This window comes from Carassius gibelio, chromosome B23, assembly GCF_023724105.1.
Source record: "Carassius gibelio isolate Cgi1373 ecotype wild population from Czech Republic chromosome B23, carGib1.2-hapl.c, whole genome shotgun sequence".
NCBI classification, from domain to species: domain Eukaryota; kingdom Metazoa; phylum Chordata; class Actinopteri; order Cypriniformes; family Cyprinidae; genus Carassius; species Carassius gibelio.
In genome coordinates this window covers 23,358,465-23,502,643 of record NC_068418.1, presented here as the reverse complement: position 1 = coordinate 23,502,643, position 144,179 = coordinate 23,358,465, and the positions used below count along the sequence as shown (strand labels likewise).

Below are 144,179 nucleotides of genomic sequence, written 5' to 3'. Positions count from 1 at the left end.
CAACAAACTTGGTATTTACATATTGCAAATATAATAAATCATTGATGTTATCATCACACAGCACACACAAATGAAGAGTAAATTAGTAATTGTGTTTGGACAGAACTACACTGTTAAAAATTTATTGTAATTTTACAGGAAATTCCTGGCAACTAATTGCCGTGAATTTACAGCAAGTAATATACAGGTAATATATTGTTTTTTTAATACAATAGAGTCCTGTATTTTTACAGCAGTGCCACTGTGATTAAAGTAGCGTTATTACAGTAAAATGCTGTAATTTATTTTAATTTCCTGTATATTTACTGCAACTCAGTTGCCAGGAATTTCCTGTAATTTTACAGGAGACAATTACAATATTGTAATTCAAAATAATAAAATACTGCAATTTTCCATCTTCCAAAATTAAAACCAAAACAATGGCAACTTTTTATTATTTTTTTTTATTAACACACTATGCAACATCACATATAACAAACTTATTTTATCTTTTTTTTCTTCATACAAATAAAATTACAATTTCACTGAAGAATCTAGCTCACTTCCAGACGTCCAGACAGTCTATCATCAGGGGGAACATGGTAATAAATAACAAAAGGTCCCAACCAGTCTTGAACTGGGGAAGCTGTGGGGTGTGGGTGGGCATCAATACTAGCCCATCAACTCAAAACCCAGGAGTCTTCTTAATAAGGTGCAGACAGGTGCGTTGATCCCCCGTCTCTTCACTGCTTTGCTGACATCTTGGAATCGATTCCACAAAAAGCTCTGAAAAAAAGAGAGTGAAAACAAGTTTTCATATCAGGTAATTATAAATACTGTGTAAAAAAAAAAACATAAGTAAACTTTCATTGTAGTAAAAAAATGACGTTGATGTATTTATTTAACATCAACACATTTAACAACATAACATTTAGAATTACATTGGCTTTTACATTGTTTTTCTTAAATATATAATGTCACTGTATGCACTGTAAATTGAATGTCGCTTTGGACAAAAGTGTCTACAAAATGGGTCATATGACGTTGCTAAAAAGAACATTATTTTGTGTATTTGCTGTAATGAAATGTTTAAGCGGTTTAAGGTTAAAAAAACACATTATTGTTTCTCCTCTACAGGTACTCCTCTCCTCGCCTTCTGAAACGTGTTGATTTTTACAAAGCTCATCGTTCTGAAAAGCGAAGTGTGCTCTGATTGACCAGCTATCCAATCTATCTATAATGTGACTGAAATGTTATGCCTCTTAACATACTTTGCCTTTCCGGCCGAAGCAACGAGACAAACATTTAAATATAATGTTTATTTCATTATAATGTCAAAACCCATTATAAAGGTGATATAAACATGATTTCTAGTCGTATTCTCTTTTGGAAGGCCAAACAAAGTAGTTTCCCTTTTTAAAGAAACAGTGTTTAAGAGTGACGCTTCAATTTAAACGAACGAACAAACACATGAGAGCAATTTCAAAAGCTTAAGGAGCTGTCTGTTCTGCTCTCTTTAGCTCTCGATCGACCTGGATGTTTTAGGCAATATTAAAATCCTGACGGGGACGTGTCCCGTATGAACGGTGCATATGGCCACCCTGTACAGATCTTCTTCATTCACCAAGAGCTTGTAACACTCCAAAGAGAAAGGAAAAAGTAAAATCACATCTAATGACTTGAACCCCCAAAATTTACTTAATGAAAATTGTAATGTTAAACTGCTGTCTGTCAGACTTCTCTGTGTTTACATAAATGTCTTGCAGGGCAATACCAACTCTATATTAGACACTTAATAGCATTAGCTTTGTCTCCATCCAGCTTTTTAATGCACATTTTAACATTTTGAAAACAAACAAAAAAATCCTGAATGGAAACGGTTCAAATTCACAGAAAATATTCTAATGTGAATAAAACTTTTTATGTGGATTGACTTGCTAATAAATGCAACATAAATGCACATTTGTTGCAACTCTATCGGCTGTTTTAAGTTGCCCCTTAAGTTTTGATCCCACATCGTTTCATGACTACTCTCCTGTCCATTTCCAATTTACATAAAAGAGCTGATGGAAATGCTCTCCAGTTATAGGGTTTCTTTGCCAAATTTCTACGAATGCGCTTAAAAGGTGCAAAGGAATTGGATGGAAACCTGTCTTTTGACATCAATGCATAGAGTATATCGTAGAGTCTATTTTCTTTATAAGTGTGCAAACAGTTTTAACATACCTTTAGTGCTTGAGGCCTCTTTAGGATACTGTTAGTTAGACACGTAGACAGCGAAGGTCGCTGCACTCCATTCAGAAGGTTGTTGTGGGGCCCCATCACAGTTGTCCCTTCCAAAGACATCATCCATTTGTCTGCACTTAGTGCCTCTCCTGAAATGCATACACAATATGATAACTAAAAGAGCACTAGAACCCTTCACTACACATGCATGAGTGGCAGTATTGGCAGAATTGGCAAAAGTACCAATTTTATCAGGTGGGAGACAAAGTTATGGTATGGTTTTTCCTAATTTAGACTAGGCATTTTAAGGATGCAATAGGATTATGTTGAATTACAGCCTTTCCTTTCTTCTTTGACATATAACCATATGACAATTATTAACAGGGCTTAAAGCAAGCAAACATATGTTCCATCTAGCAGCCAGTGTGCAGCTGATCCTGCGGACAGTCTACAGCTGTTCCCGCGCAGTCTTTTCCTTCTGCCTTGACCATTCATGACCGTGGTACGGTTATGCCGCGTTTCCACCGACCCCACCTCATTTCAATAAGACGAAATATGATATCAAACACCACTGCCTCCTTTCGTTCTCATTTTAATTTGTTAAACATATTAATAGCCGCAGAAATGAAGTTCAAGGAAATGTGTAACGTTAGGCCTTCATAATATAAAACAAAATATTATACCAAACAGTACCCTATTGTTTCCTTTTTTTCATTTTAACATATTAAAAGATTAACTGAATAAAGACCAAAGATTACCTGTTCGGTTCACCCAAAACGAATTATATTTTATGCTTTACCACTAAAGAGACATCACAGCCAGCGGCAAATGTCAGATGTCTACCCGAGTTGAGAGTGCTCCCGACGGATTAATGATCACTGAGCTCCCGCTGATCGCGTGGAGTTGACCGTCTCCGACATCAGCGAAACACATTTTTTAATAGACGCAGTCTTTATAAATAAACCGCATATTTGAGTTTTAAACAACTACATTCTCGCCTGAAATAGTTAAAACACTATACCTTTCATGACACGATGACAGTAATATTTCAAAAATTATCAAAAGAAACGGCGGTTGAAATTACAATGCTGCATTGCCACTCCCGAAAGTTCAGTAACGTTACCTTTGAACAAGTACCTCGCGAGCAGGGACTTTCTGAGGGGCATTTTTTTTACCCATAACTTTATTTAGATCATGGAAGCTGCGGTGGAAGCACACCGAGTTCCAGCTCAAAGTCCATAGTTTCTGGGTAAAGTTCTTGCGATGTAAATCTGGATAGAGTATGAAGACGCGATTTTAACTAACTTCACCCTATTCCACTGAATTATACCAAATGAAACAATCAGCACTGACTCAGATCACCAGTATTAATATATAAAGACTTATAAAACAAATTTTATGTTACATACCTGAGACATGTTCTTTCTTCCAAAAAAATGTTAAAATACTTCTGGTACCGTCCGTTGGCCGCGTAATTTCAAAATTCAAACAGCAGCGATCCCACAATGCTATGCGGTTGCTGTAAAAAAATGCTTCTACAGTGTAGTTACAATAATTTTACAGGACTGTCCGTTAATTTCCCATCATGCATTTGGATTTACAACAAAAACATGAATACAGTGCGTTGTTGTAAAATTTATTGTAAAAATTACATCAATTGCTAACAGTGTATATGTATGATTTATTTCACCTCGCAAATAAAAAATAAACTATTAAATAAGTCACACTGTGTGATATAAATATATCTAAAGATTTTTTTGAAATATATTGAAATAAAACAATAATATCCTTTCATTATTTATTTATTTATTTACTGCTTTCGGTAACACTTTACGTTGAGCCTATATGTACAGTATTATTAATTATGTCTTATAAAGTGCTGTGCAATTTCATCAATAATTCTAACCAAAGTTAATGCATTATAACACTTATCAATTACGCATTTTAAACAAACGCAGTTCCAGGAAGCTCTTGACCACATTACATGTCTATATTACTTTGCCAAATGATTTGAGATATTTCTAAAGTAAAATAGTTTAGCACCTTAAAAGCTACATGACGTTTCTTACAGGTGAGGTAACAATGGCACTGTTCTTGAAGAAAATGAACTTAAAGTTTAACTGTTAGTAGAGACGCTGCTGCGAAACGCTGTTGAGAGACACAGACGTAAGCCCTATTCGGACTGGATTGGTTTTACAGCGAAAGATAGGGTAATGTAATTTTACCACTGGATGTCTGTAATATTAATGGCCGATTCGCATGGGATTAGAAATCTCAGTAAAACTATCAGAAGGGGGAGGGGTAACTCGATTTACGCACCGCGGTCACCTGCCTGTCACCATGTGCATTTTAGGTTACTTCCTGAATGTAAGTGCTCTTCATCGTTCTGTAGCAGTAATAATGTTTAAGGTGATTTAGACAAGACGAGTGATGCGCTGAGTGACTGACAGGAGGCATGACTATGTATGACTGCTGTGCGTGTCATGAACTCACTGTCACAGAGTGAAAGCGTAGCTGGTTTTGTTTTAGCAATCCTGCAGGAAAACGGTATTAAACAGTTTTAAATATTTCTGTATGAAATGTGCTGAAAAACATTTGGGGCTGGAGCCCCAGAAGCCGCCAGAGTTAGGCTAACAAGAAAATACTATTTCTTTCTACTTTGAAAATGTCATTGTTGTTGTTATTTTTTGTGAAACTTGCTATTTCTGAGTTAAAATAATGTCCAAAAATATCTTGAGTGTAAATGAAAATGAGCAATGCTGACTTGTTAACTATTTGAGTTATAAATAAAATGTATTTTTTTTATAATAACATATAATTCTATTATATTTTTACATTTTGATAATAACCCTACTATAGGTAATGCATGTCAAGAACATAAATGATGCTGCCTTAGAATACATTTACTTTTACATCATACTTTTACAATACATTATCCTTTTGTGTTAGCCTTTGCTTTGGGAGTGTGTCTGTGGTACTATAGTAATCTGTGTATGTGTTGTGTATGTGCTGTTGTTATTCATGAAAATACAATCAACATAATACATTTTTTACAAACTCTGAGCTGCATCCAACTGTTTGAAGCATCTTTGGTAGTTTCATGTCTTTTGCAGAGCTGTCCATCAGTACAAATAACTGGCTGAAGTAGCACATTATTTCTCATGCAGGAATGACACGGATTCTCTTTATGGCGTGGCGCTCTGTTACAGAGACGTGTGATGGTGACAGGTCATGCATGTATGCGCTGTAATGATCATGTTAAATAAATGAACGTATTAAACATAAGACCCTTATTTAACAGAGAAAATAAGCCTTTATTCAGCATACTGACACATACTGATGGAAAAAATGGTTGTTCACATTTAGCTGGTGTGAATTTAGAGCACAGAAGAATTAAATTGAGCTGCTTGGGAATTCTGGATGGCATTTTTGTCCAGACTGATGGGGATGAGAGACTTTCTGCATAGCAAATAACCTGATTAATTCATCACTGTCTTTCAGTTTTGTTCTGTTTGTGTAATTGGTGCAGAGTGCTTGTAAATAGCATGCAGTGGGACTGATTTATATTTACATTCATGCATTTACCAAAGTGACTTACAATAGAGGACTGATGATGATGTTGTTAGTATCTCTTTAAGAGAATATCAGAGGTAAAGAAGTATTCACAGTTGGCTTCTTCTCCAAAGCCATCACACTCCTCAACCCCAGATGACTGAGGGGATAACAACTCATTCACACACTGGACTAGGGTTGGATAGTAACGATACTGGTACCAAACCTGGCAACAAGCGGAAAAGCAAAAGGCCCTGAGACGGGCGACCCAGAGATGGAGGCAGTTGCTCCATGAGCTGCCCGAGCCAGGTCCCTGCATTCCACCATGCTACCCCACTATGGGTATGTCGATGGTCCAGCTGGTCTAGCTTGTACAGTATCTGGAAGCTTGGCTAGCACTTTCCAACCTGTTTTGCTGGCTCCTTCAGTCCATCAGACTCGGCTTTGCAATTCAGTTCGTCCCCCGGCATCCCCTATGTTCAGGGGCATCCAGTTTACATTAGTGAAGGCAGCCGATGCTCATATCTTGCATGCGGATGTCACAGTCCTGCTGGCAAAGGTTTGCGTTCGCGGAACGGGCATATCAGTACATGGTCCTGCTCTTCGGACTGTCTCTGTCCCCCTGTGTCTTCACGAAAGTTGTGGAGGGGACTCCTGTTCCCCTGAAAGAGCAGGGTGTTCGCATTCTCAACCGCAATTATTGGCTCATATTAGCAGAGTCTCGGGATCAGTTGTACGAGCGCAGAGATTTGATGCTCAGGCACCTCAGCCTATTAAGTGTCCCTAGAACAGGTCTCAAGGTGTTCTGTGGTCCACATGGATCCCTCACCACCAGCTTGGGTGCCACATACAACGGGCAACCAGTCCTGGAGGTTTGGACAGGCCCCAACTGCAGCGGCATATCAGTTGCCTGGAGTTGTTAGCAGTGCGCCTTGCCTTTAACCTTCTCTGAGGATGCTTACAAGGCAGGCACATACAGTACTGGTCCATACAGACAACACTGCAACCTTGCATACATCAACCGACAAGGTGGTCTGCATTCCTGACTCAGAGAACACTCGGCACGGATGCACTGGCACACAGCTGGCCTCTGGGCCTTCACAAATATGCAGGATCTAGTACCAGTCTCTGGTTCTCAAAACACTACAGCGGGTCCCATTTGAGCCGTTTCTTTCAATGAAGACTCTGCGCCTGAATATGTAAATTGATTATATATCTGTTGTTGTTGTTGCATTTTGTCCTGAATGGATGGTGTGATGTTATTTGTTATATGTAAAAAAAAAGAAAAGAAAAGTTGATCACAAAAAAAAGAGGGTAGGGGATCTGGATGCATTTTTGGTTAATTAATTGTGCCTAGAGTTTGGTCTGGTTGACTCCCAAGTAATCCTCAGGCCCCCACTGGATAGTGGTTGCCATGACCCTGGCTTATCAAGAACAAAGTGTGTCCTGCCCGTTCAGGTTGCAATAGGGTGACCACCTGCTAATAAGCCCAAGGGGGGACAAGGGGTATGTTTCTGAGGGACAATGTGGGACACTGCCTTGCGCACTGATAGTGGTCTACCCATTTCTAGCACATACCACCTTACATGGTAGATTAACAAGCCCTATTCCCCTAAACATGTGTAATTGCTGATGTACTGTATGCTTATGACAGAATCGACAAATGCACTTCCACTTACGATTTACTTTAGCTATTTAATTGTATTTATTTTTCATTAGAATTTATTCATTTTAAGAATAAATTACTGCTCATATACAGCATTTGCGTTGTACAATAGTGAATGATTTGTCCAGGGTTTATTTTTTTTTCTCATGTTTTTGTAATGTTTGGGAAGCCAGAATGCGCATGCATCAACAGAAACGGTTTGGTTTTTTTTCAGCGAACCGTGCCATCCCTATTACCTCAATAATCAATCAATTACAGGCCTAAAACAATGATGCGCGAGCAGACGGATATTACTACATCTCATCACACCCGCGCCCGCGTCTAAATCAGTTGTATGGTCTGGTTTTCAGTCTAAAACAGTTAAGTCAAGTTAAGTATAAATGTCTCGTCTGTTTCGGGAGGTGCGCAGTCAGCGGAGGCTTGTACCTCCCAACTCGCACCGGAGGCTCGCAAATTTTTTTCTCAGATTTTGAAAAATCTTCGCGATCGACTTAAATGCTTCCAAGATCGACTTGTCGACCTCGATCGACGGGTTGATGACTCCAGATATAGATGAGCGACCAACTTTTTTTAAGCAAGCATTAATTATGCGTGACACAGTCTCAATTTGTGGGATGCATGAATTGGGCTTCAAACGCTGTGCGCGCACGCGCTACACGGGAAGGGTGGTCAACCTAGGTTGCAAGCTCACTCTACTAGAAGTGTTGCATCCTCCTGAGCGCTGACTCGTGGTGCCTTGCTGATAGACATTTGAAGACACCGTAGACACCGAAGTGTATCCCATATGTGTAAACTCCACGTCCTGTCGCCACGGCTGCTGTACCACCGCTGTACCACCACTTATTTATTATCACGCTGCAATCAGTGGCAGCTGGATGCAATCATCGCATGCCAATGTGCATTTGCTTTTTTTGTTTACACTCAAAGTAGATTGGTCTCTCTAGTGAGATTCCCAATTCGTCAGCCACATTCGTGACATCTCTGTTCCCTCCTTCAGGGAACGATAGTTACAATACGTAACCAAGACGTTAAGTTTATTATCAATTTGTCTTGGTCTTCATTATAAACGTTTACATTTCATTACTTTCAGAACTGTGTATTGAACTATATAAAAACAGAAACAGAGACTTTAGAGTACTTATTATTGTGAACAAAAATTTAAACCATTAAAAATTGTGTGTGAATTAAGTTAAATATTAACTGAAATAAAATAAAGTATTATTTCAAGTAGTTGGCAAGGCAACATTTATAATTTTCTTTTAATTGAACTCGATGTATTAAAATAACTAAAACAACAATTTAATAAATAAAACTAATTCAAAACATTAATAAAAACTATAATTGTATTTCAATTATACTAAAATAACACTGACTCTAAAAATAAATAAATTCCTTTTGTTCAGTGCAAACAAGAGTTAAATAATAAAAACTCAAAAACCTGATTTGATCTAATAGCTAATATATTAGAACTGTAATGATAACAAATTCTAATGTAACAGAATATGTGCATGATACATAAGGACAAAAAAATTCCTTAACAGCAGACTAATGATTTTGTGTATATAGTATTTTAATATGTGAAGATTAACAGTGAAATCAAATCTGCCACAAATTAAAGGGATTAAAATAAAATAAATTACATTAATCCACAAAATGTAATACATTTCAATAAATAAATAAAAAAATATATTAAATAGTAAATGAAACTAGCTTTTGATGCAGATGACATACAGGTAGTATTCATTAGAAAAGCTGTTTTCCTAAAAAATTGTTATTTCTTTAACAGAACTGATTTATCTTTAATAATTTTGTGACTTCAAATCTCAAAATGTCTCAAAAAATGTTTTCTTTGTGTTATGTATTTATTTATTTATTTTATAAATTTTTTGTCCAAGAATGTGTCATGGCATTATGAGTTGATTGACGTACATACAGTTCATGCTGTTTAATGAGTAGGACTGACAGGATGCTACTACATATAATCACACATAAAACTGATTATAGTAGACATAACTACAAATTAGACTGAATCTCATCACATGCCACATGTTTTCTATCCTCACTGTCACATAGCAACAATTCTGTATCCATAGAAACAGCTTTAAATTTAAAACAAAATCTATTTTATCTCGTTTTTCCTCTAAAGCAAAACATGATATGATATATGAAACATAAGTCATTATATATTTTCAAATTAACCTGACTTCATTTAGAGTAAGGTAGTTTTCACTTATCACAGTATAGAAATCTTCTGAAATGTCATATTATCATCACATTCAGCCTGGTTCTCATAACAGAGCCTGGAGATTTGGTTAGGTCCTCACACTGCATATAGCGTGACCCATTAAATATAACTATAAAAAATGTATTAATAATAGTTATAATATTATTGCACTTTAATTATTTTGGCGGGTTGCTGGCAAGTATATGCGCTTCTGGATTTAGCGCTGCTGCTGAATAGAGCTTCACTGAATGAAAGTGTCACAGTTTTGCATTGTACTTTGAAAACAGCAAGGAGTAGCCAAAATGTATGCTTTCAGAGTGAATAGAAATCCAACCCGATCTCACGGCAATTCGTAAATTTTTCACGAGGTGGCTTATTCGTATAAATCTCAGAAATCGCAGAAATCTTATATAGTACAGTTTGTTGATCTAAAATGGTAATTGTGCATTAACAGCTGTCAACCATGTTGGTACACGAATGCAATATCAGAAATTATTTTTAAAGCGCATTTTTTATTTTGGTCGCGCATGTGGACCTACGGACCACTTACAGTATGTGCACTCCTGCATATTATTGCTTAATAGACAGTGACATTATTATTAATCTTTAAATGTTTTTCAATTAGTGTACAGGAGGAGATTTAGTGCAGATTTTGCACAAAATGCACAACAGTGTTTTAGAAAATGATCATTACTTGTCTTCCTTAATCATTGTCTTCCTTGATCATTATTTATCTCATTTTAGTCACTTGCAGAGCTGCACAACACATTATGTGCCTCTCCTAAAATTACAAACCTTTGTCTTTACAAATCCATTAATTAAAACTCGTGTGATGAAATTGAATTTGCATTGCAAATCTTGTGTCTGTATTGTTCATTTCAGAGGGGGATTTATGTTTGTCTTGGATTACTTGGGAATCAATGCAAACTCAGTGAGTCACAAGCCAACAACATTTATTCATTACAACTAGAGCATCAGTGGAATTGCAGTTATAAAAATTATATTGTCTTGCTGTTAATTATAGCCTATAGTCTTAAACAAATTGCAATGGTTGTTTTGATCCATTTATTATTGTCCCCGAATGCTTGCACTTTAACAAAAATAATATACGGCTCACAAACTTGATTATTAGTCCATGACAATAATACATTTTTGTTTACTCTTTGCAAAGGTATTGCATATTGTACATTTGCACAGTCTGATATTTTAACATTGTCATTGGCTTTCTCACAATTTGTCACTAGCATAATAGCAATTTGTAGCAACAAAGCAACCACATGTTGGTTACAGCAACAACAACAACCAGTTTCAGTGCAGATCACATTAAAATATTACAATATTTATGCCACCCCATGATTCATTAAATAACTAATAGATCACCCAAAATGAAAATGTTCTAAAAATGTACTTATCCTCAGGCCATCTAAGATGTAGATGAGTTTGTTTCTTCATCAGAACAGATTTGGAGAAATGTAGCATTACGTCACTTGCTCCCCAATGGATCCTCTGCAGTAAATGGGTGCCGTCATGGACTTTCATTCTGACGGCACCCATTGACGAGCAAGCGATATAATGCTACATTTCTCCCAATCCGTTTCTACAAAGAAGCAAACTCATCTTAATCTTGAATAGCTTATATGGGGGAATACATTTTTAGCAAATTGTAATTTTGGGGTGAACTGTTCCTTTAAAATGTCAAAATGCTTTTGTAAATGACAAAGTCACATTTTGTCAGAGTTTACAGTAAATGTCCTCACACTGCCAGAGTTCTCTCAATCAGAGCGCATCCCTGCAGTGCAATCAGCCGCTCTGATGAGATGTTCACACCAGGTACAAGCACAGAATCACAAACGCTGTCTCGCATTGTCTCCTTCACCTTTGAAGCCCAACGCTCCACGTCACCGCAGCCTCTTGAGGGTTTTCTTTCGCCTGCTCCCGTCAGTCAGAGCCCATCATCTTGCTTCACTAGAGAACAGAGTCTTTAATTCCCTCTGTGAAATGCTTCCCGCTGGTGAAAGGAAAGGGTCACAACCCTGGATGAAAATGTTTAAAAGGGTCTGTGAGCACTCGGGGAAGGTTTTTCTACTCCTGATCCTGCCCTTTGCCACAACAGAGGCCAAGACAGTGCCATGTGTTCATCATAACAACACCATTTTTGTGTTGTTATCTCAACTCTGAGACCTCACAATTGATTTATTGTCCTGAAGCACTTTTTTTTTTATAAACTGCTCTTATCGATCCAAAAAAAAACAAGAGGATTTTTATGTGATATCTAATAGCTGAATAAATTGTGGCTTGTGGGAAAAGACTGATGGAGAATACCAACTGATCTTCACAGATTCAATTTGCACGTGATGGGGATGCTTGCATGTGATTTTCTTTGTCAGATGCAATTCTGCGCCACACTTGCTGCTCTGTATAATTTAGTCTGAGGAGTCTCAGAAAGCATGACACCAAAATGAGTGAAAGAAATAAACAGGATGCCACAAAATTGAATGAAAAGTTATATATTTATATATTTACATTTATATATACTATATTAGAATATTTAACATTTAAATAATTTAATTTAAAATTTATTTTAATTATTTGTTTTATATCAAATTAAAATTGAATTAGAATTTTTATTATATCCAATAATGTTACAAATATATATATATATAAAATAAACTATGTATTTAACTATATAATTAGTAGTATATTTATATAAACAGGTTTTATCTATAAATCAGATTAATGTTCTTTTTATCACTTTATTTTCATAACATCTAAGCTCTTTTAATCCTGACGTTCTCATAACACTAATACAATAGTAAAAGGCATCCTGTCTGGACACCGTGATCTTTGTATTTAAATAAGAGGAAATGAAATTCAATATGTTAAAAAACTCCTTAATCTATTATATTTCAGTTTAATGTTAGAATTTCAGTAATGGATCGGTTAAATTTCATTTGTCTCTGTAAGACAGCAAGATAAAGCATCAGTGCTGGTATTTGGGCTCTGTGGGGGCAGGGTGCTCTCAGCATAACAGTTTGCTAATATTAGTATACTAGCTGTGAGGAACAGAGTAGCGGGGTCAATCTGCAGTTATGTCTCCAGAGATGTAGAAGAAGAAAGCGTCCACCCGTCCGTCCACAGTAATAACACAATTAAAACAAGTCAGGGTGAAAAACAAGATTAGCTCTTCCTGTCTCTTCAGTTTGTCCATCTGGAAGCCAGCTAGAAAGGTTTAACAAAGCATTGAAGAATGGATTTTAATGTTTGTATTATACCATATATAAGAAATAAAATGGTAATGCCTTTGTGTACTTCATAGATGATTCATTTTAAACAAAACTTAAGCATGATAAGGAATGTTGTGCAATCCTAGTATGTTGCAAGCGTACAATGAAAAAAAATGTTTTACTATTTTGTTTGTTTGACTCATTTATTATACTGTGTAACTTTAACTCATGCATTTTATTTGCTGAAAAGTGATTACTCAGTATCTGGGACACTTAAAATGTCAGCTTTCATCACTATTAATCTTTGTCTTTCTTCAGAAAAATATGAACAAAATTCAATATTAGAGCTGGGGTGTTTTTTTTTATTATGGTTAATTTGAAACAAAGTGACCCAATCATTTCCAAGTTGATTGCAGTGCAGCATAAGAGAGAAGAGAGAGAGAGAAGTACAGCTAAATTAAAAACAAGTTTTTGGTGCAAGAACTCTTGATTAACATTATAAGAGAGGAAAAATGGAAAACATGGCTCTTTTAAGTGAATTGAAATGAGAGATTTTACTTAAAATGCAGTTCGATAACAGTAAACAAATAACACTGCTGTAAGGCTATTCGTATTCTGTGTTTCGTTTTTGTGAGTCATCAAGTCGCCTATAAATCCAGCTGTCTTTTATGACTGTGTGAGGTGGGTTATCAAACCCATCATTCACGTCACCAGATCCATCAGGCCAGAAATCCTGTAGGAGCCTTTTGTTTGTCTTCTGAGAACCTCCAAAAAACATCCTGTCAGACATACTGCCTCCTGACTCCTTTCCGCAATTATGCAGATCAATCTTGCTGAAAAGAAAAACTGCCAGCCAAGAACAGGTTATAATTATGACCCTCCAATCCGTGATCTCTCTATCCTCCAAGCGCTAATTGATTTTGACACACCATTTTGTTCTGTTAAAGTCGTCTCTGAATTTAACGCTCTCGGCTTCGGGTGCAACAGCAGTCGCTGAGACTTTTTAGCTGGAAGTGCTTGGGGATTCTGTGCTTCTGACACCAAGACAGAAATAGTGAAACATATAAGAGAAGGTCGTTGGTCGTTCTTCTGGAAGAGCCGCATGAATTATGAGGTTCTTAGGAAATCTAATGCATTTAGTGTACCCATTAGAGCAGTAATATATGGCAAAATTACATTTCAAACAAAATCATGACCTTTCCAAACACACAGGAGACAAGCTTTCATCTTCACTCTGCAGCAATGGAAGAATAATAGTCAAACGTTCCTGCAGTCGAGCAAATGGTAGAACTTTTTGGAGGCCATAGGTGGACAATGCATGAACCGATAAAATCAAGATAACTTTGGATAAAAGTTAAGCATTTGGCATCGTGGTCAACTGATTATTTATTTTTTTATTTTTTTATTTATTTTGATATCCGATGCCGATATCTTAGAAAGCAAGGGGGCTGATAGCCGATATAAAACGTCTCGGTTACGTACGTAACCCTCGTTCCCTGATGGAGGGAACGGAGACGTTATGTCGACCGACAAATGGGGTCTCACTTGGGAGGCCAACCATCTCTGATTTTAAGAGAAAACGCCAATGAAATTGGCAAGTGGATTAACACACCTGAGCCACTCCCCGTGCCAACGGGTATAAATAGGGTGACAGGTGCATCCACTCATTAGGTTTTACGCTGAGGAGCCGAGAACGTGTCCCGGCAACAGCAAATGGTTCAAGGTTGTGGCATGGGGACATAACGTCTCCGTTCCCTCCATCAGGGAACGAGGGTTACGTACGTAACCGAGACGTTCCCTATCTGTCGGTCACTACGAGTTATGTCGACCGACAAATGGGGTCCTATGGAAAACGCCATAACCTGAACCTCGTCACAACCCTGAGGCGCTGCAAATGTTGACAATCCTTGGCGTGTCACAAAAGCTATGCTTAAGGTCGTAACCTTCCCAAAGCCCCAGCGCAAATTCACTGACCTTGGTACCGAAGGGGCCAAAAGGGTGAGTACATCGCTGCTGGAGAAGGCCATGCTGCTGTTCCGCCCACATAAAGTAAATGGAAGGGATTTCAACCTTCAGTGAAAGATTGCTTCAAATCTTCCCTATTTGTTCTTTCAGCTGGCAAGACAATGGGGAAGCGAGCCTTTAGGAAAAGGTCCCTACGGAGACCACATCCTACCCGTAGGGAGGTGACATGTGGATATACCGATATGGACTGACCCAGGGGGCAGTACTACATATGGAAGGGGTCTCTGAGGCAGGTCCTACCTTGGAGTAGGGATGGAACGGCTGCCAGAAGAGACTGACAGAACGATCTGTCAAGGGAAGACACGGGTTTGCCAAGAGGGAAACCTTACCGTGGAAGAAACACATATGGGATTACCCGTAGGGAACCCAGCCATATGGACACCTAGCCCAGTACAGGGGCTGACCGGCTCCGGGCATGCTAACGCCAGTACTGGGCCTGGCGACAGACTGCTCCGCCAAGTCTGACGCCGAGGGTGCTGGAGGATGCTCGACCAGGGTACGCCAACCGGGGAACTCTACTGGGAGAAGAAGGCGCTCACATCCCCGTGTTAGGGGGAATGGCGCAGCAAGCGAGACACCCAGCCAGCCCTTCCCGCCAATTACCTGTTACCTAACACACGGAAAAACACACAGAACTTGCTCTACACGGAGGTTGTAAAACCTCGCAAAGGTGTTAGGTGTCGCCCAGCCCGCAGCTCGACAGATGTCTGCCAGAGAGGCGCCGTGCGCCAACGCATGGAAGGAGGCCACACTCCGTGTGGAGTGGGCCCTCACCCCCAGGGGGCACGGCTCGCCTTGGGAATGGTAACGGTAAGTGGGCCAACCTCTGCTTAGAGACAGCCTTCCCCTTCTGCTGACCTCCAAAGCAGACCAGGAGCTGCTCAGAGCTTCTGAAGCTCTGGGTGCGGTCCACGTATATGCAAAGTGCTCTTACGGGACACAGCAACGACAAGGCTGGATCTGCCTCCTCCAGGGGCAGTGCTTGCAGGTTCACCACCTGGTCTCGGAAGGGAGTGGTGGGAACCTTGGGCACGTATCCAGGCCGGGGTCTCAGGACAACGTGAGAGTAGGCCGGCCCGAACACAAGGCACTCTTCACTTACCGAAAATGCTTGGAGGTCCCCGACCCTCTTGATGGAAGTGAGCGCGATCAGGAGCGCTGTCTTGAGAGACAGGAACTTCAGCTCAACCGAATCCAGCGGCTCAAAGGGACCCCTCTGAAGTCCCGCCAGGACAATAGAGAGGTCCCAGGAGGGAATCAGGGGTGTCCTAGGAGGATGTAACCTTCTGGCACCCCTCAGGAACCTAACGATCAGGTCATGCCTCCCCAGGGACCGGCCGTCCACTGCATCGTGATGGGCTGCAATGGCAGCCACATACACCTTCAGGGTGAAGGGTGACAGCCCACGCTCCAGCCTTTCTTGCAGGAAAGAAAGCACGACTCTGACCGGGCATTTCCGGGGGTCTTCTCGGTGAGAAGAACACCAATTCGTGAACAGACTCCACTTCAGAGCATAGGCCTGCCTCGTAGAAGGGGCTCTAGCCTGAGTGATAGTGTCTACCACCGCTGGGGGGAGATCACTTAGGTCTGCTGCGTCCCGTCTAGAAGCCACACGTGGAGGTTCCAGAGATCTGGACGCGGGTGCCAAATGGTGCCAAGCCCCTGAGAGAGAAGGTCTCTCCTCAGGGGGATGCGCCAGGGAGGGTTTGTCATGAGGAGCATGAGTTCTGAAAACCAGGTCCGGGTGGGCCAGTAAGGCGCAACCAACAGGACCTGTTCCTCGTCCTCCCTGACCTTGCACAGAGTCTGTGCGAGCAGGCTCACTGGGGGAAACGCATACTTGCGTAAAGCCCGAGGCCAGCTGTGTGCCAGTGCATCTGTGCCCAGGGGGGCCTGGGACAGGGAATAGTACAGCTGGCAGTGGGAGGACTCGTGGGAAGCAAACAGGACTACCTGGGCTTCCCCGAATCGACTCCAGATCAGCTGGACCGTCTGGGGATGGAGTCGCCATTCCCCGGGGAAAGTGATCTGTCGTGAGAGCGCGTCGGCTGCACGATTGAGCTCCCCCGGGATGTGGACAGCGCGCAGCGACTTGAGCCACGTCTGACTCCAGAGGAGGAGATGGCGGGCGAGTTGAGACATGCGACGTGATCGTAGACCGCCCTGTCGGTTGATGTACGAAACAGCCGCAGTGTTGTCCGTGCAGACCACCACGTGCTTGTCCAGCACTAGCGGACGAAACCGTCGCAAAGCTAGATGCACTGCCTGCAACTCCAGGCAGTTGATGTGCCAAAGCAGTCGAGGTCCTGTCCAGGACCCTGAAGCTGCCTGCCCGTTGCATGTCGTGCTCCAGCCCGAGTTGGAGGCATCTGTTGTGACAACAACGTGCCGGGACACTTGTTCTAAGGGCACGCCGGCCCATAGAAAAGCAAGGTCCGACCAGGGACTGAATAGGCGGCGACACATCAGTGTGATGGTGACACGATGTGTACCGCGGCGCCATGCCCATCTCGGGACTCGGGAGTGTAACCAGTGCTGAAGTGGTCTCATATGAAGCAACCCGAGCAGCGTGACTGCGGCTGCGGATGCCATATGCCCCAGGAGCCTCTGAAAGTGTTTCAGTGGTACCACTGTCCTGCCCCTGAAGGAACTCAGGCAGTTCAGCACTGACTGGGAACGCTCGCTGGTGAGACGTGCCGTCATACTCACCGAGTCTAACTCCATACCGAGATAAGAGATTCTCTGCACATGGGAGAGCTTGCTCTTCTCCCGGTTGACCTGAAGCCCCAACTGACTGAGGTGCCGAAGCACGAAGTCCCTGTGATCGCACAACTCTTATCGGGACCGGGCCATAATGAGCCAGTCGTCGAGATAGTTGAGGATCCTGATGCCCACTTCCCAGAGTGGGGCAAGGGCGCCCTCCGCGACCTTCGTGAAGACACGGGGGGACAGGGACAGCCCGAAGGGGAGGACCTTGTACTGCCATGCCTGACCCTCGAAAGCAAAGCGCAGGAACGGTCTGTGACGAGGGAGGATAGAGACATGAAAGTACGTGTCTTTCAGGTCGATCGCTGCAAACCAGTCCTGGGGCTGGACGCATTTGATAATGCGTTTCTGCGTCAACATCCTGAACGGAGCTTGTGTAGGGCCCGATTCAAGACTCGCAGATCCAGGATAGGTCGAAGGCCACCGCTTTTCTTGGGCACGATGACGTAAGGGCTGTTAAACCCCGTCCTCATCTCGGCTGGAGAGACCGGCTCGATTGCATCCTTCGCCAGCAGGACAGCAATCTCCTCACGCAAGACAGGGGCGTCCTGGACTGCCACCGAAGTCTCGAGCACGCCATTGAACTTGGGGGGTCGCCGGGCGAACTGAACCGCTTAGCCGAGTCGGACCGTCCGGATGAGCCAGCGTGATGGGTTGGGCAGCGCAAGCCACGCTCCCAGATTCCGTACAAGTGGCACCAAAGGGACAGTCGACATACCCGCAGTGGTGCAGCGATGGGGAGTCGTGCCGGAAGGCCCAGAAGGCATTGCGTCCTGGGTCATCGCAACCACACTCCCCGTGTTCCCGGAGGAACTGGCCAGAGACGCGTGGAGAGGCGTTCCGTCTCCGAACCGCGACCTCTTGGCCGCTGGCGAAAGGGGGCGTCGTGGGTGAGAGTGAGGAAGCTGTGCGTCGCTCATTGTCAACCCACGAGCCTTGCAACTCGGAGGAAGGAGAATTTGCTCTTTTATTGAAAATGTGGGTGCCACTGGCCGTTCGACCAGTGGCGGAACAGAACAAAACAGAAACTGAAGATTCTCCACCTGGCCCTCCTCCGGGGGAAGGAGTGGCGCTGTCTTCGCCATCTCCTGAAGAGCAGTTCTCCACATCTCAGAGTTGCCCGTGTCAGGGCCGCTTAGTCGACTTCCTCGAGGACCGCGCCGTGACCTTCGTCGCCTGTTAGGCGAAGTCAGTCGCCGTGCGCAGCTCCTGCATCAACCCCGGGTCGGTACCACCCTCGTGCATTGCTTTGAGTGCCTTGGCTTGGTGTACCTGCAGGATGGCCATGGCATGCAGGGCAGAGGCAGCTAGGCCCGCAGCACTGTAAGCCTTGGCAGCGAGTGCGGCCGACAGCTTACAGGCCTTGGACGGGAGACGCGGACGATTCCTCCAAGTGGCGGCGTTTTGCGGGCACAGGTGCACCGCAACCGCCCTCTCCACCTGGGGAACCTCTACGTACCCCCTGGCTGCCCCGCCGTCGAGGGTGGTGAGGATGGAAGAGGGAGAGGAGCGGCTTCTGGCCATGAAAGGGGCCGAAGCGCCCAGGGCGTCTCGCAGGGACACCGCTGTAACGCGCCGTCACACCGACCAGGAACAGCTTCAAACAAAACAAAGATGATGGCTTTGTAGCGACTTTTTGTCATCAACTACTCGGCTCCGAAGCAAAAATCTAATGAGTGGATGCACCTTTCGCCCTATTTATACCCGTTGGCACGGGGAGTGGCTCAGGTGTGTTAATCCACTTGCCAATTTCATTGGCGTTTTCTCTTAAAATCAGAGATGATTGGCCTCCCAAGTGAGACCCCATTTGTCGGTCGACATAACTCGTAGTGACCGACAGATAGGGAACCGATATTATAATAATAATTATAAAAATGATTAATATTTAAGAAATTAAAAATAATTTTACAGTGGATTAAAAAATAAATGTGTAAAATAAAAATACTTATACTTTAGATGACAAAGTATTTTTCACTTTTTCAATTAAAAATACAATTAAAATGGAAGTAAACGATTAAAACAAAAAATTATTATTATGTTTGCCACATAAGTCTGGATCAACTTCTGTGATTCTACTTACACTTTTACACAATGTTTCAATTTTAATAACAGATCATTTAAACTATTTCTTGTCTCTATAAAATTGATCTAGAATCTTTCTGTCGCCCATTTTGATATTTTGTGTGTAATGGTGTAAATAATATAAGTGTGCTTTTGACATCCTTTTTCATTTGATTTGATTTATAAGTCAAAGATCCATTAAATGCATTTTTATAAACTAATGAAAATAGTAACACTGTACACTATACAAGAGGACTCACAAATCATTATTATGAATATTCTACACATTTTAACATTACAAATTCTTAATATGCCAATTAATACAAATTAAGCAATTTAGACCAAGCCTTTTAGTAGGTGTTTAAATAATATGTTAAAATATTATTAAAATATAAAATGCTGTCAAATGTGTCCAAAATGTTCACCTTTTCATGTTGTCTCATATAGACTCTTGTGTTCCCTGCCATTAATAAATACTGGCTGAAAATTCATTACAGGTTATGAAATGACTGGACTGCTGGTTTGTAGCAAACATACAATATAGTTAAATTTCAAGTACACGAGCAAGCGGCAAGATAATGCGTTGTTCACAAGGGTCTGTTTCTTTCAAAAGAGCTGAGACTGTACAGTATATGTGCTATTTAGAGGCCAGTTGGCAAACGGCTGCCAGTGACAGCATACAATCAGCTTGATGTGCAAATTGAATTTGCTTCCATGTTCCTGGTGTGGAATACCAACGAGGCCGGTTTCATTCAGGTTGTGTTTGTAAAGGGGTCGAAGTGCAAAGACGCTTCTCTCTGGATGTGTTTGTAATAAGAGGTGAGGCACAGGATTTATGGGTAATGCTCGGGATGGATTGGCTCTTCAGATGCCGGGGAAGTGAAGGGCCTCGTCCTCATATCTGCACTGACATTCCCCAGCGTACCGAAATAAAGGGCAGCGGAGGGAACTTGACTCTAGTAATGACGCCATTAGTCCTTCACAGGCCTGGCCCTCATTAGAGTCTCGCAGGATGTGATCTGAGTCCATCATCATGAGTCTCTGAACTGAAGAAGGCCATTTACAAGGCCCCAATGACAGATGTTATTACCATCTCACTGTGCTGGAGCTCAGATGACTGTAAACATGCAGAGATGGTCAGCGTTATGTGCATCCTATTGCCTTCTACAAGCATACATCTGGATCATGAGCCTTGTACAATTAGTCATTGAGTGGTCATTCTGGTTGCTCTTGTCAAGTAGATGTTTTTTAGGGTCTTAAAAGCATGAAATGAAAGCATACATTTCCCTGCCTGATGCTTTTCTTTTTGCAATGGTTCTTTTTTTTTTTTTTTTTTTTTGCAGTCTACTCTTATAGTGATACTCTTAAATTTAATTTAGCTAGATGCCGATTCTTAGAAATTGCATGTAAGACTAATTTTTGGGACTATTTTGACATTTTTGCTCCAGCTTTAATCAACATTTTAATGTAAAATGTATATTAATGAAAAAGAGAAAGTGTATTGTTTTGGTCTTAGTTCCCATTTCTTGTTATCCACCATTTTAATAAATTTGCTGCTTTTACTACAGTAGTTTACTAGGTAGTCATGTTAAAGGGATATTCAGCCAAAATTTTACATTTGCTGAAAATGTACTCACCCTCAGGCAATCCATGATGTACATGGGTTTCTTTGTTAGAACAGAATTAGAAAAATGTAGCATTAAATCACTTGCTCACCATTTTAGTGGAGAAAGCAAGAAAGCAATATTATGGATTGAGGACAGAAGTAACATTTTTTGAAGTTTGAATTTAAAAATGTCTTGATGGAAACATGCAACTTTTTGCCTCGCGAGATGTTAATTGGACTTGAGTTTAGATTATTGTATTTTTTTAATAGGTGTTTGATATCTCTTTTTTAGAAAGCAAGTGATGTACTGCAAAATTTCTCCAAATATGTTCACTTTAAAAAACAAAATCATCTACATCAAGAATGGCCTGAGGGTGATAACATTTTTAGCATATTTTCATTTTGGGGTGAACTGTTCCTTTAAATGCTCCTGCAGTGTAGCATATGAAGTAAGAAAACTGCCCATGTACGGCCTTCTTACTGAAGTACATACAGTACGTGTGTGAACTAATATGTAACCAGAACGGATGCTTGTATCTCCAAACCGCTGTACTTCTAAAGATTGATCATGCTAATCTCCACCTTAACACAGCAATGCTAGAAACTACTGCTAACATTAATATTTACCCCAAGTCACCTCCCCCTCGGGTGCATCAAGAGGACACATTTAAACACGGCTTTTACTTCCAGCCATCTCCAAAGTAAATATTGAAATGAATGCATTCTTTTAAAGAGAGTTGTGACCTTGTGTTTAGTCCACATGTTCTGGGAATGGAAAATATAACTGAAAATGTATAAACGCTTGAATATATATATATATATTTTTTTTGTATGCATACTGTTCTGTTTGTGACATATGCTGAAGCTGTACCCTCATTTTATTGCATTTATAATGATGAACCAAACAAAACAAAACAAAAAAACACTGTTGACTAACACAGTCTGTGAGTTTTTTCTGCCAGGCTGTTACTTAAAGCTTTTAGCATCTCGGGTCTCTCTGGGGTTAATGTGCCACCACAAGGGAACCCTTTAGCTGAATTACACAATATGGCCTGGATATTATGGGAATATTATGGCCTCTGAAACAAGCAGAGTATCTGAATGGATAACGTGCTGAATCACCTTAAAGTAACACTACACAATGGCTTTTTGCAACCACATCCATTAGTGCTGCTAGGAAATGACCCAACTAATGCGGCTCGCTGTACTGAAGTGCCACAGAAGTATTTCATGATGATTGTAATACGAACGCGAGTATAAAAGGCTGGTATGTGACGAATCAAAAGTCAGGCCCTGGTAATTGATACTGAGAAATGTGTGCTTGCTAATGAAACAGTCTAGATCGACATCAAATGCAGAACAAAAATTGGAGTGTTTATAAGATAAACTATTAACACTTTGACACCAAGAGACAGTTGGGTTAATAGTCTGGATAAAATAGAAAATTTACTCATCTGCAGAACAACAAAAGATTATTTTGTTATTTTGATTTGGAGAAGTCTAGCATTACATCACCAACAGATCCTCTGCAGTGAATGGGTGCCGTCAGAATGAGAGTCCAAAAAACTGATTAAAACATTACAATAATCCACACAAAGTAATACACACCACTCCAGTCCTTCAATTACCGTCATGTGGAGCTGAAAGCTACATGTTTGTAAGTAACAAATCAATCTTTAAGATGTTTTTAACTTTAAATTGTTGCTTCCAGCTAATATGAATCTTCCATCCATAATATTGATTTCTCCAGTAAAAAAAGTAATCTCGTCTGAGTCAGGAGAGAAATATGCACAGATCAGTCACCGTTTAAAAGTGAAAACAATTAAAATATCTGAACAAATATATCTGCAGATTTTGATGTGAGAGGACAACAGGAGATGGACTTTTCCACTGGAAGTGTTGGTATGGATTATGGACTCATTTTGGCCGGTTTTAAAGTTAAAATGTCTTAACGATGGTTTTGTTTCATACTAACATGCAGCTTTTTGCGTGACAAGATGTTAATTGATTGTGTTGTCAATTATTGTGATGTTTTTATCAGCTGTTTGGATTCTGACGGCACCCATTCACTCCAGTGGATCCAATGGTGAGCAAGTGATGTAGTGCTACACATCTACCTCTTGGAAAATAAGGGAATAAAATTTGAGCAAATTGTCATTTTTTTTGGTAAACTATTATTTTAAGGTTCTTTTTGCACTACTTTTTTGTGGAGCGGGGGTTCTAAACATGCAAATACAGTCATAAATAAATTTAACTTGCAAATTAGACTACAGTATTTCAGAATGCTTTAAACTAACCTTTATGCTGTGCAAATGATGGTCACACGCTGTTTGGCAGGTGGTGCTCTCAACTGAACAGACTTCCTCAGGAATTATGTTAGAATAAATTTGCGATGCCAGTTTGTCTGAACCGGAAAATTACATTTTGCCGAGTTTTGGTGTTTGGCTTCTCATCACCAATCAGTTCTGCTTGAACAAGCGCCTAGACGTGAGATTCATTCTGCCATGCTTAATGCTTATTTACAATTACAATGGCTGTACATGCTGGCAGACGGCCGCTGCTCTCTGTAGAGCTGAAGTATGTTTGATTCGGAGGGAATTAAGGTGCACAAGGTGTCTGTTTGAGATCCCGAACACTACTAATACTTACTAATATGGCATTCATACACCTTCTGGGATTGTAAATTCAATGTAATAAGCAAACGCAGGACTCACTTCATATGCAGATGAGGCCTTAAACGATGAAAGTGTTTGTGTATTAGCACAGTCAGGGACTAGATTAGTGCTCATGTCAGTTCAGCACTTCAATTCATTATGGATCCTCAAAGAGAGAATCATCAAAGAACGATGATTGGGCATCTCCCAGATCAGAGCTGTAAAACATCTTCAGCTTAAATCAAAGCAATATTAATGATGATGATTATTATTATAATTGCTATTATTTTAACTTTGGAAGAGTCTTACATTTTAGAACGAATATCTCTTTAGGCTTGAGACTTTAGTCTTTGCAACTTTAGGGATCTTATCTTTGCAGGAACAGCTTGTAACACTCCAAAGAGAAAGGAAAACTTGAAATCATATCATATATCATCCTTTAATTCTTTGGTGCATTTAAGTTTAAAAAGCAAAAACACCATATAAGTAATCCATATGACCAGTGCATATATGGATTATGCTACATTCTTCTAAAGCCAAATGATACTGTACTGTACATTTGTGTGAGAAACAGAAACTAAATTAAATAGTAATTTACTGAAACATTATCAAATGGCTTCAGAAGAGGAGAATGAGTATGATTATGATGCTTAATATGCTCCATGTCGTGTAGTTGCATGCAAAGAGTGACCAAAAACATCTCCAAAACATCTCATTGTGTGTTCCACATAAGAAAGAAAGAAAGCCATACAGGTTTGGAACAACATGGAAATGAGTAAATAATGACAGAATGTTAATTTTACAGTGACCTACACCTTTAAATCTCAGGATTTTCCCCTGATCTACAACAGAAGGTGTGAAAAGATCCCGTTCCTCTTGGAACTAGCAGTTATATTCCACTCCGATATGTCAAACATGTGTCTCCGCTGATGGAGTCACTGTTGTTTATGTGGAGCCTCCATATCGCCTACTAATCGTGTCATTAAGACTGTTTTTAAGCGAGGACATGGCAAGACCGGTGAACAGATAAATCATGCACTCCATTCCAACGTGCTTATAATGAGTTTAGCATTTTCCATCTCATTTTATGATTGGAGCGTACGGTTCAAAGCAACACACGGGTTTGCCAAGTCTGTGCGATGCAAAGCCCCTGTGATGTGCCAGTGCTTCATCATTAGTTAACCTTTTTCAGATTTAAAAAGCTCTTGACTTTTACAATTAGCATGCATCATCAGCTGTTCAGTCAAACACTACAAGATCTTATGTGCTGTTGAACAATGCAGAAAATTTGTTTTATTTTATAGCTCACTGGATTAACATCCTCTTTGTTCTTAGGACAACAGTTCTGTTTACAACAATGACAATAATAATAATTATAATAATTTATAGTGGTTCCTGCTAATAATAATAGTAATAATGTTATTTTGTAGTGTCTTACAACTACTACTAATAATTATTATTATTAGCAAGCATGACTATAAATTAACAGAACAATATAATATTATTAGTCTTGGTTTTGATGTTGTTAGTGTTGCTTGCTTGTAATAATAGTAGTAGAAACAATCATTTTTATTTATACTTTTAAGCACCATTAAAAATATCTGTTCTATATGCTATTCCTGAATGCTGACAAAATAAACGTTATTCCTGAAGGTACTCTGTGATTGCGTTTCTATTTACTGCCAGTGCAGCTCTGCTGTGGAACGCATTATTGTTTCCTGCATTCCCAGACATGTTGTCTTCATGTAAATTGATCAAAATGTCACTATAATGATACTAAACTACAGCCTTCAGTGTGGTCGGAGAGATCTTACAGTCCCTCATTAGCATTAACATCACACTTAATGTTATACAAGCTCTCCTAAATGCCACAGTAATGGCAAAGTGTATTTTGTGGGTTGGTTTCCAAACAGTTAATTAGCTTATGTGGTTTAGTTCAGGACAAGAAGACAGGACAGAAAAATCCAATAGTGCTCTTATATATGCCGCAGTCCTCTTAACTGCAGGAACTGTGTTCAAGTTAATGAGAATTGCAGTTTGCAAATCCTTTTATGTCTGTAATATGATGTGTTTATGAGGGAAAAGCATATTTTACAAGAAAAATAGAGAAAAACTAGATTTTTCTTTCTATCTGAAATTGATTAGAAGGATGGTACCAAAATGGAGCCAGCAAGAGAAGATATGTCACCCCAAGAAAAAGCTGAGCCACGGAATAAAATATAAATGTAAGCAGTGTTGCATGTGCTACTTTTCAGCCGTGGGGATGACAGGGTAATGCAAAATAATGGCAAAAACACGTCTTTTAATAAACTGTGCACAATGGTTGCAAACGCATGCGTGTGCCAGTGTAGTTGGCTTCATTAGCAAGTGACTCTAATAAACCGGATCTTTTTGAGTCAAAACCAGAAAGCGTGGCCCAGTTAACTAACGGATTGTTTTTACATTTGTTCGTGAATCAGAAAATTACAGCTTCTCAGGTAACTCAGAAGTCCTCTGAGAAATCTAATCCCGTCCGGATATGTGAGATGAGATTCATCGCGTAATTGTTTGGTGACCCGATTCTCCACATCCTCTTTCTTCCTGGATATAAGTCTTAACATATACAAGATGATGTCGATCACAGAAACTAATAGCAGAGCTAGGTTTACGATTGTTAATATAACTGATTTTACAGTAGTTGCCGTTTTTCTCCGAAACCATTAATTCAGTTTTAAAAACAAAGAAACATTGGGGTAAAAGTTAAACATTAGGTAACAAAACTGATAACACACCAGTCTGAATCAGTGCATCCTAACAACGGAGGGAGGAGACAGCTGAGCCAATCATCTACAGCAGTTTTATACATTATATATATATATATATTATATATTATATATAAATACATTATTTTCTAGATCCACCCCTAGGGGCCAGACCTATAACAATTTGCTTTTTGGCTATTGCCATTATACAATATAGCATCTGCTGCCTACAAAATTACTTCTTTTTTAAGTTTTAGCGTAAATAAAACAATTAGCAAATCACCATGGATTAATGCTGTTTTTTCTGGTTAGATATGATTATTTCGATGCGATCTAGTGTTGACTTCAGCTGAGATGTGCACTGGCTGACTGATGAGGAATTGCACACAGTCTTTCTTAATTCATTCGACTGATTTTAATGTCATTATTGATTTGAGATTTTAGTACCACTCTAGATTTTTCTGAAATGCTTATTTTTGAGATTTATGGAAGTAGGGTTGGGTACAAATATATATACAATATATCTTATTCATAGACAAATAACTCTTATGTGAACCAGTTTTTTTTTTGAGTCAACAAAAATGTTACTTTCCAGTGTAATTAGATTAATGAACACCTGACACTTCTGAGATGACGAAAAAAGAAAGAAAAAGATGCACAGCTTTTTCATTAGTCAAATCTATTGACCGATTAATCTCTGTGATAGAATATTTTAATATTTTACCGGATATGCTATTGATCCATTGAGATGTGCATGTTTTTAAATCCATTTATAACTGGTGTTCATCAGTTTATAATTGAATAACCATTTGCTTTAATATCAAATTTATGCAAGAAATACACAAAATGAGAGTTTCCGATATAATAGCAATAACTGAAAGGGAAATGTATCTTGCACATAAGCAAAATGTGCACAACTTTTATCAAATCAAATGAGTCGAGAGCTTGTGAATCAGAATCAAATCAGTATTTTGACACCCATCCTTACTGGGAAATACATTTCCAGAAGTTGCTGAAAAATTGGGCAGTCAGAATTATGAGGATGCCCAAGAAACTGACCCAAAATGAACTAGAAATTCTTTCAGAAGACTGAAAGCAATGCTGCCAAATACAGTTCAGCCCAAATCAGCCCTAAGAGAGCGTTCAGTCTTGATTTTTCCCCCAGTACTGCAGATAAAAAGCAAAGGCAACATCAGCTCTGCATATCAACTACCTCGGATTACCTTCAGACTTGAGAATCTCCTCCTGTTGAACCCTCACGCCGCACTGAATATCAAACAGTGGGATCGATTAAAACATATATGTGCTGTTATCCATCACTGCACTCATTATCTGGGCTCAGAGGGTCTGTTATTTATCTGATTGGGATGCTTGCTTTGTCTCTAATGCAGTTTCAGTTATTTAGCTATTGAATTGGTTTCTTTTAAAGAATCACTGTAGTTCAAAGTGCAATCGATCTTGATCGAATCCTGATTCATGTCACTGTCAAGCGATGACTTTCACACGGTGGCATTGACTGACTGACTGCTGAGTTCAAGCAGAAGTAGAGGTCTGTTCCCGGCCAAAGCTCTCACAAAGTCTTGTACACATTTTTATATAGCCTTTCATATCCCTTAAAGTAATAATTCACTCCAAACTTCAAAAAACAGGTCATTCACTTTGAATCTTGAATCTACTGCACTGTAGGTCTCATTTGTGGCTGAGTAACCTGATAAATAAGGTGTGTTGTAATGAAGATTGAATAGGCATTTGCTCAAATAAGGCCAGATTATCACAGATACTAGCTTAAATTTGACCCCCTTTCGCCTTCAGAACTGCCTTAATTCTACGTGGCATCGATTCGTGGCATTCTTTAGAAATGTTGGCCCATATTGATAGGATAGCATCTTGCAGTTGATGGAGATTTGTGGGATGCACATCCAGGGCTGGAAGCTCCCGTTCCACCACATCCCAAAGATGCTCTATTGGGTTGAGATCTGGTGACTGTGGGGCCATTTTAGTACAGTGAACTCATTGTCATGTTCAAGAAACCAATCTGAAATGATTCTAGCTTTGTGACATGGTGCATTATCCTGCTGGAAGTAGCCATCAGAGGATGGGTACGTGGTGGTCATAAATAGATGGACATGGTCAGAAACAATGCTCAGGTGGCCGTGGCATTTAACCAATGCTCAGTTGGCACTAAGGGGCCTAAAGTGTGCCAAGACAACATCCCCCACACCATTACACCACCACCACCACCAGCCTGCACAGTGGTAACAAGGCATGATGGATCCATGTTCTCATTCTGTTTACGCCAAATTCTGAATCTACCTTCTGAATGTCTCAACAGAAATCATCAGAGACTCATCAGACCAGGCAACATTTTCCAGTCTTCAACTGCCCAATTTTGGTGAGCTCGTGCAAATTGTAGCCTCTTTTTGCTATTTGTAATGGAGATGAGTGGTACCCGGTGTGGTCTTCTGCTGTTGTAGCCCATCCGTCTCAAGGTTGTGTGTGTTGTGGCTTCACAAATGCTTTGCTGCATAGCTCAGTTGTAACGAGTGGTTATTTCAGTCAAAGTTGCTCTTCTATCAGCTTGAATCAGTCGGCCCATTCTCCTCTGACCTCTAGCATCAACAAGGCATTTTCGCCCACAGGACTGTCACATACTGGATGTTTTTCGCTTTACACACCATTCTTTGTAAACCCTAGAAATGGTTGTGCGTGAAAACCCCAGTAACTGAGCAGATTGTGAAATACTCCGAGCGGCCCGTCTGGCACCAACAACCATGCCACGCTCAAAATTGCTTAAATCACCTTTCTTTCCCATTCTGACATTCAGTTTGGAGATCAGGACATTGTCTTGACCAGGACCACACTCCTAAATGCATTGAAGCAAATGCCATGTGATTGGTTGATTAGATAATTGCATTAATGATAAATTGAACAGGTGTTCCTAATAATCTTTTAGGTGAGTATGTATGTATATATATATATATATATATATATATATATATATATATATATATATACATATATATGAGCATTTAAATTAAATAATTAAATAATTTTTCACATTCAAAATGTTGTGGTTAAGCCACGCTTTGTAAAACAGGTTTTAAACACTGAAACAGAGTAAGTGACTAGATATCATTTTTGTCAGAGTTGCAGAAGTTGCCGTAAACTTTCATTCGATCTCTTTGATAAAGTATGATATCATTACAGTAAAGCTCATGTGACGCATTAGTAGCCCAGAGGCGTTCATCTCAATGATGGCTTACAATGACTTGACCTGTCACCTCTTTTATTGCCTCTGTCTCAGCAATTTTCTGTTCCTTCACTCACCGGGGGCTCGAGGCAGCTGAACAAGTCTCTGATTATTTACAACATGGATAATTCATCTTACGGTATTGATTCAATTCTCTTTGGCGCGGTGAGAAGAAAGCATTGTTTTCTCTTTTTCCCTCTTCAGGAAATGTTATTATTTATGAGTAGTGCATGCAACTATTTTTATTTTATTTTATTGCAAAACTTTGGTGTGTAACTTGTCATGCACCACGTATAATGAACATTTTCTGTGTGATCAAACTTAGAGCAACCAGCCATAAAAACAACTGAAGAAAAATCAAAGAAAACATAAAAAATGTGCTGGAAAAGCGAGCTCCACTTACGCTGTTTGAACTGTCATCAAAAGCCTCATTACACATGATCTGAGAGTAATTGGTAGCCGCTGATTTTCAAAGTCCGCTGTTGGCTGCCACACAGATTCTGTTCAGCGCAGGTGAATCAATAGCAAACGAGGGCCGCGAACGCAAGCAGTGCTTTGCAGATAATGCCCTGCGGCCAATCGCTGTACGTGCCGTGCATAGCCAAGATTGTTCGTCTCAAATATTTGTTCAAAACTCTTTCCCTCTTGGTCTTCTTACTGGATTTGTCAGACGTTCTGTTTGCAGATGACAAGCGCTTAATAACATTTATCATCTGCTCACAGCTGGTTTGTGACTCTTCGTAACAGAAACGGCTTCTGAAGGAACCATTAAGGCTGCTTTGGGGTGTGAATCATTATTGTTTTGTTTGTCGTTTCTTTTTGTTTTCTTTTTCGAAGCGATGTTGGCAGCATGGAATAATGCAACCCTTTTATTTAGAAAAGTATTTCCTAATTAAACTTGATTTTATCTATCAGAAATCAATTGGTTAAAAGTGTCTCTACAAGTATTCGGAGGACAGTCCAGTCATTTCAAAACTGAAGCCAGTTCATCTCTTTATTGTCTTCAGAATAACGTGCAAAGATGAATCATTCACTGTAAGGAATGTTATTTAAAGGGTTTAGCTTAATCGACCGCATATGTCGCATTATTATTATTATTATTATTATTATTATTATTATTATTATTATTATTATTATTATTATTATTATTATTATTATTATTATATCATTTGAGCTGAAAAGCTTTTTAAGTCATACTTTTTTTCAGTAGATTTTTTAGGCTTTGTGGTGTTTACACTGGATATAACAAAAAGTTGGTATAGTAAACAATTTCTATATTCTTGATTTATATTATAGTATTTCTCCAAATGCTGTATGAGCTTTTTTATATATGTTATATATAAAAAAAATATTTTTTTATGCCCAGAGTGCAATGGACAACAGGAGCTTTTATTTTTATTTGTCATTATGATGTTAAGAATTTTAGTGTTAATTATATACAATTATAGTATTTATTCATATTTTGTATGAGCTTTTATATTTATATAATCAGTTATTTTAATTGTACAAATTCGTTTCAATTTGAGTAATTTTTGGAAGTGCTTGTCATTTTTATTATTATTATTTTTTTTGTTCTTACATTTTTATTTTTGGTAAGTTTAGTTCTTCAACTTAAACTTCCCCTTTTCCATTTAGATGCCAATGCATCATTTTACATTTTAGTTTTTTAAGTTTAATTTTAACATTTTATATTGATATTTTATTTCAGCTTTATTTCAACTAACAAAAAATATTTTTACTAATTCTGGTTAACAATTACAGTGCAATAATCCCTTTATTATATACTATATTTAAACAGTTACTATTTTAACATTTACTTCCATTGTAAGTGTCTCACTAACTCAGACTAACTGACTGATTGATTGATTGGTTGATTGATTGATTGATTTTAAGAAAAATTGGAAAAGTGGAAATTAATTTGTATGCTAATCAAGATAATACCACAAATGCTGTCGTTTGAGCTTAACTTGTACCGAACCGTGGATAATTCTTTAAGAAAATAAATATGGCCAATGTTGTTCCATTGGATAAATAAAAAAGCAAACAGTATCCACAACACATCTCTAATGGTTAAAGAAACTCCCAGTGTCTGTTCTCCCGTTGTCTTCTGTAAGATCATCCTACATGCGTTAAATACTCATACACATCTCCAGAAACACACGCAGTCCTGCAGCAGATATTGAGCTGATACCTAAACGCTAAAGACACAGTGAAAGCCTCTGAAAATCTCCCAGCGCTGAAGGGGATGCATATGTGGCCGGCAGTTCAAAGACACTTGGCTGTTCCTGCTGGAAAAGAAGGAATCCTTCCTTTGCCGGTTGGTTGGTTGCTATGGATATCTCTCAAAAGCTCTTGGAATAATGACACATCCCACCTCTGATGTCAGAGCTGTTGATGTGTGTGTAAAGAGGGAGGGAGCTGAAGCCTGTTGCTCATATCATCAAATGTGCCGCCAGCGCTCCAGAAGCTCCGCAGCCTGTTGAGGGATCGGATGGAGTTGGAACGCTGAGCTGCACACTGAATGTTTCCTTCTCCTTCTTGAGTAAAGCAATCTCATGAACAATCTCAACTACTGATGAACTATGGTGAGTGTTTCCAACTGATGCGTGCTGTTTGCTTTTTATGCTTTTTGCAGTGTGGTGGGAGTTTAAACGAGAAGAATGGAGACGTTTAACCAAACCAAGGCTTGAAAGTGATGTTTTGTCTGTGCAAATATGTCCTGTTACTACTGCAGCCCAAATCAGATCAGGCTGCTTCCCTAGAGCTTTGTGGACGGAACGTGGATGAGTTCGATACATTCATATCGCTTTTATATTCAGTGCTTGCATTTCATCCATCTCGGTGCATATTTTTTTATTTTTCCTTTTTTCCTGCTGCATATTTCTGTTCGTAAATATTATATATTGTATGATATTATTAGGGGTTATTAAAGATTTTATTTGAATTATTATGCATGATATATTATTCAAATGACTCACAGTTGGATGCATATAGCAATATTTGCACAGAAAAGCCCTTAAACAAAGATTTGTAGGGACAATTTGTCATGTCGCTTCAAAATCATATCTCTTCATTCTTCTGTGGAACACGAAGATGATATTTTAACAATATCGAAAGTCGATGGGGTCCAATGTTATTTGGCTCCCATTTTTCTTATATATTAAAATATCTTCTGTTGTGATTTGCAGAAAAAAAGAAAGTCATACAGGTTTTTGCATGAGGGTGAGTAAATTAAGTATCATACGTATACCTCAAAGCATGATATTGTAGCAAATGAGTACAGCATTGAATAGAATAGATAAAAGTTGCATTGGATATGAGCATATTGTATGATTTTGTGTAGTTGCTGGCCACAGAAATCCACTGAGTTGAGTTTGTTCATGTTCTTGGGTTCCATGTGCTCTGATGTCTGAAACGCTGCTCTGTGTAAACATGAAAACTGATGCCTTTGGCCGTTGCATCACATCTTGTTATTTTGAAGAAGCCATGTGAAGACATAAACAATTCAGCTTTTCAAAATGTGGCTTAAAGAGATAGTTCACCCAAAAATGAATATTTATTCATCATTTACGCACCCTTATTTCTTTCCAAATTACTTTTTCCTTCTGAATACAAAAGAAGATATTCTGAAAAATGTGCAGGCGTTTTTTTCTATTAAATGAAAGTCAATGGGGTTCAGAGTCGTTCTTTAAAATATCTTCTTTTGTGTGGTTGGCAGCATGTCTGATGTGGTAATCTTGTAAATTCAGTGTCTAGAATGCTAAAATGACCAGAAACGACCCTTTGAGGAAAAGCACTTCATGTATTTTTTTTATATATATATTTAATGTTATTATGTCATTAATTGTATTAAATTGATTTCATGAATTGTATTAAATAATTTAATGTTAAATCGAGGGCCCTAAATATTCTATATATTCAACTCAAAATATATTCACATTACCGGTTTAATTTCATAATGCTTTTATAATATTTTGAAGTTTAGCTTTTAGATAAACAGTACCATTGTGCACCTTTTTATTTTAGTTTTTTATATCAACAATTTGTTCCTTCTGCATACATTTTACATAAACATAACTAATGCTAGAGTATTTGCAACAGTTTGTATCTAATTACTGTGACTCACTTCATTCTTGTGCTTTTGTCCTAGGAGCTGTCAAATCTTCAATTTGAGCTCTGTTCAATTTCATTGTCAAATAACATTTTATTGTGCATTTATAGATGCACGCTTGTCCAGTGTTTAATGAAAGCCAAATAGGATGCCATTACCAAATGACAGAAGTCAGGTTGAGTCCATTTTATTTAATTTAACAGAACCATTAATCCAGCATTCCCAAATGCATCTCTAATGTTCAAGCTCTGCGTGTCTGAACAACTGCGACTGCTAATACTGAAATAACACCACTTGTTTAACCGCAAAATGTCTTTTCTGTTCTATTATTATTATTTTATTTTTGCTTAATTTTTCTGTTACACATAAAACCGTTTTGATCCTAAATGTCTTGTTTTGAACATTGTGCATCTTTATACCGATTCAGTATATTCTGTTCTGGCTTTGGCAATACTTTCAGTCAATATCAGGATCTATTTGGGCTTTTATTGATCATTTAAACATTTAATATGAAATGTCATGAGGTGAAGACCTACTGACGAGGCCAAAATTCTCTTCTGTTCATTCTGCTGATTAAAAATACAGCAAAACAGTAATATTGTGAAATAAAATGTTGTTTTATTGGGGCTTTTGATAATTTTGATAATTTAAATTTTTCATATGAAATGGCATGAATACATGTACAGGGGGCCAGAGGTCTACATCAGGGTTATGATACATAAATATAACTAAAACCATAAAAGTTTGCTCTTTGAAATAAAATAAAATTTATAAAACAATTTATGCTTATTTTATTTCATCTGGTTTCCTCAACAACATTTCTCATTTTCATTTGATGCAGTAATATACCTGAAAGTAAAATTGAAATAAAATAATAAAAAATATATCAAAATAATAATAATAACAATATCAAAAACATACAACAAAATTACTAAAATATACATAAAAAATATGTAAATGTATATACATTTTTTTTTTCATCTATTTTCCAAGGCAACATTTCTCATTTTCATTTAGTTTTACTTGATGTACTAAGATAACTAAAAGTAAAACTGAAATAAAAATACTTAAAAAATAACTAAATAGACATTAAAAAAATCTAATAAAATCATCAAAATTATAAAAACTTTATATATAAAAAAATGAAAACAAAAACTTATTCAAAATATTAATAAAAACTATTATGGTATCTGCATGATACTAAAATAACACTGGAGCAAATTTAAAATGTGGGTTATTTTTAAAGCAAGAAAAGGTTCTGATATAAAAAGGTCAAATTAATTTTTGCAAAGGTCAGACATTCTTGCTTCCACTGAAGCTCAATGTGCTCAAATCACGCTGGAACACGATCATTAGGTTTTGTTCATGTATAAAGATGCCTTTGATGTTCAATAAAAATCAATAAAAATGTGAAATAGCTGCGTTTCCGCTAGCGGCCTCAGACTTCTGGACTGGACTGTAGATCTGTTAGCACGAATCAACACATTCAGGGTTCGAGATCTCACTGTGGGTGGTTTGGGAAGAGTTGGTGACACTTAGTCATAATGAAGTACACTTCTCTGAATGTGAAAGAGTTTCTTGGTGCTTGAGTGGCATCTACGGCCATGAGTGGGTATGAATGGTCATCATTTTCCCAAGGTGGGAACGTGTCCTCTCTGTGAATCATCATCATCATGGTGTAGTGGTATCGGACGGGAAGCTCGAGGTTAAGAATGACTCACATTTGCATATTATGAATTTCAAATCAGAAAACGACTGACATAAAAATGAGTCTATCCGTTTAACCAGGACAGTGATTCACGGCATGTCTCTGGAAACTTCCTCTATCCAGTTATTTGCACGGTGAGAAATGGACTCCGAGCTTATTGAGAAGAGATTAGATCTCTAAAAAAACAAACGTTTTGCATAAACCTGTAGGAGTTCGGTTTGATTTCTAGGTTTGTCGGCTACAAGGAACAGCTGCTTTTCCTGACCATGACCAAGGAACTACAGTACATTTACATTTATGCATTTAGCAGATGCTTTTTTTAGCATTCATGCATTTGCAGGAAATCAAACCGATGACCTTAAGTGTTGCTATAGCACCGTCTTTGAGCTGCTGGAACTAGATCTTCTTTCTGTGTTATTTCGAAAATAATTTTGCAAATGCCATACAATATTTCTATACTTTAGAGTGTATAAAGAGAATCATTTTCATGCTGTTTTATGCTCTTAGGATTAAACAGTTTTTTTTTTATAAAAATTACGTAATCGTTCAAAGAGGCAATTAATCGTTCAAAGTCCATTTATGTTATTCTGTGCGCTTAATTTTTTTTTCTTTCTACATTATCTTAAGGGTTTGTTTTAATTTTAGTTTTAGTATAACACTATAATAGCAATCTGTTATATAGTTGAAATTTGAGTCTTAATACTACAGAAAAGCACAAAGTTTTTCAGTTAGTGTTTTCAGCTTGTTTAATTTCATATAAAAATACGGCATGCAGTTGCATGAGAAAACAAATCTTGGATGTTACTTCTTTTAACTAATTGTTAATGTGAATTGGTTTAGGAGGGGTTAAAAATAGAGATTAGTGACATCGACCATAAAGTTTTCATGAATGATTGATTAAACGCTCACAATATGACCAGGAAAATCTATTAATAGAGAAAATTGGGTCACTTGTGTCACTGAAAACCATAGTCTAGTTCTTGAAGTACAGCAGGGATCAGCACTAGGACCAGTTTTATTTCCAGTTACTGCAATTTCAGGATCAAAGGACACGTCCCTGAGAGCTTTAGTGATTCAGAATGACAAAAGGCTTCATCATCTTGGTATGTAATGTAAAAGGGCTGGTTTTAATGAGCAGGGTTAATGTCTTTTCATACCTTTATGTGGAGTGTAATTGTGTGCTGTGGTCAGGATATAGCCATTATAAAGGGTCCTTTCCTGTTTGCAAAGCTTATGATTAGAGAACTTCTAATATACTATTATGACCGTGTTTAATTAGGAAATTATGGTGAGTCTGCAGATTTGCTAACCGCACTATTATTGAAGTGAGAAGCAGTTAATAAACTCAGGCTTTAGCTTCCTTGCTTTTGGTATATGCAGAGTTTTTCTTAGTGGTTTTATTAATACATGAGTATAGTTAATTTACTGAAAATGTTCTCACCCTCTGACCATCTGAGATGTAGATGAGCTTGTTTCTTCATCAGAACAAATTTGGAGAAATGTAGCATCTTGCTCACCATTGGATCCATTGCATTGAATGGGTGCCGTCAGAATAAAAGTAAAAACAGCTTATATAAACATCACAATAATCCAGAAAAGTAATCCACACCACTCCAGTACATCGATCAATTTCTTTTGAAGTAAAAAGCTGCATGTTTGTAAGAAACAAAGCCATAATTAGGTGTTTTTAACTTCAAACCATCGCTTCTGGACAAAATATGAGTTCATAATCCATAATAATACTTCCTCCAGTGGAAAAGTCCATCTCCTTTTGTCCTCTCACATCAAAATCAACCCACTAATTTGTTTAGAACTATTTTTGTGAATCTTGGGCACTGTTGGGAACGTTACTTTAAAAAAGTAATTAGTTATAGTTACTCACTACTTGTTCCAAAAAGTAACTGAATTACTCTATAATAAAAGTAACTTGTTACCAGGGAAAGTAACTATTTGCGTAACTGTAAAAAAAAAAAAAAAAAAAACGTTGCTATATGTCAATTTTTTTTTTGCAGTTTTCACAAGTCAGTTGAAATGAGTAGAACAGACAGGTGTACGTACATAACTTTCGATATTTATTGCACATCAAAAGACAGCAAGAGTTTTATCCTGCACTTCAAGTATTATCTTTGTAAGAAAGGGTGTTTTTGGTCACTAGCTTTGTAGATGCGTGTGTCACACATTACATGTACACATTACATGCACGGTCTTGCCTTTGACCACAATGAATTTGAAGTAGCGCTTATATGTCCACCTTGAAAATGCCAACTTTTCATCAGATTACTCCTGACTCGCCATTTCTGCTGCTGCTGCGAATATCTATCTGTTGGGTGTGTGTGTTTGGCGCCGCTGGCGCTGGCGCGTGTGCCGGCATGTGTGTAAAAACACTGGCGTAATCGCTTATCTTGTTTTTAACCCACCTCCACACTCGCTGTGTGAGCCAGGGGTGCGTTCGGATTGCATAGTTTATTAAATCAATGCATAGTAACGCACCGCATTTAACGTTTAGTAATGGTAACGGTGTTGTAACGACGGGAAAAGTAATTAGTTAGATTACCCCGTTACTGAAAAAATAACGCCGTTACCTAACACCGCTCTTTTAAACGCCGTTATTCCAAACACTGATCTTGGGTGACCTAAGGGGCATTACATTTTACAATTTTTCATCTTTGGGTGAACGATTTCTTTAATGGTAGCTGTTTTTGCGTGCAAAAGTGCTTTGTGAATGAAAAATAATTAAATAAATAAACATGGGTATTTTTGTAATGCAAATTTTTGTAATGAGAGTTGTCTAGCCAGGAGTCTGTACTCGATCATTGTCTTGCAGAGCTCTGGTAACCTCATCCACTCCCAGTGGACAGGCTCTGAATGATGGTGGAGTGGATGTGTTTTGAAGCCCACTCTGCAGGACAGTGGTTTATCATCGACAGTATCTGAAGGAATAAGTCAATTCATCACATTTGAAGTTTGCTAAGAGCCTGTGCGTTTCTCATCAGATGGAGTGTTTTCTACTGTGTTAATGTTGGATGTTGCTCTCCTTGTTTTCCGTCCTCCTTCAAACATATTTTCGGCTCTACAGCAGCTGTCTGTCTTCTCGTAGCTCTTGAATGTATCTTCTCCAGCGGTGGTCCCCCGAGGCGTGCTGTGGTCCAGCTAATGCAAGCGCTCGCTCTGCGGCAGTGACATTGTTCAGACTGACACCCGTGTGTCTGTTACGGGCCGCTGCGGTTACCGTTTCTGGAAGTGCTTGGGTATAATGGAGATTACTCACTGAGGTCTGCCTGCTGGTGGCACACAGGAGATGGATAATAACTGTTTGAACATGTGTGGTAATGCACACAACTGCTGGACGAATCCTTATGTAATCATTCCCTAATTTATGTTGAAGTTTGTGCGGTCCTGTGAAGTCTATTGAGCAATAATATATTTTTTGCATTATTTTCATGACATTTGTTTTCAAATATGTGTGATAAAAAATATAAAAAAATATATATAAAAATTATTATTATATAAAAAAATATATTTTTATTACCTCCAAAAATAATTACATTACAAAAAAACTGTTAATTACCCCATAAAAATGAGAGAGAAATTGAAACTACAATACAGTATACATTAAATTCCTAATAAAGCAAATTTCATGTCTGGGTCACATTTCACATTAGAATCTTCATATACTGTATATATGCATATATCCATATATAAATATATATATTGTGAATATGTGTGTATCAATAGCTTTTTCCATAATATTATATGAAGTGTAATTTATCTTTAATAATATTTGTATAATTATAATGAAATTGAAAATACTACTATAAAATTAATTAAATTCTATAATATATATATATATATATTGTTATTGACCAGTAAGGTGTTTTTTTTGTGTGTGTGTGTGTATGTGTATTGTTTTTCATGACATTTGAGCAAATTTTTTACTTTTTTATTATCAATATTTTTTAAACAATGCATCTTGACAATTTTGGCATTTTCAATTATTAATCTCATTGATGTTTCACATTACATTCTCATTAAAATTGTATAGTATCCCAAATTTCCATGTAATAAATACTTCCACCATATAAAAACATTTTTTACTAAATTTAAAATATTTTTTTAATTACAGTAATTTTGTATGCATTCTTATAAATGTATTTATATTTATATTTTTTTTATTTATATTTTTATTTTGCATAACATTAATGGAACTTGGCAGTGTGTGCTTTAATGCCATCTATTTTTGTCAACAAAAAAATATATAATTACTTATTTATTTTTATTTTTTCTTGAAATAGAATATGACCTGAACATGTTCCTGCATGTTTGGTGAGATTCCCCCTGTAGTGTGATGATAATCCGTGATAAGCAGGCTTGCATTGTGATCATATTGTCATTAATAAACATAGGATTTAGTGCAGAAATGAAGATCAGGATGACCCTGCTGCTGGGATATAAATGCAAACAAAAACTCAGAGATTTTGGCACGTCAGACTGTCATGCATCAGCCTTTATGTGCCGTAATGTGCTGAAAACCCACCAGGAATAGAAGCAGTGCTGTGGCAAAGGTTGAGTACAGCGAGAAGATGGAGAGGTTTGCTGAACCGCTGCGAAGCCCAGAGACTGTTTTATGTACGGCGGACACAAGAGAGAAAGGGAAAGCAATTATAGCCTGAAGATGTTTCTTGTTTCAATATATTCAGCGATTTATTAAATCCACCCACTAATATCTAAAAAAAAATCCCTCTCTCTCTCTCTCTCTCTCTCCGATTCACATTTGAGTTGATGTAAGCAGATGTCGTACGATATGAGTGTAGCTGCAGGCGCTGTTAAACATCCCAGTGTTTAAACATGTGTTGTGTGTACATAGTCGGTGTAAGAGATGTACACAGATCTGTTGCTGAGGATGTTCTCTGCTGCGAGCTACAAGTGTCAGAGATACAGATGAAGAGAGAGCAGCATTATTCAGTGATGTTCTGCTAGTGGAGATACAGTCAATGTGCTTTTTGTGCAAAGGAAGATCATTCACGCTGAGAGTCGCGGTTTTTCCAGATGGCGAACATTTAAGAATTACTCACCAACTCAAAAAATTTGTGGTGTGAGTCATTTAATGAACAAAAATAATGAGCTTTAATCTTTGAGGATGTCCCTTTGTGTTGTGTTTAAAGGTTCTGAAGGTAAAATCGACTCGATTGTTTGAAAGAAAAGTAATCTTATCATAATTTATTGATCATAACCAGTAGCCAAACCAAATATAACCAACAAATGTCTGTTGGTTAATGCCAAATCCGTCCAACAGAGTAGATTTAATTGAGATATGAAGACTTGTTTTCTTTATGTATCTTTAATACGTGTGTAGTTTCCCAGACTTCTTTTATGTAAACAAGAAAAAACAAACAAGCGCAAACATCTGCTAGTGCAGTGAAACAGAAGGCATTTATATTCAAGAGGCAATTTATGAAAACAAGCCTTTTATTTTATGTAGTTTTGTTTTTCAAATGAAACTTTACTAAGCATTTTTAGATATTTGAACATGTAAACAACACAAATACTAATTAAAAGATGATTTTTGGCAATGCAAATGGCTATTTTATAACTTAAAAAGTTACAACTATGAAAACTATACATTTTTTAAGCAAAACTTGTCTATAATTAACAAAACAAATGGTGGTAAACATCACTGTAAAAATGTTTATGGAAATAATAGGATATAAGAATTTGGGAGATTAAAAAATTACATTAATGTATTTGGCAGACACTTTTTTTTCATCGATGGGAACATTTTAGTTTTATTAAAAAATAACCTTTACTTAAGTAGTAACTGGTTGCAAATGCTTCTTATTGATTTATATTTTTAGTAAGCCTATAATGAAGAAATATTATACTAATAAAAATATTAGTCTGAAAAATGTATATTAATAATGTATATGAATTTTAATAGTATTATTTCAAGTGTTGATCATACATACATATATATTGTACAAATATTGCTGTAAAAAATTAAAACAATTGTTTCTAGTAAATGATATTCTTCTTATTTTCCTGACATTTAAGCACATCTCCCAAAAATAATTGACTTTTTTTTTTTTTTACCATTACATACGTGAAGTTGAAACTGATAACTGAAAGGTTATAGGTTCGAATCCTCTTGTAGTGTGTTTCACTTTGATTTAAAGTGTCTGTTAAGGCAGTACTTGCAGTGCATTAGTGATGGGAAAAATGAACAGATCCACCTGATGGTGACAGAAAACTGCTGCTGGCCTTTCTTTGATAAATCCACTGACGCATGGGCATGATGGGAAAGTCAGACGGCCACAGATGCATCAATCTGAGGGGAAGAGGGAGCAGAAGTCCTAGAGACGTAGAGCTGCAGGACCCCATAGACGACGGGTGGGCGGCACCAGAAGAGACCATGAGATGCGTGGGACGGGGTGGGGTGCGTTTGCCAAGTGCTCTCACCAGGCAGCAGTGGAGGATGGTGTATCATCACCCAAAACATGAGTCTCCCTGCTTCATCATGAGCACTGTGGATTTAAAGTGCACAAAAATAGTTAACATGATGATGTGAGGAACATAATGGAAGTTATGCACAACATTGACATCAGAATACTTTACCAGCTGTTCAGTAGGGTCTGGGTGATGTAACAAAAATTATATTTGATGTTTTTAGCCAATTGATGAAAATGTCTTAAAAGTGATCTCCCCCAGGAAATGTATAAACTAAAACATGAAATGTATGGCATGGTATGTTTTCTGCTGTATTTGTAACAAACATACTATAAATGTTGAAGACAGATCTGAACAGAACTCTAAAAAACAACCAAACAATTCAGAACTCCATAAAAATAAGTCCAGCGCTCGATTTTATATCACCGTCAAAGTGATCAAGCATATGTGGTATCATGAATATTTTATATATATTAATATATATTAATATACTGTTAGCTGGATGATGATTCTCGGTGTGTTTAACAGCACAGAGAGGATGTTTTGTTGTGAGTAAAGATGTCCCAGAAGAAAAGCTTTGGCTTTTATTTATGTCTGAGATGCAAAGAAGTATCAGACATGGATAATTCAATAAGCCTCATACAAATCAGCCATGAGATATTTCCCGTGTTATCCATCACTTTAACGGGACACAACACTGATGTTCTACTTATTGTTCTGCCATTATGCTTTTGCACATATGCACACAAACTCAAATACTCCAAAAACGTTTGTACTGGATGCTAAACAGTGCATTACTTTGGAGAACAATGCACGGATTGACAAAGATTTCAATATTTGGGTTAACGGTTCACAGCTCATGAAAGTAACAGTGGGAGTAAGACTTGTTCTTTCTTGCTGATCAAAATATTAAACTTGTCAGATTTTGCCTTATGATATTAGATCCAACTTAGAAGCAGCATGGAGGCTGTTGCCATTACATTTTGCATGACTGCACTGAGTGTATTAAACACACAAGCAATTTTCCCATTAAGTAATTTTCTCTGGCTGTCACAGTATGATTATTATTGCCTTACAACAGTCACTAAATCCAGCAATGTAAATAATGATGCCTGTAATCTTCCTGTGCTCTGCATACTACATATCACATTACCAGACTGATCTGATATTCTGCTCAAGTAGCTCAATCATCAAACAGAAACCAGTAAAACAAGCTGCATCTGAACTGGTATTTAGATATATTTTAGAATGTTTTTTGCAGCTCGGAGTTGGTATGAAGGCATTTCCACTGCAATTACAATTGCATAAATAATGTTGTCAGATTTAATGCATTTTAAATGGGTATTCAAGGGATAGTTCACCCAAAAATGAAAATTATGCCATAACTTATTCACCCTTAAACCTGTATGATGTTCTTTGTGCTTTGGAACAATTTAAGAAATGTCTCAGTAACCGAAGGTCAGTGGTAAGTAACTAAAACAGTTTGTTTACAAACATTCTTCAAAAGATTAAAAAAAAAATTAAGTTGTGTAGGTTTAAAATGACAGTATTGATTGATTGCAATTATTTGTATTTATTATATATAATTTATGCTCTAATTATGAAACTAAAACTGTTTTAAAGAGTCAGTCATTGAGTCATTCATTCATTTGATTCATTCAAATGGGTGAGTCATTCAGGAATTAAGTAAATGGCTCCATTTATGAATTAAAATTGTTCAAAACATGGATTAATTAAAAAACAGACTGTCGCTCAGATGCACAACAATTCTGCTCTGGCTTTTTTTATAGAAAACCGAGCAAAAACGGACAAAAATGGGTCTAAAATATAACACAACATTAACATTAGCATTCGTTTGATTGTGTAATATTGCGTAACTATATCATCAGAAACTCACACGGGGCATTTTTGCCCCAACATCCTGAACTTTAGGGTCATATACCATATTTTTCGGACTATAAGTCGCACCTGAGTATAAGTCGCATCAGTCCAAAAATACGCCATGACGAGGAAAAAAACATATATAAGTCGCACTGGACTATAAGTCGCATTTATTTAGAACCAAGAACCAAGAACCAAGAGAGAACATTACCGTCTACAGCCGCTAGAGGGCGCTCTATATTTTCAGTGTAGGCTACAGGAGCACTGAGCAGCATAGAGCGCCCTCTGGCGGCTGCAGACGGTAATGTTTTCTCTTTGTTAATTTCTCTCAGTTCATGTCAAATTAATTTTTATAAATAAGTCGCACCTGACTATAAGTCGCAGGACCAGTCAAACTATGAAAAAAAGTGCGACTTATAGTCCGGAAAATGCGGTAACTGCATTCTTTCGGCTACATTGTTACAGCTGCATAAGGTGCATCACCAATCAACTGTATGAAATTTAAGATTAACAATGTGACCTAAATGTATTGTTATTCTATAGCTTCTATAGCTAATTAATAAAATGAATGCATTACATCCACGGCCCTAATATATATGTTTAAGGATAAAAGAAAAGTACAACTTTGGAAAGATGTGAGGGTGAGTAAATGACAAAATGTTCATTTTGGCAAGAGGTGTTCCTTGAAAGCAGAGGGTTCAGATCCCCAGCGCTCAATTTTCTACATTATGGAGGTTAGTGTTGTTAGGTTGGAAAGTGTGCTCAGCATGTTACTGCCAGAATCACAGTCCTGTGACTCAGAGGCAATCTGGAGAAAAAGCCCTGGAGCAAAGCTGTGATCTCGCTGCGTCAGAGAGAAGCGCAGTGTTAGCAACACTGCGGTTCAAAGGTTCGCTCTGCTCCACGATTGTTCTCGCACACTCTTTTATTCTGTCCATCCACACTGCAGATCCTTAAAAGGAATAGTTCACCAAAAAGAAAACTGTGTCATGGTTTACTCATCCTCTTGTTCTTCCAAACCCACTGACTTTCTTTGTTCTGTGGATGAGAAATTTTGAAGAATGCATTGGAAAAACAATGTGAACAATGAAATAGAGCGTCCACCACGAACGTACAATAAAATAAAGACTGTCTAGCAACCCACTATATTACCCTAATTATCATTACCACAAACACATCACACATGCATATTTCTAAAAGTTGCACATCAAGAAGCATCGCACTATTTTTGATTTGGCTTCTAAACACCTTTCTGTGTATTTCTGTGGCATTTTTAAGGCAGTCTAATGAATTGAACTGTCCGTGGGTGCCGTGCACCATTTGGAATTGAATTGAGAATAATTTGAATTCCAGAATTTTAATTGAGGTAACATTTTTATTTTGAGGCCTTCTTTGACACTCAACTTTTCTTAAGATAAAGGCAGCAGACACTCCTCAGCAGCCCAGTGGTTGGTGCATGCTTATTTTGACAGCTCGGAAACAAAAGGCCAAGCATAATCATTATCTCGCAGCGACTGACAGTGCAGGTGCTTAATAAGCATGCGGTGACTCACACTCTTCCTGATTTTAGCAACCAGAAGACTCCCATCTTGGCCTCTGATTGGTGCCTGAACACACAGGGCCGCAGTCACTAATTTGTGACTGTGAACCCATTACAGCTTAATCATGGTAATTGATTTAATTAGTTTGGACACTGGCCATGGAGGGGATAAAGCATCTGGGAGCAGCATTGTGCACCATTCAGAATTGAAATTACTACGGCTTTAAAATTCCAGCTGAATTCCTGAATTTGAATTTGGAATCGACAGATTGCAAAACAGGAAATACAATTAAAAATTAACTGATATCTAACAATGAATGTACCTGTATTTATTTATAAATTAAGTACTACTTTTTTATTTAGTCATTTTATTTTTGTTATCATTAATAATACTGCTTCATATATTATTAATAATACTACTGGTGCTTTTATGGCAGGATTGTGTGCCATTCAGAAATGAAAATAAATTAACTTTTTAATATTTATATTAATTAATTTTATTTTTAATGATATATAATAATATGCAATATATATATATATATATATATATATATATATATATATATATATATATATATATATATATATATATATATTATTATTATTATTATTATTATTTTTTATTTTATTTTTTTTTGCACCCTCAGATTCCAGATTTTCTAATGTTTTTGTTATTTTATTTTTTTTATTGACCTTATGTTTGGTTTTGTGGTCCAAGGTCACATTGTGTATACATATATATACTATATATTTTTTTATTTATTATTAATTGTCATTTTATATATTATATATTTAATCAACTTAAATTGTGAATTATTTTTTAGTTACCAATAAAAATTTATTACTTAAAATAAATAAAAAATCTTAAAATATGAATATATATTATAAAACAAATATATATTGACGTATAATTCTTTTTTTTAAGTTGTTATAAGTTTTTTTTTTTAAGTTAAGGCAGCATTTCTAATTTTATAACATGATTAACTACAATAACTAAAACTTAACTTTAGGGGAAAAAAATACTAAAAATGACAACTAAAACTTTACATTTATAAAACCAATAAAAAATGATTCAAAATATGATGATAGTACCTCAATGATACTAAAATAACACTGAAAAATTGTGGGGAAAAAAAAACATTTCATTTACTAGAATGCATTACTTGTGTTGATTTTCTTTGAAATGAACTTAGTAAATTCCTTTTCCTCTAATTTCAGTTTAACTTCCTGTGGGAAGTGGCCGATTCAATTCAATTTCCAAAAGTGAAAAGAAGCTAATAAAATCTGTCCAGCCTTGTCTGGGAGGTGATGTCTTCACTGGTGATATGTTGAGCCAGAGCATTTCGATTTATCCTTTAGTCTGTGGTTTGCATTGCGGCGTTGCAAGAAAGGTGTCTAAGGTTCAAAATGCTCCACTTGTTGTGTAGGTGAACGTTTGAGATGAGTTTGAAAAAGAGGTGTTGGAAGCACTCGAGTTATTCATTTTCACACTTTTTCTTGGATGGGAAGGCTTCCTGTCTCGGGTTATCGCAGGCTAGGTAACCGTGTGCCAAGATATTCTGTTCACTTGTTTCGCAAGGGTTCATTCATTGGCAGGTCCCACGCAACAAGTCAGAACATACAGCATCTTATCTGAACGTCCCAGATGCTCCCAAAAACAGCAGATGAAAGGCCCTGTGGGGTGAAAAACAAGTCATGCTAATTATTAGTCAAAAGTAGCATGAAATAGCATCGATTTTGCTACTAACAATTGCACTTTACTAGACCTAAATCACAGAGTCTGTCCCAAAAAGTAGACAGCAGGATTACTGATCAGCAGAACACGAAAGTACTTCGTAGTTCATCTCGCTGCCTCTTCTGGATGGGTTTTTCATTTCACAGCTGCAAAATATAACAATATGTGTTACCATGATTTAAAAGAAGCTTACTAACCTTTTCTGTGTAAAGTGCCTGTACAGCATATCCAATTTTACAGATTCAGTTCCATAAACACTTAAACTGCTGGACAAATGACAAACAAATGTAAAAAAATACACAAATTATACCAGAAGAATGAATATATGTGCTTTTATAAAATGATTTTTTGCTTCTTGAAATTGTGCCTCACAGTAACCTACATTTTCAGAAAGAGACCGATAGAGTAATAGATTTGCATTTAGTTTGGATTTAATGTGTATATTAAATTACAGTTTTTCTCAGAGGCTTTGGTGCATTTCTCAGATCAGATGAATGAAATTCATAAAATCAGTTTCTCTTTCTTTTGAACAAGTTAATGACAACACAGACTAAGCATCTTGTTTGTGAACAATGACACAAGAACTTTTCATTCTGATGCCACTAATATGTTCACTGACATAAATACTTACTTTGGAGAGATGAACTAAAGATTTTGAGTAAGTTGCAGGCTTTCGCAGGAAATCCATTGTGTGGTGCTGTTTGTACAAATTGTTATGAGAAATGCACATACTTCTTCGCAAATATTAAGAATGATTAAAGAAATGCACCAAAGCGACTGAGAAAAATTGTTACTTTTATACTTTTATATATATATATATATATAGATAGATAGATAGATAGATAAATAGATAGATAACAGATAGATAGATAGATAGACTATATCACTTCTGTAACTTTAATAAGAAAACATTATATATACAATTTACAGAGTGATACATTTTTATAAAATGTACGTAGCATTTCGTATTTATTTGCTCTGTATTACTGTAGTTTTTGGTCCTATTTCTTGTAATTTGTTTCTCAATCTTACTTAATAATCGCTGACTGTTTAGCTTGGGTGTTTTTTTTTTTTTGTTTTTTTTTATTTAGGCTAGTATTAGTTTTTTTATTATATTGACACTGATGGCAAGATTTATATAAAGACTTAATTTAAAGAAAAAGATAATTATATATTGGTGGTAGAGTTGCAAAAATGTGGAAAATTTCCAGGATTTTCTTGAATAATCCAGGGATTTTAAAAAATGTGGAAATGGAAATTTTCCACCCCTTTGCAACCGTAATGGTAGGTAATATTGTGATACAGATTTGATGTTGCCCACCCTGTTATCATTATCAGTCTAGCAGTGAACAGGCCTCAATACCGTGATCACTAATCTGCCGTCTCGGTCTCGTTGAGCAGGTCACTCTTTGAGAGGAAGCGCTGGACTCCAGGCATGTGACAGCCGCTGAGGTGGAGGTGGCCGGGTGAAAGATGACTTTACTGGCAGGCGATGGTTCGGATTATGACTACAGCGCTTTGAGTTGCACCTCGGACACCTCTCTGAACGCGCCGCCCATCCAGGAGCAAGAAGCCCTCAAGGGCGTTTATTACAAACGGGCACAACGACTGCCTCTGACCGACCCCGGCATCCCCGATGCTCTCCATCCAGACGACAACGGCAACCTGCCGTCCTGTGGCCAGCGGCTGCACGTCATCATTAACGTGGGCGGCCTGCGGTACCAGCTTCCCTGGACCACGCTGGAGGACTTCCCCCTCTCGCGTCTGGGCCAGTTGCGCCTGTGCAGCAGCTTCGACGAGATCATGCGGGTGTGCGACGACTACGACGTGGTCCACAATGAGTTCTTCTTCGACCGCAGTCCCTGCGCCTTCCGGACCATCCTCACCTTCCTGCGCGCCGGGAAGCTGCGCTCTCTGCGCGAGATGTGCGCCCTGTCTTTCCAAGAAGAGCTGCTGTACTGGGGCGTCCCGGAGGAGAGCTTGGAATGGTGCTGCCGGCGACGCCTCCTGCAGCGCGTGGAGGAGTGTGACGAACTAGAGCGGGTGGTGGAGGAGGATGAGGATGACGAGGAGGACAGTGGAAGCGGATTGGCCAGGGAGTCCCGTCTCGGACACTGGATGGGAAAACTAAGAGACATGGTGGAGAAGCCTCATTCCGGCCTCCCCGGGAAGATCTTTGCCTGTCTGTCAGTGCTGTTCGTCACCATAACAGCCGTCAACCTTTCCATTAGCACCATGCCTGCCATGAGGGAGGAAGAGGAGACTGTAAGTACCAGTTTGTCCTGCGCTCTACTACTGTTCAAAGGTTTGGGGCTTTTTTAAAAAGAAATGCAACTTTATTTAGACAGTGATGCATTCATTTGATCAAAAGTGACGGCAAAGACATTTGTTCTTGAGCAGCAAATCAACATATTTGAATGATTTCTTTTTTCTGATTTGAAATTTAGCTTTGCATCAAAGGAATAAATTACATTTTTAAAGTATATTTAAATAGAAATCAGCTATTTTAAATTGTAATAATATTTCACAATATTACTGTTTTTACTGTAATGCTGATCAAATAAATGCAGCCTTGGTAAGCAAAAAAGTCTTCTTTCCAAAAAAATTACAAATGTTGCCTACCGCAAACTTTTGAATGGTAGTGTAAATCAAATTTACATGAAATATATTTATTTATTTTTATTTTTAAAAAGGTCAAAGATGTATGCATGTATAAATATTTAAGTTTCTACATATATACAGATAAACTATATATATATATATATATATATATATATATATATATATATATATAGTTTATCTGTATATATATATATATATATATATATATATATATATATATATATATATATATATATATATATACTGTACAGAATATTCTGTACAGTTTTATTTAAATAAATAAAAAAATGAAACAACAAAGTTAAACATTTTAAATGTCACAAGATTATAATGGACAGTATGAAAATAGCATATTCTTTTTTAGAACAGTGTTACTTCATTTATTTTATTTTTTATTGATTTTAATCGATTAAATAATCTAAACAGTTAAATATCTAATAGCCAATAGCCAATATGCCAGTAACAGATTTACCATGCATTCCTAGAAAATACTTGTAGCTTTTTCATTTAAAACAATATATGCTATAGAGAAAATCTCAACCGTCTGATTTATTTTGTTACAAAATTTAGCTATAATATTGCCCAGCTCTTTCTTTAAAGTTGTATATATACAGTAGTACATATAAAACAAATCTAACAATTATATAACCGTTTTACATCTGATACAAGCTACGATAAAGTATGAATATTTTATAATATTATAAACATTTACATTATGAATCTCTGTAAAGCTGCTTTGAAACAAAGTGTAGTATTGTGAAAAGGGCTGAAAAATCATTTGGCTGGAGTTTTAAATACTTCAAAAGATCTTGCTTCCTGCAGCCTGTAGTTGTTACTCAAACTCAAACCCACCTGAAGCAGCTAATCGACGTCTTTAAGTTCACTTGAAAATAACAGCCAGGTGTCTCACAGCTCATCTCTGCAGGAGGAAAGATCTCAAGGAGCCAGATCGAGCCCTGTTCACAGTTGTTCTGCTCAACCAGAGCCAATCTTTGCTACAGGAGAGGTCATCTTTTTCCAGAAATAATTTGTGGCAATTAGACTGACTTGCATGTTAAACCAGCTCCTACTCTAATTGAATTAAGACACCCATTGTCTCGGCTCACATCAGTCACTGGAATAATTAAAATTGCCGCCCCTGGTACAGAGAAAAACAGAGCATAGAAAATTCAATTAAGCGTTAAACCAACATAGCACCAGCCAGACAGAGGCTCCTTCCATTTTCATGAATTACCTCCTTTGTTTTTGTCACAGGCTATTTATGGCACTCCATTGTGAGGGAAATAAGGCTGAAATAAGACTTATTCAAAGTATTTCCTGGAAAATCTAAATAATGTTGATAAATCTATTAGTATTTACTCCATGGTGACATTTAGACCGGAGGTTTTAATTTTATCTTCATAAAAGCAATGATCTCTGTTCTGCTGGTTTGTATGTCTGGCACAGGGTTTTGTTTTTAAAGACCCAGGATGCAAAGTTGCAGGTAAGGAGTTCAAATATCTTATTCTAAATTTAGCACTGAAACATCAAGCGTGCAAACAGTATTTATATAACGGGGTTTAATTATCAGTGCACTTAGTCAGTGGCACCATTTTCACAGTTGAGCTGAAATTCATTTTCTGCACCACAATCAACACATTTCTCTCACTTCGCTGTTGTTAGTCTTCAAGGTGCAATTCTAGGATTTAATGAGAATGAAAAAGACACTGGAAGAAGCGAGGTGAGATGAGGTGAAATTATAATATTCAGCAAAGCTCTGAAAACCAACCAAAGACGGATGTGTTTTCATGAATCCCTGACTTCCTCTAGTGGTGGACTAGCGGTATTACAACTGAGAACAAGACATTGGCCGGGATCAGAGAGGGTAAACATTTTAAAGGATAGTTGCTTAAAAAAAGTAAAAAGATATTCTGGCATCATTTACTCGTCCCCATGCCATTCCAGAGATTTTTTTCTTCACAGCTTTAGAACACAAAAGAAGAAATGAGAAGATATCTGTCCATACACTGAATGTCACAGAGGTTCAAAAGTTTCAAGATGACACTAATCAAGATGTAGGATTATTCACAACAATATTTACATCAAGTTTCAAAGATCCAAGGTTTCAAATTATGATATATATGATATGTATACACACACACACACACACACACACACCGCAGAATAAGCAAAAATAAAACAGTACTACTGTAAATATAAAGTTAATTAGAATGAACAAGATTTTTTTGCTCGCTAAAGCTCTATTTATTTAATTAAAATGTAGTAAAAACAGTGATTTTGTAAAATATCATTACGATGTGAATGTGTTCCTGTGATCAAAGCTGAATTTCCAGCATCATTACTCCAGTTGTCAGTGTCCTATGATCCTTTAGAAATCATTCTGATATACTGGTTTGCTGCTTAAGAAACATTTCTTATTATCAATATTAAAAACAGTTGTGTTGCTTAATATGTTTGTGGAAACCTTATCATTTTTTTGTTTTGTTTTACGGGACTCTTTGATGTATAAAAGGTTCAAAAGAGTGGCATTTAGAGAAATCTTTTGCAACACTTTTGATCAATTTAATGCATCCTTTCTGAGTAAAAGCATCTAGACTTTTAAATAGTGGTTCACGCATATACAACTTTCACTTCGTCTGTTTCAGGGCAAATGTTCTCAGATGTGCTACAACATCTTCATCGTGGAGACGGTGTGTGTGGCCTGGTTCTCGCTGGAGTTCACGCTGCGCTTCATCCAAGACCGCAGCAAGCTGGCCTTCCTCCGGCAGCCGCTCAACCTGATCGACGTCGTAGCCATCCTGCCCTACTACATCACGCTGGTGGTGGACAGCACCTCCACGGGCGAGAAGCGCTTGGGCTCGGGCAACAGCTATCTGGACAAAGTGGGCCTGGTGCTGCGCGTGCTGCGTGCGTTACGCATCCTCTACGTGATGCGGCTGGCGCGCCACTCGCTGGGACTCCAGACGCTCGGGCTGACGGCGCGCCGGTGCACGCGGGAGTTCGGCCTGCTCCTCCTCTTCCTCTGCGTGGCCATAGCTCTCTTCTCCCCACTGCTCTACCTGATCGAGAACGAGGCCGGAGCCACGCGAGAGTTCAGTAGCATTCCTGCAACGTACTGGTGGGCTGTGATCACCATGACCACGGTGGGTTACGGTGACATGGTGCCGCGCAGCATCCCCGGACAGGTGGTGGCGCTCAGCAGCATCCTCAGTGGGATCCTGCTCATGGCGTTCCCCGTCACCTCCATCTTCCACACGTTCTCGCGCTCTTATGTGGAGCTCAAGCAGGAGCAGCAGCGGCTGCTGCAGCGCAGGACTCACTTTCTGCTGCGCAGCCGCATCGCCGGTCTGGGCAGCAACATGTCACTGGAGAGCGACGTGCTTTTTCCTAGCATCTCATCGGATCACAAAATCCATGAGGAATAGGAGGACGCAAACATGGAGGACGCTAATGAACACAGAATATAAAGCAGGTGTCTTCATATCTTGAATGTCGTTTTACGCATTGTCCATCAACAGTCCGTTAAAGGGATTTCATTTTCAAAACTGAACATCTTTTATCATTTCCTCACCCTCATGTCCTTCTAAAACCCTAAGGTCCTTGCACACTTGAGTCCAAAACTGTTTTTATATTTGTCATTCTTTCCTATCAAAATGCTTGCTATGGATGCGAAAACACAGAAACTGATCCCACATTTTATATAACGGACAAAACTTTCAGAGGCAGTGTGTAAAGCGTATTGACACAAAGTGAGGTCGTACTTGGGTTAAAAGGATAATTAACAAGCCCCCCCCCCCCCAAATAAATAAATCTGTCATGAACTTTCCAGCAGAACTGGCTTCAAAGTTTAAGTTGAACATATCTAAACCTTTCAGACCCTCCTGATGGAGGTCTTTGGGTTTATTTGAAAAATACTAGATGTAAAAGTGAAAGTAAATATGATAAGGCAGATCTTAATGAAACGGATCACCAAAAATGAAAATTCTGTCCTGATTGAAGGCCCGTTCACAATAAGGTCACTAACTACAGTATCATGATAACTATGAAGTTTTAATAATAGTTCTTATTCTGTGAAAAAAAGGGAAGTCCACACCGAAACTGTAACAACCAAACAAAGGAACAACAACATTAGGATCACTTTCAAACTTTCGGAACCTTCATGTAATTTCAAACCACCTACTGTGAAACACAAAAATAGATTTTTTAATAATCCAAAAAAAAAATTTCCCAAAAGATTCTGATGAATGGGCGACTGGCACTTTTCAGGCATCAAAAATGACATAAGCTGCATAAATGTAAGTTTAATAAAAAAAAGTATTTTTGCGCTATATAATGCCTTTTGAATTTGTAAAACAAAAGATGTAAGATGTAAAACCTTAACTAAATAAAAAATAATAATAATATATAAAAAGCTATATAAAAATTTTAAAAGGCAAAAATAATAAAAGTGACAAAACTAAAACAATTCAAACAATTCAAAATAAATTATGTACACTTATTTATTGTTATAGTGTTTACAATATGAATGATAATGTGTAATACTACTATATAAAACACTAAAATAAACTCAAGAACGCATCAAATTACATGACATGAGTGTTAATAAAGAATGACAGAACTTCATATGCTTTTAAAATATGCCTTTAAGAAGCAAAACAGAACTGAAGGCAAGACTTTTTTGTTGTTGTTGTTGTTAAGGCCCCTTTTCAAAACCTTTCTGCCTAAAGGTGCTTTCACACTACACTTTGAGTATGCAAAAAATATATATTTCTGTGTGACATTTACATCTTGTATTGATCAAACATCTTTATGAATTCACAGATCACCAAATTTTGATGCACAGCAAAAGACGAATTTTGTGCACATATGCGTGCGTTCTCGGTTTCCCATATTTGCATGCATATGAATAGAAGCAAATGGAAAACAAAGGTGCATGTGATTGCACCTAAAACAGGAAATGATTCAATATGATGGCCATCAACACTGAACTCTGTTGAATCCACACGTTTCTCAGTACTTCAGTACTGCATGAGAATCTTCCCTCTGTGCAAATTTAACAAACACAAATCACATCACACACTAACTTGTCAGTCAAATGTTTTTAAACACCCGGTTTGTGTTCAAAGTTTAGTGCTGCTGATATTTGCTGAAGTGTATGATTCAAATCCATATGAACTGCAGATGTCATGCCATATAATTCTGTACCACAATATACAATCTGTGATGTTTATTGCAAAGAAATCATCTGCCAGGAACATCTCCCCATATAATTTCTCAAGTCACATGCTGTTTTTTTAATTATTATTTATATCAATAATAATAAATCACAGGACATGAATAAACCTGAATTTTTCTTGTGATTTACATTTTTTTAGGATCTCATTTAGTACAAATGTTTGTTGCTTGCTGGAATGATGTAAATAATGTGTTCACAGCTTTACATTCCAAGAGCAACCCGTATTTGCAGGTAGGGGGCAGCAGTGCCACATCTTTGGCTAAAAACTTACTGTACAACAAACATATATTATGCAAATGAAGGAAGACAGCATGCATTGGCCTCAAGCCTTCATCTCTGGTATGTTTGTGGCTGTCAAAACCTGATGAGACTTGTCATAAGTTACAGAAAATTCAAAGCTAAAGGGAAGCACTCAATCAGTCTAGTCTCAAGTATTCAGTGAGGAATGTGCATATGTCTGTATTACCTTTCTTTATGGAGACAGTGGCAAACCTAAACAACACACACACACACAAAATCCTCTAGAATTACTTTAACCTCCAAATGTAGCCTATATACATTCAACAGATTAAGTTCTCTTAGAAAACAATAAAAAATATACACATTCAATATATGTCAATATATATATTTACAATTTGGGTTAATTATTCCATTGGCAATGATGATCACATTTAAAAAAAAATCTGTTCTATTCTAATTCAGTTATATTTACTCTGCCATATATATATATATATATATATATATATATATATATATATATATATATATATATATATATACAGTACAGGCTAAAAGTTTGGAAACATTACTATTTTTAATGCTTTTGAAAGAAGTTTCTTCTGCTCATCAAGCCTGCATTTATTTGATCAAAAATACAGAAAAAATTTAATATTGTGATATATTATTACAATTTAAAGTAATTGTTTTTACATTTATTATGCTTTAAATTATCATTTATTTCTGTGACGCAAAGCTGAATTTTTAGGATCATTATCAAATGATCCTTTAGAAATCATTCTAATATGATGATTCATTATCAAAGTTGGAAACAGTTCGTAATATTTTTTCAGAACAGGTGATACTTTTTTAGGATACTTTGATGAATAAAAAGTAAAAAAATAAAATAAAAGAAGCTATGTTTTTAAAATATAAATATTTTGTAATAACAATATACACTACTGGTCAGTAATTTTCTTTCTTTCTTTTTTTAAATAAAATCAATACTTTTATTCAGCAAGGATGTGTTAAATTGATAAAAAGTGATAGTAAAGAAAATATATTATTAGATTTTTTTTTTTTTAATAAATGCAGTTGTTTTTAACCTTTTATTCATCAAATATATTAGACAGCAGAACTGTTTCCAACACTCATAATAAATCAGAATATTAGAATGATTTCTAAATGATCATGTGATCGACTGGATGTCACATGTGACACTGAAGGCTGGAGTAATGATGCTGAAAATGCAGCTTCGCATCACAGGAATAATTTTTTTAAGTATACTCAAATAGAAAACTATTATTTTAAGTTGTAATAATATTTCACAATATTACAGTTTTTTCTGTATTTTTGATCTTTTTTTTTTTCTTTTTTTGATCTTGAATCTTTAAAATCATTTCACTCTGGTTCATTCAGTGTTTTTTGTTGCATGTTACAACATCAAGCCAGTAGGTGGGGGAAATTTTGCGTGTCTTTTGCGGTATAACAAGTTATTTATTCTTTTAAATATTCACTCATCGGATTTGTTAAAAACACTGAGTCGTTCACGATTCACACTCAGTCTGTCACTAGATCTACATTCTCCAATGAGGTCACAGACTCGTTCATCAGTCTAACCAATGAAATGCTCCGTATCATCCCGCCTTCAAATACTTCTGGTCACGCTACAGTTGTTCATACTTACAGCTGTCACAAAGCGAAATGCTCCAGTGAACGAGAGGAATTCATTCGCCTAAAGGGTTAGTTCACCCAAAATCAAAATTAGTTCATGTTTTACTCACCCTCAAGGCATAGGTGTACATGACTTCCTTCTTTCAGACGAATCTAATCAGAGTTATGTAAAAAATTTACCCTGGCTCTTCAAAGCTTTATAAGGGTGCTTCTTTAAAACTGTCCTTAAAAAGTCCAATAATGTTCATCCATCCATATCAAAAAGTGCCTCACACGACTCCGGGGGGAGAATAAAGGCCTCCTGTAGTGAATGGAGGTGTTTTGTAAGAAAAATATCCATATTTAAAATGTAGTAATCACTTTTCTCTTGCTTGTGCTAACAGTTTTGGACAGAAGCCTTTCCAGGTGGATGATGTAGGCTTAGTGAGTCTCGCGAAAACCAATGTTTGTTTACTGGAGCAAAGGAAGCAAAGTTTCCGTAATTTGTCTCCTATTGGCTTATATTGAATTCCGCTGACATTTTTCTGTACAAATCCTGGTTTTGCATTTCTAATTCGTGACCAATGGTTTATTTATTTTATTTATTTATTTATTTTTTTCTCCACTGCGAATCTGCATCTGTCAATGTTGAACTAAATAAGGGTGAACTAACCCTTTAAACAATTAATACTAAGGACAGATTTCTTCAAAAAACAAACCCAACGTTCCTATTTATCAGTATTTGCCCTTTTACACCTTAGTTTTATTTTTTATTTTTTTAATTTATTTACATTTATCACAGACTAATGTAAGCCATGTAGCTACACCATATGTAATTATTATTATTATGTATTTTTATTTATTTATTTTTTGCACTGAGCACTAGCGAAATGACGTTTCGTTTGCCCCAGATCCAGCAATAGGTGACCCAGTTACCTTAAATCCTCATGCCCCCCCTCTTTCTCTCTCTCTCTCTCTCTCTCTCTCTCTCTTGTCTCTGCTAGTTAAGTGTAACGTAGTAAAACAGTGTCACGTCAAAGCGCCCTGCCCTCTCTGCTGCCTTCCAGTTTCACATCATCATATGGGTGTCTTGGGTCTCACTCCCCCTTCGGTCGTTCGCGGTTTCTCAGGGACGACCTAAAATATATATCCAGGCATCAGATGATTGCTGACGCTGGATATATTAGTTGTTACCGGCGTGACATTGTTATTTACATGACTCGTGGAGCTGTGCGCGTTCCCAGGCAACCCCCGTCATGAACGCGCACTGAACGCACTCACTGACTCGATCAGTTTCATTTCTTCTATCAGAGCCGGTCGGTGTTATAGACTATGGAAAGCTGAGCCTCATTCATTCATACAGCGAAAACAGTTACTCAAAGGTCAACCAGAGCAGCCGGAAAACGAAAGGATTTTATTCACACCACAGTCGTGGTTCTCGACAAGGTGAGTATGACTGGGTTATATTTTATAATAATAGGCTAGTTTATTTTTTTTGCTGGGCGTTCAGATTAAAAACAGAGCTCAAGGTGAATTTTACCACATTTCCGGTTGTTGAAATAGGCTTTCTATAAACGTTCTGGCATATTGTTTAAAACGAAGTCCATGCCGATTATTATTTGTCCATGATGTTTATAAATCCGGGTTTTTTTCTCCGGTTAAATGGACTGAAGATAGTGTCTCAACAACAAATGCTCGTGATGCTTTACATTTAAATCAGATGCAATTCGTATGATTATTGATCTGTTTGTTTGACAAACTACCGCAATGTGGTGAACTGTTTTATTTAACTAAAACTAGCCGAACTCAGTCTGTCAAGGACTAGTCAGGATTTGTCTTTTTTTGTTCCTTTTTTTGTGTTTACGTCACCTGATCTCTCGGTAGGAAAGGAATTTTTTTTAAATCAGATCCCGTTTTTTTCTCTACTCTGTCAGATATTTCTCCTGAGAAATAAAACACGCCAGTAATTTCGCATCTCATTTAGAGTTACAGATCTCAACAGTGTCTCAGACACTTTTTTTTTCATATTGCCAAAATTACATGACAGATATTCCAACATGAACTCAAATATGTCTCAGACCAAACGTTATGATCATTTTATAGATGTGTACAACTATTCTCTCATTTGTACAGTATCTGAGTCTAAAGGTCGTTGATGGAGTGGTGTCATTACTTCTTTATTAACTACTTTTCTACTTTTAATTAAATGTGTTAGTGATAGACTGATTAGTCTATCTATCTATCTATCTATCTATCTATCTATCTATCTATCTATCTATCTATCTATCTATCTATCTATCTATCTATCTATCTATCCATCCATCCATCCAGCCATTGAAGCTCTTCAGTGAACTAAAGAGAAGTTCTCGTCTGATTTGTTGGTGGTGGGATTATGGTTCTCCCACTCAAGATGACTCAAATCTCTAAATATTGAGATTGCCATAAGGCATGAGTGTCTAATTTTTCTATTTTTGGACATCTTTACATTTAAGCACACCATAAATCGGCTTGAATGAACTTGTCATTTCAACACCCACTCAGGGCATCTATTTTATGTTTTGACAAATTTGTGACCGATTTGTATGAATTCATATGATCCCAGTTGTTCGTTTTTGTTTTCTGTTCACGCCGTACTGAAGATTAGGTGGAGGTGTGGACCTTAATGCTTACATTTTTACATGTATGTATCGATATGAATCACAATTTACAAATCCAATTTGTAAAATATTATACTTGTGAGACTGGGTTGGTCATTTTTTGGCTTTTTCAGACATGTGCATGGCATGAATAACATTTGATTAGGGGGCTTTACATTTGCAGATATTCCCTGTACAAAACTGTTAGTCATAGTTAAAGAGCCTTAGGAATCATATCATGGGAGTTTGAGCATAGAAATGAGCTATAATTTGTTAGTTTACCACTTCTCATCTTGGTAGAAAGACCTCGCCCACACTTACTGTCCTCAGAGTGCTTTCTTTTTCCCAGCCTCCTCATTCTTCATGGCAAAATGCACTTAGGTAAGTGAAAGTGAGAGCGTGATTTGCACTAAACAAATCGTCCTTGGTTCTCAGTTTGGCATCTATGGCTCCATAAAGAACCTTTTAATTCCGTCGAATCTTTCCATTCCACAAAAGGTTCTTTTTTGAGTAAATGTTCTTTAGACTAAGAAAGAATGGCTATTTTAAGAACTGTTCACTAAAAGGATCTCTGGAGAAGCCAAATCGGTTATTCTATGGCATTGGTGTGAAAAAATAAAAAAGGAGTACACTCATTAAAGATTCTCGATTGGAATTGATAGTTCCATGAAGAACCTTTTTAAATCTATGGAATTTTTCCATTCCACAAAAGGTTCTTAATACTGGAAAAGGGTTCTTTACACCAAGAAAAGTTGTACTTTTAAGAACTGATTGCTAAAAAACAGTTCTTCTTCTGAACTTTTATTTTTAAGAGTGCATCTTTATCAGCCTCACTTGAACATTTAGCACATCATCTTTGGTTTGAAAAACCGAGCACACCAGTGGCTGGTAAAGCAGCCATTTTTGTGTTTATCTTTGGGTTTCACCTTCTCTGTTGACTTGCATCTAATTTTTAAAGGGGGTCATATGATGTTGCTAAAAAGAACATTATTTTATGTATTTGGTGTGATTGTATTTATGCAGTTTAAGGTTCAAAAAGCACATTATTTTCCACATACTGTACATTATTATTTCTCCTCTATGCCCCGCCTTTCAAGGACTGGAATTGAGAACCGCTTCTCTACACTGCTCAAAACTCATGTTTGAATCATCAGTGGCAAATCCTTTTCATATGTAAAGACTATAACGACTATAAAGACTAAAACTATAACGTACTTATAGACTGTGAGTTAGAAAAGCCGGCGTTGTTGTCTGTTCTCCCAGAATAAGGAAATAGTCCTCCATAAAATGTGCTGCACACTAAATATTTGGGTTGAACTGAACTTAACCACTGAATTCTAGTTGTGTCCTCTTTTGGAAAGCCAAACAAAGTATTTTCACTTTCACAATGAAACAGCGTCTCCACGACATGGTGCCGGCAGCAACAGTGAGATTCAAAATTACACCTTCTTCCTTAGCTTGTACATTTGAGCGCTGTTATGTAAATCTTCCCACATTGTGACGTAAACATGTGGGAGTATGTTAGAATGAGCTGTTTTAGGGGGGTGTGGTTGACTCTTAACCTTTATAAAGAATATCTCTTTGGGTTTGAGACTTTAGTCTTTGCAACTTTGGAGATCTTCTTCATGCACCAAGAGCTTGTAATACTCCAAAGAAAAAGGAAAACTTGAAATTGCATCATATGACCCCTTTAAAAAATTCCAGTCCTGTTGTTGTACATCCTGGTTATCTTGGGCACTTTGCCATGTTGAGTCTTTGCCAAAAAGTCTCAGTGTCAATGTTAATCTTAAGGGTTTGGCAGAGTGGATTTTCAGTTCAATTCTGATTGTTTTTTTCTTTCTTTCATTGAAGTAGGTGTGCGTATGTCCACCACCCTTTTCTTATTATCCGTCAGGTGAAAATGTAAAAGTCCAGTCATTTTGAAAAGTAGGCTAATATAATTCATTTACTTAAAAGCTGATTTGAGAATACATCCACGTCCGTTACAATTTTTTGATTTGGGGGTTTGTTCGAATCCCAACCCAATAAAGAAATCTAATACAAGTCTCAGAACTGAAACGCTGTAATGAGTAAGCATCTGATAACTTTAAAGTATTCCCCTAAATCTGTTGTACTCGTGTTTATTCCAATGAGCTGTTTATCTTTTAGTGATTTGGAGCAATTAGCCATCAGTGTGTTCATCTGTTGTTTCTCTGCATTGCCCGTGGCTGTTGATAGTCCTTATGGGTGCTTTCATGAGGAGGGACTGATGCTCTTAATTAGACGTGCTCATAACACCATTGAGGGCTCTTGAATAAGGGGTCCGGAGCCCATGAAGTGGCCTTAATGCCTTTCAGGATTATGTGAATGCCTTTAGTTTAAGTTGGCTTCAAGTGAGATCATTGGAAAAGCAGCCTTTTAAGGCAAAATCCCTGTTAATTGGTAACATGCCTATGCAGTGGGGCCTTTGTCCTCCCTTCACTGGGAACCTCTGTCCGTGAAGAGTGATACACTGGGCTTTGGGCTCCATTATGAATGATGTGCTTGTTTCTGTTGACTGCCTTTGAGAATTGGCATGCAATAAAAAGTGGCTTTATCTTTTGTGATGCTTTTATGTGAATGAGTGGCACAATTAGTCGAAAGCGGGAGAACCAGTGGACAACATAGAGACTCCCTCAGACTGAATTTTGGGAAGCCTTTTGTCCGAATTATATCACTTGAGCCACTAAGATAAGAGATATACAAATAATTATTTAGTATCTTACCCAAATTTCCCGTAAATGTTAATCTTTCCATATTAAATAATTTTACATATATACACATATTTTTCATGATAGTAATTATTGCAATGTCTTGAATGTAATTGGTGAACAAATTAACATTTTTGGTTTTGTAATTTGAATGTGTCTCATTGTCATAATATTTAATTGGAAAATCTTACAATGCGTAAATATTAAATGTATTACATATAATATGAAATAATGTATACTAATATAATATAAAATATAAATACACTTTAAAATGTATATGTTTGTTTTATTTATTCAATGTTTTATTTTCAGAAACATCTATTGATTTATGGAAAGTGCTGAGATACCGTGTCACCACCCTTAATGTGTTTTTAAAAGGAGAGATTACAGAAGACCCTGATGCCTGTACTTCACATGTGATTTATCATGTGCCATTTTTTTGTGATTGACAATGAAATTTGCATTTTTAATGGTCACGCTATCGGCCTCTCTGGGTTTGGAGAATGCAGCCGAGATTTGCTGTGGACACCCACAGATCTTGTTAAATTTTTAATGCAGCAGACGGCTAACTTCTGTTGTTGCGTGTAGCTGTCTCTACATGTTCTGTTGCTCTGTCCCAGTTATGCATTAATTAGTTCCAATGCTCAAAGACAGTTACGCAAATTCAGTCTTAAATTGAGGGGTTTTTTTCTGTGAAAATGTTGGTTGCTTTTTTATTTATTTTTCACCTCTGAGATGATTTCAAACTTATAATTATCATTCAGAATATGAATCACAGTGACCATATATTGAGCTAAATGCATTTATCTGCATGTGTATGTCTAGACTAACAATTAAAATAATTTATCACTAAATGTGTTGCATCTATTACAAAAGCTTTGATTGCTGCAATGGCTTATTTAGAGGAGATGTTTCTTCTCTGAGAGGAGTTTGCTAGCCTGACATTCTTAACATGAACTGTTGGATTGCCTTAGAGCTTGAAAATTGTTGATTGTGATATATTTCATTATGAGGTCAAACAATATGTGTTTTTCAGGACTGATACCGATTATTACTGATCAAGTAGACCGATAACTGATATTTTGAACCAACATATATATCTGGTGTAAAATTGTAAACTAGTATCAAAATTAAGAATTACAAGGGCTCTGGCAAAATCTATTTAAATGCTTTTAAATTGTCTTATTGGCAAATCAGTTTTAAAAATGACCGATAAACATAAAAATGCTTAATATCGGCACCGATAATTGGCCAGGATGATAAACAGTTGACCCCTATATATCATCACTCACAGGATCTCTAGTTATTTCAGAAACTTTCTCTTAATCAAACCATCAGTCAGTTTAAATAGGCACTTTCATTTGGACTCAAAACAGGATGTGAAGGATGGATGTAGCTACAGTCAGTCTATTCAGTTCTTTGTAAGGTCAAAGGTTGTGTCCAGACCCACAACTTTGCATAAAGTTGAGAACCTTTTAAATGCTGTTCTTGAAGTTCTAAACATATGTTTTCCTATATTTACCCATATGAAACCATTGTTTTACCATATATAAATTTGGGACAGCATATTTTACAATGTTTTGTTGGCTAAACCATCGAAAACCTATTAAATGGCCTGTACTTCTATCCCTCACTTCTTTGCTTTATACACTGTAGCTGGACTTTATTAATTGTCATCACTCAATGTGTCCAAAACCCATTTTTGTATACTGCTAAGAGTTTAAAGAGGGTGACCACCCGAATTCTCACGGCAGTGGACCCATCTGTCCTCATCTGATGTCATTTGAATGGAGGACGTGGTGGTGGTGGTCGGTTTGGGGAACACAGTGCTACTGTCTCCACACAGAGTTCAGGGCCACTTCCTGTCAACTCGGCAAGCGAAGCCACAGATTCTTCATGTCTCATTTCAATCCTCCCTCTGTTCTCTCCTTCCGTTATGTGACAGGGGAACAAGAATAGATAGGATTTTTATTATTAAGTAGGCCTGCATGATTTTGAAGCACCACTCAGCTCAGCCATTGAAGTTAGCTCTTGCAAGGGCTTTGTGCAGCCATCCAAATTAATATCTGAATGCTGTTTACTTAAATCTGATGACTTTAAGTTTTGGACATTTTTATCTAAAAAATAGCTTATCTGTTGAACCATAGTCTGGTAGTCTTCATATCTAAACAGCTTGCAGCCTGTTAAGTGAAACTGTTATAATGGACCTTTGTGAGTATGGGTGCACAATATATATCGACAGATGATTAATGCGCATCTCATCAGTAAAGCTGGTTATCTATTCAGCGGTGAATACCATCGGATGTGTGATTTCACATTGGCCCGTCATTGCTGCTTTCAGATATATTTTACATCGTAATCCAAAATCCATTTGTAATTTGTAATCCATATTCCATTGTAATCTGTAATCCATAATAAAATGAACAAAATTACATTTATTTTGTAGAATAGTCACTCCAAGTTCACAAGAAAAAATACTATTTGTCAAAATGTTTATCTATTGTCAAAAAAACCTGCCAAAAATGTGTCATGTATTTGCTTTGTATTAGAATTAAGTGGTCTGTTGTATCTTACACAAGTGATAACTGAATGATTTCGACATCTTTGATATATATCAAGACAGGAAGACTCATATTCGTGAGTTCATCCTGTGGCACAGCTAGCAAAGATCCCATTTCACCATACTGTCACCTTTCTGGGTGTTGTGGTTGTTGAGGGCTGTTGTGGTCTTGCATATATACACCCACATATTTCAGCATGGAAAAATAGTCCAATCCACTGAGACCGCTCGGGGGGTGTTTTATATAGAGATGAAGTTGTTGTAGGTTTTTGTTTCATTCGAGAGTTCCCGAAAAGACGCTAGCGTTAGGTTCACTCAGTTCACAGGCTACTTAATGTTAATTTGTGCATGAATACTAAATAGGTTTTCTCATTATCTCCTGATCCTGAAGGAAAATACCTAGTGGCGCCCTGACTTAAAAGCCAGTAAAAGCCTAAAAATCACATGAATCACATGTTCGTGCAGCAGATGCTTGGAATTCCCCGTTAAACGCGAATACGCCGGCAGAGCATCTTTTTAAAGGAAGTTCTTCTCTTTGTGTGCCATTTGAATATTTAAACAGTAGTATGAGCTGTAATAGTAATCGCTGCGCTGTTTGGTCCCTCTCATCAAATCTGTTATGGAAATGCGGAGGGTCAAAGGCTGTTATGTTTGATGAATCACAGATCATCCACTGGGCATTTGATTGCCGGACTGATTTGTCTTTAGCCCATTGTTTTGGTGTACATGAAGGAAACATCACCATGCTCGTGGCTTCTTCTACCCTCTTCATTGAATGAGAAGATTCAGCAGCCTTCTTTCTTTACCCATGTCTGTTTCCTTCTTTAATTTCCAGAGGAAGTTCAAAGGTGACACGTGGAACCCAGTCTTTTTTTCCAAGTCATTAGTAATCAGCTGATTCTGAGTGTTCACTGTGCTAATGGGTCGTGTCCCGACTTGCTTGCAGAATGTGATTGTAGTTACAGCATAACTGAAGACATGAAAAGGCAGGTGTAGACCATAGCAGCACAGTCCCAAAAGTCAAGACAGTTTGTTTCAAAAGAGCTTTACATAAATACATTGGAAAATAACAGAATTAATGCAGTTAGATATATCAGTAATTACATTTCAGCTGTAAAGCAGCCCTACAAAACGTAATAGTGCCATTATTCAAGTCAGTTTTTTTAAATGTTTGAATTCTGTCTAAAATCAGTGTGAATGTTGTGGAGTCATTATCCAGCTCAGTTTAATTCAAGATTTGTTCTCACCCAATAATGTCATTGCAGTTTAATCAATAATATTGCTGATTATTATTTATTCTTCTAAACCTCTAAATGGATCAGTGGATCAAGTGAATATGGTTATCATTTGAAAAATTTTCAAATATCCATTCCATCATTCCATTCATTTAAAATGTAATATTTTAAATATTTTTATTTAGGCCATAAGTTACTGTGTTTTAACCATTTATACACTTTCTGGTTAGCTTCAGTATTTCTGAGGTGCGTCCTGTTCAGCATAATTGTAGTTTAATATGTGCTAGCAACTCCAAGGTCATGGGTTCGATTCCCAAGGAATGCATGCACTGATACACTGTATTCCATCAAATAAAAATTCCATTGAACACTGTATTCCATTGAAATAAAAGCATTTGGCTAATTCCAAATTCTACAACATTTTGTAGTGTGAGTAGTCTGTTCAGGCTAAAAAACAACTTGTTAGTTTCTTCGTTAACTAAAAAAAGTGCTTTTCTTTTAAACTTGGCACACTAATCCATCACATGCATTTGAAATGCTTTTTTCAACAGCAAATTTGCCATCTGAGATGATACCACGCTTGAAAGTTCATGCCGTAGATGGTTGAGTGCGTTGTACAATGTGGGTGCAGATAGTTTAGTATCTTTTTGGGTGTGCCAGAAATACGGGAAGCATTGCTGTGGTGAGTTGTGGGAGCTATGGCAGGTTCTCTGTGTGCTAAGTCAAATATTGCAATGTTATAACTCTTTTTGCATCTGGTTGGTTTGATTCAAGGTTTAGAACCGTTTGAAGTTTTGAAATGGCAATTGAAACCCATGGTTGGATGTTTAATGTTGTTGCAGTGGATATAGCAGAGAAATGGTTCCTTGCTAATATTGTAAAACACATTCCTGGTAACAGATAGAGAAGACATTCCTGACTCAAGGGAAGGTGGAGACTGATAACATGTATGGTAAAATGATGGGCTGTGTGCCCTATGGGCTCCTCTCTGTGACTTCAGCCTGCCCTGGGTGTGGGAGAGATGGAAAGATGTTAGGACTCGTCTCTTTATGCGGCCTGCATTCCAGAACTGCTGCAGGGATGAGTGATCTGCCAATACGGTGAACGTACATCACTGTTTTTGAAAGAAGTCTCTTCTGCTTACCAAGGCTGCATTAATTTGATCACAAATACAGTAAAACAGTGAAATATTATTACAATTTGAAGTAACTCTATTCTATATGAATATATTTTAAAATGTACTTTATACCCAAGATGCAAAGCTGAATTTTCAGCATTATTACTTTAGTCTTCAGTGTCAGATGATCCAGATGATTCTAATATACTGATTTGCAACTCAAGGAACATTTATTATCATTATCAAAATTGAAAACTGTTGTGCTGCTTCATATTTGTTCATAAACTAATATTTTTACGGAAATTAACTAATCTATTTGAAATATACATTTTTAAAATGTTATTTTCTGATCAATTTAATGCATCCTTGCTGGGAAAAAAAAAAGAATTAATTAATTTAATTTAATTTATTAAAATATTAAGAAAATGTATTTTCTCGTAAATTTATTTGCAGTATCGCGACTCCTTTTTTATTTTATTTGTTTGTTTATTGATGGACATGATCACTTTATTGCTGTATTGGAAAAATTATAAATGACAGCATTTTAATTTTGCATGATCCCCCCTTAAATCCTTTCTGCAAATTCCACAGATTTCCTCCAATAATCTCTGTGGAAAACATGCAAATTTTTTACGGGCTTAGTAAGTAGCCGAATGCAAAGTGACCCATTTCTTCAACCCTTTCGCTCTAACAACACCTTTGCACAGAAACACAGGAGCTCTGAATCATGGGAATCCAAGCAAATTACAAGTTATTGACCTGTGCCGGGCTGACATTCATTGAAATGTTCCCTTCAGTGACAAAATTGGCAGAACAGAAGGATGCAAAGAGGGTCATCTATGAGTTTCACATCAAAGACTCCGTCTTCCTTAGAAGGGCTTAGATTTGGAAGTAACACTTCTCTCTCGTGATGTGCCGCCGGATAAATGTGATGCTCCATTTTTAATCTGCAAGCTGATTCTCTGTGGCTGTATCTTTATGGGAAGAGGCTTTGCCGCAGAAAGAGTGAGAAAGGGCGACCGAGTTAAAGAAATCTGTCATTTATGAAAGTATAGTTTTGTCCACATGCTACACGCCTGGCTGTGAAAGAAACAGATGCTTCTTTACTTTTTCATTTGGGCAATCATCAAGGGAAAGATAAACCCCAAAGGATCCGTGTATCTCTTCCACTCTCTCACAGTATCACTCACACACACATCCCCCAGCCACGCTTGTTTCTCTTTAATACTCCTGACCGCAGATCTCTGCTCTTTGCACACACACCATGACCATATTTAGACGCAGGAAAGAAGCTTGCTCCTATGATTGTTTACAGATGACAGCAGGAGATCGTAGGAGCGTGACTCACTGGCGTTGCTGAAGAATCAGGACGCTGAATGCAAATGCAATAAACCAGCCTATTAATTACCAGCAATGGTGTATATATCAGCCATATGGCGCAATATTTCATATTTGTTGGTTTTCCGGGCTCACGGGTATTTTTAATTCATCATAGCGGTGTAATTTCACAGAAGTCATGTTCAGGTTTTACCCTGAAAATAATTGAGAAATATTTTGATTAAAGAAGAAAAGGCCTATTTCTGAAAAGAGTATAGTTTCATGACATTTAAGCATATTTTCTTCATAAATTCTAATCACTGAAATGTGAATTTCAGACCATTTTTAAAGGGGGCATGAACTGAGAAATCTAAATATATTTTGAAATTTAAGAGGTCATTTATGCTTTAAAGACATCCTTAAATTTTTAGAACTCAGACCGTACTTGTTAGTCTAAAAACAGCTTATATTGAAGCCAATCTGCCCAAACGACAGCTTGTGGAATGTGCCACTTTATGACATTATAGTGTGGATAATCCCCGCTTCTGCAGAAGATCAACGCCTGCTTCTACATCGCTGCCTGTTTAGCTCCGCCCACCAATTTGTGGTCTTAATGTAAATAATGAGAGGTTTTTCAGGATTTTCAGAAACATTGAAGTTTGGTCAGGACATATCCAAAAGGCTTGTCGTTTTATTATTATTATTATTATTATTAATATTTATTTTTTTATAAAGTCAATGGAACAAAATAAACAGCCTAATTAAAATAAACTGAAAATAAAATATAAAAACTAAGTAGAAAAATGTAAATATAAATAAAACAACCAAATAAAAAAAAAATATCTAAAATTAAAAATAGTGCATTAGTAAATGAATACTAAAAGCTACTCAAATAAAGACTTCACGATCAAAGAGAGAAAACTTTTTTTTTCTTTTTTTTTCTTTTTTTTTTACGTACAGGTATAACATTTGCTGACCATTTTCGTGAGAGTTTTATCATGAAGATTACAGCAGTTCTCCTCATGATATCTTGGCTCAGACTTTAAAGAATGTGATATGTTTACACTGTACACACATACTAACACCTCTTTGTGAGCTCTCTCTAGCCAAGAAAATGGTTCTGTTATGAAGCAGGTTTTATTTTTACACAGGCTTCATACTTTCAGCATGAATTCCACAGCGCTTTCGTGTCATCTAGTAACAAGACAGCTGGACGGTGAGCGATAAGTTTGCTAGGCATGAATTGGGGCCACTTCCAAACTTGTTGGGTTTTGCGGTTGTAATTGTCGGCCTGAATGTTTGCTGCTTGTCTTAAACTCAGACTTTGAAAATGCATGACCTGTTGTGGTGTATCAAATACAAACGCATACACTGGTAAAGCCATGTTTATTCATGCATTTGCCTTTGTGATGTGTAATCCTACCACACCTTTCATGCAAAGCAGCAAAAATACTGCTCAGATTTGCTATGCAGGATATGACTGATCAAAGGTGTTTCAGAACATTGTCAGCTCATATGGACACAGTGTAATTTGTAATTTGCAAAGCAGGTTCAATTTGGTGTAATGAAAGTGTCTTATGTTTCTTTTTAAAATGCATTATCTTTTTGCAGAATGCTGTTAGCTCAATCAGGGTGAAATTGTCTAGACTCTAGAGACGTGCATTTTCAAGCACTATTGGAAAATGCAAATGTGCCAGTTTTCATAGACCGCAGAATGTCAGACTGAACAATGCCTTATCTAACACAAATGTGTGATATCAAATTCATAGTTTGATTTGAGTATAAACAGTGTTATTTTCATGTCATGGTTGGAGTAGTTTGTCTTTGAGAAACCTGTTTGAAAAGAATCAGTTGTGTTTGCATTGCTGTTACTTTTGAGTGCAAAAGTCGGGTACCGGAAGTCAAAATCCCGTTAATTTTTTCAGTGTGGAATTGATTTTTAACCATAAGTCCTAAACCTTTAAAGACAGACCTACTTTGAGCTACGAGGTTGTTAAACTCATCCAAACTTGTACAAGTTTCTTTCTTCTGTTGTTGAACACAAAAAAAGATATTTCGCAGAAAGTTGGCAATCTAACAGTTAACATAGCCATCGACTTCCATGGTAATTTTTTTTTTCCATAATATGCAAGTCATTGGCTACCGTCAACTGTTAAAATTATTAGTTACAGGCTACATGTCAATAATTAAAAATTTCTCCATTTCTAACTGTATTAATGCCATTTGCTGTGTATCATGGTATTGTTACATGGTAGTTTTTTCCCTCGTTAAATTAGTTATTTACACAGTACTGTACCTAAGAGGATGCAAAATCTCAAATAAATAACTAAACTGCTGGGTTACGTCTGACCAGGATCTGGGTAACACAAAGTCTATCCAAACACTGAAAAAATAACCCAATTTACTCAACCCAGAATTTGGGTTGGAGAAATTAACCCAGGAGTTTTTAGATTGTGCATTGCAACTCTTTAATGAAGCTTTTTAATTTAATCCTAATGGGAAAAAAATATAGGAAACATCCACTCATGCACTGTTGCTCATAGTTAAACAACCACCCACTAAAGCCTTGCATCATGGTGCCATTTTTTATTTTTATTTGCCATTTTCTGTAAAGTTATTCTCTTTGAAAAATGAAGAAAAAAACACCCTTTACTGTAACAGCAGCTACATCATGTCTCAACTTGACATGTCCTGCTGTGTTTTAACATTACTTTGTTTTCCCCCCCTCTGCATTCTCAAGTGTAAATGATGTAAGGCAGTCATGCCCACTGATAGCCTCGCAAATATGCTTTTATAATAGCATAAATGTAGCAGAATCTAATCCCTTTCATACTGGCCAGTGCTAAAAATGCTAGTATTGCTGGTAATGCAGTGATTAGTATCTGCCGATCCTGCCACTGGTCATGGAGAGATTACAGCCCGTGGGCTTTCTGTGAATTAACATCAAAATGTTTTTCCTGGATTATTGGATTTTCCTCCATGCAATGTTTTCCTTTTTCGCTCTTAATTTGATTAGGGAACGTGCTTTGTTTTGTAGCTTTTAGCACTGGAAATACATGCTATTCAAGTGAATAACATCAGTTCAAATGAAAGGTTTGCGAATGCAAGGGTTGCCAAATTCAGCAGAGGAAAATAAGAGACACTCCCAGTTTCTTTATTCCACATATGCCATTTTAAGATTTAAATAAACCGGTGATGGCAGGTGACAAATGATCACATTGTAAACCGAAAGCAAAATGTCACAGACGCAGTGTTTGTGCTTGTGCATAAAATATTCACTGCTCGGTTAAGTGAAATGCAGTTACTGACATATTATGCCATTGCATCTGTTGTAACAAAATAAAATAATTCAAATGTCCTATTTAAGGTTATTTAGGGTTTTGGGAGGGACAGAACACATTCAGATGGTATATAGTAAGGAAATGAGTGACAGAAACTCTGATTCATTTACATGCAAATATATTAAAGCATGCTGTCGGAGCGTGCTGTCTTCAGTTTGTAAAATATAAGCCGCACACTTGATCTGACACATGTGGCTGATTACAGACATGCTCAAGAGAGAAGCTTCCGTTCCGCCATAAATGATTTCATATGTGTTGGCAGCCGATTAAGGGGTGAAAAGGTTTTTAGAAATGTTATCTTAGAGGTGCAAGCGTCACTATTGCTTTTGAAGCATGTTGTTTTTTGCATGTTTCAGTACTTTCTTGTGTCCCAGGTTAATGTAGACTGATGTGGATTATGATAAGTGTACGTTAAGTGAGATGATACAGGAGACCGATTTAGGAAACCTGGATGAAAACAGTCATTACTTGTGCAATTTGGTAAGTAGCTGCAAGGTTTTTATGGACAAGGACCTCTTACATATTATTTGGAAAATGAATAAAACTAGTTATTTTTTAACACTAAAGCATTGTTTTTATGATGCACAATATAATCATTCTGTCTGATACTGATTATTTTCAAATTATGGTCAGAAACCATTAAATGGTTGTTTATTAAAATAATAAATATTAAAATTCGATGCAATTTTTTGTCAAAAATCAATCACTTTAAAATGGTACAAGTGAATTTAGGTCAGTGTTATTTTAGTATTATTATATAGACTATCTGTGTATTTGTGTATATGTACTAGCTACATATTTTTTTAGCATTTATTTTATATTTCTAGTTTTTGTTTTAATTTTATTTAAAGTAATTTTATTGCATTCATGTTATTTGTAATTATTATTTATTATTTGTTATTTGTATTTATTTTTTAATATTCCCGTTTAGGTTTTTTTATTATTTGTCATTTTTATTAGTATATATCTATATATATATCTGTTGTAATTTTTATTTTTTATTTTAGTACTTCAAACTAAAAAATTTATTTCAGTTGGTTGCCAAGGCAGCACATGTTTTTTTTTTATATATAAAGTTTTTCATTTAATATTTTTGTTGTTGTTTTTTTCTGCTTTATTTCAATTAACAGAATTTGTATTTTCAGGTTTTTTTATATCAATAACACTGATTTAGGCATTATCATATAAGGTTAAAAATATATATATTAATAATGAAGTTTGCTAAAGATAATGTTTTTAAAAGACACAATTTGAAAGGCATAGTTCAGCTAAAAAAAATAAAAAGTTCTGTCGTTTACACACCCTTTTACATTCTTTCTTCTGAAAGTACCCAAAAGCAGATATTTTGAAAGTTAGACAACACATTCAAAGATGGAACAAAGGCAGGGTTTGGAATGATATTAGGCTGAGTAAATTATTGCATAATTGAATTTCTGGTCCTGATATATCGTGCATCCATACATTTAATTGAACAAAAGTGGCCAGATTTGATCCCTTACCTCCCATATGAGCACCATGGCTCAGTTTATGTGGACTGATGCTCTCACAGATGTTATACAAAGCCTCTAGCTGTAGACAGGCCGGTTCATTTGTGTTGTCATTCCTCGAGAGAGTGGTAATACCGACCCGGTATCACCCTGTGCTGAAAAGCAGTCTGAGTTCTTATGTGATTGCCTGGCTGTTCGCCGTGATCCTTCCACCTCTCTCAAAGACCCTCACCTTCCCGTTCATCTGCTCAGACACTCCTGGAATTCCAATAATCGCTTCCCTTCAGATGGAGTAAATATTGACTGGAGCACCTCCCGCCTCACTGTTTTTCGCTGACCGGCCGGGTCTGCATTCAGAGCTCTTCAAATCAAACTAGCTTTGACTTCCTGTCCATGCCTGTTGTTCAGTATGTCAGGATTCTTTTCTTTTCGAGGGGTTCATGATCCGGTTCGAGCAGGTAGTGCACACATGCTGTATTGTCAATCTGTATAATGATTTACTGAGTTGTCAGTAACAAGGAAGCATGCATGAAGAAGAGGAGGAGGAGGAGGAGGAGGAGGAGGAGGAGGAGGAGGAATGTAAACATGGTGCCTGAGCTCTATCTGATCATCGTCTTTCTCTGTGTCAGTGGGTAAACACGGCTTTAGTGATGAAGAGCAAATAGTTCAGCATACTACTGGGCAAACGTTTTTTGAAAGAAGCTTCTTATGCTAATAGAGGCTGCATTTATTTGATTAAAAAATACATTAAAACATTAATACTGTGAAGTATTATTACTGTTTAAAATAAAGTTTTCTAATTTAAATACATCTCAAAAGGTAATTTAATTGATCAAAGCTGAATTTTCAGCATCATAACCTCAGTATTTAGTGTTACGAGTTTTCATTTTAGTTTAGTTTAGTTATTTATTTTTTATTTATTTTTATTTATTTAGCTTTTAATAGAGCTTAATTTTTTATTTTAAATATAGTATTTTTATTTTATTTATTTAATTTTTTATTTTATTTTCATTCTTCAACTGAAAGTTAGTAAGTTGTCAAGGCTATACTTTATAATTTAAATTTTATATCTGTTTAAGTTTTATTTTATTTCTGCTTTATTCCAGTTAACATAATTTGTTTTAAAAAAACACTTTTATAGTAGTAAAAAAAAGAAACAAATATTTAAAAAGATATTTTGAGGGTTTTTTTTTCAGAATTTTACAAATATTTTTGTTTCATAGTTTATACAATTAATTTTTTACATTATTGTTTATATATTATGTATTATGTATATATTATATATTATGTAAACAGTTGACCATGTTCATGGTAATGTTAATACCTATATCTTAAATTAGTTTTATTATTATTAGATTTTTTTTTTTTTTGGTACTGTGTGTTACAACATGATTTCCATGTAAAAATCTTCTTGGTCCTGAAGCAAAACCAGTCCAGGGTTTGTGAAGCGCTGCTTTACATTATTGCATTTCGCCATTTGAGTCTTAAAGTTCCAAAATGACTTGCATTGCATTCAGAGATTTGCTTGGCTCTGCACGTGCATGTAATGTGTGTGTACTGTGGCAGTAAAAAACATCTGTACAGAATATTATTGAGGTAGCTAGCTGTAAGCATGTCAACCTTAATGATCTTCTTCTTCAGAAGTCTCTTCAAACTCCTCCATGACCGCTGATAACCTGAGGGAGAAGACTGACCATTGATAAGGCTGCTATAGCATCACAATCAGACTTGTTGTCTTGTAAATGCTACAGTCCTGTCCTGGAGTTTGTTGAGTTGGAGTTGAGCCTCAGATGGAATGTTATCATGGGTTAGTGATTACAGAGTTAATATTGATAATCTCGCTCCAGAACAAGCGTCTGGATTAGACCTCCATTGGTACTGTATGCTGTGACATGGAAAAGCATCCAACTTTTCTTTAATTAAAAACAATAAGCATATTAATATACAATATACCCAAACTCCTAATCTTTATGTTCACATCTATAAAGTTTGCTTACATGATAGTAGTTCAATGCTTTTTATATTTGTATTGCATTCACCAGTGGTGTAATATTTGTATTATTGTAAAATGTAAGTGCTTAACCAAAAATCATGTAGTTAATTAAACACTACCATTTAAAAGTTAGGTAGACATAGATAAAAAACAAATACGTTTCCAGCCCCAAACGTTTAATGGTATTTTATTTTTCCTTTTTTAATGTTTTTTTTTTTTTTTTTTTGGCACATGTATTGGTCATGCTATATAAAAAGGTTGATGTTATAACAGCTCTGAGACCTCGGAAAACTTTGCATAACATGACAAAACCTCAGCTGCTAAACTGGAGGGGGAGTTTTATTTTCTGTGTGCTTTCAGGTGCTTTTCCAGTTCAAGTGAATTAAACACTTTCATCCACATGTTTTCTCTGGCTTAGACGCTGACGTACAACTTGTACCAAAGCGGCTTATCCACAGTTAATGAAAAGTTTGATGTTGACCATGCAAATGCAGGAATAACATGATAGATATCTTTGGCAGAGTGGCACCTGTTGACTGATAGTGATGGGAAAAGAGAGAAATGGTGCAAAGGGTAAAAAAAAGATGAAGAAATCTAGACCTTTCAGTAATTTTCAGTCTCAATATTATTTCACCGACTTAACTAGAACTGCATCCACCTTGTTGCAATTGATTTCTCTAATTTTTTTATAATAGAAGCATGAGCTGAATTGTGCCACATAAAGAGTATGTACATTGGTGGTGAAGTGGTTAAAGTCCCATGTTGGAAGGTTTGCAGGTTCGAACCACACAAGGAGCGATCTGTGAGTTGTATCCATTGAACTTAAGCACTTAACCTCAAGTGTGTATGTCAACACACCTCGCAGCACAAGCATCACTTCGAAAAGCATTACAGATAGTGTCACGAATGGGTGATTTTTACAAGTAGCAAAACCTTAAGTGTGATTTGTATATAAAAAATGTAAATTACATTTTTAAAATATATGTATGTATAACAAAATAAAGCTTCAAATTAAACTTAAATAAACTGAAAATATAACAATAAAAGTTATAAATATTGTGTATGCACATAATTTCATTGTTGTTTCAGTGAAATTTAAAAATTGAAGTTGACACAATGTGTTCATGCAAGTAAATAGTTTTGGTAACACTTTAGAATAAGGTTTCATTAGTTAATGTATTAATTAACTTGAACAAACAATGAACAATACATTTATTACTGTATTGATTAATCTCTGTTAATGCTAGTTAATGAAAATGCACTTATTCATTGTTAGTTCATGCTAATTCACAGTGCTTTAAATAATGTTAACAAGCAAAACTTTTGATTTGAATAATGCAGTAGTTAATGTTGAAATTAACATCAACTAAGATGAATAAATGCTGCAGAAGGATTGTTCTTACTTAGTTCATGTTAACTAACATTAACTAATGGAAGCTTATTCCAAAGTGTTGCCAATGTTTTATACATTAAATCATATACAAAATTAGATAGATAGATAGATAGATAGATAGATAGATAGATAGATAGATAGATAGATAGATAGATAGATAGATAGATAGATAGATAGATAGATAGATAGATAGATAGACACACACGGGTCGACCGATTATCGGCACCGATATAAAGCATTTTTATGGTTATCGGTATTGATCTTTTTTAAAACCAGTTTACCGAAAAAAACTGTGTTATTAAAAAACAGTCTAAGAAAAAAAAGAGACCTTGTTATTTTTATTTTTTACATCAATTATATAATATACTGTAATATTCATTGTTAAGAGCAGTTTAAATATGTGTTAATGTTATATTTTCATTTAGGTTTTAGTACTTTTTCACATTATAATAATAATAATAATAATAATAATAATAATATAATGAAAAGCTAATTCAAATACTTCAGTAGTATATAAAACAACACTTGTGGGTAGCACTATAGATTTATTCTTTGCTCCATAGCATGTGAAAGTCACTTTGGATAAAAGCCTCTGATAAAACATATCTATGAATATGACAGTTATGGCAATGCAGTGTAGCCCAATAAACAAGTGTTTTATAGAGATATTACGGCTGAAATGATTGCAAGAACAGGTTTTTATGGTGCTGTTACATCACCAATCACAGCCTCTGCTTGGCAGATTGAGTTCAAGAAATAACTTTATCCGATAACAGAAAGGAGGAAAGGAATCTCGGGTCAAAAGAAAAACTTTGCAGCTGAGTTCTAATTCCTGTAATGCTCAAACCCCTGGGAAGTGTGTGGGATTGGTGATCCTCTGGCTTTCCTCCTGCATAATTAAGCAAATCTGAAGCCTTTGATCATAGATTGGACTCTCTCTCGCTCGCTGTCTGCAGGTGTTTTGGACTCCATGGATGCTTGTGTGTAATTTAGAGATGGTTTTGCTTGGACTTTAAAAAGAGGAATTAAAACAGGCTGCATAGCAACAGAAGAGTGAATAGTTGCAGTATCACACACTCCAGATTGCACGATGGGTGGAGAACAATGGACGCTTTTGTTTTATCCAACTGAAGGAGTGCTTTCTACATATGACTGAGAAATAATGGGTAACAGTAATCAGTTCATTAAGTCATTTAGCAGACGCTTTTATCCAAAACAACTTACAAATGAGGACAATTGAAGCAATTAAAATAAACAAAAGAGCAATTATATGCAATTGCTATGACAAGCCACGGTTATTCTAATGCAAACACGTAGCAAGGGTATATTGAATAACATGAGACCCAGTAAATAATTAAAGAATAAGTATTTCTGGGTAAACTACTTCTTTACAGAATGTTGCAAGAAGTTGCTATTAAAAAAAGTATGTTGAATTAAACATTAAAATACAATTCTCAGCAAGGTATGATTTTTGCAAGGGTGTTGCTATGTATTTGCTATGGTGCTATAAGTGGTTACACGGGTGTTCTGGATGGTTGCATTATAATATTATTTTGTTTTGTGAATAATTCATAAATATAAGCAACTTAATAAATAAATAAATAATATATAAATCTCTGAGTATAAATCTCTGAAATATATTTTTTATATTTTATATGTATTTAAATATATAGTATTGATATAAATGTATATTAATAAAATATATAAAAATATGGTATTTTTATTTTAAAATGACAATCTGTTTATTTAGTCAAAATAAAAAACTAGTTAAATTGGATATATATATATATCTGTGTGTGTGTGTGTGTGTGTGTGTGTGTGTATTTTATATTAAGTATTAATATATAGATAATGCTAATTAAATATTAAAAGGCTGTCTATATAACTAAAAATAAATAAATAAATACAATAAAAATAAGTAATATATAAATTGGAGATGTATTATGTATTTATATTTATTATATATTAATTTTATATTATTCAAACACACAGATACTTGGAGATATATTATGTATTTTATATTTATGTATTACAATTTTAAAATGTAAATGCTGTATATATCTGATAAATTAATATATTCAACATTATGTATGATATATATATTTTTTTTCATTATACATTTTATATTATATTATTTTATATTATCTTACCATTATATTAATTATTTATTTTATTATATATTAAAAATATTGAATGCATATTTGTTAAAATAAAACCAAATATATATATATATATATATATATATATATATATATATATATATATATATATATATATATATATATATATATATATATATTCATATATTCAAATTAGCTTTGAAACAGTAAATTAGAGTTTGCATGAGCGTGTTTTAGCACAAGTCCAGGCAGGTAGGCTTCTTTTGTATTCCTGAGTCTGTTAGCAGTCGTGTTGGTGTTACTGTACAGTGTGTGCATGTAGCGTCCAGCCCCCGCTTGGCTAAACACCCCAGCTGCTCTTCAGCACACAGACTGTGAGCCTGGAGGGGGAATATCGACCCTCCACCTCCGCTAGCTGTCTCTCCAGCGCTCAAGAATCAATCGTGTGCCTCCCTCAGAAACCAGAGGCTGTCTGTGGAGCGCTGGGGGATGGTTTGGCATCTCGGCTTCATCCGATCTGTCGGAATCTCCTCAGCTGTTAGATAACAGCCCCTCACCACATTTCCACATGTGACATGAGACTTTCCTCTCTCAACGACGAGACACACTGGCCGAGACACACTGGCCATGCTGCCAGCCATTTAGCTTTTGTTCCTATGTTAGTGACTAATTTTAGTTTTCTATGTATTTTTCCTGGTATTTTCTGTGTAAAAATGTCCTTAGATATTAGTGCTGTCAAACGATTAATCGTGATTAATCGTGATTAATCACATCCAAAATAAAAGTATTTGTTTTTATAATATATGTAGGCGTGTATATTTATTGTGTATATATAAATACATAGACATACAGTATATATTTTGAAAATATTTACATGTATATACATTTAAACAAAAACTTTATTTTGCATGCAATTAATCATTTCACAGCACTAATACACACAATTTAATTTAAATGTAGTTAATTTAAGTTAATAATTGTTTACAATTTTATTAAATTTATAATATAATTTAATAAAATGTGTGTGTGTGTGTATATACTGTACACTGGGGATTTATTTTGGTTAAAGTTGAAAGAAAAATAATTTTATGTGTACTTATAAAAATAATATACAAATATATATAAATATTTATTTGCATAAAGAGTAAAATGTACACAATTAGAGAATGACAATTTCATTTTAATAATTTTTTTTATTCAGTTATATATTGAGTTGCAGTATGTTTATATACTCGCGTATAAACAGTAGGGGAAATGCGGTTAGTATATAGCTTGTATGTACTGTATGTGTGTATGAATACATGAACTTTCCCTTTTAATAATTTATATTTTATCTCAAATTGCATGAGATTTCGTCGACTGCTTATGCGAGGGTAAACTAACAACTTTCTAAACAATACACGATACATCAGTGGATTTGTTTTTTCATGGTACCACCAAAACCCAGCGCTCTGTCGTCATATTCAGCTAACCACTTTGTTTTCCTGTCCTTTAATTTGGTCTGCCACAGAAGTCTAACGTCCCAACGTTCAGGGCGCAGTGGGACAGAACTCAGGTCCTAATTTGAGTTTGGATTAAACCTGATGATTCCCTCGTCTAATCTCAGATTTATGAGAGTTTGAGATATGTTTGAGTCTTAAGCGATCTCCAGCAGAAGGCTTGTCATGATTTCTGCTCGTCTTTCAAATATGGGGAGATTTATCAGAAATGTGCATGCTGAATTTTGTAATGAATGATCGCTGAGTCAAACATCACCACCAATATTGCTCATACTTGACATTAAGGGTTTATGAATAATAATCATACCTTACTTTTCTAAGCATTCAAACATATAGTTGGGCTTTTTCCCCTCTTGGGCAAGCAAGTAACCAAAAAACACCCAAAAACTCAGAAAAAGCAACTATGAAGTAATGCTTTGGCATCCACACACAGCTTATTTCTTTTGCCTATTTTTTATTTATCTTTTTTTTTTTTTTACTATATGTATTTTTTTACTGTACGGTTCTCTTTTTTTGTACTTGTGTGTGTGCTTGTATTTTATCATATTTGGCTTTGTTTTTTCTACTATTTATTTTCTTTTGTTGTTTTTGTATTTTTTGTATTGTTTCTGTTTTCTTTTTGTGTGTTTGGGGTATTTTTTTTTCGTTCTGTTTCTTGTCTTTTTATTGCTTCTCATTGATTTATTTTTATGTCTTAGTTTTGCATTATTTCTCCTTTTGATCTTTTTCTTTTATTTGTTTTTTTGGGGGGGGGGTGGGGGGGTTGTTAGTTTTTTCTTCAAACACTTTTTTCTTTATCGTTTCTTTATTTTTCTTAATTTTAAGGGTTTGATTGCTTTTTTTCTTTTGCAATGCATTTTCACTAATCATATTTTGCTTAGAAAAAAAGTTCAAGAGTTACTTTGAATTAGTCTTTCTGTTATTTTTTTGATTTGTGTTGTTTTATAATTCAAGTAGTCCTTTCAAAAAACGAATCGATTCCTAATGACATTATCTGTCAGCCAGACTTCATAAGCCGCTGACACAACACAGCATGAATTCAGTGAATGAACTTCCTGTTTCCAGTAGTTGTTAACTATAGATCAATGATGCTTTACACAATGTCAGAACCCTGTTTGACTCTTTCTTCCGATGATCATTCATCACTTTCGAACCTCAATAAGGTTGTTTCCGAACACGAGCCAAACATTCACACCTCATGTAGCAAATTAGATTTGCCATTAATGTAATGACAGTGCCTTTGTGTTTAATGAGCGTTTTTGTTGTGGCTGGACATTAGTGAGGCATGAGCTGTTCTTTGATTACCCAGAGTTCACCCTGATTCATCTCAGTGTAGTTTAGTGCTGTTGAACGTATCAGAATATTCACCCTGCTACTTACAGTTAGGGCTCCGTTAATTATGCTAGCGAGACATCTGTGTTGTTGCAGGATGCAGGATGACCCTGACCGGTTAACACAGGGACAGTATAGCACCCATGATGGTGGCAACTTTTCAATGGGACTTAAAACAAATCATGGATCAAATTTTTTTTGATGAACCGCAGAGATCGCATTTTTTTCTAGTCATGAATAGGGACTAATGGACTTATAAGAGGATATCTGTAAAGCCAAACAATCAGATACATTATGCTTTGTTTATTTAAATCTCTATGAACACATTCACATGCTGTCTGAATTGGCAGACCGTGATTATCAGATGTTATTACATTTTGGCTTGTTTATTTATATATTTATTCATTTATTATTTATTTATTTTTCTCTTTACTTTTTGTCTTTTCTTGCTGTTTCTGTTGTTGCTTTGTTTTTATTTGTTTATTTTTCCCTCTTTTCCTTTTTGTATCTTTAAAAAATATATATTTCTTGTTAGTTTCTTTTTTATGTTAGTTTTATCCCCTTTTTGTCTTTATACATTTGTTTTTCTTTTTTTGGGCTATTTTTAAATTTTGTTTTTAAGTTTCTTTTTACCTTAGTTTTTTCCCTTTGTTGTTTCATTTTTATCTTGTGTCGATGTGTTTTCTTTTGGTTTGTTTTGAGGATTTCTTTTGTTATTTCATGTTCATTTTGTTCATTTTTTTTTATCATTTCAAAAATTCTGTTTTCATGTTGAAGAATTCATTCAAATGCTTTTTTCAAAGAGTGAAGAAAAGAAAGCTGCCATTGCACTTGTCATAAACAGTTTTGCATAAAAACATACCCTATTTCATTCAGAATCACTTCAGAATCAATATGGACAGACATTCACTCCTGAATAAAAAGCTTGAATTTCCTATCATTTCAAGGTCGGTGCAGGTCTTTAATAGTATAGAACACGTATCTAAGCATATCTCTCCTCATGACTCCAGTCTTATGACCGTACGGTTGGCGTCTGAAGTACGCAGGTCTCTAGTGAAAGCTCGCAGGGCTTCATGGCCCTCGGCCCCGCTCTGACCCTGCACTCACACTGCTCAGCTGAGATTAGTTCCACTCCGACGGCCTGTAACAGCTCCTCTAAGACACGGGTCGCCCCGAGCTGCCAGTCCACCGGGGTTCCTGGAGAAAAGAGACTTTCTTTTTTATAGAATTGATCATCCCGTGGGCAAGCAGAGGCTGGTTCTGCACGTTTACAGAGAGTTTAGGACTGTAAGGAAGCGTGTGTTGAGTGAGGTTTGTGTGGGTGGATGGGAAAGTTTCTCTGCCTGTCCCTCAAAGAATGTGTGTGTGTGCTGGCAGATGGACAGTGTGACATGTGGAAGAGTGTGTGTGTGAGTGTGTTGGGGGTCTGTGAGGATCGTATTACAGTGGCTGTCACTGGTATGTGAGAGGAAACAGCTGAGCGCTCCTGTACTCAGCTGAAGCGAGGTTAAAGTGCACTAAACACAACCTGTGGCTCGCACAAACTGAGGACACTTGGCCAGTTTCTTTCAAACAGATCTGTCGGTGTGAACTGACATTCAAATGCATTTTATTATTTATTTTTTTCCAGGTCAGTTCCGGGTCAGAATTTTTTTTTTTTTTTTTTTTTTTTGGTGCATGCTTAGGCGAAACCTCTAACAGCAAATATACAATTTAACATTTTGTTTTAAAATGCATTTCTTATTGAGAACAACTCTTTTATATATATATATATATATATATATTTGTGATCTTTAATCAAAGTGTAATCACTTCTCTATAATATCTTTGATGCTTAATATGGATAAAGCATGCGGCCTTTGGATAATATTAACTGATAACCGACTGAATTTTAATATAGTGGATAAAGAGTGTTGCTTTCATATGCATTAATGAGATTAGGGTTTAATACTGAATATTTCTCTAGATAAAGATATTTCTGTGCACCAGTATCACTGTTTATTTGTGTTATTGCTTGAGTACATCGTTGGTTAATAATTCATGAATTTCATGCAAAAATCATGAAAACAGTCTGGTCTCTGGTGGCAGCGCTGGAAAAGAGGGGGTCAAATATTCATTTGAAGTGTTTTAATGGAACAAATTGCATGGAAGTGATTTTTCTGAAAAAAAAAAAAAAAATATATATATATATATATATGTATATATATATATATATATATATATATATATATATATATGCACATACATACACAGTGGGTAAAATAAGTATTGAACACATCAGCATTTTTCTCAGTAATTATATTTCTAAAGGTGCTGTGGAGATGACATTTTCAGCAGATTTATATTTATATAATACTTTGTACAAAATTCTTTGTTGGTAATGACCGCAATTGAAGGAAGATTATTATTAGAAAAGGATTATTTTATTTTATATATTATAGAAATATAAATTAATAAATGCATTTAAATTAATTTATTTAAATGTATTTATTTAATATTTTATATAAATAAATATCTAAATATTAAATACATAATTAAATATTCACTATATATTTATATATATATATATATATATATATATATATATACATATATTTAAAAATATTCTTAATTTTATAGAATAGAATAAACTACTTGAATTTTACTGCAGTGTACTGCAAGGTGTTTTGGGTAAAAGCATCAGCTGATGGACTGTCTCTTTGCAGGCTTAGGCGATGGGTGGAACCAAGAGTAAACCCAAAGATGACGATGGCACCAGAGGACACCATCCCAGTCCCAACCAGTCGTCCGTTTCACACATCCGGAGTGTACCGGTGGACGACCCCAGACAAAGCCCCCAGCCCAACATCAGCAGCCCGGAGCAGGCACTGTTTGGAGGCTCGAACTCGAAGATAATCACGCCTCCTCAAACGCTTTCTGGTAATGCAGCTCGGTCTGATCAGCTTCTTCATTCTTCTGTGTTTGCTGACTTTCGGTATGATAGTGTTAACGGATATGGGCCAAGACATCTGAAGAGTGAACTGACTAAACAGTTTTGTGCTCAAAAACATGCCCTTTATTTGCTATAGCACTTTTCAGCACACCTATTTTCTATGTAAATTAGGCTCGTTATAGATTTATTTCTATAAAAAGTACGGACAATTTTGATGAATTCATTGTTTAAATCCCATGAACGAGATTCACAGATAGACTTTTTTTTTTTTTAGCTTTAAGACTAAGACGCTTTTATGAACCATCTGATGCTTACTGCATACGAAAATAGCAAGGGATTTTCCAAACTCCTAAGCTCCGATCTGATTGGCTGCTGTTCCAGGGTTTCTGAGAGTCAGGATGCAGAAGTTTTGTCTGTCTTCGTGGATTTTCTGTGGAAAACCACTCGCTGGATTTACCATAGTTTGTCCAGGAAATATCCGGCACATTTTAGGTTTTGATCGTTTGAAGTTTTGGCCACAAAGTCTGTGAACATTTTGCATTTTGGTCAGTAATAATATCAGTCATCCAGTATCGTCTATGAAACCATTCTTGGAAAACTGCTGCACCATTATTTAAATACATCTTCAAATATTAATAATAATAAGTTTTATAATTAAACATATATGTATTAGTAATAATATTATTATAATATTTTAATCATAATAGGTCTATATTAATTTTTTTATATACATATTATTTCAAGTAATAAAGTGTTTTTAAATTATTTATTTTTTTGTTCATTTAATTTCAATTAATAAAATTGTAATTTTAAATCAATTTAATACTCATTATTTTTATGATGATTTTATTTTATTTCAGTTTTTTTGATGATTTTAGTTTTAGTTATTAACTATAACAACCCTGATTTGAATTAATTCAAATAAACAAGCATGCAGCAAATTCAAAATGACCCTCAAAAGTCAACTGTGCAAGTCTAGACTAATTTTAGATGCCCATTTTCACTGGAAACCGAACATTACATTATGTTACTAAGGTTAATGTAATTTCCTTGCTGAAGTTTTTAAACTGCATCAAAAGGTAACGCTCTATGTTTGTCTCTTGTATTTTTCCATAGGCGGCGTGACCACGTTTGTGGCTTTGTATGACTACGAGTCACGAACCGCCTCTGATTTGTCATTCAGGAAAGGAGAACGACTCCAGATTGTCAATAACACGTAAGAGGGGAACCACAAACACACTCGCGCAAAACTAACAAGGCTCCGGAGGGCAATAGACACACCCACTGATGCCACACACACACACACACACGCACACACACACACACACACACTCACGTCTCTCATCTGTCTGACTGCTGAAACCCCTCAAGCACACGTAGCCCCCCCCCGCTTCCTCTTTGGTAACCATAGGAACTGGCTCCCTCTGAAGGCACTGTTTTTGTGGGAGATGACAGCTTTTTGTTCTCTGGATTCCTCTTTTGGTCTTTCTGTGCACAAAAACACAGATGCTCAGCTGCACGTCTGTACCTCCACTTCCCCTCCCGGACCAAAGGGAGCATTTTCCTTCCTTTCGACACCTGCGCTTCACTTCCTTATTCCAGTGCGCAGCGCTACCATTAAGAGAATAAAACCACTCTCAGAAACATCCTCTGGTTTTCAGGGGAATTGCTATTGTATTGTAACACAGTGTAGTATATGGGTGAATCTCTCGAAACGGAAAGTGGCTGGGTCATAGTTCAACCCAAAAGCAAAAGAGAGAAATGAGAAATTATATTTTGCTTAATGTAAATGAAGCCTTTGTTTAGTAGCATTCAGATTTTTTTAATTGTGACATAATTTTCATAACAGTTATTCAGCTGTTCCACACAAATTTTGATTTTCATTTTAATAAAAAAAAAAAAAAACAAGGAAAACTTCTACATCCCAAGAAGTGAGAAATTTGATTAATATTAAAAGGTCCTGAAAATATATATGTATTTTAAATACAGCAATATTGTGAAAAATTATTGCAATTTAAATGTTTTCTATTTGAATATATATTACTATTTTACATTTTGCTTATTGCTTAAATTTTGCTGCTTAATTATTTTATTTTTATTTATTTATTTTTTGGAGGGGGGTGCTTATATTTCGTAATATTTAGTTTTTTTTTTTTTTTTAATTTTATTAAATAATAATATAAATGTCTTTACTGTCCCTTTTGAACAATTAATTGTGTCCTTGCCTAATAAATGTATTAATATTTAACGTTTAAATGGCAGTGCATGTGTAATTAGTTTTCATGAAAGAATGACTCTGATGAATCTGATGAATCATTCACTGAATGAATTTAATCCTAATTAGCATATGATTCATAATGAGCTGAAGTCATTACTTTGAGTCACATTAGACTTGAAATGAAGCATGCTTAATGTGTCTTTTTTTTAAAGCTTTAAAACAAGTTACCAAAATAGTATTGTGGTTAAGACCAATTTTGGGGTAAAAAAAACAAAACTGCATGTTTTCATCAGATTCACGCTTTAAACCACAAGCAATCCCCTCCGCGGTCCATAACCCTTCCCAGAAGCCCCTGATAATAAAGTAATCAGCTTTTTAACCAAATCACCAAGCTGCTCCGGCTTATCACTGGGACCTTCTGAATCGTGTGTCAGCAGAGATGATCAAACGCACATTATAGTAATTGTTTTCCATCTTTTTAGTACTTGACTGATGAGGAGTTGGATAAATGCTGTGTTTTCAGTGCATCATTGCTGCAGCTGACCTTCAGTCAGTTTTTAAGACTATGTGGGATGTTTGTAGCTTCTGCTGTTTCTGCTTTTAATGTCCAAACACTTCACGTCTCCTCTGTGTTTTTCCTCTACACGCTCTCTCGCCCCCGTTTATGTAGGAGAAAGTTGAACCCCAGGTTGGTAAAGTTGCTCTTGCTTTCAGCTTTCAGTGTCCATTTTCTGTGTTTGTGTGTGTGTGTGTGTCATTTCGCCATTTGCTTGTCCACCTGAGATTTGTCCTGACTTTCTAGAGACTGTGGAAGTGGTGCAGAAATAGTGTCCTTCACCTCCTCATAACTGGTTCACTCACTCATTTTACATTTGTCCTTCATGTTGACTTTGTCTATGGGCCTTTGGTGTATTATCCATTGTTCCTTTACATTTCCTTAGGCTACATGCTCATTTTCATGCTATTGTATCTGTACTGTATGCTTTATTAGATTAGGATTAGTGCATAAGTCATCGAACGATGAAAATCATATCAAATATGTTGACATATTTCCTGTTTAAGCAGGACGTCGTCACAGGAACATGTCCATATGTTCCTTTTTTAAATAGCAAACATATAAATTCATGGCTTTAGTGGGAATAAGTCGCATAGAGTTGGCCTTAAAAATGAAGCAGACCCTAAAACCAACTAATATCTGATTTTGATTTCATGGGATGAACCTAAAACTAGACACTGACTAAAATCCACAAAAGTTCAGTCAAGTGTTGTTTTCATGTGGCCATTTAAAATAATAATGTTCAGAAAGCATTAGAATTTAGCTAAATTAACATATTAAAAATGTAAACTTAAAGGCTAATGGGTACGTTTAGCTTACTTGCTAGTTCTCATTCTCATCCTAGAGATCATTTTATTTGACAAAAATCTGAATACGCACAACAAATTGAAAGACTAAATGCCTTTGCGTATATTTTTAGCACATATGTTAGGCTAGGAGTACACTAGCAGATGCTATCAAAGCTAAAGGTAAATATCCAGTCAAATTCAGTCAAGGCTTGATTTCATGTGATTTCTTGATTACAAATGCAAACCAAAGGCTATTGGCCACATTTTCAGTTTAGCGAACTTGTTAGTTGTCATTTTAGAGGTCATACTATTTAATTGGACAAAAATCACCCTGCAAATTGTACAGCTAAATGCTAAAAAAATTAGTTTTTACAGCTAATATTATATAGTTATACACTAGCATACTAGCATATGAATGACATCAAAGCTAACAGATGAATAAAAACAAATACAATTTCATTGGGCTCATTAAATTAATTAAAAGCAAGATAAAATGGCGCTGTTCTGACACAATTTCAATGCTGTAGTTGGTGCATAATGGTTTGGAAAAATTAAAAGTAGACTTATAAGTAATTTAGGTGTATAGATTTTAGATATACAGTGTTTTCTACGTATTTTTTTTTTTTCAATTGTAGCCTCATTGCTTTCAACCCCTCTTATATACCCTGCTTATCAGAATCACAGTTTTGATGCCTTTTCATGCATAAATAATTCATTAACATCTGAATTTTGAATGGTATGCTGTGTATGAATAATACATTTGCATTGTATGAATATGAATATGTGCCCACCTGTGTATATACTGTATGTCATGTTTTCACTGGTGCGGTTGTGTTTTAATTACGTTCAGCGACAGCTAGCAGTAGCTGAGAGACCTGGGAGAGGTTTGTGTCGGGTCAGCATGTCTTGGCGATGGATGAAGTCTTATTACTTTCGCTTAGGGAGTGAGTCACAGTCTGACACCCCACAGCTCACACTAAAACACAACATCTATTATTAAAAACCCATCAAGACTCCCAGACAATAGAGACCCAGACAGATGACTCACTTTTTGATAAATCTACCAGTTTTGTAGTAAATAATTCACCCAAAAATCATTCCGAACCCATATGATTTTCTTTTTTTATTGAACTTAAAAATAAGTACCGGTATTATCATATGATGATCTTATCATATCATATCATCTATCTATCTACCTGATTATGCACACCATATAAGATGAACGAGATACAGTAGTAAGATATACAGTAGTAAGTGTAAGTAATATGGGTTTGGAACAACATGAGTAAATGATAACTGTGTTTATTTTGGGAGAAGTGAACTATCCCTCTAACTGCACGTTTCATTTATGCATAATTTGGCAGTGCATGTAGTTAATGTCTTTAGAGCAGCCTTGTCTGCATTCTCATGGCTCATTTCATGGATTATAAAGCAGGAAAAATACCACAGATGCAATCTCAGGGTGTTTGTTTTGGGCGGGTAAGAAAGTCGTCTTGATTGTGTCACCAAATATGTTGAATGTGAGTCAGACTGCAGGTGTATTATGTGTTTTCTGTCGTTTTAGGGAAGGCGACTGGTGGATGGCTCGCTCGCTGACTACAGGAGAGAGTGGATACATTCCCAGCAATTACGTGGCACCGTCCGATTCCATCCAGGCTGAAGAGTAAATCCTCTTTCTCCTTTTCTTTCTCTCCTTTTCTTTGCTGTTCTCCTCCCTGAAAATGTTCTGGTTTGCATTTTATTCCCTTCATTGTGATTTCAGAACTCCAGTCAGATCTCTCAGTTCAGCTGAGTGTGATTCTAGGTCCTCATTGATGATTATTTTACTAAACAAAACAATAGTTGAAAGAAGATTTTACGACTTATTTCAGTTTGTTATGAGTCAATCACATGTTCATTTTCAAACAGCTCTGACTGATTCATGAGTCTCAAAACGGATTCATCAAAAATAATCGGCTCATGACAGTCACGTGTTCTGTGTTGAAATTAACAATTTGTTCAAGAATCATCGCTCAGGAAACACTTCAGAGTATTTATTACAGAAAATGTGCTATTTGTCTGTCGTCTCTCTCTCTGTCTGTCTGTCTGTCGTCTGTCTGACGTCTGTCTGTCTGTCATCTATCTATCTGTTGTCTCTCTGTCTGTCATCTATCTCTCTGTCTGTCTGTCATATATCTGTCTGTCTGTCTGTCTGTCTGTCTGTCTGTCTGTTGTCTAACTGTCTCTGTTTGTTGTCTATCTGTCTGTCTGTCTCTCTGTCTGTCTGTTGTCTAACTGTCTCTGTTTGTTGTCTATCTGTCTGTCTCTCTGTCTGTCGTCTCTGTCTGTCGTCTGTCTATCTGTCGTCTATCTGTCTGTCTGTCTTTCTGTCTGTCTGTCTCTGTTTGTCGTCTATTTGTCTGTCTGTCATATGTCTGTCCGTCGTCTCTCTGTTTGTCGTCTATCTGTCTGTCTATCATCTATCTGTCTGTCTGTCATCTGCCTGTCTGTCTGTCGTCTCTGTCTGTCGTCTGTCTGTCTGTTGTCTCTGCCTGTCACCTCCCTGTCACCTCCCTGTCTGTATTTCTATCTATCTATCTATCTATCTATCTATCTATCTATCTATCTATCTATCTATCTATCTATCTATCTATCTATCTATCTATCTATCTATCTATCTATCTATATATCTGTCTGTCTGTCTGTCTATCTATCTATCTATCTATCTATCTATCTATCTATCTGTCTGTCTGTCTGTCTATCTATCTCTCTGTCTGTCTGTCTGTCTGTCTGTCTGTCTATCTCTCTGTCTGTCTGTCTGTCTATCTATCTCTCTGTCTGTCTATCTATCTATTTAACTTGATGTACTACACAGTGTTCCAAATTATTATGTGTGGCGAGTGGGGTGGGGCCGAGGGCCGTGGGAACGGAGCGAGGCCGGTGGAGTGATTGGAAATGAGCGACACCTGCTCGACCCACCGGTCTGGAGTCCCACAGAGGAGATGGAAGGATATAAAAGCTTTTAATAATCAAATACAGACAAAACAGGCCTGGTCCTCTCTCGTCCTTCACTGTCGTCGCTCCTCTTTTATATCCTTGCATCTCCTCCGTGGGACTCGAGACCGGTGGGTCAAGCAGGTGTTGCTCATTTTCAATCACTCCTCGCTCCGTTCCCACGGCTCTCAGCCCCGCCCCACTCGCCACATTAAGAAAGTGACATATCAATAGGATTTCAGTACAATAAAGAGTCAGATTTTGTTTGTGTTGTTTTTCACATCATTTCAGGTAACTGTTATCAATCTCAGACTGGTTTGGTCAATAGTTTGCCAGGTCTTCTTAGGTAAATAGAAACCCTACTTACTGTAAGGTGGTTGTTCCACATTATTAAGCAAATCTCTTTGCTGATGTTGCAGTCTCATTGGAATAGGATGGCCATTCATCAACTATCAGAAATCCATCCAACTATCTGGACCATCCATTGTACTGAAGATTTCCCAAGTGAATAAAACTACTTAAAAACAAGTCTTCATGTGTTTCATGCAGGTTTCTCTTTGTGAGGTATATATTAGGCAAATATTGTTTGTTTTGATGCCTTTTGCAAGATATTGCGTTGTTGCATACTTTTCATCTTCAGAAAGATCTTTCTTCCTCACCATATTTAATGAGAACTGTGACTTGTTTAATAATGTGGAACAACCTCTTTAAATAGGGTTTCCATTTACCTAAGAAGACCTGGCAAACTATTGACCAAACAAGTCTGAGATTGATACCAGTTACATGAAATGATGTGAAAAACAACACAAACAAAATATGACTATTTATTTTACCGAACTCCTATTGATATGTCACTTGCATAATAATTTGGAACACGGTGTAAAACAACTAGAAATTAATAAAAACAACAAAAAATACAAATGACAAGCACTTTAGCAAAAGATGAACATGGAAAATATACAAAAGTAAGAACTAGTACTATTACAATTTAAATTCAGACTATAATATTATCTCAGTGACATAAAATAACACTGACGCTCAACCCTTGTGAAGTTACTAACAGAATGATTCATTCTCGCCCCTCTCTCTCTCCTTCCGGTCTGAGTCCTTCATATTTCCCCAAATGGTTTTGCTTTTTTCCCCTCCTCCATTATCTGCGATGAAGTCTCTCCATCATCTCATCAGTTAGAAAGAAAAAAACCCTTGTGGCCCAAAGTCCTTTTCCATCTTGATTCTGGTCAATTTTCCTGAGACGTGCGCTGTTGCTCAGTCAACTACCGCATTAAACAAATACACAAGCACTCCTTTGAAAACCTGTAATGACTAATTTTTCCACCCTTGCCTCGCCAGTCATCTCAGATTGACTCTGGAGAAAAGGTAAGACTCAGAGAGAGCACAGCGGCTAACAACAAACTGCGCTGATTTATAGACACTAAATGTCACCAAGTCGGTCATGAATTCCAAACACCAACGTTTTATGAGGAATATTACATGAATCGGTGATCAATATCTCATACAGCACAATTATTGTAAAGTATAGTCAATTCAGGCCCAAAACATGCAAGTTAAAGCAAACGTTATTAGTTATGCAAGCTCAATTTCATAATAGGTTAAATGTACACTACTGTTTAAAAGTTTGGGGTTAGTAAGTTATTTTAAAAATAAATTAATTCTTTATTTGATCAAAGGTGATCGTATAGAGATTTAGAATGTTACAAAAGATTTCTGTTTATCAGAAAATCCTGAAAAAAACATATTTAACAGTTTGTACAAAAATATGAAGCTTCACAGATGCTTTCAACGTTGATAATAACAAGAAATGTTTGTTATCATCATATTGAACTTATTTCTGAAGATCATGTAACAATGAAGACTGGAGTAATTCAGCCTTGCATCACAGGAATAAACTAAATTTTATTATTGATTTAATTGTAAAATTTGATTTTAACATTAAAAAAAAAGTTATTTTAAATTGTAATAATTTCAAAATAATAAATGAATGCATCCTCTGTGAGTATATTCTTACAGACACTAGACTTGAATGGTGGTGTACATGCTTGCACAATGGGATGGCAGCATACGCTGTATTTCTGCTCAACTGTGTGTTTCTGATGCTGTGATTACTGACTCTAAATACACACTCTCTCTCATCTCTCTCCAGATGGTACTTTGGAAAAATCACACGCAGGGACTCTGAGCGGCTCCTCTTGAGTCTGGAAAACCGGAGAGGAACTTTCCTGGTCAGAGAGAGTGAGACAACCAAAGGTGATTGGATGTGAACAGTACAAACTCTGAACACTTCTTTTTTGTATTTATTTGATCTATTTATAAGTTAGGTTTTATTTATTAATATTATTATTTTTACATTTTTTTACTAATTTGTGTACAGGGACAATGCATGTTAATAAATGTTTCTGTAAGTGCACCAGATTTGACCTAAAGATTATTTTTCATCTGTAGTCCTTGGACAGTTTTACAAGTCTTCCTAAAACGAAAATGTACAGAAAGACAATTGTTAAAATTAAAAACCAACAAAAAAAAGGAGCATAGCAAAAACAAAAACATATGGCATACACATTGTATCAAATATATAAATCCATCCAAAGGCACAATCAAAGATTTTATTTTATTTATTATTAATTTAATATTAAAATAAAAATAATTATTAAAATTATATCTACATAAATATAAAAGGAGCAAAGAAAAAAAACACAAATATAAGGCATGCACAGTATGTTAAATATACAAATTAATTTAGAGGCACAGTAAAATATTTAATTAAATTTATTGTTAACATAGAAATAATTATTACAATTATATCCACCTAAAACATGGAGCAAAGCAAAAACACAAAAAATATATTTCATACACTGTATATTAAATATATAAATACACCATAAAAGCACAATAAAATTGTAACGGAGTACAACTTCATAATCACGGGAAGAAGGAGGCGGGAACCAGCAGACATTCAAATTAAGCTTTAATAATAAAATAAATACAAAACAGCGCGACAGCCCCTCGCGGACGACTGTCGCGCACAAATAAAAACCAAACAAAAAATAAAGCCCAGGCCTGGTCCTGTCTCGTCTTTCACTGTCATCGCTCCTCTTTTATATCCTTCCATCTCCTCCGTGGGACTCGAGACCGGTGAGTGGAGCTCCCTCCGTTCCCATGGCTCTCGGCCTCGCCCCACTCCTCACAAAAATATTTTAAGCTTTTTATTATTAATTAATTAATAAACAGTAATAAGGATTGTATCCACATACAATACCAAAAGGAGCAAAGCAAACCCCAAAATATATATGGCCTACAGAGTACATTAATTATATGAATCCATCTAATACCACAAAATCACAATAAAATGTTTTATTTTATTTATTATTAAATATAAAAAAGAATTGTATTATTACTACTACTATAGTAGGGGTGAAACGATTCACTCGTTTTCTCGATGCATCGATTACAAACCCTGACGATTCATATGCATCGATCTTGAAACATGATTTTTGAAACGTGAATCGCTGATCTCGGACAGTAATTGATTTAAAACACTAAGAATCAAATGAATCGTAATTTCTATAGCGATTCAATGCTTTCAAAATGTATGCACATTAAATTACTACAAGCACGAATTAATGGAGAGCTTGAAGAGTGTTCGTGAATCGTGCCTCTTATCTCTCATTCACACGCTTCACTATTACCGCCCAAAACTGTAACAGGATTGCGCTCGCGTTCCTTTTGTCTCTGACGCAGCCGATGTGTGATCTCTAAAGGTGAAGTAGCTTTACCTTTCTGTAGTTTGTCAGTGGCTCTCTGCATCTTACCGACAGCGTTGCCTGAGCAGTCGACAGCTGCGTTATTTATTGCATGGACAGAGCAGAAATGTAAGTGTCTAAATCATATCCACAGTTCCATTGAATGATAAATGTATTTTAACAATGCTGATGAGCCGAAAATACGAAGGAAACTTAAAATAACCACAGCATTAACAATGACCATGAAATAAGAGCGCAAGGTTTATCTGAGAATCAGATGCATGAAAGTAGCGTTGGCGCCTTTTCTCTCAGAATCATTCGCTGATGGAGAGGAAAAGTTAAATGGCTTCTATAGCATTTTATTATTTGAAAATGAGATGAAGAAGTTTTCACACTGAAAGAGAAGTGATCAGCTAAACTGAATAAAAGCAGAATGAACTAATGAAAAACACAATAAATGACATTTATGAATGATACAGTGCTAATTAACATCATTTATTACAGTACATAAACTATAAAGTATATTTTCTACATTATTCTGTGCAGAAAATTGATATAATTGCTAATTAAATGTACTATATAAAACAATCATAAAAGTGCCATTAGAAAAAAAATATCGGCAAATACAATTGATTGATTATTGTCGAGCAGTGTATTTCATTTCTTACAGCAAATTAAAAGTAATAAAAAAAGAAGAGAATCCCTTGTAAAAAAAAAATAAATAAAATTATATAAATTATGATATTACAAAGGCTACATACATAAAATGTTTGTATTTTACATTTCTGTCACTTCTGTAATGATAGCTATGCCACTGGTGTGACAAGATGTTAGCTTATACGTAATACTCTTAAAGCTCTTTTTTAAAATCTTGGCTTACATACATTTTTACGCCATGTCAAGCCATAGCATCATTAAACTAGCATCTAACAATGGACAAAAGGTTTTTAGTTTTTTTTTTTTTTTTTTTACCTTTGGTTCTCTAAACATAAAGGCTGCTGTGTAAATTGCCCCCTGACTAAGCATTTAAAACATTTAAGGGAAGCATTTAAATAATCCTTTGAATGCACTTAAAGATTGCAGAATTGAATCGTTATAATCGAATCGAATTAAATTCTAAATGGAATCGAATTGATTTATTCTAAATTTGAAAAAATATTTCTTTAATTTAATTGAAAACCTATGAATCATGATTCGTGAATCGAATCGAATCGCTGCCTACCCAAAGATTCACAGCCCTATAGCAAATATCTTATTTAGAATTTATAGTATTTATTAGTTAATTATTAATAATTATTATAATGATAATAGTAATACATATATTTAAACATTTTAATTTAGATGAATTGTCATTTTTAATTTTTTATTCTGTTTAAACAGTTTTGTGAATTGATATAGAATTGATATTTTACACTGTAAAACCGAACAGTGAAATTAATCAAATGAAATTAGTTAATTGCACTCAAATAATAACGAAAGTTCATTGGACTTAATTTAAATAAGTTCTGTTAACTCAAAAAAAATTTGTAGTGAGGTGAACTTAAAATGATTGTGTTTTCTAGTTCCCAGCATGCTTTGCATCAGAAAACAAGGAAAATAAATTTAGAAATTAAGTGTTATTTTGTGTGTTTTTACACAAGATTAACATAGAGGGACATAAGTTAATAATTAAATGTTGTGTTATATTAGATTTTACAAAGGTTTATGTTATGTTGGATTTGTAGTGTTACCGTTGTGGTGAAGAGTAGAGCCTGTGGTTAGACTGAGGATGGAGAGCAAAAGCCTAATTTTGTGTGTATTTCCCACATTATAGGAGTTGAAAAATTATGAGTGAATGACTCCCTAATTATAAGTTCAGAAATATAATTGTTTAAGATAACTCTGAGATAATTTAAGGCAACTGGAATTAAATTTTTTAAGTTTATGTAAACTTAAAACATTTAAAAACATCACTTAAATGTTTTTGTGTAATCTGTTACAAAATATTTTTTGAGTTCTGTGAACTTATCAGGGTTTACAGTGTATAATTACCCTTTGTCTGGTGTCACAGTGTTGATTCAAAGGCCAAACTGTAGTGAAGAATGGAAAATTGTGTCAGAATGAAACGTAGGGAATGAAACTCCATTCTTTCCAGTAGAGTTTGGCTCTCATTACATCAGACTCAAGAGTTCAACATCCCGGGGAATGCAAAAAACATCTCTCAAATCACAAATTCTAGTGCTGTTGCTGCTCAGCCATTTAAATTCAGAGACCACAGCCGCTACTGTAACAGTTGCACAAGAAAGAAATGTATTAATAAAGACAGTGATGACAAATAACCAACACCAGTGTGCAGGAAATTGCTCATGCATTTGTCTACATTGAGGAAGTTGCATTTCAGGACTTCAGATCAGAACAAAGTGCACGTTCAGTTGAATTCCCCTTTTCTGCTGTCAGTTTATCATTCCTCATCTCCTCCCTGCAGCCTTCCTCTCTCTAAACACTGTAAAGATCCACGCTCCATATATGGCCGTGTACACAAACAACGGTCATCTGAGATGATATGTAAAGAGCATATGGCTGCATAAGGTCAGAGAAGTGCTTGCAGGGATGAAGCGCGAGAAGTAGGTCAAGCATATAACTCTGAGCGATAACACACAGCTCATACGATCAGCCAGAGAGACTGAAGATGACGAGGGAGCAAGTGACAGACAGAGTGAATCAATGTGTGTGATGCCCACAGCGCCCTCTACAGAGCATTTCACACAGTGTTTATTAACCCTATGAAGACCTGTTTCAGAAAGCAAGTTTACCAAATAAGACCAAATATGACCCTGGAGCACAAAACCAGCCTTAAGTCTCTGGGGTATATTTGTAGCAATAGCCAAAAATACATTGTATGGGTCAAAATGATCGATTTTTCTTTCATGCCAAAAATCATTAGGATATAAAGTAAAATTTAATTTTCCATGATGATATTTTGTAAATTTACTACCGTAAATATATCAATACTTAATTTTTGATTAGTAATATGCATTGCTAAGAATTCATTTGGACAACTTCAAAGGCGATTTTCTCAGTATTTAGATTTTTTTGTACCCTCAGATTCCAGATTTTCAAAGAGTTGTATCTCGGCCAAATATTGTCAGATCATAATAAACCATACATCAATGGAAAGCTTATTTATTCAGCTTTTAGTGTTGTATACATCTCCATTTCGACTGGTTTTGTAGTCCAGGGTCACATTTAGCATGACTTATCGTCTGCTGTTACGGTTCAAAATAATTCAGACTGACTGAAACAAGCCTGACTTATGTGGTAAACTTGCTTCATGAAACAGGCTCCAGAATCATCAACGTGATCAAGATGTTCCTGAAAGGCCTGTTACACACAATCGACTACATACTTTCTGTCGTCCTCCTAAAGGGACAGTTCACCAGAGAAATGAAAATTCTGTCACATTTACTCATCCTCCATTTGTCTGAACACAGAAGATAATTTGAAGAATGTGCAAGAAACCAAACAGTTGACGGTAGCCATTGACTTCAATAGTATGAGCGGAAAAAAAATACTATGGAAGTCAATGGGGACCAGAAACTGCAAAAGAAACAAATGCACCAAATTGATGTTTTTGCTCGGATTAGTCAACTTCAAGGAAAAATAAAATACTACAAAAGTTTAGAATCTGGCACCTATCATACTAATCTAACTATAAGTTTCAAATCTAAATGTTTGTTAGTGCTGTCCATGTCATCCAGTTCACCTCTTAAGTGTGTTCTCTGTGTTTTTTAGGTGCCTACTGTCTTTCCGTTCTGGATTATGACAACGTCAAGGGTCTAAATGTCAAACATTACAAGATCAGGAAGCTGGACAGCGGGGGATTTTACATCACGTCGCGCACACAGTTCAGTGTTTTACAGCAGCTGGTCAACCACTACCGCCGTGAGTCGCTTTCTCACAGACACCTGCTCCTTTCTGAATGTCTGCGAAGGGAAGTGATACAGACGGCTATTTCTGGAAGTGGGAACTCGAGTTATAAGAAGCAAAATAAGAATCTATAAAAAAAATAATTGCATTAAGCAATTCCATAATTACTCATCCTTTACTTCTCATGCTGCCCTAAACATAGCTTCAATAGGTCCTCAAAATCTGCTAAGAGAAAGATTACATAATAAATAAATTCATATTGTTGACCACAATTCAGTTATTTGTGGATTAAGTTAAATTATGAGTATTCTTATTACTTGTGTTAATATATTATTACTTATTGTCAATAATTATAATAATTTTGTAGATTACGTAAATTTGAATTATTATTATTATTATTATTATTTACACATAATGATACAACAATAATTATAAAATATTTAAGGTATGTTATTGTTTTATTGTTATAATTAACAATTAATTACATATTTTTTATTATTGAAAATAATAATATTTATGCATTTATTCAATTTTTTAATGTGGTTAATTACATTTATTTAAGTTAGAATAATTTCTAAGGTATTATATAGTAAATTGTATAAGTATTTTACTATTTTGTTCTGTTTTATTTAATTATTAATTTAAAATTATTTAATAATATATGAAATATTAATCTTCATTTATTAAGGTATACTTAAAACGTTAAAATAATTGTATCATTATTTAAAATAATATGTTTTATTTATTTATTATTTTTAATAAACCAATAATTTGATATATTAACTTTTTAATTTAGTTAAATTGCCATTTTTAATTTTAATTCTGCAACAAAAGCATCTTTGTGCATTTAATATATAATCAAGATGAGCCAGAACTACCCATTAAAAAAAAAGTAAAAGAAAAAGAAAAAGAAAGAAAAATATATATAATATTGCAGTAACAATGCAAACTTTTTAACAGCTGTAAAAAATAATAAACATGCTCTTTTCTGTCTGTGTCCGTCACAGAGCACGCAGACGGCCTGTGTCACTGTCTGACTGACGTGTGTCCCGTGCTGAAGCCTCAGACTCAGGGCCTGGCACGGGACGCCTGGGAGATCCCACGAGACTCTCTGAGACTGGACGTCAAACTGGGCCAGGGTTGCTTCGGAGAGGTCTGGATGGGTAAGACTTCTTCTTTCAACTTCCTTCCTTTGAAAACCAAAGCTTTGTGAGTTAAATAAGAAGTTCAGCAGTGCAAAATACCACAGCTGTTTGATGATGCAAGCAATGTTTTCACAGTGTCTTTTTCCCACCAGGCACTTGGAACGGCACGACACGCGTGGCCATCAAGACTCTGAAGACTGGCACTATGTCTCCTGAGGCCTTCCTGCAGGAAGCGCAGGTGATGAAGAAACTCAGGCACGAGAAGCTGGTGCAGCTTTACGCAGTCGTCTCCGAGGAGCCCATTTACATCGTCACTGAGTACATGGGACAAGGTCAGTACAGAGATCCAGTCAACTATATTGGGCTAAAGATGTCTAAGAAGTGAGAACTCGCTGGAAGATGTGTAAATAGAGCATCTAGAGGTGTTCCAGTAAAAGTGTGAATGGAGATGAGACGCTGTGATTTCTGCTCTCACAGGAAGTCTGCTGGATTTCCTGAAGGGTGACATGGGGAAAATGCTGCGGTTGCCTCAGCTTGTGGATATGGCCTCTCAGGTACATTATGATAGGAGATCTAATAATGAATAATTTTGATAATTTTGATAATTAAATAAAAAGTAATATAATTGGAAACCTTATATTAGAAAATGTACATTACTGATTAAAAGTTTGGGTGCGGTAATATTTTTTGAATGTTTTGAAAGACATCTTATGCTCACCAAGGCTGCATTTATTTGATAAAGTAATGCTATAAAAAACAAAAATATTATTTTTATTTAAAATAACTGTTTTCCATTTTAATATATTATAATATATCATTTATTCCTGTGATCAAAGCTGAATTTTCTGCATCATGACTCCAGTCTTCAGTGTCACATGATTCTTCAGAAATCATTAATGAATTAATCAATATGCTGATTTGCTGCTCAAGCAACAATTCTGAATATTTTAAATACTGAAAACAGATGTGCTACTTAATATTTGTTTTATATATAAATTTTGTTTTTATATGTTTTAAACTTTCAATTCATCAAAGAATTCTGAATTTATAATATATATATATATATATATATTAATTCAGAATTCTTTGATGAATTGAAAGTTTAAAACAACAGCCTTAATTGAATGCGTCCTGCTGGTAAGTATTATTATATTATATTATATTATATTATATTATATTATATTATATTATATTATATTATATTATATTATATTATATTATATTATATTATATTATATTATATTATATTATATTATATTATATTATGTGTGTGTGTGTGTGTATTATTTATATATATATATATATATATATATCCCCTTTTATCTTCAGTGGGATGTGAGCTGGGACGGTACAGACTCTTATAACCCACTGTAATTAAACATGAAAATTACACTACATAACAATAGCAATGACCCTAGGCTGCTCTGAAACATGTGGACAGCAACTGTAAATTTGCAATAAATAAATAAATACATAAAAAAAATAGATAAACAAAATGTAGTTCATGTGGCTCAAACAGTAGAGCACAGCACCAATGCCAAGGTCATTGTCTTGAAGGTGTTATAAGTCACTTTGGATAAAAGTGTCTGCCAAATTGTTAAATGTAAATGTTATTAATTTAAACACTCACTGAGTAAATAAAATAAAAAAGAACTATATAACCCTGTACTGAAGGAGGAACTCACTAAAAGCATCACTAAAAACAACATTGTGGTGGCGGTTTTTACATGTCATTGTCTTCATCGTGTATATGAATCTATTTCTACTCGGTGGATACTCTGGAGGGCGGCGTTATAATTTATGTGTTGTCCTCAGATCGCCTCTGGAATGGCGTACGTGGAAAGAATGAATTATGTGCACAGGGACCTCAGAGCTGCCAACATCCTGGTGGGTGATAACCTGGTGTGTAAAGTGGCTGACTTCGGCCTCGCTCGACTCATAGAGGACAACGAGTACACGGCCAGACAGGGTGAGCAGGAGCACCTTCTCCATGTTCTTCACATCTTCAGTTGTTTCCTGAGGCCGACTTCATGGCGTTGCTTTTTCTGCACTTCAACCTTAATTGAATCAGTTTAATTATGATGACAGGCCTCTCTTAAATCATTATTACAACAGGAGCCAAGTTTCCCATCAAGTGGACTGCGCCAGAGGCAGCACTTTACGGCCGCTTCACCATTAAATCTGACGTGTGGTCGTTTGGGGTCTTACTGACGGAGCTGGCAACCAAAGGCAGGGTGCCTTATCCAGGTACTACTGCTCTACAGACAAATATGAATCAAAGAAAGTCATCCGCTCACCTTAAAAAAATAAATAAAAGTATTATAAATTATATATATTCACCTGCTTTATTTATTTTCACATTGAGTCCAGTGCAGGGTTCAACATTAAAAATAATAATAATAATAATAATAAAAATGATTAAAAAAACATTTTTATATTTATCATTTAAATTATTCTATAAATTATTAAGCATGATGTCACCCAAAATGTAATAAAATAAATTAATGAATTAAGCAATAATAATATTTATATGTGTATATATTTATGTGTGTGTGCATTTTTAACAATGATAATAATTAATTCATGTATTACATTTGTTTAAAGAATGGTATATTATTGTTATTATTGTTCTTTCAAAAAAATAAATTTATTTAAAAAAAGTTTGTTTTTTTTGTTTCAAAAAATGTTTTTTGACAAAGTTCATAAAGTAATAATTTGTAAAAAATAATAATAATCATATTATATATATACTTATATAAAATATTAAATATAGGGTGTGTTTATGTCACCATAGTTTATAATATTATCATGTTAAATGAAATTTTAAAGAGATCTGTCCGCAAAGAGCACATGACAGCATTTCTGGTTATTCCTCCCTGCTGACAACCACATCCTCTGGCTGGTTAAAATGTGCCTGCACCACAGTCTGACACCTGACCCACATCCACCCTGTTTGACGTGTGTCCTCCGCTCAGGTATGGTGAACCGGGAGGTGCTGGACCAGGTGGAGCGTGGCTACAGGATGCCCTGTCCCGCCGAGTGCCCCGAATCCCTGCACGAGCTGATGCTGACCTGCTGGCGCAAGGAGCCCGAGGAGCGGCCCACCTTCGAATACCTCCAGAGCTTCCTGGAAGACTACTTCACCTCCACTGAACCACAGTACCAGCCGGGCGAGAACCTCTAGAGATGCAGATCCAGTCAAGTGTGAGAAAAGCAAAAAGGATATCATTTCCCGGACCGGGAACGCGGGATGTTTGTGGCATAACCCAAACAATACTGATCCACACAGGCGACAACGCCGCATCCAGCTAAATCCGCTCATTTAAAGCAACTTATTGGGTTTTCACATGGTTTCAGAGTTATAGCATCTATAATATAATCGCATGTTTCTCCGCTTTCATCGCAGATGAGCTGCAAACAGCAAGACAAGATGCATCTTTTCTGCAAAGAAATTCAATAACAAATTGCATCTTCAGCCGTCGTCGTTTCTGTTGATAATTGTTGCGAGGATTTTTTCCTGAAGCTCTGCGGATTGATCCCTAGCTGTTTTCTTGACCTCAATGTACCACCCCTTCTCTCCTAAACCCTTTTGGCAGATGCTCCAGATCTGTCATTCATCTCCCCTCCCACAATCCCTCTCTTCTTTCCTCTCCCATCCCCCCACGGACCCCCAAAGTGTCAGCTCCATCAGCTCTGGTGTTCGCCGTGAACCCTGCGACCCGTTCCCGTTAATGTCTTCCAATAGATATCCAGAGGCTGTATCTGAACATAGTATTTTATGCCTTTTAATGGTAGAAATTAGCTTTTTTTGTCCTATTATGCTTATTTGTTTCTTTTGTAATAACCTGGATAGACTGGAATAAGAAGCTGATTGGTTGAACACTTGGTCACATGATTGGAAGTCGCTTCTGAATTCTGAAATCCTTTTGATATGGACTCAAATAGAGAGTCGTTCAGAATGTGGTTTCATTTGATACAGTCATTCTACTCTTCTAGTATTCAACACAACTACTGATATAAAGCATTGTTTTTGTTTAAAGCAGATATGACTGTATAGTCTTACTTTGTGTGGCGATACAAAGGAAAAAAATGAATTTTGTACTGTTTTATTATGTATAAAATGTATTTTTATTAATGTTGTTTTTGTAACAAAGAGGATGAGCAGGATTTGTAATTAGAATTTAAAGGAATAGTTCACTGAAATGAAACATTTGTCATTTTCTAACCCTCACGTCATGTAAAACACAAACTGAGATGTTTAGGTGAATGTTCATGCTCCTCTTTTCCATATAAAGTACTTTTACATTTATTGCATGAGAAAAACGTCCTCTAAATATCTCTTTTTGTATCCCATGAAAACGATAACAGCGTTAATGTTTGGAATAATACGAGGGTGGTGAATTATGACATCATTTAAATTTGTACACTGGAAAAAAAAAAAAGTTTACCCCTTTTAGTATTTTTTTCTTGTTTTCCCATTACAAACATTCATAAATCAAGCAAAATTATATAGGAGAGTTGTTTTCTGAAATTAAATGATTTTATGTTTAAAACAAAAAAAGATATCTGGCAACCTTTAAGATTAGGTATTTTCTTACTCAATTGTCAGATATTTTTTCTCACTTTAAGCATGAACTCGCTTAACTTTGATCTTTTTTTTTTTTCAGAAAAGAACACTTTTTATCGTAAGTATTTTGCTTCTAAAGTTGATTTGGGAACATTTGCACTGGAAAACAAGACAAAAGCACTAAGGAAGAACATCTGCTTCTGTAGTGTCAGGGAACTATTGCCTTTATCACTTATGAATATTGTTCAAGAGATGTTTGAACTGACTCCTCAAAGCTTGTTAAATGCTTAAATTTCAAATGTTTTATCTTTTCGGCTTTTTTGAGACAAATTCTGACACGTGCCGTCAAAGTCGCCAATATGTTATATGCAAAATAGCCATTGTTATATATAATTGTGGGTAACGACCTCAGTCCCATCACTGCTACTTTCCAATAAGATTCACAGAAAGCCATGAACCTTGTCTGTGAGGAGTTAGTGATGGTTTGAGATACCCAAATAAATAATATAATTACTGCTGAGACAATGTAGAATGAAATCAATTTGAGTTGTAGGGATGTTGGTGCTGATATGATGATGGTAAGGGTTTGGAAATGTCCCGACGAGTTCTTTAGAATGGCATGCAGCTGTAATCGCGGTACTTTAGCTGGTAGATGTGTAACGCCGGTCCATATTCTGTAAATACTTTCGTATGTAAATATTATTTTCATATTTATTCATATTGCCTCAGTTTATGTTAAGCAGAGCTTTGCTTGTTTCTCCCCGTAAGATCAAGGCTATGGGTAGACATTGGATCCTGCGCGAAGCTGACTGCAAAATAGTTGTATTCTGCAAAACCAGTTTTCCTACTGCAAATGAATGCATAGAGAAGCAGCCAATCACAAAACAGGAAGAATTCACAGATTCAAATCACTTTCTTTATTTTTATTTACAGTAAGAAGCTCACCTTTATGAATCATTTCGTTAGGTGTGACTTTGGCACTAAAGTATTGTGTTTTATTATTACTTTTTAACTTGCAATAAATCTGCTGTTGATTTTGACAGGTAGTTACTGCAAAGTAAACTGCACTGTATGCATTGCTCTGATTGTAATACGACTTACAGAGGATATTTGACGATGGAGTGGTCTTGGTTCGTGCTGTAGAACTGGAAAATAAAATGATGACAAGTAAAACAATATTAGTGCATCCCCATCTAATGTATTCAAACTATGCAGTTGTTTTCTATGAGTTGCGTGTTTGTATTTTAACTGCAGTTGCTCACAATCAGATTCCAGGTACTTGCTCCCACTGTACAGTTCTGCAGTGACTGGTTTCAAAATATGAAATAATACTGAAATGAGTTTTGTACTTTAAAAAAATTATGACATGGTGTTATCTTTTTTTTAGTGCAATAAACTATGTTTCTAAAGCTTGGGTTTAAGCACAGGAGAGTTTTATTTTTCCGGTCATCCAAAGTGTAGAAGAGTTTGTTTCTTCATCTGATTTGGAGAAATGTAGCATTACATCACGTGCACACCAATGGATGTGAATGGGTGCCGTCAGAATGAGAGTCCAACAGCTGATAAAAACATCACAATAATCCACACAACACTCCAGTCCTTCAATTCAATCCTTTAAAAGCAAAAAATATGACTGTGTCTTTTGATGTGAGAGGAAAATGGGAGATGGACTTTTTCTCTGGATGAAGCGTTATTGGCAACAATAAGCTGATAATCTCAGTGGTATTTATTTATTTTATTTTATTTTTTTAAGTACAGTGATAGGTGAGATGGAGCTTTTCGAAACTCCAAATCACAATTGCATTGTAAAATTATTCTAGGGCTGCAATTAACGATTATTTTGATAATCGATTAATCTGTCGATTATTTTTACGTTTAATCAGTTTATGTTCTTATATTTTAGTTTTTTTCCCAAGTAAATTATTAATAAAGGGTCTTTATCATTCAGCATAGATTTTTAAGAGATTTAAACCATTTTGCATTGTCATATCCTCATCAAAAATATACCTGGAGTTGTTTTATTATGTGTTAGTAATCCTTTGTTGAACTCTTCTGCAATCAAAACTTTGACCCATACTCTAGCAAATTTCACAAGGAGATTTCAATTAATGTTTTCACCATGGTAGTCCTTAGGGCTCCTAAAGTAGTTAAACGTCCCGAAAAAAGCTTAAGGAATCTTTCAGAACATATTTTTACGAAGAATAAGGATAAAACCGAATAAAATTGCAGTACATTGCATTTTATTATTTACTGGGAAACAGCTTTATAGCTTGTTCTGTGAAATTGTAAACAATCCTTCGAAAAAAGTGATAATGGCATGAAACCTGAATGGAACTCACAATTTAAAGTAAAATCCATCAGAAGGAATAAGACACACACAAAAAACCTGCTGTGTGAAAAAGAGCAGTGAATAGTTAGAAAAAGTGCATTTCAAATATCTTTAACCATTTACCTCTCTCATTCAGTCATAATTAGGCTGCACGACTGAATTATGAACTGGTAAACGACAAACTGATCACAGAACATGTTTGTAAAGCTTTAAATGTTAACTGTTAAAAAGAAATGTTATCAGCTTTTACGACTAAACATTTGCAAACAACATTTTACTGGAGAATCTGCACAAATAAAAGTCTTAGTTCACATATTGCGCCGCTAAGCAACCATGCTCTCTCCATGAAGACGCAGAAATTTCAGCAAAGGATAAATGGATTTGCAGCTCTAAAAATCGCTTGCAGTAGCTCTGCTACTAAATTTATTTCAAAATGGCAATACTTATACAACTATGATCAGCTGTTCCTTCATCTTGGCTGAGCTCTCAACGTTGTTACGGGAAAGGATGAAGCTGATTGGTTAGTTCTTGTCACATGACCCGCGCTGCGCTTGCGGCATTCTGAAAAGTTGAAATGTTTTTAACTCGATATGGTCGCTTCGATTATGAGCACGCATGATGCATAAAAAAGATGTGATGTGTGAACGGCCCCTTAAAACAGTTCAGTAGTGCAGAGTTTACAGGTTACTCTTCTTTTTTGAAGGCTCAAAGTAAAGTACTCCCACATCCCACTGAATGCTGCAGAGACCCTGTTCGGGAAGCACGTGACATAAAACGAGGCCAGCTATTGGCTATTCGCCACTTCTCCTGCTGTACTGGCTGAGTAAAACCTCCGGTGGCTCATTACTGCCACTCTTTGGTCACCGCAGATTTAAAATATGCACGAAATGAGCCGCTAACGGCAAATAAAAGTTATTTAGCAACTAATCGATGACTAAATTAGTTAATTACTAATTTAACTAATTACTAAATTAACAACTAATTTAATAATCGATTTTAATCGATTAAATCGATTTGTTGTTTCAGCTCTAAATTATTCACCATTTCGAAGCGCTTGAATCGGATAGCGTATCGCGAATCATTTGATTCATCGGGACTACATAGCACATATTGTGAATTATTTAGGACTTCGGAATGCATATCGCGAATTATTTGATTGAACGGGAATTCTGAGCAGGATTGCAAATCTTCTGATTCATATCGGAATTTGGAGCTGGTTTGCCAATAATTTTGCGAATTGAAAGATTCATGATATCCTCCCGATCTGAAATATGGTTCGCGAATCATTATTCAGATCGGGACGTCGGAGCACGGATTTTATTTACTTCGGAGCGGGTTCGAGAATCATTCGATTCAGATCTGTGCAGGTTAGTGAATCATTGCTCCCAAAACCATGTTAGCTAATATGGTCGTTAATTCCATTAAACTCTGTTGGTAGCAACGGAACTTGCGACCATAGTTGCTTTTATGAAACGCACCCCTGATCGGAACTTTAAAGCAGGTTTGTGAATCATTTGATTCAGATCGGAACTTCGGAGCAGATAGGGCTGTTCGATTCCACAATTTTTGGAATCGATTCCTCACTGTTGTTTTCGATTCTTTTCCATTCTTTCTCCAAATCATTATTTGGAGTGGGCTCCTTTTCATTCTATAGCGCTCTTTTTTTCTTCATTATTAAACCATAAAGTCAGGCAGGGGTGGTTCTAGGGTGAGTGAAGATTCGGGGCTTAGCCCAGAAAAATCCATATATGTGACTTTTTATTTTAATAAATCAGAAAGATTTACCTTGTTTAAAATATACAAAAACAATAAAAACAAAAACAAATTTAATTTTTTTTATTTAAAGTATTGAGGAAAATACATTTGCTTTTTGCAAACAAAAATTAAGAATTGCTAAACAAATGAAACAGCGCGAAAACGATGATTTTGCAATACATATTTTCCATGGCCATATCTATTAATTTATTTGCAACGCTGCTTTTATTTTGCGTGTCAGTCTAGTATGAGCTTGCCATACCATTCTTCCTTTGCGTTTCACTTTTCTGCACGTCTCTCTTTGTGGCACTGTTTTGACGTGGGGGCGGAGTCAATGGACGGGTGCGTCTACAACATGCCTCCATGGAAGTGACGTCATCGGCCCTAGACGCAGTTTACTGATCCAGGTCCTGTCATGAGCAGAGACTTTCAAGTGGATCGTTTATTTTTATTCAGTCGCATTAAAACATTAATGTTTTCGTTTTATTAACAAATGTGTATAAGCAGCTTTTGCTCAAGTTAAAGAAGTTGTTAACATAAACATCTGCTGTTTATTTCTCTGGATGTGCACACTTTTATAGCATTACGTGTATTGGGATCGCAAATCATTTGAGTCAGTTCGGGAGTTTGTTGTGGGTTCGCGAATCATTTGAGTCATTTTGGGAGTTAGTAGCGGGATCGCGAATCACTTGAGTCATCTGACTCCAGTTTGAGAGTTGAAGCGGGATCGCGAATCATTTGAGTCATCTGAATACAGTTTGGGAGTTGGAGCGGGATCGCGAATCATTTGAGTCAGTTCGGGAGTTCGTAGCGGGATCGCGAATCATTTGAGTCATTTCGGGAGTTAGTAGCGGGATCGCGAATCACTTGAGTCATCTGACTCCAGTTTGGGAGTTGAAGCGGGATCGCGAATCATTTGAGTCATCTGAATACAGTTTGGGAGTTGGAGCGGGATCGCGAATCATTTGAGTCAGTTCGGGAGTTCGTAGCGGGATCGCGAATCATTTGAGTCAGTTTGAGGATCGCGAATCATTTGAATCAGCTCGGGAGTTCGTAGCGGTTTCCCGAATCATTTGAGTTAGTTTAGGCATTTTTAACTAATTTAGTAGCTAGTTATAATTACGATTTCCACGCTTAGGTGTGAAATGTGAACTTGTATTTTTTGTTTTAATTATGTGCCTTTTAACAGTATCAAGTATATTAAAAAACTAAACAAATCGTGCCTAAAAAGTGCCTGCATATAGGCTAATGTAAAGTTACATAATGAAGTCATACTAGTGCGCGTGTGCATTTTGAGTGCGTTTTTTCACTGCATTATTCGGTGTATTTAAATGCATTTATGAATGCATGTGAATGATCACAAAATTCAAGATATGAACCCTTTGTGCCAAAAGGGTTCTTTCTTGTCATTATAGAACCTTTTTAGCATAAAAGGTTATTTGGAGTTGAGTAAAGAACCCTATGGTTATATATAGAACCCCAATGATCCCTTTCTTCTAACAGTTTGTTGTCATAGTCAGGTATAATAACATGGGGGAAAAGAAAGCATACGAAGATACAAATCCCTTAAGAAGCCGTTTTATTTGCATATAGTTTAGTTGCCATGTTTTTTAGCACTTGTATAATCACAGTTTTACTACAAAATACCATATATTTTTAAATACAAAAGACACTTGGACACAAAGGATGAATACAGAGGAACAGTTTTGAGGTAAACAGAGATTTGGATATTTTCCATACGAGTTTAGATCAACTTTGAATAAAGAGAAGAGAGGTTTAGAGACAGATTTCTGTTTATTTGTGTGAAACGCAGACATTTTCATATATCGTCTTTTGAGTAGGCTAGTCAAAGAATCCACAGAAATATACATTGGTACCCATGTACCGGAAAGTATTCAGACCCCCTTCAATGTTTCCACTCCTTCTTATATTGCATCCATTTGCTGAAATCATTTAAGTTCATGATAAATCTGCAAAATGTCAACAATTCTGTGTTTTTCTGTCAATATGGGGTGCTGTGTGTACAGTACATTAATGATTAAAAATAAATAACTTAAATGATTTTAGCAAATGGCTGCAATATAACAAAGAGTGAAAAATTTAAGGGGGTCTACCATATATAAAAATAAAGACATTAGAGGACATGAAACTGTTGTCAAAAGTCTGTCATAAATGTGAAAATGTAGTTGGATGGGGAGGGTGTCTATTATAATCAGATTTTATCCAACAGCTTTAATCTGATGATAATTCGGTTGTTTTGACCTCTCTATCGACTGAAAGCCAGTTTACTGTCCTCTACCGACACCTACTGTTATGTTAACGAAAACTGCAATATATTTACATCTAGTTTAACCACAAAATGTCCAGGTTGAGCAATCTTGCCTTTTTGTTGTACTTTCAGGTAGATATTACGTCTACATCACCCACTTTATTCAAGCTCGTACAATTAGTATATACTTTTGAAAGTCTATGTTTTGATATTTAACTTTAAACTTAAAAAAAAAAAAAGTTTAATAAATCCTTTTTAAAAAGCAACTTTTTGATAAAGACTGTGAATGAAGCTTTTGTGAGAATTCTGTTTAAAAGTGAAAGTAGGTGTTGCCAAAATAACCTTGTTAAAAAACCTCCTGCTTCTCTAAAACTCTGTTATGTTATTTCGAAAGTCTTATGCACTTAAGATGGTCATAAAACTGAGGAAAAGATAGGTCTGCCCTGCCCTGTGGTAATAACTTTTGCTTCAATGCATTACCCGGAAATGTTACTTAAGAATCAGACTATAAGGAAAAGGTTTGCCTTATGAATATTAAACATGTCCTGATGACGGGTCGTCAAATCACTTCCTTAATTAATATATATATATATATATATATATATATATATATATATATATATATATATATATATATATATATATATATATATATATATATATATATATATAAAATCAAACCTTAGGTAAACCGTTTTATTATAATTATATAACATGACGATTGATAAGCACGTATTCAGTTAATGAACTTTGATTTGTATATGGAAACGAACCATACATAAAAACACATTTATAAAATAACGTTTCGTCGTAGAAAAAAAATCCAACGGCGCAAAGAAGCCTAGAAAAACTTTGTGTCTGGCTTCTAGCCAATCAAATCATCGAACGTCACTGTGTCTAATTAATATTCATGAGCAGTGCCTTCCCTGAAGGATTCAATGCTTTGACGGACGAGCCGCGGCAGGTGAGTCAAAATCGCAGAGAGAAAAACAAGGAGGTACAAGTGGTTTGAAAGAATCCTAAAGGTAATATTTCATTTGATTGTCAGTCGATTAATTACTAAACCAGAAAAAGTACTTTAGAAAGCGTTGCACATCTTGAAGGAGAAGTAAACAAGCTGGTGTGAACTTGTGTCGATGTGATGTGCTAAAGTTGTGTAAAGTATAAAGTTGTATATACAGTGAATACATGGTTTCTGCATGTTTAGATAGACTTATTAATCTTGTTTTTACACTGTTTTAAACTGTTTTCGCAAACCGAAATATTAAAAAAATAAGAGTCATGTTTTCTGAATTTTGGGTATTTAATATGTTTATTCCAGGTTATAGATGATGAGCATATGGCAATACATTCCTAAAAAGTTTTTTCACATATTATTTTAACACTTTTTAAATACCATGGGAGGCTATGTGAAGATGATAATCTGTACTCATTTACTGTAACGTAACCATTGTCTATATCAGTCATCTGAAACAATCACTGTACCATGGTTCCAGTTTTGTATGTAGTTTTGAAGTATCACACTGTAAATACCACTGTACATGGAACTCTGTAGCACTCCTACAACAGTTTTAAAAAGACAGGGTGCTTTTTCAATCTGCATGACACTAGTATCATTGTCTTTCTGTTTAGTGTCATTTTGTGGTTTGCGCATTGCTTGTGTAAGTTTAAGCACTGTTTTTCTGTTAAAAGCAGCGTCTCCTTTGCAGATGCGTGAAAGCCACACTGAGCATGTTTCCTGAGATAAAGCCCCATGGGATGTTGCAAAAACTTGGGGGTGACATTGTGTGTGTGTGTGTGTGTGTGTGTGTGTGTGTGTGTGTGTGTGTGTAGGGCCGGACTGATACTCAATTTCAGGCCGGGAAATCTCACACTCAAAAGGGGCCAAAATTTTACCTTTTGGAGTACACCTGCTTGACACCATAGCAGTAACCTGTACACATTAGTTTAGTATATTCGTAGCCATAAGGTGCTATTTTGTAGGCCTACCTATTAGGAGTAAAAAGGAAAGAAATATCTCTTTTTAAGGGCCCTGTTCAAGTGACAAGCTGTTAAAATTTTGGCCCCTTATTTCCTGTATATAGCCTTTACATCCACAAAAATTTCTGAAACCAGACCAGCCTATCACTTGTTTGGCCATCACATAAAAAAAAGTCTAAACCCTTAGTCTGAGGCCGTGGAGAATAAATAAAGGTTCTCTCTTGCAATGTGTCCACCTTGTTGAAAACAGTTACCTCATTTCAATTTGTTAGCATAGAATGTTATTTATCTTAAAATAGCTTAAATAGCCTAGATTTAATAAACCTATATTTCATTCAACAGTACACTACTAGTAAACAAATTTTTGAACAGTAAAAAATGTAGTGTTTTTGAAAGAAATCTCTTCTGCTCACCAAGCCTGCATTTATTTGATCCAAAGTACAGCAAGAGCAGTAATATTGTGAAATATTTTTAATATTTAAAATAACTGCCTTCAGTTGGAATCTACATTTAAAATGTAATTTATTTCTGTGATCAAAAGCCAAATTTCCAGCATCATTCCTCCAGTCTTCAGTGTTGCATAATCCTTCAGAAATCATTGTAATGTGCTGATTTGCTGCTTAAGAAACATATCTGTTGTTATTTTTATCATTATTAATATATAAAACACTTGAGCAAATCAGAATATTAGAATGATATCTGAAGGATCATGCGACACTGAAGACTGGGGTAATGATGCTGAATTCTCCGGCTTGTCCAGGCCTGGGTGTGAGTGTGTGTAGTGTTGGGTAACTCAGTTTTTCACATCGCTGAAACTGATGACTGATCACCTTGTGAGTTCAGGGGGAAATTCAGCATTATAAAAATATGTCTATTTCTTACCCAAAACTCTCAGAACAAAAGCTGTCCCTGGGGTGGTACCTTTTCAAAAGGTTCTCCTTTGTACCTTAGGGGTCTACTACGGTGGTACCTTAAAAGTACATATTAATATCTGAATTGTACATGTTTATGCCTAAATGTACATATGTGTCTTATTTGAAAAGGTACTGCCCCTATGACGGCTTATGTACCTTTTTTATGAGAGTGCTCTTACTGTACTAAATCTGCCTTAACCCTGGGACTTTAATCTTTGCTTATGTATATTGCTGTATTTATTAACAGTGGCTGTTATCAAGATTGCACCATAGACCATTCTCTTTAAGTCTGTGTCATGATTTTATGAATTAACAGCATATATCTGTGTGGTACGTGCTCCGTCCCATGTGAATTTAATGGATGGATGTCATGGGTCAAGAAAATGTCCCCGTCACAATTCTCCCAAAGTGCATGTGCTTCATAACAAGGGCACAGAATTCCATCTTCCGTGCACAATCAATAAACTTTATTAATCTGTTAATGAGCCTGCAGGGGTGGAATTTAACACCACCAAACCTGCAGAAACACACAATAAATGTAGTTTTAGAAATATTTCATGCACGAGAAAAAAAGCTTTTTATATTTTTTATTACGAGATTATTTTTATGTCATAATTTACCCCCATGAAATCTAGCTAATTATTGTAATGCATCTGGACATTTCACTTTCTGTTCAGTTTTGTGCTTCACATTATTCTTATTGGTGAATGTAGTTCATTTTTATTATTTTGAATTATGTTTGGGCCAATACAATTATTTTTCACTTAAAAAAACTAAATAAAATGTAAATAAATAATTAATTAAATAAATGTGTGCTTTATAATAAATTACTTTTTTTTCATAATGTTAATGTAGTTTTAAATATTACTTAAATATTGTATTATTATTTTAATATTTACTATTTTATATATATATATATATATATATATATATATATATATATATATATATATATATATATATATATATATATATATATATATATATTAATAATATAATTTTTTTTTTTTTTTTAGTGACTGGTATGCTGTACCTGAAAAGATGTGTGTGTGTGTGTGTGTGTGTGTGTGTGTCTCACATCTGTTCCTCATATCACAGGCCTTTTATGTTCAAACAGCAGCACAAGCGACATGCTGTCAACTGACTCATTTAAACTCTTTCAGTCAGTATCCCTACCACTTGTTAAGTGTTTACATGAACAAGACGTGACTTTGTTCGTTTCCAGGAAGTGATGTGTGAGAGATTACTGTCTGTGTAACATGCTGTGTGACTGTAAAACATTCGGGAAGTGCTGCAACATTTGTTTGAAGAGGTTTGTTGGCACACAGGGGGTTGATTATGAGGTTTAAAAACCAAAACCCCTGGAGTCACGTGCTGTTTTTCATACAGAAAGAGTAAAAAGACGCCACCCTAAAAAAAGTGTTACAGTATTGAATTAACCTCACTTTAGCAATGCATTCTACATTACATTAAACTCTTAACATCAGTGACGCTTTAGATCATGCAACACGCATTCTTCTGCAAATTTCTAAGACTTTGTTCATGAGGTTTATCATGTCAACTGGGAACCAAAAAGTTATCTGACGTCATTAGAGATGAGGTAAAAGAGGGAAATCTTGAATTAAATCAGGGATGTCACAAGAAAAAATGTCCTCATTAATGCCATATGTGTTTTTGTTACAAGCCTCTGTTTTAAAGGAAGTACTCCTAGTATCCCAGCACACTAAAGTCAGACCAGACATGCTGTGAAGTGTGTATCATTTCACTTTATCCTCTTACCTCAAGTTTAAACTGCATTTAAATGTTAGTGTTTATCCGTTTATATGCTACTAGTAATTCTAATGTGGTACTAGATAAGTTATTTAGGATGCTAAATTTAAACATTATAAAAATTCTGTCACTTTTCGTATGTGATTGCATTGCAAATGAACTTACTTGTTTAACTTGCATGGCTTTTTGCGGTCATTTTTCCACAAGTGAAGTACTCATTGTGTCAAAATGAAAGAATGTTCACCGTGACTGAAGGCAAACTTTGTGCTTTGTACGAAACTGCATGGGATCCAGAGAGTTTGAAATGAAACGGACACTTTGTGTTCATGAAACCCACAGGAGTCGCAGGTGACACTGTGTTGTGTTGTGTTAAAATAGTCTTGCCTCAATTACACTCATCAGTGTGGGCTGCACATCTAAATTTACACGTACATTACTGTCACATGCACACTTAGCAATATATTCCAGCCAGCAGCCAGTGACTCACTTGACATGATGCTCTGCAGCACCAGTGTGCACTCACTGGCTTGTTTGTTGTACACTAACCTAGTTTTGTGACATAACATTGGTCATAACTGCTGTCTGTTTATGTGAACTCACGGGGATATATATATATGTATATTGTGTATGTAAATATATAGGCCTATATAACAGAAATATATACACTGCAATTCAAAATTTTGGGATTAGTAAGATTTGTATAATTATTTTTTAAAGAAGTTTCTTTCGCTCATCAAAGCTGCATTTATTTGATCAAAAACAAAAAAATAAAAATACTTCTGAGCGACGCATGCGCAGAGCCAAACTCCTACGTCATCCGCCAAAAACTAATTCAGTTTACAACAGTGAGTGCAAGCTAGATTAAAGTGATTATTACATTTTGATTATGGATATTTTTCTTACAAAAATGATTAGCTACAGGAGCCCTTTGTTCATTGACTTATTTCTTATTAGTTTTCAGATAGCTTCTCTTTGTTGGTGAAGTGATGGGGTTGTAATGACATTGTTACTGAGAGACGTGTAAAGGGCAGGTTTAAGTGAAGCTCAGCGGAGCTTCTGACCCAACGGTGGAAACGCAGCTCTATTTTGGCCTCGGTGCTACAGGTCTGAGGCTATTAGCCCCGTCCGGCCCGTTTAAAGCACTGGCTCGCACTGGCATGACGGTGGAAAAGCGGCTAATGTATCACACATGCACCCATTCTACAGTTGGCCACCATTTGCTCAGGATTTGATCATCCCAAATGATCTACAAACAACACAACTGTTGACTTTCTTCTTCTCTATAATCATTTATCCATTTGGGAAATGAGCATGTTTGTCCACCTCTGGCCAAAGGAGAATCTTACCCGTCATTGGGTCATCATCTCATGCACACTGGTTATCGCTCTATCCAAATAGGCAAAATTATTACATGGACTTTTCTCAAATTTAGCAAAATGGGATACAAACTTTTGGGAGAGGAGCACTTGAGATCCATAACAGCAAAAGGACATTATGACAGTTCAAACCTGGATAAAGGAGCAAAAACATCAATCAACAAACAACATTGTGTGTGTTTGTGTTGTCACTTGCATTGTGTCCATTTTCTCAGTGTGGATGTCATTTGTCCACATGTTGGCTTTCAGTAGACAATGTTCTGCATTTGAGTACGCATACAGTGTGTTTGTCTCTTTCTGGTGCCGTGTGCAGAGAGTCTGTCTTTGTGCATTTCTCATTTCTTGTTTTCCATCTCGGTGATAAGACTGCTGTCCACAGTTTCTGAAAATGGTTTGATTTCTTTGTTTCTTTATTTCAATTTGGAAAATTCCTTCTAGCTGTTGTCGCAGTTTGTGAATATCAGATCCATCCATGACATTGTGGGTCTCCAGTAGGGATGGGCATGATTAATCGACGATCGATAATTGATCGTTAAGATTTTCCTCGATCATGTTAATTTGTTATCGATTAATCTAAAGCATTTTTTTGAATCTAATGCAGGTTGCGTTGTGTAGTGCGAGTCTTCAAGCAATTAAATGAATTTCACTGTGTGGCAGCAATTAAATATTTTACCACCAGGGGGCAATATTTGACACCCTAGCGTAATTGTTAGGAAGGCTAATATCTGGCCTTTTCTTCTGGCTTGGATAGTTTTGAGTTACATTTTGACAAAATCTGTCAGATCTAAGTATTATAATGTTTTTTTATGTTATTGTTTAACATGATTCTTTTATCATTATTATTATTTTGGAACAAATGAGGTCTCTGTTTAAGAACGCCTGCTAGCAGCTGCAGGTTCCGCTGCTTTAGAGCACTGCATATGCACGCGGATATATGTTCGTTTTGCCTGAACGTAGTTTAACTGTCTGCCACAAGTTGATCTTGTAATAAAGGTCAAACCGAGGAAAAACACGCTGTATTTTTGTATTCATTGCATTTTTTTATTATAAAAGTTAAATAATTAATTATATTATAAAAATATTAATGATTAATCGATAGTCGATCGTTAATTCTCCCGACGATCGACTAAGAAAATTTAATCGAATGCCCATCCCTAGTCTCCAGGTTTTTCTAGATCCTTGAGGCTTGGAGTTCTGGATCTTGTGGGTCTGGAAATCTCTCGATTTCTGGTTCTGATGTTCACTCTGTTCTTTAAGAAGTCGCTTCCCTTGTGGAAGTCCCCTGGCTCCACTTATTTTTTCTGGTTTTCTTGTCCATCAGATGACCAGATCATGTTTCTCCTGGAGGGTGCACATTCAAAACAAACATCTGGATGCTTATACCTGAAACCAGATCAACAGAAGTGGTTTCCCCCACAAGAATCTTTTCATATTCAAAACCAAGCTACAGAAATTTCTCAAAAATCATTTCTCATTAATCGAATTTAAATGTGCGTCAGACTTAATACACTATAACACACAACAGTTCTGAAATGATCCTGTGACCACACTGCTTCGGGTTAATTCAGTTACTTTAGAATTTCATCAGAATTATAACAACTTCACAGTTAGTTTCAATTACATTAGAAACACTTACAACTTTGTTACAGTTACTTTAGAAACAGTAAGTCTAATACAACTCCCTACCACACTGCTTCGGGCTGATTCAGTTTTGTTAGAATCTTAAACAGAATTTGTACAGAATTGACTAAACCAAATTCTCTTCTGCATAGAAGCATAGATGAAAGAAACCATTTTTTCACCTTTGGGCGATATGGGAAAAAATATATCATGTTTTTTTGTTTTGTTTTAGAAATGTCACGATTCACGATCTTATCACAATTCTTTGTCATGTTGGTTTTACTATTTTGCAAGTTGTCTGAGCATTACACCCAAACTAATTTCCCTATTATAAAGACGAAGCCTTTCGTGGTAACAAAAAAAAATAAAAAAGAATGGCAGATATTTAGGCCAAAGTTAAAAAAAACTTTGTTCTTAATTTTTAATAACAAAGATAAAAGAATGACAAAGATATACATTACAACTACACATAATATAAAAATGAAACACACAGTGCTTTATTTTCAGGTACAATAGTTGTATTTAGCAGGAGCATTATGTGGGAGCAAATAAAACAATATATGATTTCCTAAAGCAACTGTATTAAATGTCTTCAGTCAAGAGCAGTGAGTGATTTTTCTCTTTGTGTTTTGTCGTTTTATTAACATTGAAGGAATAGTCACCCAAAAATAAAAGTCGGCTGTCAGCTTTCTGTCAATTCTGTCATAGTGTTTTATTTTTATACCACCATTTACTCACTCAAAAGTGGTTTTAAAGCTAAATTAGTTTCTTCCTTCTAATGAACATAAATGCTATTTTGAGGAACGTGGAAAACCAATCAGTTGCTGGTTCACATTGACTTCCAGAATATTTTTTGTTCTATCAAATTCAATGTGGACCAGCAACTGTTTGGTTACCCACACTCTTCAAAATATATTCTTTTGTGTTCAGCACAAGAAACAAATGAATACAGGTTTGGGACAACATGACAAATGTGTACCGTATTTTTCGGACTATAAGTCGCACCTGAGTATAAGTCGCATCAGTCCAAAAATACGTCATGACGAGGAAAAAAACATATATAAGTTGCACTGGACTATAAGTCGCATTTATTTAGAACCAAGAGAAAACATTACCATCTCCAGCCCATGAGAGGGCGCTCTATGCTGCTCAGTGCTCCTGTAGTCTACGCTGAGCAGCATTGAGCGCCCTCTCGCGGCTGTAGACGGAAATGTTTTCTCTTGGTTCATGTCTCTTAGTTCATTTCTCTTGGTTCATGTCAAATTGGTTTGATAAATAAGTCACACCTGACTATAAGTCGCAGGACCAGCCAAACTATGAAAAAAAGTGCGAGTTATAGTCCGGAAAATATGGTAAATAATGACAGAAATGAAATTTTAGGGTGATCTATCCCTTGACAGTAATGGCAGTAGGCTGCATGTTTAATAGGCCTACTGTCCCTTTAAGACCTGCACACATCTACAGGCACGTATACAGTTTTCTCTTTACTTTCTTTTTAGACCTAACCAACTTAAGTCTACATCTAACCTTGTGTGTTTTGACAGCATTAGCACATAAGATAACTTAGTTCAATAATCAGTCGCTATTTGACAGGCTTTAGCGCACGTGCTTCGGGTGTATGCAGCGCTCAGAAAAAGCATGAATGAAACATTTAAAAGCACATGCAAATAATGATAGAGTAACTCTACCTCTCTGAGTTAACACAGCTGTGAATGCACACTTTTTTTTTTTTCTCCAAACTTTGAAGGGTTGGTAATACAAATAATTTTCTGATACATCCACATTTACATTTAGAGAACATATTATGTTCCCTTTCATTTATTCCTTAAATTATCTTTACTCGGTCATGAAAAGGTCTTCAGAAAACTCTCAGAAACCCTGTAGATGCATACATTTTATATTATAAATGAACAGTTGCAGAAGAGTAGTCGTGACCGAAAGCAATTCAAACAAATTAAAATGCAGAAGAAAAATGCTTCTCGATACAAATTATGACTGAAAATCAATCAGTTAATTTCCCATTAGCTTATCCGTTTTAGTTCAAGTGAACAATCAGTTATACTGGATTATATCAGCTAAGACATGTCTTCATTTCGAAAGAAAAAAACATAGGTGTTGCTTTTTCATGCAATACTCCTTTTGTATGTTAGGTGGTGACCATGGTGTTGCATTTTAGTTGCCAAGGTGTTTTTATTGCTCGGGTATTTTCAGAAGATGTTAGATCACATCCCCCCGTCTGTCTGTATGATATTGTGGTTTCTAGATATGACTCAGGTGGCACCTTCAGTGTAAGCTTATAGGGATATTTGCTGCTGGAAATAACATTTACTTTTACATTTTATTCATTTAGCAAACGCTTTTATCTAATAAAGCATCTTAAAATATGGAATTGTGATTCTGATCACTGAGATATTTGAGATATGTCTTTCCTCCTTGTAGAGTCACTCATCAAAATGAATGTTCAGAGGCGGTTTATTAACCTTTTATGTCAGAGTTGACTTGTTGTTTGAGATTTCTCTGTAAAGGCTCTCTCTTGTCTCCGCAGCTCATCTAGCAGGCTCCAGGCCTCTCTCATCACAATGGTCAAAGAGGCTGACTCTGTGGATCCCAGCCACGCTCTGTTTGAGCGCTTTGTCCAGGCGCAGACGTGTAAAGAGACACAGCAGAACTTCACTGAACTCTGCCGCCACCTGGAGCTCGAGCCCAGGGACTACAAGCACTTCTACAGCAAGCTGAAGGACAGACTCAACTACTGGAAAGCCAAAGACCTCTGGCAGAAGATCGACAAGAGAGGCACCCATCGGGACTATGAACAGGGCAAAGCATGTCAACAAAACAAGGTGCAATAAATGACCCGAGAAGGGTTTGATATTTCCATGTATAAAGTTGTTTGATGCTGGGAAATGTAAGCCTTTTTCTCTCTCTGTGTGTTAGTGTTTAGTGTTGGGTGCGGGTCCATGTGGTCTCAGGACAGCCATCGAATTGGCTCTACTAGGTGCTCAGGTAGTTGTTCTGGAAAAAAGATCGTCCTTCACAAGGAATAACGTCCTGCATCTGTGGCTTTACACCATTCGAGACCTTCTCAACCTCGGTGCGAAGAAATTCTATGGCAGATTCTGCAGCGGATCCATTCATCACATAAGTGAGCATCTCTATGTTTTGCTGGGTTTTTGTTGTTGTGTTAGTTTAGCAAATTAATTAGTCAATGTGGACGACAAATTGTGCTTCCAAATTTAATTAAAAGACCCAAGGATTTGAGAATATCTGACATAAATATATGTTTGAAAGAAGTTTCTTATGCTCACCAAGGCTGCATTTGTTTGTTAAAAAATACAGTCAAAATTGAAATATTATTACAATATCAAATGACTCTTCTCTGTTTGATTATTTTGTAGAATGTAATTTATTCTTGTGATGCCGTGCTGAAATTTCATTCAGAAATCACTTTAATATGCTGATTATTTTTGATGTTAAAACATGTTGTGCTGCTTAATATTTGTGAAAAAATGTGATAATTTTTCCCCCTGCATTCTTTGATTTAAAAAGTTTAAAAGAACAGTGTTTATTTAAAGAAAAAAATCATTTGTAACATTATAAATGTATTTACTGTCATTTTGATCAATGGAAAGTTTTAATTTACTTTCTGACCTCAAAGTGTATTTCTGAGTGAAATGTCATTAAACGTGCAGAAAAAAAATCTGGCAAGATATGTTTGGATTGTGAATTATTCAAATATGATATTTTTGGTTAATATGTTTCCTTGCCTACAGGGAATCTGCTTTAGAGGCAGGGCAAGTTATTACATTTGATGAAAGATTATGAAAACTTTTGTTTAGAATAGTGTACACTAATGAATTGTTTACCAGGAAGGTCTATTAAGAAAGTTAATATAGTCAAAGTGAAATTTCAAGAAGATGTTTTCTTCTGAAGTATAACTTAAACCTGAGCTATAGTAATGAGGTCTGTGTTTCTCCAGGTATCCGTCAGCTGCAGTTGATTCTGTTGAAACTGGCCCTGATTTTGGGGGTTGAGGTGCACACAGGTGTGACCTTTGAAGGTCTGCAGGAACCATCAGGATCCACAGGTACAAACCGCTTTAGTTTTCACAGGACATTGAACGACGGCAGTCGTGTAGATAGACATAACATTTGTCCTTTTAGTCTCATATCTCTTTCTCTCTTCCCTCTTTTCCCTTAGGATGGAGGGCACAGGTTTCTCCCGCGTCCCATGCAGCTGCTGCTTTTGAGTTTGATGTTTTTATTTCAGCTGGAGGGGGAAGATATGTGCCGGATGGTAAATAAACCAATTACACAGACGAGTGGATTCCATCAAATTCACTTTGACACTTTGTACTAAAAGCTTTGAGTATTTTATTATTATTTGATTTTATTATTAAATACAATTTTATCTTAAAAATGAATTATTTTTATTTTGTAAAACCCTCCTTATTCAAGTCACTTTTTTGTTTCATTTAATTATTTATTCATTTATAAGGTGAGTTTATAAAACTAATTTTATTTCACTTTATTCTGTAGAATAAAAAAAGTAAACAAAAACAATTATTTTTGTTCTTAAAAACTATCCTTATCCAAGTCACTTTGCATTATTTTTAATCAAACTTTATCTTGATTAATTATTATGTTATAAAAACCCTCCTTATCCAAGTCACTTTGTACAATTTTTTTGTAGTTATTTATAAGGAGAGTTTATCGAACACATTTTATTTAACTTTATTTTGTAGAATTTTTTTCTTTCTTTATAAAATCTATCCTTATTCAGGTCAATTTGTGCAAAATTATTTTTATTTTATTTTATTTTTAATTAAATGTAATTAAAATATATTTATATTTTGTAAAACCTACCTTATCCCAGTCACTTTGTACTAAATACTTTTATTATTTTTGATAATATTTTTACAGGTATTTAAATCTTTCTTTTTTTAACTTTTTTATTTTATTGACACTTTCTCACTGTTGTTTTCTTAATGTTTTTTTCAGGTTTTAAGATAAAGGAGCTCAGGGGAAAGTTAGCCATCGGTATCACTGCAAACTTCGTGAACCGGCACACAAAACAAGAAGCTCAGGTGCAGGAGATCAGCGGCGTCGCCCGAATATACAACCAGCAATTCTTCCAGGCGCTCCAGTCTGAGATCGGTACAGATCTCACTGAGAATATACCATAGAGTCTAGACTGGTTACATTTAGAAATAACAAATATTTAACAACCATTTTTACCTTTTTGTTAAATTTAGCTATCAATTAAAAACAGTTGTGGGTTACACTTTATTTTAAGGTGTCCTTTTACAGTGTAATCATACATTTAATTGCTGAGTAATGTTAATTCACTCATGCACTTACTATAGGGTTAGGATTAGAGTTGGCTAAGTGTTACTCGCATCTAATTATGCATAATTAATTGTTATTATAATAGTAAGTACATGTGATGTGTAACAAGGACACCTTAAAATAAAGTGTTACCCAGTTTTGTCTCCAAAATATAAGAAGTAAACCCACACACCTGTCGTTTATCATGTTTTCCAGGTGTTGATCTTGAGAACATTGTCTACTACAAAGATGATACTCACTATTTTGTGATGACCGCAAAAAAGGGAAGCTTGTTAAAAAAAGGAGTGATAAAGCAGGTACGACACACAGTGAAGCACATTCAAAGACCTGAAGCTTTGAGAATCGCTTGTATAAAGACTGAAAAGAGGCTAGAAATGCTTGAAAAGAGATGATTTTATCAGCAAAGGTGATACTTCAGGCATGTTTCAACCGGTTTCCAGCTCACATTTTCACTTACAAACACATTTATCAATCCTCACGGCTATTCTTGTCCTCTTTTGTCACTGTATTCTCACTGGAATAACTGCAGGCAGTTGCTATTTGTGTTCTCTTAGAAATGCAACCCATATATTTTAGCTCAAAGGGAGTACAAATTTAATAAACAATTAATACTGTGGATTATTGTTACTGGTTAAAGTAGCTGTTCTTTATGTAAAAATATTGTAAAATGTAATTAATTCCTGTGATGCAAAGCTGAATTTCCAGCATCACTACTCCAGCCCTAAGTGTCACATGATCCTTCAGAAATCATTCGAATATTGCTGCTGAAGAGCCGATGCTGGAACAACAAGACTAGCATTAAACCTTTCTTGCTTCTTGTTCTCAGGACTTTTTTGGTGTCGATCAGCTTCTCGCTCCTGCAAACATCAACCAGGACGCCCTGCAGAAGTACGCATACGAGGCCGCTGACTTCTCCACACATCACATGCTGCCGGACCTGGAGTTCGTGAAGAACCAAGCGGGCCATCCGGACGTGGCCGTGTTTGACTTCACCTGCATGCACAGGGCAGAGAACGCCTCTCTGGTGAAGGAGAGGAAAGGGAAGAGACTGCTCATCGCGCTGGTGGGAGACTCTCTAGTAGAGGTGTGTTATGAGTACACAGAGTGGCTGATTATGACATTATGCTATTTCAGAAATATATTTTTCATTCTGAGCAATAATAAAAAAATGTTGTGTGATCATTCTATGGAAAATAAGAATTTTATTGTCAACACTGTTTAAACAGTACAGTTATTTTATGTTTATTTTATTTTATTTTATTTATTCTTCTGCAGCCGTTTTGGCCTCTGGGTACCGGCATTGCTCGTGGTTTCCTTGCTGCGTTTGACACGGCGTGGATGGTCAGGAGTTGGGGAAAAGGTGTGCCACCCCTGGAGGTTTTGGCGGAGAGGTACAATTTTACACCATTTATAGTAAGGGTGTAACGGTACTTGTATTCGTACCGGACCATTTCGGTACAGGGCTTTCGGTACGGTGCACGGTGGCGGTAGTCTCCGCGTTCAGCACATATCCCGCACTGCAGCTGAAGGCCGGCAACACACTGGCTGCGTGGCATGAGTGTGCGTTTCTGCTGCCTCGCGTTTTCTGTGTTTTTACACACCAGAATCGTGCCTGACGCGGCGCTGGCGCGCTGCTGCTGCTGTAGGTGACATAGAGGGAGAACGCCGACAGACCAGGCTCTTGTCTTCATGACAACAATATCTATACTTCATGTTGAGCATAAATATAAAGCCCACTGATAAAGGACACCGTCAACAGTATTAACAGCAAAATAGACTATGTTTGACAGGTGCAATATGCCAGTGTGTCACCGGCCTAAGGTTTTCAAAAGGCATCACGCGAGTGTGAACATCACTACAACTAGGAAAAAACGATTGTAAATCGCACGCAGCTCCCGTCGGCATTTAAACAGACCTTTGCTCTTAATTCCGATCGGTCCAACGCAATAACGAAATCTGAGCAGGTCTAAAACTGAAACTGTTGATGCTGCACTTTACACTTTGGAAAAGTTATATTTTTTAAATATGAACATTCAGTAGTGCTTGATGCTGTGCGTATCTCTTACAGGGAGAGTGTGTATCAGTTACTCTCTCAAACGACTCCAGAAAACACCAGCAAGAACTACGCCGCCTACAGCATCGATCCATCCACACGTTACCCTAATGTCAACCTGGCCTCTATCAAACCCATGCAGGTCAAACACGCACACTTACACGCATGCAAAAGCTGCCTGAAATACTGTAACTGGTAATGAAAGAGTTTTTAATCACGACTTTTTGTGTTCAATTTAAAGATCAAGCGTCTATATGAAATAGAGGACAGTAAAGTCAACACACCGACGAAATCCATAATGAAAACTAAAACTAAAAAAGGTAAGTCCCATACGACAGTCACACCTTAACTAACTGTATGCATACTTACTATATTTATAATTGTGTATATATGCATGACTGTGTGTTAAATATAACAGCCACTTTTATCAATATTGTTTTCAATAATATGATATATATCTGTTAATATATTATGATTATATATCATGCTAACATCTCAAAAAATGAACAGACTCAGACTTTACAGTGAAGTGCTGAACTGAATTTGTGTTTAGACTCTATCAGGCGTCTGGAGGATCTGCTGTCCTGGTGTCAGAAGAACACAGCGGGGTACAAACATGTGAAGGTGAAAGACCTGAGCGAGTCCTGGAGGTCCGGGATGGCTCTCTGCGCTCTGATCCACAACTTCAGACCCGAACTCATGTAAGATCACCTTAACCAACAGAGAACAAGAATATTAGTGTCTGATTAAACATGCAGAGCTTAGTTTTGCTGTGAAAAGTTCTTGCTAGATACATATACAATACGATTTTTTTAAATAAATTCATACTTTCTAATTCAGAAAGGATGTGTTACATTGATCAAAAGTGACTATTAAAACAATGCAGTCGAACAAATGCAGCTTTTTGGAAATTTCAGTTAATCATAGACTCCTGAAAAAAAACAAAAATCACCTGGACCCCACAGTTTGGAGCAATGGCTGCTGAAAATTCAGCTTCACTATCACTGGAATACATTATATTTTAAAATCCATTCAAAAAGAAAACATGCATTTCAATTTGTAAAATATATTTCACATTATTACTGTTTTTACTGTGTGTGATTTTACAAATAAACACAGCCTTGGTGAGAGAGAAAATACTTCTTTCAAAAACATTACAAATCTTACTAACCCCAAACTTTAAGGTGGATGGAGAGCGAGAGATACCTGCAGCATTATGCAAATGATATGCATTTTGTCCTCTCTTGCAGTAACATGTCTTGTCTAGATGTATATAACATCACCGCGAACAATAAGTTGGCCTTTGACCTGATGGAGAGAGAGTTTGGGATCCCTCCGGTCATGGGTGCCAGGGAAATGACCACCTGTGGGAAAATCGACCAGCTGTCTATGGTGGTCTACCTCACACAGATACGCAGCGCTCTCACAGAGAAACACACACCAGCAGGTAATTAAGACTGTTTCTGGATGACTTTTATAACTTTGAAATACACTTTTACAGATTGTCTGAAATATATAATGCAAGTTACTGGTTGTATTTATGTTGCTTATTCAGTTTAAGTCTGAATATCTTTTTTAAAGGGTTTTCCAGTATCTGTATTTTACAATTACTTTTATGACTGCAAAACCTTTGCATACTGACATAGTTCACACTGCAATTTTTTATTTTTTTTATTTTTGTAGTAACGATTATAAATAAATAGCTGTTATCGTGTTAAATAAGTCAGCAATGTATTATCTCAGGCTTCCCACGGGTATGAAATATACAGCGGTGGAAATTGACTTGAAAAATCCTCAAGTGGTCTACTACATGTGACAAATAACAAATAATGTGTCATTTTTAACAATATTTAAATTTATTAAAATTAATTTAAATTGCATAGGGCTACTACTACATTTAAGTACCTACTAATATTATCCATTACAATATGGATTGTAAATTATGCAAAATTACAGCATGTAAATGGTCATAAGTTTCTCTCTCAGTGAATGGGACACAATCAATATATTGAATAATGTATGTCAAAAAAAAAGTTCTTAGTCTTTTCTTCCTATTCCAGCCAGAAATAGTTTACTACGATTAAAATGGAAATTAAATTCAATACAATGAATTGTGTAAGTAACCAAAATATGAATAATGTCAAAGAGAAAAAGAAGGTGTGACTTTTAATTCTAAACAAGCCCAAAAAAAACACTGGGACTCTTATTTTGAAATGTATATACTATTGCAGGCTGATCCTTTTTGCAAAATGCATATATGTACCATGCACATTAGCACTTAGCCCTATATTGAGCCTTTCATATTATAATACTTTTGCACAATGAAAGATTATTAATAGCCTGTCTTGTTCCATCCTATCTTTCATATGTTTCTGCCTCCATTACTGCGCTATACATAAAAAAAAAAAAAAAAAAAAAAAAAAAATATATATATATATATATATATATATATATATATATATATATATATATTGTTGTTTTTCATAAGGTATTTTACAACAATACAAAGAACAATGTAACATTTGACCAGATTAATCCTACACTTATTCATTTATATTTGAGCTGTTTGAAAATTCAGAGAATAAAAGTCATTTTCAGAGCATTTACTGTAAGAGAAGCAGGCTGATGAATGTCTTAGCACACATAATGGCATCATCATCACCATTTGAAATCAGGTCTGCTGTCTCTTTAAGACCCCTTCCCAGAATGCACTGCTGTGAATGGGCAGTTTTCTGCTGTAGTCTGTAGTCTGACAGCAGCGGCTGCGGCAGCAAATGCACTCAGCTGGGGAGAAATCAGCAGCTTCTGGCGATTGGGTGGGAGTGGATCTCAGTCCAGCCTCGACACGCAGCGCTCTGAGACGCCATCAGAAGACGAGTCGCAGCCCTTCGAGGGGCTTTAGGGAGGGGGATTGAGCGTTCAGTTGTTGGATGCTGTGTTTGGGAGGGGGTCTCACACAGATGTGCTCCAGGTTGAGCTGTCACTCACACAGGCTGTGGATGTGTGTATTCTGGGGAAGGGGGTGGGATCCAATACAGCTCTAACACGCCACTGCAGACCGCATACTGAATGTGACGACTCGTGTTTGTTCCAGTTTAAAGGGTAGGAAGTTAATTAATTGTATTGTTTTATTAGACTCTGCATCAATTTTTTTACAGTATGTATTGCTGAAGCGATCCAGCGAATTGCATTTAAGATGCCAGTTTATGTAAGGTTGTTCTGGATTATGAAAGAGATTATAATTGACGCTTTTCTTGTGTGTATGATGTAGTTAATGATATTCAGGATTTTAAGACATTTTAAGCATGTTTAATTTACAATTCACAATGTTTGCACTACATTTATTTTACAATTTATTTATTTTAAATTATTAATTATTACAATTAAGAATATTTGTACATTTCTTTTTTAAACTACATGTAAAATATAATGGTTTTTTACAGTTTTTTTATTTTTCTATTTTTTTGTACATTTCTTTTTTAAACCACAAAATATAATGCTTTTTTACAGTTTTTATTTTTTTGTTGTTTATTAATATTTTTATTTATATAAAATGTATTTATATATTTATTAACTATTTTTAATGTGTTAAATTGTTATTGCTTTTTTTTTTTCGTTTTTGAACTTCATGTAAAATACAATGCTTTTTACAGTTTTTTGTTATTTTTATTTTATTATTGCTTATTAATATATTTTAGTTTTTTATATTTATTTGTTTTTATTGTAATATCAAAAATATATTTTTGAGATTAAGCTATTTTATTTTAATGTATTTATTTATTTGTTTGTGTGTATATATATATATATGTGTGTGTGTGTGTGTTATGCCATTGCGAGTTGTTGAATTACACAGTGTTTCTTGTTTTGCTGCAATACGAAAAGCTAAAATAATAGATCATATTTCTGGACAGGTTATACATAATGTTTTGTTTTATAATTATTTTTGGTCATTATTTATAGTTTGCTAATATATTGAATCATTTTTACTTTTACATTTTTAACTGTATTTTGTATCATTTCTTTGCATCTCACGGTTTTGTTCCTCTTGTCTTCCTCAGAGTGCTCCAACAAGAGCCTCTCGCTGTCCAGAACCTGCTCATCCATCCTGTTCCTCAACAAGCTCAAGCACAACTCTCTCCAAAGACACAAGGTACACAAACACCTGCCTGTTATCATGTCAGACAAACCCTGGATTGTTGACATTGTAGCACTGTCAAAGGTCATGTGTAGTAAAGCCATCTGCAACCGCTGTCGTAACCAACCACAACTAAACGCCCCCATTACACACAGCTGTTGCCAAAGAGAATTACTCCCATGCTGTCGCCACAATGAGGAAGTTAAAGGAGCGATGAGAGGACTAAATAAATGGATGCTTGCTGTGTGTTCGTGGTGCAGGATAACAGTGAAATCATTGTTTATTTCTGTCGATCTGCTGCCGCCACATTATGTAACCTGAGCTGTAAATAAGATCATGTGACCCGTGTCTCTCAGGACCGACTGGAATCAGAGAAAAGACCAAGACAGCAAAAGATGAAGGAGAAAGAGGAGGAGAAGAATGCGAAAGAGGAAAAAGTAAGTGGTGCAATCTAGTTTCTCAATCAAACGGTGCATTAGTGCTAATGTCATGCAGTTTACGCCTGTCAGATATTCTGATGCTGTTTCCACGATTAAACATGAGAAATGATGCACAGACCTATAGATATGAGTGGCTTAGTTCTGTATCAGACTTAAAAGGATTAAATATTCTCTCAGATCAGGATTAGAAATGACAAAACCTCTGAAAGTGACAAAAATGCCTTTTAATATTAAAATATTGAGACAGAAATACCAGTTTGTAATTATTTTTTTTATATTCATGGTTTTTTAAACATTAAAAGCTTAAGCTTATGTTTATTAATTATTTTTTTAATTTATTTTATTTAATGTGTCTTTTAAAATGCTCCCAGCATTTAAAACAATTTAAACTGCAGTTCGATGAAAAATGGCAGATTTGATCTGATAAAAATCATAATTGTTCTCAAAGAGAGTTTCATGTTTTCTTATTTCAAATGCCTTGTAAATTATTAAGATAAAAAATATCCAGAGTACATTCATTCCAGGGGGAAATATTGCTCCCTAGTAAAAAAATCAAATCAAATAAAAAAAAAAGTCATTTCTTATAATGTATTGCTCTATAGTAATTATATGTGCAGTATCCTAATCGTTGTCCAATTGTCCAGGCTGCGGCGCCTGTGGTGCCCATGGCCTCATCAGAGGCGGCCAGCAGTGAGCTCTGTTATTTCTGTAACAAGCATCTGTACGTGCTGGAGAAAGGAAGCGCTGAGGGCAAGTTCTTCCATCGCAGTTGCTTCAATTGTTATCAGTGCGGCTCCACTCTACGGCAGGGCGGGTACACTTTCCACTCCGACATGGGTAAGCCCGGGATACCAAATAATTTAATTTAATTTAATTTAATTTAATTTAATTTAATTTAATTTAATTTAATTTAATTTATACTTTATACTTTATACTTTATACTTTTTATTATTATTTTATTTGTTTATACTTCATTTTATTTTGCTTCATTATACATAATTTGATTTGACCTTATTATACTTAATTTTATTTTACTTCATTGTGCTTCATTTTATTTTACTTCGTTGTGCTTTATTTTATTTTATTGTACTTCGTTTTAGTCAACCTTATTATAATTTTTTGTTTTACTTTATTTTTGTTTTATTAATATTTTATTAATTTTTATTTTATTTTTGTAGATCAGGGAGTAACAGTAAGTAAAAGTATGCCTTAATCCAGTATATAATTTTTTCATAATTTCCAAATGATAATAAATATTTCAGTATTGATATTTTTTTATATTTCTTATATTACATAATGCAATTTTATATTTTATTATTTATCACGCACTTGTCTCTCATCTGCTGTCATAAGGACGGAAACATATTGATGTTATATAAATTATTACATAAGTTTTTAAAGCTATTCATAACTTGCACAGTGTGGAATGCGGTTTTATTAGGTTCTTCTTATTACAACACATGTAAATTACAATCATCCGTCTATGCAGCGCTTCAAAAATAGATCTTCTTAAATGCTCCTGCTTATGGGGCTTGTTCAATAATTTACCCCATGTCTAAAAAAAGCATGTACAGTACATCAGTGTTACAGCCCTTGATATTAAGAGTCCAGAACATGTTGAATTTGATTCGTCTTCAGGGAGATTCTACTGTGAGCTGCACTCAGCAGCCAAGGAAGAGGAGGGTGATGAAGGTCACAGAGGCTCACAGGTATGAATCACATCAGAGCTAATGAGACGCTTGATTGCCTCCTATTTACTGTCAGATCTCTTGTGTGAGGATACTGGGAAGGATATTGCTCTGAGAGTGTCTGGAGCATAATAACTTTCAATGTTAAGCAATAGTTCTATAGTTCATATGCGCAAAAAAATATGAAATTGATTTATTTGGACTTGAAAGTAATAACGTTTTTTCTCTGTGTTATTTGTGATCATAGTGCAAACTTAGAGTTAAGTTAAGCTCTTATTTGTGTAAGTTTTGTTAAATATGAAATGATTATATGGTAGACAGATGGTCTTTTCTTCAGTAAGATATATTCAGATATTTCTTATGAAACAACATGATATGATGAGAACTAATGTGGGTCAGCTGCTGCGTCAGGAAAAACATTTCCTTTCCGCTCCTGCTCGTGTGCAGAATGGTGTTTAACGCTGAGATTGTGCTGTGTGTGTGTGTGTGTGTGTGTGTGTGTGTGTGTGTGTGTGTGTAATGCTTGTGGGATTGGATTCCTAGTGGTTTGGTCATAAGATTCCTCAGAGCTGATGCAGTTTTCTGTGAGCTACTGATGTTTTTTGCAGACTGTATGAATTAAAGACAAACCGTTTTAGTAATACTCATTTTAAACCAACATAATGCTAATGCACAACTGAAGATGAGAATGATAAGCCAATGCTTTGCAAGTCTGCTTTCCCATTATACGTATTTAATATGCATTATTATGTTCGGTCTAGGAGTGTGTTACATTGGCTTAAATTAAATTAGTATCTTGATATTTTGGTATTTTTTCAATAAAGATAATTATACAGTATTTTGCTGAATGCAGGCACATTGGCTGGTTAAAGCCTGTCATAGATAAATAAATATGACACTAAAACCGCCAGTAGGTGGCAGCAAGTCCCTGTCTTAATAGGTGATTCGTTGAATCAGTCATTCAAACGATTCTTTCAAAATGCCTTATTTATTTAGAAACAGAGCAAGTGACTAGATCATTCAAATCCGTGTTCACACTGCCGCTGACACAGAGAGAGCAGTTAGCATGTTTGGTTAAAAAAAAAAACATCTTCACAAACGGTCTTTTCAACTACACAGTAATATTTCTGTCTTACAGTCATTTATATTATCACAGAAATACTGGGATAAAGTTTATAGTTCAGATACAAACATTGATGTCAATATGGCAGCGAAATAGAGCAAATCCCCTTTTGAAAGTATACTGCGCTTCAAATAATGTTCGTGTCGATTGCATTGTTTTACCACTAGGTGGCGACAAGTGTTTTAAAAATGTGTTTGTCAATGAATGAATTTTTAATTCGAGAGAATCGTTCAAAAACGCTGATTCATCCAGTACTGAAACAAGTAGGTTTATAAGCGAGTCGTTGAATCAGTGATTTAAACAACTTTTTCATCATTATAATATAAAAAACTGGGGGTTTAAATATATTATATAGCTATACACTACCAGTCAAAAGTTTTTTTAACCATAAGATGTGTAATGTTTTTTAAAGTCTTTTCTGCTCACCAAACCTGCATTTAATTGATCCAAAGTACAGCAAAAACAGTAACATTTTGAAATATTTTTACAATTTAAAATAACTGCTTTCTACTTGAATGTATTTTAAAATGTAATTTATTTCTGTGATGCACATCTGTATTTTCAGCATCATTACTCCAGTGTTCAGTGTCACATGATCCTTCAGAAATGATTTTAATATTCTGATTTGCTGTTCAAAAAAAAAACATGTATTATGTTGAAAACAGATGAGTAGATTTCTTTCAGGTTTCTTTGATAGAAAGTTCAGAAGAACAAAATTCATGTGATTTATGTCTTTGTCACACTTGATCAATTTAAAGAATCCTTGCAAAATAAAAGTATTCATTTAAATACTTGTGATAATGATACGCAGTGTTTCTCTGAGAGATGTTACTGTCCCGACTGTTTTTTGCTGTCTTGTATAGAATCGGCACTCTTGCTATTGACTATTACAAATCTTGACTATTGGGATATTGACTATTACAAATCATATATAAAACCCATACAGTGTTATTTTTTGCTATCGTAACTTGAATTATAATCTATTCTAATAGGCTTCATCATGCAGTGAATGCTTTTGGACTCTCAAGATGTGTTTTTGTTTGTTTTTTGCGTACACACGCTTGATAATGTCAGTTCTCACATCGTTAAAACCGCAATTACGATATTATTGTAGACGATAAATAATGCACTCTTAGTGCACTCACATTAACTGCTATTCTGCAAAAATTCACTGTTAAAATTGAGACATTTCAACCGGAGTTCATGCAACCAGGAGTTTTGCTTGAGGGCAAAACATAATTTTTTTAATTGATTAAAGATGGTCATGCATATTGATCAACAGAAAGCTGCTTGATTTGAAATGTCTTTGTGAGCAATGCTTTACGCATGCAATAATGGTTGACTGATATATTGCCACAACTGGAATAATCTCTTCATTTTACAGTCAGTAGTAATTTAGTAAAAGTCTCACAGTTAGTTTTAAACTGAACTGTATATGCCATTGGAGTTATTAGTTTAGATTTATTAGTAATTTTAACCTGCAATAATATTTCACAATTTCACTGTTTATATTGTATTTTTGATCAAATAAATGCAGTCTTTAATGAGCATAAGAGTCTTTCAGTATATTTGAAAGTCATACCGACTGCAAACTTTTGAACAGTTGTACATATGAATTGCAATTTGACACATTTCTGTCCAAAACTGTTCTGCAGCGTAACAGTTCACGCATTTGCACAAAAAAGGGCTGTTCAAAAATTTCAAGATAATGTTATGTTTTACATATTTTTTAGAATCAAATCAAAAATGGCCTTAATGAGGAGGAGGACAAGGAGAAAGATGGTGAAACTGTGAGGATTTCATCCCCACCTCCACACGTCTCTGTTAGACGGAAGGGCTCATACAAGATCTCTGTTGACCCTGACTTTGAAGAATCGACTGAGTGTCTCACTCCCACAGAGAAAGAAGACCAACTGCCATCCAGTTCTCCCGAATCGAACAAACCCCCAGAGCTCAACCCAGAGACCACAGGCATCGAGAACCAACAAAATAACAGCAGTCCGTCCCTTCCAGTGCCGGCCCCTCGACCGTCCAGAGCTCCGCTCCCAAAACCTCGCACTGTCCATAACGTGGTGCCTCAACTTTCAAATACCCCCGAGGAACCAGAGAAGAACCAACAGGAAACTCCAGAATCCAGATCCAAACCTTCACTGCGAAAACTTCAGCTGAGTCAAGAGGAGAAATCCGACCTGCTCAGCCAGGATTCAGACTCTGAGACTCCGGCCTCGTCTTCTGCCGCCTCCACCTCCTCTTCCTCCAAACAGCAGGAAGGAGGCGAGGAGGAGGGCTACTGGAGCGGAGGCACCGCGACCGGGATGAGCTTGCGCAACCAACGCAACCAGCGCTGCATGAGAAGGAAGAGCGAACCGCAACCTTCCGCACACTCACAACACGGAAAGCTGCGCTCCAAGTTTTCCCCATGGAATCTGTCTTCACCTCGACTGCATCAGCGCTTCAGCGTCCTCAAAGTCACACCATCAGGTTAGGAGTCAACATTTTTGGTAGTCAGGTTTATTAAGGTAGGATTTAACCAATTCAGATAGTTAATAAAGAGGACTTTCTGTCAAAGTACCCCTATGATGGGTAATGGAAAGTTCATATTTTGGTTTTGGGAGTCCCCAACAACAGGTTGACATGCATGCAAGGTCAAAAAACACTTTCATTGTCTGATAATATGCATTTATTTTTTACCTTACATCCCAAACGATTTGCTAAACAATTCATTTTTCCAAGCCCCTCCTTTGCGTGATGCTAATCTACAGTGATTGGTTCGATTGGTCTATTTCATTTCCATTTCATCATGCCTGTAATGGTTTTGAGAGCGCAGTGCTGCTTTGTGTTTAGCGTTACCGGTGAAACCGCTATTTTTACCGCTCCAAAAGCAGCACCTAGTGGTAAAGAATGAAATAGCATTTTTGTTCAGACCAACGCAAAGTGGGGTGCAATATGCTGTTGTTTGGGATTCGTTTTAAAAACGAATAATTTCAATGATTCAGAGTAGACTCTTTCTTTTGGGAGAGAGTAACTTTATACACGGCGCACTTTCAGATTTAAAACTTTGTCGAATGTTTTCATCGCATTCATGTTTTCATTCAGATTTCTGTTAAAATTGCTAACTTTAAATATGAGACAACTTCAAATTCTGATGTAAATCAGCTCTGAAAAATAAAGACAATAGTGTCAATAAAATCAAATAAAAGCATTTTGTGTAATGCTTTACAATTTGGACAAAAATCTTGTGATTATCTATCAACATGTCTGATAGTGTGATAAATGATTATTATTGTTGTTGTTGTAATATTATTAGAAATAATGTTATGTCTAAATATTAAAGCTGGTAGACTGATCAAAAGAGTAATTCTTTGATGATGTTATAATTTATTCATCCTCAACTAAATCTTGTTCCAAATTAGTATGAGTTTCTTTTTTCTGTTGAACGCAAAAGAAGATTGCGAAGAATAGCTGGTACCCATTGACCTAAATCTAACTGTTTGGCTTTTTTTGCATTGTTTGCATTTATTCACTTAGCATGTTTATGACGCCTTTTTGTACAGGTTTGATGAATTATGAAACAAATTGAATTCAGCTATAAAGCAGCTCCACAGAAGACAGTAATAATGTTTAAGTTTTGTTCTCATTCAGTGTCAGTGAAGCCAGACTGAAAATATTACGTGTAGAGATATAATTTAGTACTGAACGTCTCTAGGTTAAGATTAATTTTGCTATGATTTTCATCAGGACAATCTCAAACAGATCATTTTGTATCAGAATATGATAATGAAGAATGTGTTGACGATGAGGAAGAGGAGGATGAAGAGGATCTTCAAGGAGAAGACCATTATGTAGATTGCCGGGTGAGCTTTCAAGGCCAAATTTCTATGCATGACATCTACAAACGAGAAGAATATGCAGTTATTTTGGTGATACTTGAACATGACTGCCCAGATTAGAACTTGATTGTGATGGCATTTCATGAACAAAGGCTGCATGTTTTGGGAAAATATTTGATTAAAATTTGGATTGGGATTTAAAATGAGAAACCTTCCACCTTTGCTATGCTTGTTTGTAAACTTGCACAATTTGGCCAAAAATTTTGGGATTATGTGACATTTGATCAATGTGACATTATTATTATTAAATGCAGATATTAAGCAAAATACGAAGCATTAATATTGTAATATTTCACTGTAAAATAAAAAACAAATAATATTTTATATATATATTTTTTAAATTTTCAAACTATCAAGCATTTATTTTTGTGGGAAAAAACGATATATCATGTGATCGTGTTTTCAGGTAGACTGATTAAAAGCTTCTCTCTAGGAGGTTGTTGACTCTGGATTGTGGGTGTTTTTTCGTGTTCAGGGGGCTGATTTTGAGATTTCTGAGTCAGAGAAACGCGACCTAAAGAAGATGAAAACTCTGGAGCGGAAAGCAAGGATGAGCGAAATCCAGCGCTTCCACAAAGCTCAGGTGAGCAAGATCACACTCCTCGAAGACCACAGAAGAAGTCTGAACCGTGTAGATTGTTTCCCATAACTGCAATAAACATATGCAGGTTAAATAATAGGTAACACTTTAAAGTTACGTCCCAATAGTAAACGTTAACTAATGCATTACATATCATTAACATTAAAGTACAACTGTTCATTGCTTGTGTTTTTTCATGTCCATTAAATTAAATTTAATGGATACAACTTTTGATTTTAAGAAGTATTAGCAAATGTTGTCCTTAAGATTAAGAAATGCCTTAGGAGTACTACTTTTCATTGTTTGTTCATGTTAACTATTGTCGTTTTACCAATAAAAGAAACATCGGCATCCATTTCTATCAAGTATCTGATTTTCACTCTTGTTTGGTCGTGGTGTCCTGGTTGTGCCGCCCCCACAGACGATTCAGAGGCGGCTGGATGAGATAGAAGTGACCTTTAAAGAGCTGGAGGAGAAAGGAGTGGAGCTGGAGAGAGCTTTGAGAGGAGAGGCTGGTACGACATCTCATCCATCTACAGAAAAACACAGTCACTGCTAATGATTTCACTTCATCATATTCAACAGCAGTCGGGCTGTGCGCTAAATTCACACTGAAACCCTTCAAACTAGTTAACCCTCATAGCACTGATCCATTAAATATACATTTCAAGAAATTCATATGCAAGCGAAAAATGTCCAAAAAAGTAAATCAGTCTATTAAAATAAACTCATGACAACTTAATGTGTACTAATAATAACAATTATTATTATTAATTGTTTGAAAGTGTTTTGATTCTTTATTGTTCGTTCACTCTTTACATTAGGGCTTCATTAGTTAACATTAGTTAATTCAGTATTATATAAACTGCCAATGAAAAATTCTTCTGCACATTCATCAATCTTAGGTGTTTTTAATAACACGTTGTTAAAATCGAAAGTTGCAACTGTGTTATTTAATGAGCTAACATGAACTAAGACTATTTTTTAACAAAGGTTAATAACTTTGGTAGCAAATGTAGCTATTGCTCATTGTGTATGTTAATAGTTAACTAATGAGATCTTCTAGTAAAGTGAGAACTTTATAGTTATTTTGCGCTTTAATCTGTGTACAACATTTAACTTGATATATTTTCCTGTATTGCTTTATTGTATTTAAATATTCAGTTATTTTTGTTATAAGAAAAAGGTATTTAACCTGTTAAACTGTATTATGACAAAATTGCAATACGGTGATAAAAGCATTAGCAATTAGACATGAAACATGAAGATTTTATACCGGCATATCCCTAGTTTCAATGCAATGAGCGAAGAAGAAAAAAAAGCCAAAATGTTTTTGTGTTTAATTGTATTAATTAATAAAATGTTTATATATAGAAAGAGAGAGATTAAGTTTTTCATTCCAACATGAAAAAAACATAAAGCTTTCAATGAACATGAATGTTCTTTTTACAAAAAAAAAGTTTATTAGATATTAATACAAGAATAAGTGACTTAATTAACGCTTACATTTCTTTATTCATTGCATATGAATTTTTTCAGAGGAAAAAATCCATTAAAAGCTTTTTTGTGCCCTGCATGGAAGCTCCTTCAGTACTGTTTTGTAAGCATCCCAGAATGCACTATTGGTTTGCTGAGTGAAGCCGAAGGGTGTCAAAGTGTGGCGACGACTGAGAGTAAAGAGATCTTGTTACACCTGTGTGTGTGTGTGTTTTAGGTTCAGACCCTGAAACGATTGATCAGTGGATAGAGCTGGTCCAGGAGAAGAACAATCTGCTCTCAGAGGAGTCCGATCTCATGGTGGCGTAAGTCTGAACACTGTGTCAGCATTAATGCAATTAGCAGCAAGGAGCTCAGTAGCAGTTATTAGCCCAAGTGCATCATCTATTTCTGCATGTGTTGAAGAAAACCTCAAGCCCCCCTGAAAGCCAGCTCATCATCTTGTTGCCCCTGGCAACCTCTCTCTTCTGCATGTCTTTGACGAGCGCTAATGCTTAAGATGAATGCTTCGAGTGGCCTCATTTAACCCACCGCTTCGCATGTTTTTAGCATATATTGTGCACAATTGGTTCCTCTGTGCAGAAACTAAATTACAGGCTGTGTTAACAGCGGCAGAATATATTTGTGTGACTCTTGTTTTGTGTCTTAAAGGTCTCGACAGCTGGAGCTGGAAGACAAACAGAGCATGTTAGAGATGGAGCTACGGAAATACATGGAAATGGATGGTGGGAAATCAAACCTGAGAAATCAGTTTTTAAATAGTACCATACAGTGTTGATATATCATTTGTCGTTATTTAATTATTAAATTAAATTATTAATTATATAATTGTTAAATTAAAATGTCAATTAAAAGTGATGTTTTATTCTTATTAATAATTTAGTATTATTATTGCTAATAATAACACAAAATAAAAAAGCTAATAAATTTAACAAAAATAAATGTAATACAATTCATGTTAAAATCTAATATTTCTAATTGATTTTAACAATATAATTTGAATAGGGACATTGTTTTCTTTATATAAGAGTCATTTAAATAGTCATGGCAATTATTATGAGGTCATGAAAGCATAATGCATAATTAGTAATAGTAATAATAATAGAAATCGTTGTTGTTGTTGTTGTTGTTGTTGTTGTTGTTGTTCCAAAACAAATCATTTTTATTTTATGAATTTATATAATATTAGATATTTGAATTATTAAATATTAAAAAATATATATAAAAATTGAATAGTTTTTTAATAATAATAATATACAATAATAAATCAGTATTGTTGTTGTTGTTTAGCAGTTGCACATGCTTCAAAACAATGAGCAAAAAGCCAGGAATAAATGTTTTTATTGTTTAAATTTATAAAATATTTAAAGTATATGACATACTTCTAATCCTTTAATTAATTTAATAATATAAAAGTCTAAATTATTGTTGTTTAGCTGTTGTAATTTCTCCAATACATTGAGGAAAATTGTATTTTTTTTAATCGTTTTAAATTATGTAATTTTAAATAGTTTGAAATATAAGTGAATATTAAGATCAAATTAAAATGATGCTGTTATTGATATTTAAATAAAGTAGTCATTTGCTGTTCTCTGTATTTATGTGAACATATGCACACATGCATTAATGTGTTTGCGATGTTCTTGTGCATGTAGACTCAGAGAAAACCCCCGAGCAGCGAGAACATGAGAACCGGGTCCTGCAGGAGATGCTGGACGTGGTGGACATGAGGGATTCACTGGTGGCCTTCCTGGAGGAGAAGAGGCTGAAGGAAGTCAATGATGAACTGCTGGGGAGCTCCGTGCTGGAGGCCAAGAGACATTCAATCGCAGCATCCCAGGTGCACTGGGACTGAGACACGCTTTCTGAATGCCACAACACCTTAACAGAGTAGTTCCCCATAAAGCTCATCATTTACTCATCCCCCATGCCTTTACAAACCTTTTTCATCTTTTGTGGAAAACAATATGTTCTCTTTTCCATTCAATAAAATAAAAGCAGCAAGCAGGACAAAAAGCACCATTAAACATGATGAAAGTACAAAAAAGCCACATGATTTAAGTTTTATTAGGCTTAGCTTTGTTTAGTTTTAATAATGCCAAAAAATCAGTGCTTCTCATTACCAATTTTGCAGTGCTTACAATTTTCAGTGAACCATGACTTTGTGTCATTTTACATTTATGCATTTAACAGACACTTTTATCCAAAGTGACTTACAGTGCATAGAAAATAGAAAGAAAGTCCAAATGCACTCGGTGAAAGAAAGAAGGACAGTCATACAGGTCTGCATTGACAAGAGGGTGAATAAATGATGACACAATATTTATTTCTGGGTGAACTGTCTCTTTAAAGACTCCTTCTATCACACAAGATAAACGAACCCAATGACTTGCAGGCACAGATGCATATTGTACATTTCTGCTCTTAAAAAACCAAAGTTAAACGCATCTGCGCACACAGATTTATGACACTGGAGATTTGGAAACTACGGTCTCGCTCCAACATAAATGTTCATTTAAATGGATACAGAAACTCTGGAGACTGTAGAAAGTGTTGAGGAGCTGTACATCCGTCCCTGCCTTCACTGACCGGACACGGCTTTCAAACTCACAGACTCTCACGCTCAAACACACGGACTTCACTGAGACCGATGTTTGTGTACTAGACACGCATCTCGCACTTTTATAAGAGTTTATCAAGGTCATGTATGTTCTAGATATCAGAATTATTAAAGCTTATTTCTGACACACAGTTTAAAATTTTCAAAAGCTGATTGTAAGTTTTTTTTTCTCTCATAATTCTGACTTTTGCAAGTGCAAGATAAAAATTCTGAATTGCTAGATATAGAAATCTGAATTGTAAGATGTAGTTGGGGGAAAAAACAAACACAAATGTTTTTTGTTGTTGTTTATTTAGATTCAAACTCAGAATTCTGAGAAAAAAAAACAAAAGTCCGGCTTGGAAATGTAAATGTGACTTTATCTCACAATTCTGAACATTTTGTTTTGAAATGTAAATTCACAATTAAACTTGTGAAATGTAGTCAGAATTATAATTAAAAAAAAGTCGGAATTATTTGGAGGGAAAAAAATTGCTACTTTTTTTTCCCCTCAGAATTCTAATTAAATTCTAAATTCTAATTAAAATCGAACACATAATTCAATTTGTAAAATGTAAATTCAGAATTGCAAGTTTAACTTTTTTAGTTGCAAGATATAAACTTGCAGTTGTGAGTAAGAGTCAGACTTGCGAGATAAAAAGTTGCGATAACCTTTATTTTTTATTCTGTGGCAGAAACAAGCTTCCGTACAAAACGTCCTCATTTAAAAGATATTATATAAAGGTATTTACATATTTATGATGTCGTATTTGGCAGAAGTGGTGTAGCCTGATGCCAGTATCATGTCTTAAACAGCACTTGCATTGTATAATTATTGACTATATTACAGCTTTGCAGCAAGAGATTCAGTATCACAGAGAACTTTTGTGCACTGTGCAATTATGTATTTATTTTTTTCTTGTTAGTGATTGTACTTTGTCTGAAATCCACACATTATTATTATTATTATTATTCATGGTTTTGATATTTTTCTGCATGATCATGGTTGCGACTCTCAGGGGTACATCTGCCTGGACCGGTTTCCATTTATATATTTCTCATTTGCGTATCATTATTTAGAAGTGTTTGTACAGTGTCGTTCATGAATTCATTTGGGGAGACACGAAGAACTTTACTTTGCTGTATGAAATTCCCACAGAAAATGATGGCTTGCTATTTGTATGTGTTGATAAAGTGATTATCATTTTTGAGCACTGAGAGTTATTAGTGTCAGAGAGGAGTTTTGTGCTCGTGTTTTGGGAACAGTGGTGTTATATTTGCTATTTGCTTTTGCTCCCTGATTGTATTTTTTTTCTTTAAATATGTTCACACACACACACACACACACACACACACACACACACACACACATTACATACACAGCAGAGGTTTCTTTTCTATTGGGACAGTAATTCACTCAATATGTTAATAAAATATCTAGCACTTTGTTATTCTTCTGCGTTTGGTTTCAGCGCTGTGGAAACGGCCTTGATTTCTTGATTTACATCAGAAACCCATTTTGAGGATTGACGTCATGGCTGAGTTTGTGAAACATTATAACATCTTTCAAGCAGAAGTAAGCTACAATGTTTTCACATGACCTCGACACACTTGTATGTATAGTATAGTATACAGTGTGCATGCTGTACTGTAGAAATAGTAAGGGTTGGATGTTAGTAAGCAATTCTGCACATACTGTAGCATTTGTCTGCTAATGGATAGACTTAATGCCGAAATGGAGACTTAACTACATTGCTGTCTCATAAAATGCCATTTTCTGTCATTGCCATTTTTGCTCGAGTCTGGAATTTCAAGTGTTGTCTTTTTTTTAAAGGTCCATCACGCCACTAGAGGGCCTCCTTCATCAGTGGATCCAGTGGGACAAGGACAAGGTTTGATTTTGATGTTGGTGGGGACATAACAGACAACACTCTCAATGAGGGGATCACACTACCCCAGTGTTTTGGCACTTATGATAGACTTTTGACCAGTTTCATGTCATCTAAAGTCTTTATTTTTTGCTATGTAGCTAAGATTCTCATAATTCTTAAAGAGAGCAATATGCTGGCATATTCATTAGTCAATAATTAATTACAC

The 144,179-nt window shown here is 35.9% G+C and overlaps 3 protein-coding genes and 1 long non-coding RNA gene across 6 annotated transcripts; 3 read left to right on the top strand and 1 right to left on the bottom strand.

Moving 5' to 3' along the window:
- Positions 1-303: 303 nt before the first annotated feature.
- On the bottom strand, positions 304-3,870 carry LOC128012046 (uncharacterized). The gene is made up of 3 exons (XR_008182695.1): positions 3,615-3,870; positions 2,206-2,354; positions 304-765 (listed from the first exon to the last, which is right to left on the bottom strand). It is a non-coding gene; the product is annotated as an uncharacterized LOC128012046 (long non-coding RNA).
- A 28,543-nt stretch (positions 3,871-32,413) lies between these two features.
- On the top strand, positions 32,414-55,352 carry LOC128011229 (potassium voltage-gated channel subfamily G member 1-like). The gene is made up of 3 exons (XM_052593411.1): positions 32,414-32,559; positions 48,792-49,655; positions 52,658-55,352. The coding sequence occupies exons 2-3, from the start codon at positions 48,864-48,866 to the stop codon at positions 53,435-53,437; spliced, it is 1,572 nt and encodes a 523-aa protein (XP_052449371.1). The 5' UTR covers positions 32,414-32,559; positions 48,792-48,863; the 3' UTR covers positions 53,438-55,352.
- A 2,775-nt stretch (positions 55,353-58,127) lies between these two features.
- Positions 58,128-106,128, top strand: LOC128011750 (proto-oncogene tyrosine-protein kinase Src-like). Of its 2 annotated transcripts, XM_052594453.1 has the most exons (13): positions 58,181-58,563; positions 84,582-84,795; positions 85,925-86,024; positions 87,697-87,714; positions 89,935-90,033; positions 93,505-93,608; positions 98,873-99,022; positions 100,015-100,170; positions 100,305-100,484; positions 100,630-100,706; positions 101,968-102,121; positions 102,268-102,399; positions 103,128-106,128. In XM_052594453.1, exons 2-13 carry the CDS (start codon positions 84,591-84,593, stop codon positions 103,334-103,336), a joined length of 1,584 nt encoding a protein of 527 aa, XP_052450413.1. In that variant the 5' UTR covers positions 58,181-58,563; positions 84,582-84,590; the 3' UTR covers positions 103,337-106,128. The 2 variants fall into 2 exon arrangements, with proteins under 2 accessions (XP_052450414.1, XP_052450413.1); XM_052594454.1 differs by lacking the exon at positions 87,697-87,714 and having other exon boundaries at positions 58,128-58,563.
- A 5,849-nt stretch (positions 106,129-111,977) lies between these two features.
- Positions 111,978-143,533, top strand: mical1 (microtubule associated monooxygenase, calponin and LIM domain containing 1). Of its 2 annotated transcripts, none has more exons than XM_052594092.1 (24): positions 111,978-112,036; positions 121,278-121,572; positions 121,667-121,874; positions 122,709-122,816; positions 122,930-123,025; positions 123,730-123,885; positions 124,273-124,373; positions 124,904-125,161; positions 125,353-125,468; positions 126,146-126,272; positions 126,372-126,450; positions 126,684-126,831; positions 127,381-127,577; positions 130,189-130,280; positions 130,622-130,702; positions 131,350-131,542; positions 132,344-132,414; positions 135,250-135,997; positions 137,255-137,370; positions 137,882-137,989; positions 138,408-138,501; positions 139,701-139,788; positions 140,135-140,208; positions 141,139-143,533. In XM_052594092.1, the coding sequence occupies exons 2-24, from the start codon at positions 121,312-121,314 to the stop codon at positions 141,336-141,338; spliced, it is 3,720 nt and encodes a 1,239-aa protein (XP_052450052.1). In that variant the 5' UTR covers positions 111,978-112,036; positions 121,278-121,311; the 3' UTR covers positions 141,339-143,533. The 2 variants fall into 2 exon arrangements, with proteins under 2 accessions (XP_052450052.1, XP_052450051.1); XM_052594091.1 differs by having other exon boundaries at positions 112,003-112,097.
- Positions 143,534-144,179: the final 646 nt, after the last annotated feature.

Excerpts from the sequence above, each read along its gene's own strand:
- LOC128011750 (XM_052594453.1), top strand. The coding sequence starts at position 84,591 with ATGGGTGGAACCAAGAGTAAACCCAAAGATGACGATGGCACCAGAGGA. Across the intron at positions 100,171-100,304 it reads CTTCGGAGAGGTCTGGATGG|GCACTTGGAACGGCACGACA; the intron begins GTAAGACTTCTT and ends TTTTCCCACCAG. Across the intron at positions 100,707-101,967 it reads TTGTGGATATGGCCTCTCAG|ATCGCCTCTGGAATGGCGTA; the intron begins GTACATTATGAT and ends TGTTGTCCTCAG.
- mical1 (XM_052594092.1), top strand. The coding sequence starts at position 121,312 with ATGGTCAAAGAGGCTGACTCTGTGGATCCCAGCCACGCTCTGTTTGAG. Across the intron at positions 126,273-126,371 it reads CCTCTATCAAACCCATGCAG|ATCAAGCGTCTATATGAAAT; the intron begins GTCAAACACGCA and ends TTCAATTTAAAG. Across the intron at positions 127,578-130,188 it reads AGAGAAACACACACCAGCAG|AGTGCTCCAACAAGAGCCTC; the intron begins GTAATTAAGACT and ends TGTCTTCCTCAG.
- LOC128011229 (XM_052593411.1), top strand. The coding sequence starts at position 48,864 with ATGACTTTACTGGCAGGCGATGGTTCGGATTATGACTACAGCGCTTTG. Across the intron at positions 49,656-52,657 it reads TGAGGGAGGAAGAGGAGACT|GGCAAATGTTCTCAGATGTG; the intron begins GTAAGTACCAGT and ends CGTCTGTTTCAG.